This window comes from Girardinichthys multiradiatus, chromosome 9 (assembly GCF_021462225.1).
Source record: "Girardinichthys multiradiatus isolate DD_20200921_A chromosome 9, DD_fGirMul_XY1, whole genome shotgun sequence".
Classification (NCBI taxonomy): Eukaryota; Metazoa; Chordata; class Actinopteri; order Cyprinodontiformes; family Goodeidae; genus Girardinichthys; species Girardinichthys multiradiatus.
The window spans coordinates 1,955,418-2,072,827 of NC_061802.1; the positions used below are offsets into that span (position 1 = coordinate 1,955,418).

Sequence of the window (117,410 nt, forward strand, 5' to 3'; positions counted from 1 at the left end):
GCTGAACATTTCAGATGTGCTCTAGAAGATGGTTTCTCTCACATTGTCTTGATGTTTAGGCTGACAGAACAGCACCAAGTCCAAAACAGCACACCAAAATCCTCCCGCTCTTTGGACTGATGCAGAAATAATCTTTTACTGTGTGCTGCCATTCATTACTGCGAACAATGCAAACAAGCAGGCCACAAAAAGTCATTGTTAGTCCACTTTCCAACAAACTGTTTTCTCCTTTTTCTAAATGTGGGAGATGGTTTTCTGGTTATGATTCAGAACCCCTGATTAATAACAGCAGATCTTCAGGTATAGGCGTCATGATAATATTTTGGACCCAGTTTTTTCTCCTCTTTACAGGTTGTAGCTCATTGTGTTGGCAAAATCGTTACTTTACTTTTACTGGCAAGAAAATTGGAGAACCTGAAAAGTTATCCTGTCACACAGTGAACTCTCCTGTTACTTATTAAATTAAAAATGCCGGAGGGAACAGCAATAATGATTCAGTAACAACTGTTTTCAGACCTGGAAACTAAAATTTGGGAAAAACATTCCTCAGTTTAACTAAATAACTTTAGAATCAAATTCTTGTAGCATCGGTCTATTACAATAACTGATGCATAAACAGAATACAGACAGACCTTACAGATCTATTGAAAATAAATAATTCTTGCAAACACTCCTATCACTGGATACCGTCTCCACGACCGTCTCAGCCCTGCACATTGTCTCTGTGTTGCAGCAAATTCTCTGCTGTTTACAGGAGAAGACGGCATCAGCTGCAGGTGAAAATCATTCCATGAATGTCCATGATCATATTCAGGATGCAGCGAGGCACTACAAGACCACACTGTCCTGGCACACACTACAGCCGCCACTGTCACGTCAGCTGTAACTTGTTTCCAAGACTTTGTCAAAAAAATACATGAAATGTTCCTAGAAATTTGGGGGGTTTCTGCACCTCTACCATTGGTTTTAATCTTGCTGTGGAGGAGAAAATACCATCAGTACACAGAGGTAGCAGATATGATGTATGTAGCATCTGCACCAAGGCAACGCTGTAGCCTCGAAGTGAGTCCAGCGTGGACTGTCTTACTTTAAATTCCTGACGACCAAGCCACACTGGCGTGAAGTGTTGGTGCATAATGGATACGCTGCCACCGGCTCTGCAAGCTCCATGAATGGCCAAGATGATAAACCACATCAACTTTATACAGAGACTTCATGCATGCTGCAAAAGACTATCCATGTCCTTGCTGATTTCTTCTCCTGGTGTCTTCATCTAGCTTCCAGATGACAAACATCTCCAACACCTGGTGTTATCCAAGATTATTTTCAATAGATAAACAGAATTCCTCAAACTTTCTTCTTCTTGTCCTCTTTCGTGTTGCCACTGATTTCTTTTCATCTTCCTCTGTTTCCATTTTAGACACCAGTACTCTGTTTTTTCAGTTGCTTGGAACAGCACCACCTGCTGACCAAGGTAACCACAGGCCTTCAAATGTGTTTTCAGTGACAATTTAAAAATCTTATACATATATGATTAACTTCATAGAGCAAAGAAACAGTCAGTCAGCACACAATTTCAGTCCTAAGCTAAACATTTACTGCACCAAGCTGTCATTGGCAAACTGTGCAGTGATTCATTTTACTAATAGGGCTACATTTTTCTGTAATATTCCTGATTTTTCAGCAGCAGATCTGCAACCTGGTCAGAGAAAAGATGTTTTCTGATCGGTGCAAATAAAAAACTCTGCAGGCAAAATCTGCCGAAGGATTTTTTTCCTACAGCTTATTTTCTTAGCTGTATTATTGGCAGACTGATCCGTATATCACTGATAAAACTCTAAATGAAAGGCTCTCAGTGAGCGAGGTTTAAGGTTTCAGCCTCTCTGTGAGAGTCTTAAATTACATGTTGACTTTTCTCAAGTTCCACAGAACATATTTTTATTTTTATCCACTAAGGAAACTAAATTAAAACCGAAATGCTTCTGGTTCGGTTAAACTAGCTGCTGTAGATGTTTCAGCATTTTATGAAACAACCAAAACAATCATTAAGCTGAGTGACAGGATGCTGCTGTATAATCAGTGCTCAGAGCCGGATTCCATCAAGTCTTTTCTGACCTTCAGAGAAGCTTTTGTTTGCTTGTCTAACTCTCTCTGATAGTCTTTTCTGAGTGAAAGAAAGCAGAAAAAAGCTTGAAAAGACAGAGTTATCAGGCAGGGAGATAACAAGCAGAGCCTGCTGATTGGCCATGATCCCTCCTGTCAGCTGTTCTTTAAACGTCTGACATGAACTGTGGCTCTCAGCTGCAAATAAATTCTCTGCCTTAGGTCAAATTAAAGCTTTAAATTAGCCTGAAAAGATTTGTTTGAGAAAATAAAACCTGCTGTAGTTTTATAATCAGGAGGCTTTTTCCTCATTGCTCATTCTTGTTTCTTGTCTGTATGTACGAACTTGGCAATAAAGCTGATTCTGATTCTGATTCTGATTCTGATCACATCTACACAGGAACAGGGACTCCCCCTGCTGGACACTGTCAGAACTTACAGCTGCGCAACAGACTGAACAACTTATTATTACTATTACCAGCAATAATCTCTGACTGGGTGCATTACCAAAAGATAAATAAAAACTGCAGAGTAGTAAATTAATGTAGCTTTCACTGCAGATTTACTGCACATGGGTTTTCCATATTATTGATAGAGAAATGGACCCTCACAGGAGTTTGTGCATTTTTGTCTTGGTTCACAGTTTTTCAAATATTTCCACTAATATCTAAAAATTGTGACTTTTGAATACACAATTTGGTGTATATCTGTTCATCCATCATTTAAGACGTATTATTTTCATATTCTAAAGTAGTCAACAGTTCTGTTACTTTCTACAGCACTTTTATTCGGACATTGGCTGATTGTTCTCGGTTTTTCTCCGGTACCTGATCATTTTCAGTTTGCTGAGCTGCTTATCTCTGACCTACAGATCATTCAGGCAGAAAAACATCTGAAACTCAAGGAGTGAATCAGTGTTGTGTTGACATAGAAACGGTAACTAAAAGCAGGAAAATGCCCAGATCAATATGATGTAGTGCTCATGATTATCAAATAAATTTCCCATGGGTTACAGTTCTGTTCACTGATATAAATGTCGATTCACTGCTAATGTCATCTTTAGGTGCTTCACAAGACGAGCAGATCCAATAATATCAAATTGTTCCAAATGCTATTCAAATCAGTGCAATTCATTCCAGTAGAGTCTGAACCCCTCTCATCAGATTCAGATTTAATCACATGAAGTCCAAACCAATCCCAGTTATAATATGACAATTAAACTCACTAAATCATACATCACTGATTAATAAAACAGTTTCTGTCCAAGGAAGTCCAGCTGCTCACAACAAGTTGTTGATTTTACAGCAATCCATCCTCCTGAGGAAGCATGTGGTGACAGTGGAGAGGAATGATTCTTTTCTAAAGGGCAGAAACCTCCAGCAGAACCAGCACCATGCTCATCTACTGTGTCCGACCGCTGGTTGAGAGAACACTCTAACTATAAGTTTTATCAAAAAGGAAAGTTTTAAGCCTAGCCTTAAAAGTAGACAGGGTGTCTGCCTCACGGACTAAAACTGGGAGCTGGTTCCACAGGAGAGGAGCCTGATAACTAAAGGATCTGTCTCCCATTCTACTTCTAGAGACTCTAGGAACCACCAGTAAACCTGCAGTCTGAGAACAAAGTGCTCTGTTAGGAACATTTACATCTATAATTTAAGTAGTTAGAGAATTCAGAGATTTATATGCAGGAGAAAATAATATTACACCATGGCAACATCAATTTGCATATCATAAACGTAATAATGGGGTGATTTTTGTTTCTAGTGTAGGATGTCAGTGTCTGTTGGACAACTATCCACACAAACTGAAGTTCTAGTCTCTATTATAGCTGTAAGCTATAATCACCAAAATTCACTGAGGTAAAGGCTTCAAATATATCGCTCTGTGCTTTATGAAATAAAAAACATTCCATGATATTCTAATTCACTGAGTACAACACTTTTTGTTGATTTGGTCCTTTTTCTCCTTAAAGATGTGACCTTCAGATACTGTTCATCTGATGGAGGTAAAATTAGTGGACTGAACCTGAGTGGATAAAGCTGCCAAAGTTCAAAGAAAACTCTCAAAGACCTTCAGGAAGTCTGGAGACCTACTGATCAAAACCACCTCAGAAGACTCCAAGAATGTCTGGTTACTTGGAGCTGTTTTGGAATACTTTGTGAATGAAGGTCTTGTCTCAAGTTGACAAAATCTGTTGAATGCAGCAGTGTTTAGATTTGATGCAAAGCTACAGTTGTGTTTACTGAGTACAGATCAGTCAGTAGAGGTGTTTTTCAAAGAAATGTGCAGAAAACATTTCTCCTTTTCTGCTCTGATGTGCAGAAAAATCGTGAGATGATCAATGTTGCAGAACAGAGAGAAGCTGCTCTGTCAGCCGGGATGGAGGTTAGTCTGATGGGGCCCACTGTTGGAGATGATTATTCAGAGAAACAGGACCCTGTATGGGTTTGGATCGCATCATATAAATGTGGGCACGTTGCCGCCCTGTGCATGCATGTGCACATGTGAATGCAGGATGAAAGTGTGTGTGTGTGTGTGTGTGGGGGGGGGGGCTTTTTGATCAGAGTCAAAACTTGAGGCTACGAAGAACATTTCTTTTCCTCTTTTGAAGGGAGTTTGAGTTTTCTCTAATAGCTCTGGTTGAGTTGGAGATTCTGTGTGTGTGTGTGTGTGTGTGTGTGTGTGTGTGTGTGTGTGTGTGTGTGTGTGTGTGTGTGTGTGTGTGTGTGTGTGTGTGTGTGTGTGTGTGTGTGTGTGTGTGTGTCTTTGTGAACTGAAATGAATCTCATTGTCACATCTTCTGCCAGAGCAAATCCTCCGTCCAGAACGAGCAATTTGGAGCTGTGGAAAATCTGCCTTCAATTTTCCCCCCGCTGGTGGCTGAGAGCACTCTGTCCCATTTACAAACATACACACACTTACACACAAAGACTTACACACACACACACACACACACAGACTGGAGATCCAGTTGGCCTGCACCGTGTGGACCCCACAGTTTATTTTTTTCCCCAATTATCCATTTAGTGTAAGTGGCGGTCGGCTGATGGACTCCACGCTGAGAGGAACTGTTGGTATTGTTTTTATTTAACAATGCTGTTTAAACTGATACCTGATTAGTGAATCACTGTTGGGAAACAGCTGGCTTTGACACAGCATGTGTTGTTTCTTTGTTTTTCTAGTTCCAGTAAGAGCCTCCATCAACCCTCTAACTTCTTCAGGGTCTTTTTGCTCCCAGCAACACAACTTCTGGATTAGAACTCAGAAATCCCAGCAGTCACACATGGATACGATTGTGTTATATCCTGTGAGGCGGGGTGGAGTTTAGACATGTTCAGATTCTTTTACTGACTCATGTTTAGTTAATACATTAGGTTATACTTGATAGTACGTGAAATCTGCTTTGAAGGGTGCACAAACACACCGGATCTGACCTTTCACAAAAACTGGTTTTCTCCACGACCTTTCAAAATGTCCTTGACAGACCTTTCGGGTTAGTTTTTTATCCCACACATATTTTGTCCTGAATCTTCAGATAATTAATGTTTTGATGGCCCTCAAGTGTTTTAAGTAGAGTCTTGTTTGAATGTCTGTCAATACTGCAGGTCAAAGTTCTCTTATGTTGATTATCTAAGTTGAGCTAATTTAGAAATTTAAAAAAGATTTTTTTAAATCCAAAATTACTGACATTTAAGTAATCCTTAATGTGTGAAACTCAGAATCTACACCTGTCCTTTTATCCAGTGGGAATTATTATATGGTTGAACCATTGAATGTGAAAGCAGACCCAGACATGAGAGAGTTTTATTGGTATGGGTAATTTGTTCATGCCTCTCTCTCTCGTTCAACGTGGCTCACACATTTTTTTAGTCCTCCTCTGATTGGCTGATCAGGCCCCTGGGACGACTCCTAGTTCCATAAGTTTTGCTACTCTTTGGAACCTGAACTCAGTGGCCCTCACCCCTCATTTTGAGAGTACATAACTTTCAGAGTTTGGATCCAAATTTGATAGACAAGAGCTTGTTTTAATAACTGTATTTTTGAGCTATTAAGGTTTTTCTACTGAGAAGTTATCAAAAGACAATAACTTGGATTTTAAGAACCTTTAGGAACCTGAACTCCACGGCACCCGCCACTCATTCCCGAAGTACGTAGATCCTTATGTTTAGGTCCAGCAAGAAGTTGGCAGCAGTCTCTGAGTCAGACGGCTCACATATCTTCCGTGAGGGTCAGCATGGTTCTCCATGGGTTCTCCATTCACCGCCATCGGCCTCCAAGGTTCCTGGATCTAGGTTATCCAACCAAATTTTGGGTTATGTTCAGTTGGATTATGCCTGCCCAGCTTGGGTTGTTTTTTGTTTTCTTTTTTTTCATGACCTCATACAAGTGTCTGGTATCTACCTTTGAGGGAGGGGTAATGTCATGAGTCGCACTTGTTTGTGTTTTGTTAATTGTACCCACATATTTTCCATGTAGTTCTAGTTCATCAGTTTTATTTAAATTCCTGTTTTCTGTCCCTTCGCTGTCGGGTTCTCCCTCGGGTGCTGTCTCCCTGGTTCCTGTGTTTCCTTCCTGTATGTAAGTTTTCATTGTGAGCGCATCATCCCTGCAATAAATCAATTGTTGAAACATCTTACCTGCCGTTCTGTGTGTGGTCCTGCATGTGCGTCAGGAAATGTTCCCAGAACATGACAGATCCACCCAGAACTTTCAGTGAGAGAACCAGTACAACAACCTTCCAGTTTCAGAGACCTGGAAGACCTTGTGCTGAGACGTCCCCAGTAACTGGGACCAAAGGAACCACATAAAGCAAAACCCAAGTGAAAAAAGGAATTTGTGGTCCGCCTAGACCACAAAGTAAGACTTCTATATACTGTGCTATTTGAAGCAGTTCTGGTTTGAGAAGCAGGTGAACACAAACATAGTTCCAAAACTTTTAATTCCTCTTTTTTCTCTCTCCAAGGGGTCCTTCATCAAGTTACCAAAATATGTAAGAACTCAGTGTTCAAGGCTCTGAAACTATTTTTTTTAAGTTTTCAGAGTCCTCTAAACGTTTGACCAAAGTTTACCCTTTAACCAACTCAGATAAAATTGTGATTATTCAATTTCTTAGTCATAAAAGGAATTTAATTGTTAAGTCCACATGTGTTTCATGGATTTGGAGGGTGCTACAGTATCGGGGTACGAGGCACTATGCAAACCTATACCTTTATCAGTGCTGATTAGACTCCATCAGTGGTGTTCTTCTTCACTAATCATGTTTGTTGTGTTCATAGACAAGATTTTAACATGTAGCCATAGAAAGAAAGGCGTTTGGCATGGGCACCTTAAAGTTTTATCTTTGCTTTGTTCAGATATTGTGGTTTTGTTGGCATGTGCGAGGAGGCGGGTCATGGTTCTCAATCAGAAAGCGGTGGACTTCCCCCTCTCTAGGTCTGAGTGAGTCTCAGCCTCTAGTGATGGAGTTCTAGTATCTTGTTGTCCTGTTCATTGATGATGGGATGGAGCAAAAGACAACTAGTTGGATCGAGGTAACATCAAATGGGTTACTGGTGGTTCTACATTCCAACCCTCATCTATGGCTATGAGACATGGATCATGGTGGACAAGGAGAAACTCTTTGCTATAAATGACAGAAATTGAACACTGATTGAAGTCAGCTTAGATGCTGGGGTTTCTGATCAGGACCCTTTCTTTTGGGAGGTTTTCTGAGTCAGAGTTACATCTGGTTCTTCGGTGACAGGATCTTTACAAGCGAAGGACAACAGATGGCAGCATGTTATTTCATTTATTATCTGATATGTCACCAAAAAGGACAGTTTCCACATAATGTTGTTTTATGAGAACTGTTCTGTCATCAGAGGTCAATTTGTGTATTTCTGTGTAAAACCAGCTCAAACAGAAATATTTCAGTTTCACTTTAGTGTCTTTTACCACATGAAGTTCTCTCTTAAGCAGTGTGATGTTGTCACCAAACACTGATGCTGATCAATAAACAACAGTACAGTCATTTTTGTTTTTTACAGTACAAAGATGACAAAAGTAGGCTACTCTATACATCTGTCTGTCTTACAAATATGACTCCATGTTATATCCACAGGGCTGAGTGAGTGTGTGTGTGTGTGTGTGTGTGTGTGTGTGTGTGTGTGTGTGTGTGTGTGTGTGTGTGTGTGTGTGTGTGTGTGTGTGTGTGTGTGTGTGTGTGTGTGTGTGTACCTCCTCTGATTGCATGGTGTGAGGTGCAGGTGCGTCTTCACAGCTGGAGTTCATCAAGCCCAACCAGGAGGAGCTCATAAAGGAGCAGATTCTCTGAGGCAAGTGCCAGATTGTTTTGCTCCTTTAGTGGTAATGAGGCCTCTACTTCTTCACTCTCGTGTTCTTTGAAGTCCCATACTTACCTCTTGTTCTCCTTCTTTCCAGGAAACCAGTTCCAGTTTATACTCCGTTCCTGGATTCCAGTTGCCTGCCTCCTCACTTTCAGAGTTCACTGAAGAACCCAGCTCTTGATCCTCTCCATGAATCTTCTCACTGCTCCACTGGTTCCTTCTCGCTGGCTGCTCACCTGATCAGTGCTGTCTGGACACCTTCACATCCTGCCATCGTACTTACCTGCCTGTCCACGCTCCAAAGCTCCACCATTCCCCTGTTGGGGAAAAACAGGGACTTTTATTCATCGGCAGTTTTGTGCTTCACGGAGACGTGGCTGTGTGGATTAATACCGGACTCTGCGCTGCAGCTGGCAGGATTCCAGCTCTACAGAGCGGACAGAGACACGGAACTCTCCGTCAAAGCGAAAGGTGGAGGAATCTGTTTTTACCTCAACAGTGGTTGGTGCAACGACGTGACAGTGATTCAGCAGCACTGTTCTCCAGACCTGGAAGCCTTCATCATAAACTGTAAGCCTTTCTATTCCCCCCGTGAGTTCGCTTCGTTCATCCTGGTCGGTGTTTACATCCCGCCGCAAGCTAACGTGCAGGTCGCACAGCGCATGCTCGCCGACCAGATACTGAGTGTGGAGCGGACCAACCCGGACTCCTTAGTTATCGTCGTTGGCGACTTTAACAAAGGTAATCTGACCCACGAACTCCCCAAATACAGACAGTTTATAAATGTCCGACCAGAGAGGACAACATTCTGGATCACTGTTAAACCACCATCAGAGACGCTTATCACGCCGTCCCACGTGCTGCACTGGGCCAATCCGACCACATCATGGTCCACCTGATTCCTGCATACAGGCAGAAACTAAAGCTCTGCAAACCTGTTGTGAGGACGACAAGGAAGTGGAGCAGTGAGGCTGTGGAGAATCTCCAGGCGTGTTTAGGCTGTACAGACTGGGATGTGTTCAGGACTACTACCAACAGTCTGGACGAGTACACAGAGGCTGTGACTTCCTACATCAGCTTCTGTGAGGACAGCTGTGTACCATCATGCACCAGGGTGAGTTACAACAACGACAATCCCTGGTTCATAGCCAAACTCAGAAGGTTAAGACTGGATAAGGAAGAGGCCTTCAGGAGTGGGGACAAAGACATATACAGAGAGGCAAAGTACAAGTTTGGCAAAGCAGTGAAAGAGGCCAAACGACTGTACTCTGAGAAGCTCCAAAACCAGTTCTCAGCCAACGACTCTGCGTCTGTCTGGAAAGGGCTCAAGCAAATCACCAACTACAAGCCGAAAGCCCCCCACTCCATCAACGACCGATGCCTCGCCAACGACCTGAACGAGTTCTACTGCCGCTTTGAAAGACAAAGGGACAGTCCTGCAACCATCCCCCACGACACCCCCCAACAGCTGCAGCCACAATCCACCACCCCCATCTCTCCAACCTCAAGAGGGGTCTTGGCACCTCCAACCCCCACCCTGAAGTTCCCCCCCACCAGCCCCCTACCCACGCCGAGGACGGCTCTTTCCATCCAGGAGAGGGACGTCAACAAACTCTTCAGGAGACAGAACCCCCGGAAAGCTGCTGGTCCGGATTCTGTCTCACCAGCCAGCCTGAAGCACTGCGCTGATCAGCTGTCTCCAGTCTTCACAAACATTTTTAACACCTCACTGGAGACATGTCATGTGCCAGCCTGCTTCAAGTCCTCCACCATCGTCCCTGTTCCCAAGAAGCCAAGGACCACAGGGCTTAATGACTTCAGACCCGTCGCCCTGACCTCTGTGGTGATGAAGTCCTTTGAGCGCCTTGTGCTCTCACACCTAAAAGACATCACCGACCCCCTCCTGGACCCCCTGCAGTTTGCCTACAGAGCCAACAGGTCTGTAGATGATGCAGTCAACCTAGCCCTTCACTTCATCCTCCGGCACCTGGACTCCACAGGAACCTACGCCAGGATCCTGTTTGTGGATTTCAGCTCTGCCTTCAACACCATTGTCCCAGTTCTGCTCCAGGAGAAGCTCTCCCAGCTGAGTGTGCCCGACTCCACCTGCAGGTGGATCACTGACTTCCTGTCTGACAGGAAGCAGCGCGTAAGGCTGGGGAAGCACGTCTCTGACTCCCTGACCATCACCACCGGTTCCCCCCAAGGCTGTGTTCTCTCTCCTCTGCTCTTCTCCCTGTACACCAACAGCTGCACCTCCAGTCACCAGTCTGTCAAGCTTCTGAAGTTTGCGGACGACACCACCCTGATCGGACTCATCTCTGATGGTGACGAGTCCGCGTACAGGTGGGAGGTGGACCATCTGTTGGACTGGTGCAGCCAGAACAACCTTGAGCTCAACGCTCTAAAGACAGTGGAGATGGTTGTGGACTTCAGGCAGAACCCAGCCCCACCTGCCCCCATCACCCTCTGTGACTCCACAATTGACACTGTGGAATATTTCCGCTTCCTGGGAACCATCATCTCCCAGGATCTCAAGTGGGAGCCAAACATCAGCTCCCTCATCAAGAAAGCCCAGCAGAGGATGTTCTTCCTGCGGCAACTGAAGAAATTCAACCTGCCAAAGACTATGATGGTGCACTTCTACACAGCCATCATTGAGTCCATCCTCACCTCCTCCATCACCATCTGGTACGCCACTGCTACAGCCAAGGATAAGGGCAGGCTGCAGCGTGTCATTCGGTCTGCTGAGAAGGTGATTGGCTGCAGTCTACTGTCGCTCCAGGAACTGTACACCTCCAGGACCCTGAAGCAGGCAGGGAAGATTCTGGCTGATCCCTCCCACCCTGGTCACAGACTCTTTGAGACTCTCCCCTCTGGCAGGAGGCTGCGGTCCATCTGGACCAAAACCTCACGCCACAAGAACAGTTTTTTCCCATCTGCCACCAGCCTTGTTAACAAAGCCCAGAAACCACCCTGACACTCCCCCTTTCCCCCACACCCCCCCTGTTTTTACTGACAGGACACCTGTAACCTGTAACTCTATGTGTTACATTAACGCTCAGCTTGGACTCCTGCTTTACTTGCACAATGATCACCTGCACTGTTGTATTGCTCTTGCATCTTATACTGCTCTATATTTACTCTCACTCACTTAAAACTGTGCACATATATTTATATTATATTGTAGATATATTTATACTGTTTAATTTGTATTGTATTGCACCAACTACGCCAAAACAAATTCCTTTTATGTCCAAAAACGTACTTGGCATTAAATCTTTTCTGATTCTGATTCTGATTCTGATTCTGATTCTCTCCGTCTCCTCCTGGAAGGAGGAAAAAAGAAAGCATTACCAACAAGCAGCAGTCACCACCACCTGCTGAGCCTCTGTGGGTTTACTCACCTCCTCCCTAGGGACACCATCTCATTAGCAGTAAGATAACTGCCTCTTCCATCATATACAGATCATATAATACTTTCTTCAATAACCACTTACCTTTCCTCCTCCATGTCGTCTTGGATCTCCCCGTCCGAACCCTAGAGAACTATTCATTCATTTACTGTTCAAACCTTTCATTGCTGTCCGTGTTTGTTGCCTTTATGTGGGTCTCCCACAGAACCAACATGACACTCCAGTTGTTTTAGTCTTCATTGTCGTATTCAACCTAAATGTGTAAAATATGCAAGTTTTAAATGTAAACTCTGTTACCACATTTAAACAAGGATGATAAAATGTGCCTTTAATCTCATAATTTGATTTCCAGAAGACTTCGTTGTGGATCTTGCTCCTGTTCACGCTCTGCTGCACAAACACAGGACTGTAGTTTTAGCGAATGAATAGCTGAATCATCTAAACCAAGCTCAAGTTCATCCTAAAAACAGCTCTGTCAAAGCCGGTTCTGTTCTGTTCTGTTGTTGCTCCAAGTTTCACTGACTGAAACCAACTTGGCAACGTGAATGTTATATCTGATTCCAAGCAGGACCACAATAATAGAGTTGACGGGGGACTTATCATCAAACATCAGCCAAGTCTTGCAGCAGGACAACTGGATCATCAGTGTTTGGATTTTATTCTGATGGAATTCTGTTTTTCTTCCAACTTCATAAAATGTTGCTGACGCCTGACTTCCTCCTGAGGAATGAATCCTGCTAGTCCTTATTTTCCCCTCTCCACTCATTATTTGTGTTGTATAGTGTAACATCTTTTTTCTTCAAAGTATAATTCATTTTTCTTCTGCGTGAGTCAGGCAGCCTGGCCTGCAAACATCTGAGACCTACAGTGACATCAGGAATAAGGGCCAGCAGGCAGTGCAGGGAAACTCTGAATTAACTCCTCCTGTACAAATTATCTTCAAATGTATTGGAGCAAAATCATCTAAGCACTACAGTGGCATGGTGCTGAACGCACATTTAAAACGTAACTCTACAAAAATGTTGTTCATTATTTAACAAAAGTAAAGAGAGTGCACTTATTTTTTATCATTGACACAATAATTAATAGGGATGCTATTGTATTTATTTCTGGTTTTAGGGAAATTATAGGTCCGTTATTTTCTTTTTCTTTAGTTAAGTAGCACCTTGTCTGCTAACTACAAAAAGTAAAATGCTAATGCTAACAGTCACCGCTGTAAATGAGAGTTTAAATCTCAAATCTAAAAGTCTGAAATTTTTAGTGAGGTATAAGAAATATTTTAAAAATGTATAAGCATTATTTTCTGCCCACATTTAGGGAGGGACTCACTAAAAACAGTTTATTAGCAACACTGGCGACTATTGAGGTGAATAAAGCCAATTACCTGATTCATTTTTACAAATATTTTAACATTTTATTAACTTGCTGCGAACAACAAACAGAAATAGAAATGCTTGCGCTAATCATCAACATAAATAGCAGACAAACTGAGGCTGGAAGAAGTAGAGAAATTTCTTTAGAATTGCTGCTCTATCATTTTCAAATGTAAAGAAAACACTATACCTGCCAACAAAAGTAAAAAGTCATAAATTCCAGTCTCCTGCCTTTATTACACCATGTAAGCTGAGGTTAATTGTTTTCAAACTGACTTCGTTTGCTGTTATAAACTGTTTTGACATGGTAATAACCTGTATTTGTTTCTTTTTATAAAAGTGTTCCTGTGTATGCACAGGCATTTAATACCATTACATTGTCATGGCTTTTGATGTTCGTACTGTCCTGCCCTCTTCTGCTGAGCTCTCGTTATCGCAGATTTTCCCATATGTTCAGTGTCATTTCTTGACAAAAATCTCCTCAGTTGTTTCTAACCACCAGCTTTCATCCTAGTGCTGCATGTTCCAACCACATCCTCCAGTAATCAGCCACCCTAGCTGAAAAATCCTTCAGTTGTGTCAGCTTTTTGTCAAATCCACTTGTTTTGTCCTGCCTGTCATGTTGCGGAGTCTTTGTTACCCACTGTTCCCTGTACTCCATGTGCTCTGCTATTTATTGACCTATTAAATCACTGTTTATTGTGATTCTGCCTACCTCCTGCTTGTATTTGGGTCCTCCCTAACCAGAACATATGATACATTCTGGTGGTTTAAATCTTTCATCTCCTGTCATTGGTTGATATTTATCTAACAAAATATACAAAGCGGCTTTTCCCATTTTATTTGCAGTCTGTTGACTGTATTTTGTATCCGTGGACAAACATCACCATGGTATCCTGAGGTGTTCTGGACAGGTAAATTCTCATATATTCATATATTAATATTCTCCAATTAATCTAGTCTGTCCTTTCTGTGTCTTGGTTTGTTACCCTGGTGTTACAATCCTGTCAGCCATTAAATATCCATAAATTGTAACTGTTATGTAAGAGCACTAAGAAGATCATGAAACTGCGAACCGCCAGACTCTTCTAGTCAGCTTTGACGGATGAGAATAATTTGTCAGGAATGATGAACCTGGAATCTTCTTTGGAGCTGAAGTTCTCAAACAGCTCCGTAACATGTGTTAGTGATGATGAAGCCACCTGTAGGTTGATACCCGTGCCAGTGTTCAAGTCAGCGATGAAACTTTTGATCTCTCCATCACCAGGAATGAGTTCATGCTAACAGTCAGCTGAAAGGTTCTGGCCGCAGCCAACACGTTCCACACAGTTATGACAAGTCCAAACAAACAGAGCAGTGGTCTGAAGGGACAGTTCAGGATAACTTCATCGAAGTCACTCAGCAGCACACTAACCATGTTTAAGAATATGCAAGAGCGCTCGTATATTTTTCCCTTAAATAAACCCTTTAAGCAGCATAAAAGCCTGAAACATCTGATCCAACCCTCCTGAGGTCAAAATAAACGACCTTGACCTGCTTTAGTTAGAAAACCTCACAATCCCAGTTTACCTGCTTTCCTTTCAGTCCCGCCTTACATGCTTTAAAAGCAGCTGGAGGATGTCACTGAAATACAAACTATTGTTTCTAAAATGTGTTCAAGACAACCAATAGACCTCCCAACAGAATGAAGAAGGGTCCACTGTAGGTTGGTTCTTTTGTCAGTTTCTTTTCTCAATTCAGAACTTTATGAAACAATGATCTAGGCTGGACTTAAATGCACATCAGACACATTTCAGAGTAAAATGTTTTACACAAACCTAATTCACAAACCAAGGGCAGTGTCAAAAACCAAGAGGGGGTAAAAGATACTAGAGGCAAAAGACTGGGGAAATGGCTGCACTGCTTGCTGCTAGAGGCAAAGACAAACTGGCATGGAGGGACGGGAACACAGTCAATAATGTACAGGGGGTGGATATTATGCTGAGCAGGTGTGTTGGTCAGGCTGGCTGGGGAAGTGCAGACGAGAAGCAAATTAAGAACCTCGTTTAGGATCTTAAATGTCTGAATTCATTTCTTGGCTGTTTTTAGAACTCATTTTATTCTGTGAGCTCAGAAGAGAAGAAAAAAATAGCATCAGGTCCAGCCCAAACCTCACCAGCAAATAATGATGGTCGCTTGAAACTGGGCAGGAAATCTTTTCTATTAATAAATAGACCAGAAAGAAGAAGAGGAACTTCACAAATAGATCATAGATCATCTCCTATCAGCAGCAGCTATAGCAGCTGTTTTTTATGCTGTGATGGCAGTTTATGGAATATCAAGTTTAACAGACTGATCCAGACCTGAAAAACCTTTTAAATTTCAATTTTAGTGATTTTCTCTGGAGATTAAATATGAGACGTGAGAGGTGGAATAGAAATAAAAACACTGGATGTTTGGGATTGTTTGGAGATGCTCTCAAAACTCCTTCCAGATTGATAGGAGCAACTGTTGCTAATATGATTATTGCTGATGTCTTCCCACCCTGTCATAATGCATTCAGTGGTCTGCTATCCATCCTACAGGATCTGTTTTCTATGACAGGAGGGGTTTTCTTTCCTGCCACCTGTGCACTGATGGAAACATGATTCTGTGTGTAACCTAGGTTAAAAACTATTTTCCCACGCTCCCGGTTACTTGCACACACCTTAGTCACATGACTGCGAAGAGGTTGTGTTAACAAGCTGCTGTGACTTCTCGCTAATCAGGATTGCGAAGGGGAGAAGCTGCTGGAGTAGCTGTATTCGGTCCATCTCAAACGACCGCTTATTTGGCTAAAGTTGCATAGTAAATGTACTTTTAATCAGGGGACGACGAGCCACTCACTGAAATAGTGAGGTTAATCACTGCTTCAGACCTAAATCTACCTGAGATGCAGAGGAATACGGTGGAACACATCTGAGGACACTGCTGTGCATCTGTGATCTTCTTACTTGTTTTCTGGAAAGGTGCCACGGCCACAACATGAAGTGGATTATGACACATGTCGTTCTAGTGTTGATCTGATTTTAAATTGTCCTGCCATATCTGAAATCCAACGGTCACGAAAAATCCTTGACAGCATCCTACCACCAGCTGCTGACATAGTGAGACATTTAAGTCCTGAAATGTCCGCTAATACCTACCTTGAACAGCTTGACTCTGCCTATGGGACAGTGCAGGATGGGGAGGAGTTGTATGCAAAGTTTATGGACACTTCAAAATGCTGGTGAAACACTTTCTGCTTACCTGCAGCGATTACAAGCTCAAACAAAAGAAAGAAAACCCGTCTTCCTTTGCTGAGTTATTGCTGCTGTTAAGAACTGAAGATTGTCAAGAGGCTGCTAAGGCTCAGAGTAGGAGACAGCACCTGGGAGGAGGTGGGGCCAAATAGAAAGTAGCATCACAAGTCCAAATTGCATATGGAGAAGAGGAGAAAGGAATGTGTGAAACATTGACCAGTCACAAAAAAACTGAGCCACAAATCAACCACAAATCAGTCCCCTGACCATCATCCTAACACTCAAAGAACAATTTCAGCTTAAAGGTCATGTGGGAAGCAGAAGATTGCTGCTCTGAGCCGTCCCTCTGTAGGCCCTAAGCCCGGGTTTTGTTTCCACTGTGGGGAAGACGATCACATCAAGCCGTAACGTGTCAGATACCCAAATTCTGAACTTGTTAGTGCAAAGAAGAAACAGTTTAATGAAAAGAAACAAAAGTGGCAAATGAAAAATCCATCTGTACGTGAACAGTTAAACTAGAGTCAGTTCCTGTTGGGGACAAACAGGAACTGAGCTGGACCCATACTGCCCCGCAAAGTTAAAGAAATCTATTCTGTGCAAAAATCTTCAGCAGTCCAACCAGGAAGCCCCAGTTTATCTTCGAAAGGTCTGGTGGGGTCTAGATGCACTCCTGATGTTACTGTTTCTGGTCACACATGTGTGTGTTTGCTTGGCACTGGTTCACAGGTGACCAGTGTATCTGCTACTTTTTACAATGAGCATTTACAAGATCAACAAATCAATCCCTTACATAACCTGTTACATATTGAAAGTTCTGCTGGACAGTTGGTCCCTTATTTGGTATATGTGGAGATGGTGGTGAAATTTTCAAAAGACTTTATTGGCCATGAGTTCGATGTTTCAACCTTGGCTTTGGTGGGTCCTGATGTGCATTCTGAAACTTCCTCCAATGTTCTTATTAGGATGAATACACTAGAACCTCTGTAGGAGCAATACCTCCAGAGCAATATGCCAACATTACCACCCAGCTCGTATGGTTACAGAGCCGTTTTGAAGACCCTTCAGTTGTTATATCAGCAGAGAGACACTGGCAATATTGGAGTAGTGAGACTTCTCAGCAAAATCCCATTGCATGTTCCGGCCGGTTGCACACTGGTCATCAAGGGTTCTGCTAAAGTTACCTCTCCTGTCTTTAGCCAGTTTGTTCTCGTCCAACATCCTGTGTCCATCCTGCCTGGGGGTTATGTGTCAGTAATTGTCTTCTTTCTCTCTCCACACATGCTACTGACAAAGTTCCAGTGGTGATGACTAATGAATCTGAGCAGGACATTTACATTCCACTATGGAGTGTCATTGCAGAGCTGGGAACACACCAATGTATTCTGTCACAGCAACAAGTGGAAAGTTATCAAGAGGAACGTGCACGTACTGTCAAATTTGATTTTGCTAACTCTCCCATACCACCAGATTGGAAGAAATTAAGCAACATGTCTGAAGTCTTCTCACATCATGACTTTGTTTGCATTAGCATGGCTCAGCATCACATCAAGCTTCATGATGAAACTCCATTTAAACATCACGCTAGGCCAATCCATCCCAATGATATTGATGCTGTTCGCAGGTATCTGAGCGAACTTCTAGGGGGCAGGGTGATCTGTGAGTCCACATCACCTTTTTGTTCACCTATTGTTGTGGTACGGAAAAAGAATGGGGATGTGCGATTGTGCATTGATTATCGTAAGCTCAATCTACAGACTATCAAGGATGCCTACGCTCTCCCAAATTTAGAAGAATCCTTTTCTGCACTCACTGGTTCAAAATTGTTTTTGGTCCTTGACTTAAAATCAGGCTATTACCAAATCAAAATGCACGAATCGGATAAGCCTAAAACTGCTTTTGTGACACCTTTAGGATTTTGGGAATTCAACAGAATGCCCCGGGGGATCACAAATGCCCCCAGCACGTTCCAGTGGTTGATGGACCAACGCATGGGTGATCTCCATCTTTGTGAAGTCCTAGTGTTCCTGGATGATTTGATAATATTCTCTGATTCTCTTGAAGAGCATGAGAGGAGGCTGTTACGAGTGCTGAACAGGCTGAGAGAATATGGATCAAAGTTGTCACCCGAAAGTGAAAGTTTTTCCAAACATCTGTTTGCTACTTGGGTCATATTGTGTTCAAGAAAGGGGTAGAAACAGATCCAGAAAAGATAAATGCTATCAAATCCTGGCCAGTTCCTGCCAACTTGAAAGCATTACGCTCTTTTCTTGGATTTGCAGGTTATTACCACCGTTTTATTAAAGACTTTTCTACTATTGCAAAACCTTTGAATGACCTTACACGCGGTTATGTGCCTGCACAGAAGTCTCGAATCAAGCAGTCCAACAAGCAGTATTGTAGCCCGAATCAGCCTTTTGGTGAACGTTGGGGTCCTAGCTGCCAACATGCTTTCGCCACTTTGGTTGAGAAGCTTACTACAGCTCCTGTCCTGGAGTTTGCAGACCCATCCCATCCTTACATACTTCACACAGATGCTGGTACAACAGGGTTAGGAGCTATACTCTATCAGGAACAAGAGGGAGAGTTAAGAGTGATCGCTTATGCAAGCTGAGGTCTGTCTCAGAGTGAAAGTCGATACCCTGCTCACAAATTGAAGTGTCACAGAAAAGTTTCAGGATTATCTGTATGGAGCAACTTTTACTGTTGTGACAATCAGCAATTCTTTGACTTATACTCACTTCAGCCAAGTAGGATGCCACTGGTCACCGCTGGTCGGCTGCTCTCTCTACATATTCCTTCAAGCTTTTGTATCGAGCAGGAAAACTAAACGGAGACGCTGAACCACCTAAGGATCAGGAGCTCATACACAACTTCCTGGAAAACCGGCTTGCTGACTCAGACCTGATATCCTCTGAAATTGTAGATGTCATCTGTCAAGGTTGTCTTGTTTGAGCTGCACAGCCCATCAATCCTGGTTCTGAGGGTTTTACGCTAGTTGAGTCTCTGTCCGTTACAGCAGAGGCAGTCCCTGACAGCGAGACCTGATCCATCAGATTGAGACTGGTAAAAAGATTCCTCCACTGGCAAGAACAGAGCTACATGAAATTCCTCTCTTGTTGAGAGAATGGGGAAATTTGGAGCTAATTAATGGTGTCCTGTATAGGAAACGACAAGCCACTAACAACATTACTTACCGACTTGTTCTTCCAACAAAACTTCGTCCAGCTGTTCTGAAGAGTCTCCGTGATGACATGGGTCATAAGGGGATTGAGCGCACTTTAGATCTGGTTCGCACCAGATTTTATTGGCCCAAGATGGTTGAGGACAAGATGAAGACATGCGGTCGCTGTTTGCGACGGAAAGCTGCTCCACTGCTTAACTTCAGAACATCGCGGCCTCATGTATTGAGATGCATGGATCTCCTGAGCTTGGAACCTGACGCAAGCAATACCCGTGACATCCTTGTATCAACTGATCACTTTAACAAGTTTGTTGCATCCATTCCAATGCCAAATCAAGAAGCAAGGACTTTGGTGAAATGTTTATGGGCTAATTTCATTATTTATTATGGAATTCCTGAACATTTGCATACAAATCAAAGTCAAGAATTTGAGTTAAAACTGATCAAGGAGTTGTGTGAGGTTGCTGGTATTCAAAAGTGTCTGACAACATCCAAGAGGAAATCTGGTGGAACGATTCAACCGGACTTTGTTGGGCATGCTGGGTATTTTGGAAGATAAGCAGAAATCCAAATGGAAAGACTTTGTGAAACCATTAGTTCAGGCGTATAACTACACAAGAAAGTATCAGGTTTCACCCCGTACGAGCTGATATTTGGTAGAACACTACATCTTCCAGTGGATTAAGCTTTTAACCTAAAACAAAGTCGGGATTTTGATTATTTGGATGACTCACCTGCTGATGATGAGTATTGTGAGGATGTGGAGCAATTCTTCTTCAATCCATCTGCAACACGATTCACGGTGGAAAGACAACACAGATCCCCAAGTTCAGTTGTTCCCAATGATGCTGTTGCCCATAATCCTTCCATACCATCTTCTGTCAGCCCTACGACCTCAATAGGAAAATCTGTGTTGGATTCCAGCAGTGAACAATCTGCGTCAAAGAGGATTATCAATAAGGACAGTGAAGTTGTGGAAAAAGAAGCAGTGGCAGAGCATACAGCAGAGAGTTCATCAGAAACTGCTCCTGAAATCCTTCTTGAACCTGGGAACCTGTTGAATGAAGGTTTTCCTGATTAATCAGACAGTTGCCTACTGAGTCTTCAGTTGTTAACATAGTTTACAATGATTTGACTGTCAGACGTTCAAACGACAAAGAGCACCACCTGAGCGACTACAATATTTAATATAGGATAATCAAGTAATCTCCGTAGTTCGAGCTGTCCTCCGTAGTTTATCCAATGCTTTGAGAGTTCCTCCTGTAGTTGACACAGTTTCACCAGTTCATGTTATTTAGTGATTTGAAATGCAGCGAGGATGTGCATGGTTTTAGCAGGAGGAGGGTGTAACCCAGGTTAAAAACTGTATTTTCCCACTCTCCTGGTTACTTGAACACACCTTAGTCACATGACAGCGAAGAGGCTATGTTTACAGGCTGCTGTGACTTCTTGCTAATCAGGAGTGCGAAGGGGAGAAGCTGGTTTGTTCTTTGGGAGGGGGGGTTTATTTATTTTGGATTTGTATGCTAATCTGCTAAATCAGCTGAGATTTCTAAGTGCACTTTTTCATAAATCGTGTCTGCAGATTGTGAATACTATGGTCATTTGGTTTCTGTTTTTTTATTTATCCAAATCTCTTAATATATTGGACCAACATCAAATCTAAATTCTGTCTGTGTGTCATCATTTACCTTTCCAACACTTCATTAAGCCAACCCTTATCTTCTGATAGCCCAAACTTTATTATAGCTATAACCATCTGCTATCAATACATATATTAACATATATGTTACATGTGGCGACCTTCTCAGAAGGACGTGATCCTGGAGCTTTCTGGACGCTCTTGGACATCCTGAAGCCTTTTCCACTAGAGCTGAACCCATGCAGAAATTGATGATGGCTGCACCTCTTCACTGGAGGCAACCAGAAATGAATCTATAGGTCCTTCTCAAAATATTAGCATATTGTGATAAAGTTCATTATTTTCCATAATGTCATGATGAAAATTTAACATTCATATATTTTAGATTCATTGCACACTAACTGAAATATTTCAGGTCTTTTATTGTCTTAATACGGATGATTTTGGCATACAGCTCATGAAAACCCAAAATTCCTATCTCACAAAATTAGCATATTTCATCCGACCAATAAAAGAAAAGTGTTTTTAATACAAAAAAACGTCAACCTTCAAATAATCATGTACAGTTATGCACTCAATACTTGGTCGGGAATCCTTTGGCAGAAATGACTGCTTCAATGCGGCGTGGCATGGAGGCAATCAGCCTGTGGCACTGCTGAGGTCTTATGGAGGCCCAGGATGCTTCGATAGCGGCCTTTAGCTCATCCAGAGTGTTGGGTCTTGAGTCTCTCAACGTTCTCTTCACAATATCCCACAGATTCTCTATGGGGTTCAGGTCAGGAGAGTTGGCAGGCCAATTGAGCACAGTGATATCATGGTCAGTAAACCATTTACCAGTGGTTTTGGCACTGTGAGCAGGTGCCAGGTCGTGCTGAAAAATGAAATCTTCATCTCCATAAAGCTTTTCAGCAGATGGAAGCATGAAGTGCTCCAAAATCTCCTGATAGCTAGCTGCATTGACCCTGCCCTTGATAAAACACAGTGGACCAACACCAGCAGCTGACACGGCACCCCAGACCATCACTGACTGTGGGTACTTGACACTGGACTTCTGGCATTTTGGCATTTCCTTCTCCCCAGTCTTCCTCCAGACTCTGGCACCTTGATTTCCAAATGACATCCAGAATTTGCTTTCATCTGAAAAAAGTACTTTGGACCACTGAGCAACAGTCCAGTGCTGCTTCTCTGTAGCCCAGGTCAGGCGCTTCTGCCGCTGTTTCTGGTTCAAAAGTGGCTTGACCTGGGGAATGCGGCACCTGTAGCCCATTTCCTGCACACGCCTGTACACGGTGGCTCTGGATGTTTCTACTCCAGACTCAGTCCACTGCTTCCGCAGGTCCCCCAAGGTCTGGAATCGGCCCTTCTCCACAATCTTCCTCAGGGTCCGGTCACCTCTTCTCGTTGTGCAGCGTTTTCTGCCACACTTTTTCCTTCCCACAGACTTCCCACTGAGGTGCCTTGATACAGCACTCTGGGAACAGCCTATTCGTTCAGAAATGTCTTTCTGTGTCTTACCCTCTTGCTTGAGGGTGTCAATAGTGGCCTTCTGGACAGCAGTCAGGTCGGCAGTCTTACCCATGATTGGGGTTTTGAGTGATGAACCAGGCTGGGAGTTTTAAAGACCTCAGGAATCTTTTGCAGGTGTTTAGAGTTAACTCGTTGATTCAGATGATTAGGTTCATAGCTCGTTTAGAGACCCTTTTAATGATATGCTAATTTTGTGAGATAGGAATTTTGGGTTTTCATGAGCTGTATGCCACAATCATCCATATTAAGACAATAAAAGACCTGAAATATTTCAGTTAGTGTGCAATTAATCTAAAATATATGAATGTTAAATTTTCATCATGACATTATGGAAAATAATGAACTTTATCACAATATGCTAATATTTTGAGAAGGACCTGTACATCTGCACTGTAATCAGACAGTAATCTGAAGTCTCAGTGCAGAAGTTGAAGCTGTTGCTGATGAAATGAGTGTTGCTGTGTTGATAAAAAAGAAAACAATTTGCGTGGTTCAGGATGAGATCTAACATTTGTCTTGGTAACGCTGAAAAGGAAGAAGTCTGCAGCTTCCTGAAAAGAAAAACCACAGGGCAGCCCTGTTTCTGGAGGTGTGACCTCAGGGCACTCTTTAAAGGGAAACTTTCAGTTTATTTCTGCAGGGGGCCAGTTGCCTTTCAACATGCTCTGTAACTTGAATGGAACCATTCTGATCAGCGTGCTACCTCCACTAATCCTGACAGAGTTTATTTTTGGATTTCTTGGAAATGGTCTAGCTCTGTGGATCTTCTGCTTCCATCTAAGGCCCTGGAAAAGCAGCACGGTGTTCCTCTTCAACCTAGCCGTGGCCGATTTCCTGCTGAACATGGCTCTGCCGCTGCGTGCCAGCTACTATTTCTCTGGTCTAAACTGGAAATTTGGACCGGTGCTCTGCAACGCCTGCCTCTTCACGCTGGCGATGAACCGCAGTGGGAGCGCCTTCTTCTTGATGGCCATCGCTGTGGACAGGTACATGCATGTGGTGCATCCTCATCATCCCATCAACTTTCTGAGTGTGAGGAAAGCTGCTGTGGGAACACTGGGAATGTGGCTCTTCACAATTTCTGTGGATGCTCCAATTTTTGCTATGCAGCACATCAACACCACCTACTGTGAGAGCTTCGACACAGATGTGGACCCTCAGCACCACCTTACCTGGCATGAGTTTATTTTCATGTCCTCTTTCTTCATCCCGCTGCTTGTGATCTTTTACTGCACTGTCCACATCATGGTCCAGCTGAGGAAGAGACACCTTACTCATAACGCAAAAATCAAGAAGGCTCTGTACTTCATTACAGTGGTTGTGGTTATCTTCTTCATTTGCTTCCTTCCCAGCAATGTCACTCTGCTGATGATCTGGATCAGGTCCAGAAAGGCCTCTGGCTCCTCTCAGACCCAGGTGTGTCCTGCATCAGAGGAACTGGCCATTGCCTTCTACGTCTCCATCATTCTGACCTATCTGAACAGCACCCTGGATCCTGTGGTCTACTACTTCTCCAGTCCAGTCTTCAAGAGCATCTTTAGGAAAGCTCTTAATTTGTTCCAGAAAGGCACCACAGAGGAAGCCGAGAAGAAGACGAGGGAGACCGGTTCCCAGACGCTCAGTCAGCTCTAAGCAGAAAACACCAGGAACCTTCATCTAGAGTCAGTTCAGTGCTTCAGAGGCAGGATTTCATCTTACATTATGTTGTTTGTATTTAATGTCACCATAAATCATGCATCAGTTCTGTTCGTAGGGGTCCGGTCCAAAAATCACGATGCCACCTTAAATTTCCTGCCTTTTTTTAAACTTTTTTTTTTTTAAATGATGGTTTCCTTTAAAGGTTCATCTCTGAAATGCCTTCTGCACAGCTCCATCTGATCTTCAGGCTGTTGCGGTCCAGAGGTAGGGGCTTCTCCGTCTTTCTGTTTGTGTTTAGATGCTGCAGGTCTGACAGCGTCTCTATGGGCGAATTGTTGAGAAAATATCAGCATTGAAGATTTTGTTCCTGTTAAAAGACAAAAAAAATTGCCTCAAAACAAATCCAAAACATAATTTGAACTTGATCAAAAAAATCTCCTTTCTGTGGCAATAGTAACAAAACTGGCTTTAAAATGTTAAAAATTACACAAATAAATTAAAACCAAAAGAGGAAAAAAATGGGCAGGAAAACAACAAAGAACACAAAAATATATTTTTTAAACTTAAAATAAATACATATTTTTTAAATAAATAAACTTTCTGTTTCTTGTGTTTTTTGTTGTTTTCTTACCTTTTTTATTTTTATCTTTCATCTCTACAATTTTCACCATTTCATTTTAATATTTTTCGACATTCCTTAATTATTATTCTTGTGTGTAAAAAGTATTAAAATCATTTTAAAAAGGAAACAAAATAAATAAAAAAGGACATAAAAATTAATAAAGTGAAAAGTTTGAAAAACAAAAATTAAAAGGAAATGTTAAACTTTTATAACAAATTTCTAGTTTTATTTCCAAAATTCATTTTAAAAACCTTTCATAGATTTATAACTTCTCCATGTTAATATGTTTCTAATTTTTACTTTAAATATTACTACTATTATTGTTATTATTATTGTATATTATTATTTTTCTATTCCTGTGAGATGTAAAAATATAATTACAAACAACGGGTTTAATTTCTTTGTCTTCTTTAATAATATATTAAACTAAAAGAAGAAATTCCCAGAATATTCAGAGGGACTCTGACGAAGCTCTTCCTCTTTGTGGATAAAATAAATAAAATTTACTTTTCTAAATAATTTAATTTCTCAATTGTGTAAATTCAAATGTTTTAAGTGAAGTTTTTGACTTAATTTTTCTTGTGTGTGCTACCGTTAAATTTGATGTTGTAATTGTTTGGACAGTTGAAAGATGTTTTTGAAATGCACACAAATATTGTAATGCAGTGCTGTAAATTATTTTTACATAATAAAAAAAATATTGCTGTGTGTTCAATGATAGTGCAGTTATTGGAGCTTCGGTTGACTAACATTATCGGGGGAGCTGTCGCAGCAAGCTATACAAACTTATTCAAATTAACAGCTTTTGTTTGAAAACAAAACATTGTAAATTAAACTTTGTGTACTTTAAATTCTCTTTGTTTAATGCAACTGAATAAATTATGTTTAATTACAAGAAGAAAATCTCTGAAAATGTCCCCTTTGTATTTTCATCCTGTTTAATTCATGTTGGAAAAAAAAAACCAACAATACATTTTTTGTCCATACCAGTGGATTTTATTTCAGGTTTTCTTGGATCATTTATTTAATATTGGATTAATGCATACAATAAACATCACAAACTGCAAGAGTTCAAATAAATGTTCAGTAATGAGGTTAAGTTTAGATTAAACAGGTGGAACAAGAGTGTTTCTTGTTTTATATGCAGCTTTATTTTCAGCCCAGTTTATCAGTGAAGTCCATCTGACTCAGGTTTTAATAAGAATGTGTTTTCACAGGAAATACTTGACTGGGACTTTTTCAAACTTCACTTTTATTTCCTTTACATGACGTTACTTTTTGGAACATTTTCACAACCAGACCCCCAAAGAAAACTCACCTTAAGGTCGAGATCTGATCATTTCTGCCTTTTTCAGCCTCCTTATGCTGTAAAAAGCTGCTGTTAAAAAACATGCAGTCCTAATAAAGAAGGAATATGTGGTCATGTTCAATTCAGTTTTATTTATTTAGTGTCAATTCACAACACATGTCGTCTCAAGACACTTTACAAAGTCAATTCAATCCAATCATACAGATTTTAAGTCAGTTTCATACATTCCCATTAATCCTAACTATGAAACAGTGCAGTCAGATTCAGTTATTTATTCAAATGTGTTAAAATGTTTCTCTATTTAAGGAAACCCAACAGATTGCATCAAGTCAGTGACTTGCAGCATTCACTCCTCCCAGATGAGCATGTAGAGACAACTGACAGTCGCTGGCGTTGATTTTGCAGCATAGTGAGCATGCATGTAGCGACAATGTAGCAACAATAGAGAGGAAAACTCCCTTTTAACCTCTTGCTGCAGCATTTTGAATCAGCTGAAGGCTTTTAACTGCATTTTGTGGACATCCTGATAGTAAAGAATTACAATAGTCCAGCCTTGAAGTAACAAATGCATGGACTAGTTTTTCAGCATCACTCCTGGACAGGATATTTCTAATTTTGGCAATGTTCCGGAGATGAAAGAAGGAAATCCTAGAAACGTTAAAATAGGATTTAAATGACATGTCCTGGTCAAAAATAATTGTTGGGTCAAGCCTGATAGGGAAGTTCTAATAGTAATTTTGAGGTTTTTTATGCATACTGGTGAGTTATATCAAAAGACGTTTTCTTGAGAAGAAGGAAGTCTTTGAACCCTGATGCAGAAAAACCATGTTGCAATAATTAAACAGAAGCAAAGTTGCTGTGAACTGAGTTTTATTTTCCTGCATTAAGAGTTTGAGATGGGACGCAGCTTTCAGAGTCCTGCCTTGGTGTCAAAAACAAAGTGGACTTTCTTGTTTTGGTTCTTAAGGGTCACTTCAACTGGAAAGCAAAACTTTGAAGACGTAATTAATGAAATGCAACTGAAGCTAAAAGGGAAGTGACTGAATTAGTCAGCAGATCAGAGTACTTATCTTCAGCTTCATCAGGGAAGTTACATGTCCAACCATATATCAGCATTGACATCGGAATTGGTTGATATAGTATTGTTTTAACATATCGGTGTCGGTTTGATAAGGAAACTGGGCCAAACTAATAGCCGATGTTCATATCCATATTGTTTGTGTTTTTTTTTTTTTTTTGGTGGGGGGGGGGTAAATATCGGTTATCAACAATGTTAATATCAGATAGTGGCCCAAATTTTCATATCAGTGCATTCATAATTCCCAACCTTTACTGTGCAGAAAAGAACATTAGGATGTTAGGAGATAGTTTCATAGTGGGAACTAGACTGGGGTCAGAAGGATCAGTGTAGCAGATCAGAACCGAGCCTGTTGGGTCTGCAGCCGGGCTTTTTATTTATTTAATTACTTATTCATTTTTGAGCCACAACTGAAGCATCCTGAAGTCTTTCCTCTGTGAGTGCAGGGTACCACTGGGAGGCAGGCTGCACATCTCATGCGTGTAAATCTGCTCTGGCCTGTATTACATTGTAGAGGGAGATGATGAAGAAGAGGAGGAGGGGGTCCCCCTCATCTGAACCAGCCAATGAGCCGAAACGGGAGCACAGGCGGTGGATTCTGAGCAGCAGCAGCAGCAGCAGCATCCCTCTGCCTCCACACGGAGGTGATGCTCATGGACGGATCCAGCCTCCTGGAGCAGGATCATGATGATGTGTGGATAATTTCAGGAGACGGCGATGGAGACGGGACTGATGCTGCAACACGGGGGTCGTGGGAGGACCTGAGAGGTAATTGTGTGTCATGGATGTCAGAACTCTAGCGGAGGGAGGAATGTGAGACTTATGGTCTATAAATAGTCTGTTTCCTGCAGACACGTTTGTGTTGCTGACGCTCTGCTGATAGTGAAGCAGCAGCAGAGGGTCACAGCACTTTGTCTGCTTTCAGCTGCTTCCTGTTCACCATCGACTTATTGATGTGGGAGCTATGGTTCCCAGTTGGCCCTGAATGGACTTCAAACTGGGTTTCAGCTTAAAGAGCCACACTGTGATGGGTTCTTTCAGGGTCTAGGTGGTTAGATACAGTTTTCCATTTAGTTATATGTTGCTTATCGGTCCTTATTGCGGTAAAGTTACTGTTTGTCTGCTTTATTTCTTGTTTCTTCATGTTTCCTGAGGTGCTTCGAGTTATCTGTCCTGTCACCTTCTTCCAGTCCTCAGTTACTCTCAGCTTGGTTCACCTCCTGCTTTCTGGCAGATTTAGTAGGTTTCTTCAGAGTTTTCATGCTTCCAGGCCAGTTTCATTACTCCAGTTTCTGGGTTGATTATCAGGGTTTGGACTTACGGTGAAGTTTTGTTTTTCCTGCCAAGCATCGTTGCTATTTGGTTTCATTTATTAAATGTTTTAAACCGGAGTTGAGTTTTTTCTCCTCAAATTTTTTGAACTCGTTTAATGTTTATTAAAATCTCAAAAGCTCACATTTAGCAGAAAGTCTGAAAAACACGTGTGTAAATCTGTTCCTCTAACATGGATTTTTACATCAGAGTTGGACATTTAGAAAAATAATAGATCATTTTTATCTGGTATCTGATTTATCTGATCGGACCTCTGTGCGGCACAAACACAATGCTTTACTTCTGCTTGATTGCAGTAAAGTCTCACCTGTTCTAGAAGGAACCAGCGTGTGAATGTTTTTAGCAGAACCTCAGGTTGCTTCATATAAACAGAACTGCACATTTGGACCATGGAGCATGCTCAGTAGCATCCTTTCAGTCACACCTCTGAAGAGCAGAAACAGCCATGAGGCATCCGGGTCTGTTTGGATCGGTTCTAATAAGGAAAATTGGCTTTTAGTTCTAGGTTTTGATTTTTATTGCGCAAGCATCTGTTTTAAACATCAAAATGCAACAACGGTATTATTCAGTGATGTTTGATTGGTTTTCTATTAGTGTTCAATGTTTTGCTCATTGGGTTATTGTAGGTTGTAGGCCTCGTGCAGCACTTTGGTCAAACATTGTTGCTTTAAATATGAAACCTTTGATTAAACTTTAATCTGAAGCACTAACATTTATTTAATCAGTAAAGTCTTACTGTCTTCAGATATGTTCTACTTCAGGATCAGTTGAAATGTTTTTAAAATCAAACCTTCGTGTTTAAATAAATGACGACTTGCCGAGTCTTTGCCGAGTGGGAGCCAGAGAGGGCAAAGGTCACTGTAGGTGGAACATAATATTATTTCCAAGTATGAATTAAGATTTTATCTATTTTAATTTACTCCATTCATTTTATGATGTGGCAGACTGTAGCTGTAAAAATAAATGCTATTAGAAATAATTTACCTTCAGTTTAAATGCAGCGGTTTTCCTTTAAATAAACTCCATTTATGTTGCTGTATTTAATCTTTTCATGTCTGAAAAGGACGCTAGGGTTTAGATTTATGTAATCCGAACCAAAACTTCCCTCTACATTATTGATTATTTGCAAAATGTACTCTTTAGTAACCCGAGCCTTGGACGGGGGTCGTCATAATGCTTATTAATAATACATGCATCAGATTACTGAGTTGCTGTGAGTGAAAACACATGCAGCTCAGTAATAAAGACCACATGGTCCTACAGAACCAAACAAATTTGTGCAGAAACATCCTGAATTTGACTTCATATGCAGTTTTAAGATGGAGACTTTTACAGTGAAGTCACCAGGTTTAAGGTTACAGATGTTTGATGTTTCCTGGATGATAATTAAACGGTTGTGCAAACCCTTTGCTGCACAGGCTGAATGTCCCGACTCAAAAGTACAGAGCAATCAGATGCAGAGTGATTAACTGCAAAGAGTTTTATTACATTATGACTAAAAGACAAAAATGTACTGTATGGCTGCACTAACTAATCAACTAATTTTGTGTCAGTACATAAGAGCAGGTGAAGCTGGGGATCCAGCTGAAATAACTCTACTGCTATGAGAGGAGCAGATGGAGTGAATCATTGTCTTCTAGCCTCCAAAGAAAAGCTGCAGCCATCATCAGTTCCAAACAGCCTCACAAGCAGGAAACTGCTGCTGAGAACATAGAGCTGAAAGAACCGTTTTCTGGATCAAGAACTTCCAGCTGAAAGGTTCAGCTGTAGAGAAGAAGGCTTCAGGACATCCTAGAGGGTCCACAACCGGAAGAACAAGCTCTTCCTGAGGGAGCTGCAGAATCATCTTGCCGCCAGTGCAGAGCTTGCTAGGAATAAACAGCAGGTGAGGGGTTTTGGACATGAAGGGCAGGAAAGACTCTGTTCCTGCCGAAGAAAACAATAAATGGCAGAAACTCTACAGGAAGTACAAGTTGGTTTACAGACGACTGCAGCAGAGATGCTTCCTCTGAAGGAGTATCCTTCTGATTATTGGGGACCTCTGGAGAAGAAAAGCTGGGAGCTACTATTAATGCCTACATGGAGCCAATAGTAAAGCATCCTGATACAATAAATGTGGAGAAGAACGTCTCGTCCAGTTCAAGTCATTTATTGATGACATCATTCATACATTCAAGGGGCTTTACAGGAGAATGAAGGAAGATTACATAAAAAACAGTAAAAGTGAATTAAAAACTAATGGACAATTTAGGCATCACATAAATAAAAGCATAAAAATGCAAACTTAAAACAAGTAAACAGTGAGGACATGATATAAATTAACTAATAAAGCGGTATTTGATCTTCATGGAAAAGCTGCTGTAAACAGTTCAGTTTTAAGTCCTGATTTAAAGGAGCCAACAGTTTTTGCATATCTCAAGTTTTCAGGGAGTTTGTTCCAGAGCTGAGGAGCATCAAAGTTAAATGCTTTCCCACTGTGGAGGAATTCTGACCCGCTCTGCTTGGCAGAATTATTTTAATTTTGTCACATTGGAGGGGTTTTGAGCAGAAATGGCCTGCTTAAGGCCATGCCACAGAATCTCAATAAAGTTCAAGTCCAGACTTTGACTAGACCACTCCAAAACCTTGTATTTTTTGAGCCAGTCAGAGATGGGCTCGCCAGTGTGCTTTGGATCATTGTTGTGCTTTAGAACCCAAGTTTGTTTGAGCTTAAGTTCTGGAAGTGATGGTCTGACTTCCTCTTCCCTTTTCTGATACAGATCAGAATTTATGGTTCCTTCAACTACAGCAAGTCTTCCAGGTCCTGAGGCCACAAGCAGCCCCAGACCATCACACTACCACCACCATGTTTGACTGTTGTTTTTCTGAAATGCTGTTAGTTTTACTCCAGATGTACTGGGACGCACCTTCCAAAAAGGTAATCAGTTCACAGAATATTTTTCTAAACGTTTTGGAGATCATCAAGATGATTTCTGGTAAACGTGAGACAGGCCTTTATGTTCTTTTGGGTCAGCAGTGGTTCTCGCCTTGATACTCTTCCATGGAGGCCATTTTCCCAGTCTCTCTTTTTAGGTGTTGAATGATGACCTCTGACCTTAACTGAGGCAGTGAGGCTTGTAGAGCTTTAGATGTTGTTCTGGGGTCTTCTGTGACCTCCTGCATGAGTCGCTGATGCTCTCCTGGAGTAATTTTTGTAGGCTGGTCCCTCCTGGGAAGGTTCTTCACTGCTCCATGCTTTCTCCCTTTGATGATCATGGTTCTCACTGAGGTTCTCTGGAGTCCCAAAGCCTTAGGCGTGGATTTGAACCCTTTCCAGGCTTATACATGTCAGGGACTTTGTTCCTCATCTGTTCTTGAATTTCTTTAGATCAGAGCTTGATATTTTGCTTTTGAGATCTATTGGCCTACTTTGTGTTGTCAGACAGGTCCTATTCAAGTGATTTCCTGATTCTAAAGGTCTGGCAGTAATCAGGCTGGGTGTGGTTAATGAAACTAGCCTAAAAACATAGTTAATATCAGTTGATTCATGATTTAAGAAGGGGAGAATATAGTTTCACACAGGACCAGGCTGGTTAGGATAACTTTATTACCTAAATCATCATTTGAACTTTTTACTTTTTATTTTTAGAATTTCTGTATTTTTGTTGGCACACAGATATTTATTTAAAAAGTTGGAAAATTCTGCATATTTGGGTTTAAGTTCTCTTTTAAAGTCGCTTTTGTGGCAGCTTGGTTCAGAAAGTGTCGAGGATAAAGCTGAAACTTTATAAAGGGTGGAAGAAAACAAAGATGGAGGAGTAGATGGAGAAGGTGTCATCAGGATAATTACTGGGTGGAACTCTGAGCTCATTTCTACTCCTCCTTCTCATTCCATGTCTCCTCATTGTTTCTTCAGCTTCATTGAGTCAGGAGAGTTGCCCCAACATGAAATAACAAATTCATCTCACCATGAGTTGGAAAATCAGCAGGACATAAAGTTTTCATGGCTGATTTTAAATCCTGAACAAACTGAACCGTCCCTCTTTGAGTATCAGTTTGTCTGCTGGCTGCTTGGCTAAAGAGGAGGAAAAACTCAACTGAATAAATCTGATGGAGACTTTAGGTCTTTAGCCACAGGAGGGAAAATGGTCTTTCCTTGTAGACAAGTGGTTTATTACTGAGTCATAAAGTCCACAGAACCGACACTGTCACTCAGGAATTTATTCTTAGAGGAGAAATCCTGTGAGATGTCTAATTCATAAGTGTGTTTATGTTTGTGTTGAGTGAGTGTATGTGAGTGAGTTGGCCACCTGGATGAACACAGTTGTGAGAGTGGCGAGAACATTAGAAGGTCTGCAATACACAGAAACCAAGAGCAGCAAAAGACAGGTGGACCCGGCTCCGAACGGCAGACACACAGAAGTAGGTCATCAGTGAAGCACAGGAGCAGTAGCCCCCAGGTCATCCCTACACCTGGCGAACTGGCATAGGCGCCGGGGCGGCGGGAGGACCATGCTGCCCCACCAAGCGTCTCCCCACAGCCTCAAAGCTGTCAGATGTTTATTTAAACCGTCCTGATGTATCAGAGAGTTCATGATGCCATGCTCTCTAGTTAGCCTCCCAGGGCTTTTAGAGGATAAATAGGCCCACAGCATTACAGATCCTCCACTGTACTTAGGAGTGGGTATGAGGAGCTTTTCCACATCGTCATTGTTTATTTCACAGCAGATCCACCTGGAGTGTTTGCTGCAGACGACCTCAACTTTAGTCTCATCTGACCAAAGTTCCCAGGTCTAGTTAAAGTTCAAGCAGAGTAGGGAAAACTACACGTTTATATTTGTGATGGTGGGACAGCTTACCAAAAAGAACATACATGAACATGTTTTTAGGTTTAAAGTAATCAGCACTGCTTAACTTAAGGTAATAAAAGAACAATTTGTTTGGTGTGCATTAAAAACATAAATATCTCCAACGTTTTAGAGATGCAGTTGCATCCAAAATGTGAGGTTCTGTTGAAGTTTTGAGGAGCGCCTTAGTGGTCCTTCATTTATGACCCGGATCTCATGTGAGGGAGTATTTTCAATGATGATGTATCTAAAGTCACCATGCCAACCTAGACTCAGTACTGATGGTTCTCTGATGCTCAGTAACTTCTCCCCTCTGTTGATCTGAAACGCTCTCAGCAGCGGTTTTTTAGTGAATGACAGTTTATTGTTTTGGTGGATTACATAATGGGAAGCCTGATGTTTCTGCATGTCTATTCAGACCGGCAGGCCGGCTGCAGACTGAGCTCCTTCTGTCCCGCTGCTCCTCATCATTCCTCAGTGAGCCGGCTGCATGTGTGGAATGTGGAGCAGGTATGTGAGCAGCTCCACAGGCAGACCGAGGAGTGAAAGGGAGAGAGGGGAAGAGGTTCCTCATGTTCCTGTACAATGAAGACTGAACACATCGTTCTGAATCTGGAATGTGTTTACAGATGTTCCTGTTCAGAGACGTCCAACTCCAGCTGATTAAAGGTTTGTTTTCATGTTTTATGTTTTTACGTTGTGTCTTTACTTCTCTTAGAAATAAAGCGAAAGGTGAATCACAACTCAATCAGAAAGCTGGGAGTTGTGTAGGGTTTAGCTAATTATTGATTTCTGCACAGTTCAGATCATCTCATCAACCCTCACTTGACATCACTTTTCACCAGTTTGCACAAACAGGTTTTATTTCATATTTAGAATAGAAATAGAAACATCCTTTATTGTCCCTCAGCGAAATGAAAGGCAACTGGAAGCATGCAGATACACATAAAGGTAAAAAATATATAAGAAACACAGAATAAGGAGCTGTACAGTAAGGGAAAAATGTACAACATAAGTAAAAATACTGTAAAGTTATTAGAAATATACTCAGATTAAATGAAAGGATAAAATGAAAATGCACATGTATAATTGTGTATAAAGAATAACAAACTATTAACAATAAATGGAAAAAGTGTGCAAATAACAGCAGTCTGTCACTGAAGGAGCTCTCCAGTTCTCCAGCAGCTTCATGCATGACGTAGGAGACATTGTCCAATAGTGGTTATTTTTGCTAGAGTCCTTCAGGCTCCCACCACCTGCACTGGGTCCCGGAGGCATCCCAGGACACAGCTGGCAGTCCTGATGACCTATAGGTTGTAAGGATTGTCAGGTTGCATGATTAATGATTGATAAATCAAAAGAATAACCCGTGTCTAAGGGTTTTTGATGTGGTTTAAAGCAGTACTCCATGATGATGCCATGCATGATGGTTCTAATGTTTGTAACATTATGCCTTAAGTAAGATCAAACTGAAATGAAGTTTACCAGAACTTTGATCTTAGGTTTGTTTTTGAAGTGATGATCCCAGAATGAGTGCAGCTCACTCTGGTTTGAAAGGGAATTGTTGGTCTAAAATTAAATCACTCTTGGTCAAAGATCAGCCATTTCTTGCAAACCTAAAGAAAAGGGAAGTTCAGGATCTAGCTCTTTGTGTTTCATGTCTGGGCTGCTCCACACGCTCTTATCTTTGTGTGGAGCCATTATCAAAAACCTTGACAGATTTCAGCTCACTTTAAGAAAGAAGGCAGATGGCCTCACTACAAAAATGGCTCACATAGTTGTTGAGGAATTTTGGTCCCCTCTTCTTTCAAATCGTTCTTTAGTTCATTGATCTGTCTTAAGAGCCCAGCAAAGCATTTGAGTCAGACTGAGGTCTGGACTTTAACTGGACCACTGCAACACCTGGATTCTTCTCCTTTTTTAGACATTCTGCTGTAGATCAGCTGTTGGGTTTTTGATCAATGTCCTGTTGATGACCCAGTTTGGACAAAAACTCAGCTGTCGGCCAATGGCCTCACATCTAACTCCAGAATACTTGGCTTTGCATTGTGTTAAAGCAGAGCTGTATGCTCCAGAGAAGCCAACTGTAAGCTCCTGCTTTAATATAGATGCTCTCTCTGATGAGTATCACTTAATCAATGTTATTGGACAACTGTCATTGGACTGATCCAGGACGGTGATGAGTCTGCATACAGACAGCAGGTGGATCGGCTGGTACACTGGTGTTGTCAGAACTACCTTGAACTGAACCCACTCAAGACTGTGGAAATGGTGGTGGACTTTCAGAGAACACCACCCCCATACACCCCCCTCACCATCCTCAACAACACTGGATTAATAAACATTTATTTATAATATACTGAATGTTGGGGTCATCCATTTTGGTCGCACATTTTGACATGCGCAGCTCAACAGACATCGCAGCTCTGACGTCACCGAGAGTTAAAACCGGCCGAGGGGGAAAGTGTTGTTGCCATTTCCAGCGTGTCTCACGGGACGACGCAACGGAGGCGTATATCTGGAGAGACTAAAGCTCGCAGGCAAACTTTTCCTCCACATGGCCATTCCTGGAAGAACTGGAAAGCTGGAAATCTGTCTGATACAAGAAGGTCAGAAGATTTATTCACCGATCGGAGACCACGCCGACACCCGGCCCAGGTGAAAAACCCACAGAGGTTTTATTTCCAGAATCAGAATCAGCTTTATTGCTAAGTTCGTACATACAAACAAGCAATTTGACTCCGGTACACTTGCTCTTTTGTTCTGTTTTTGCATTACAGAATATACAAATTTACAATGTTGAACTTCTTGAGTTGCCTCAGGAAGTATAGTCTCTGCTGGGCCTTCTTTTGAACAGTGTCTATGTGTGAAGACCATCTCAGGTCATCAGAGATGGTGGTTCTTAAGAACCTGAAGTGGGCCACGGCCGATACTATATTAGGATTTCAGATCTTCGGGTGTTATTAGTTGAGCAGAAAGCTGAATAAAAATGTGAAGAACTTAACAGATTAAATTATTGGACCATGTTTTTAATGAAAGCGAGGAACAGAGCTCCCCATAGTTTAGTAGGAACATCTCCCTTTGGGCCATGCTTGAATTGGGTGGTTCTGCTCTTGTTTGGATCCGGGAGGATCTGGGTTTCTGACTCCAAAGGTTACCCTGCGGCTCACCCTGTGAGCTGATGGGTTTCACTGTAATCAACGTTGATGGCATTAAGCTAAAACAAGAAAACTCCTGATAGATTAAAAGGGGGCAGTAGATCCCAGCTGTTTAATTCTTCTCTGGATGCTTGAAAGCTGGGCCCAGTCTGATTGGCTGTTGATTCTGGGCTGTATGTCTACCAGGTAAAGTGTTTCCTGCAAACAAAGAGCAAAGCTGCAGCCCTTTGCATTATGTGATGATTTTTTTTTACTTAAATCTTCTCGATGTTTTTAGGTTTTTGGTGGATTTGTCACTCTGCAGAGAAGCATGCTGAGTCATATCTGCATGAAATGAAGCAACATCCAGTCTTTGCTTTGAGGATTTTGTTGTTGGAGCTGCTTTTCAGCCCAGTTTCTCAGGTGAATTCCTTGCTCAGATGTGGGAAGCCACACCTTCCTGTTTGTGGAGGCACTGAGGAGGAATTTCCATGAGTGTTGATCCAGACCCGCCTGTATCCGTCTTTGATCCTGAGCTGCCGGTTGGTTTGAATCCAGACAGAACAGCTGCTCTGGAATCCCGCCGGACTGTTTTCCCAGAATCTGGACAATTGATTTTGTTTGTGTTTTTATTCTTTTCATATCTGTCGCCGGCACGACTGGCAGCGAAATAAAACATGAAACAGCTCAGAGGTTGTTTTGTGTTGGAGATTAGAGACATACCTGGTTTTACCTGCTCAGACAGGTAGCTTACGCACCTGCAGGGGGTGGGGGTGGGGGGGTGCATTAACTCATATAGGTGGTGGGGGTGCTCCAACTTGCATACAAAATGAACCACAGGCAAATAGTCTGACTGTCTCATTAGTGTCTGTTTTAGTGGAAAGACAGTGTGGTTTGTGCACACACACACACTGTGAGGCGGCAGTTTTGGAGCGTGCTGAAACAGATCGCTCTTTCATGCTGAACCAGGCACTTTCTGTACCTTTACTCCCTGGTGCTGCTCACCTCCTCTCCCTGCTACTCTGTCTGCCACGTCAGAGGGAACGTCTGCCTGGGTGCTCCACTCGCTCCTCCGGGAGACTGACTGTGGTCACCCTGGACTGGGTCAGGAGTCGTCGTCCCAGTTTAAACCTTTCTGCAGATGGGATTTTGGTGGAGATCAGCAAGTGTGTTGAGGTCTGCAGAGGCTGGTAGACTGAAGACTTCTGGTCACCTGAGGAGATCGTTGAGGAGGGTCAGCTGCTTTCTGAAGGCTGAGGAGATCAGTGGGGAGGGTCTACAGTTCTCTACAGCTGAAACATGAGTGGATACCTTTACAGGGGACGGTAAGGCTGTTTCTGCAAGAACTTCTTTTGAGAAATCATAAAGTGTGAAATGGAAAGTAATAAATCTGCAGTGAATGCGGAGTAAGTAAAAGATCTTTGTGGCGGAGTTACATAATGAGGCATTCTGTGGTCGTCCTGCATTTAGAGAAACTATTGGTTCATTCCAAAGCAAATATCTGCATTATCTCTGCTCACTGTTGACATTTTAGCCTCTTCAGGCCAGTTAAACAGGACAGAGGCTCAGGGAGTCAAATCTGATCCTGTCAAAAGAAAAACTCTGTTGATCAGTAGCTGGATAATCCCATGTTTAATCTCGCTATTTTTCCACAGCTGAAACCAGATATTTACATACACTGAAGAAACACTTTCTCACTGTCTGATGTTAAATGTGACTCAATATTTCCTGTTTTAGCTAAATTATTTATTTTTCTCTAAATTGTTTAAAAAAATTTTAATGTTTACAAACATTAATATTAATACGTCTTTAAACAATGTTGGAAGGCCCATATGATGATGTCATAGCATGTAGATTTCGGGATGAAAGTAAAACTGTGTTTGACTATAACTTTCATCGTTATATTTGGAGGAATAAGGGGGAAGCTTGCAAGCCTGAAAATTCATCCCAACTGCAAAGTACGGCAGTGGCAGCATCATGTTGTGGGGATGTTGTGCTGCAGGAGGGACAGGTGCCCTTCAGACAATAGATGACACCATGAGGGAAGTACTTTATGTGGAAATCATCAGGATATCAGCCAGGAAGATAAAGCTTGGACCCAAATGGGTCTTCCAGATGGACATTGTCCTACAGCCGACCACCAGATTAGTCCACGTTTTGGAGCGGCCATCACAAAGTTCTGATCTCAGTCAACATCTCAAAGAACATTAGCGAGTAGAACTTCTAAGGTGTGGGTGAGCAAACCTGACCCAGTTCTACCAGTTCTGTCAGGAGGAACGGACCAAAATTCCAGCAAATTATTGTGAGAAGCTTTTAGAAGGAAACCCAAAACATCTGACCCGAGTCATACGGTTTAAAGTTCAGTTCTAGCAAATACTAAAGAAATACATGGACATTTCTGAATCTGAAGAAGGGGATAAAGAAAAGAAAATGTTATTTTTCTGACATTCAGCAAACAGAAATTATTTTGGCCTAAAACCTAAAACAGGTTGAGTTTAATTGAATGTGAGGAAATCTGGATTAAACTGTGTTTAAATTGTTGTTGTAAATAAAGTTAGTCTCATCAGGCCTCCAGGACAGATCAGCCAGGATCAGGAGGAATAAAAGGTTGCAGCAGGAATTTTGTGCATTTCCTTTTAAACCATTCAGTGGTGTTAGAGTCGGGTTTGTTGCACTGTTGACCAGCTTTGTTTTGCTCTGGGGTTTATGTCTGTTTTCAGTTTTAGTTTCTGGTGTTGGTCTATTTTTCCACCTGCGGTATTATTTCACTTGCTGAGGAGGCAAAGAATAGGGTGAGATGGAGGAAGAAGATCTGCTGTGGTGACCACAGAGTGGAGTAGCTGAAGAAGAAGTAATAAAACCGAACATTTTACATGAACTGGAAGAAATTGCCTTGGCCAGATTAGAAGAAGTTCTCTCCACATTTATAAATGGTTCCTTGTACCATTAGTAACATCCTGTAGCTCCACCAAGGCAGATACTGCATGAAAACAGGCAGAAGTTCCAAAACTAGCTTTTTTTTATTCTGTTTATATAAATAAGAAATTCGCTCATCTCTGTATTGTATTTAGTAAAGTTATCCAGAACCACACTGGACCCTGGAGTCTCCTCTGGATCATTGTGATCCGATCAGTAATAAACAGTTTGAGAAAGCTCCTCCAAGTGGACGAGCTTCCTCCCTCTCCTGTCTTTGTTTACTGTGTCTTCACTGGTGAGTGATGGCGGTGTGACCTGAAGCATGCGCTGACTCAGGGTCCACCACCAGCATGTGAGTTAGTCTGAGCTGTCTGACGGGTCAGCGTCAGTCCTCCTTCCCTCAGCTTCTCTGGAATATTTCTGGCTCTGGTGGCTGCAGGGATTTACCTCCGTTTTAGAGAAAACGGGCAGGAAACGGCTGGAACAGCTGGAGGAAGTGGTTTGATTTAAGATCAGTTTAGGCTGATCCATGTTTCTGATTTCAGACACGGTGCTGCAGATAAACGGACCAGGCCGAGGAGTGTTGGACCCGTGATGGGTAAGAACTTCCTTAAACTTCATCTGTTCTGGTGTCATATTTCTGTTGTCCCTCTTGTTGCATAAACACCTGATTACGCCCCCCCTCTGTGGAGACCTGAGTGTGTTGGAATCAGAAATCCTTCTTTGGTGCTGGGAACAGCCACCGCCCCTTTGTAGGTGTGTGGTCATTATTCAGGTTTTATGTGATTTACCAGACTGCAATAACACACTGCACAAGTTGGATCTTATTTGGATATGGTCTGATCTGCACAGGGTCACAATTATACATACAGGCTCACATATGTCCATACATTCAGCTAAACGTTTTATTAAGTGAAGCTAAAGGTTCTTGGATGTCTAATAACTTGACTGTCAACTTCTGGTCAGTGATCATGACTGGATGCAGCATGGTAGTTTCTCTTTCCAGCATCAAAAGTGTTTGTTTGGCAGTAGGAAGGTCCAAGGAACTCAGGTAAGAGCTAAGAAGGGGAAATGGAGCTTAACACAACATCTGCGAATTGAAAGACCGGAGGTCCAAACTATCCCCCAGTTTAAAGGAAATTGTTTAGGATCTTCATGAACCACCAAGGCCCAAGCCTCTTAAGAACTGGAAGCATCACCTTTCACGCTAAAGCTAGTTTAAGGCTTTCTGACAAAGAGGGAAATTAGCACAGCTGGATTAAAGCTGCAGTCACTCATATGGACAAGAGCAAACTAAATGTCTTCTGTAGACAAAGACTGAGATGTTTGCCACAACGACAAGAAGTTTGTTTGGAGGAATCAACGATACCTTTCAAACACTGTAGTTAAGCATGGTGGTGGCAGCATCATGATGTGGTACTGGTGCATTACACAAGATGGGTAAAATAATTAAGAACAAGGACAACCTCCAAATTCTTCAAAGTCACCTCAAATCAAAAGCTGGAAGGCTGAACCTCTCAGTTGGAAGGTTCTGGAGAACAATGACCCAAAACACACATGCAGTCTTGTTTTGGGCTGGATTAGCTCCATCATGGATTATGGTTGAACAGTGGATCTGTAAAATGAAACTAAGCAGACGACGTGAACTTCTGCATTTCTGCCAAGAACTGGAGTCCGATAACAGTCAGAACGGTGCCGGAAGCTTGTTCACGGCTTAACTGGTCGAAGTGCAGCTGGCTCAGGGAAATGTCACAAAGAATCAGTGGGGGTGTATGTACAGTAATGTGCAAAAGTTTTAGGCAGGTGTGAAAAATGCTGTAAACAAAGAATGCTTTCAGAAATATAAATCATTGTTTATTTTGATCAATTCAGAAAATACTAAGTGAACGAACCCAAAAATACAGCCAGGGTCAGAGAACTATCAGCATAAAGAAGAACAAGACTTACTGGAAGTGATGGTCTGGCCCCACAGAGCCCTGATCTCAACATCATGGAGTGTTTCTGGGATGACATGAAGAGACAGAAGGATGTGAGGAAGCCTCCATCCACAGAAGATCTGTGGTTAGTTCTCCAAGATGTTTAGAACAACCTACCAGCCGAGTTCCTTCAAAAACTGTGTGCAAGTGAACCTAGAAGAATTGATGGTGTTCTGAAGGCAAAGGGTGGTCACACCTAATATTGATTTGATTTGGATTTCTCTTCTGTTCATTCACTGCATTTTGCTGATTGATGAAAATAAATGATTCACACTTCCATTTTTGGAAACATTCTTTGTTTACAGCATTTTTAAAGAACTGTCACAACCATAAACTCTGCCAAACTGGTCCTGATCAGTCCCCAGTGGGATCTGGTCCTCCATCAGGTCCAGAACCCTCTCACACCTTTAAACCAAGTGGCCGATTAAATTTAAATCCCTCCTGGTTGGTGCTCTTTGGAGGCTGGAAGTGCTAAAGAAGGCAGGTATGTTCCTCAGGAAACCCAAATGTGTTCTTAATGGTTCTCCACATGGGCTGTGGTCTACAGAGGCCCAAATGTGCCACAATCCTACAAAACATTTTGTTCTAAATATATTTACAATTTTTACAGTTTAGATTAAAACTGTAACACATGAAAGAATTTAATACTGATAGAATATTTTTATTTATGAAATAAATATTTAAATGTGTAAATCATTAATATAAACTCAAATTTATTCAAATCTCACATAGATATTTAAGTATTTATTAAAATATTTCAGATTAGCAGTCCATTATGAAACAGTTTGGGGACATCATCCCATTTCTGTTGGGGACGGGTCAGAACTGCAGGCTGACCAGTCCAGCAGTTGTACCCTCCTCTTCCTCGGGCCGTTGGTTTATGTTTGGAATGAGGTTTTCCATCATGTTGGTGAAAGTTCATGGTGTGGTCTTGAAGGCAGCAGCTGCCATCACAGAAGTGGAGATAAGCTTTATGAAGGTGTCTGATCGGAGAGCCTGGCTGCAGGCTGGATGCCGCTTTTTCTCGTTTCCATTTCCTGTTGCTTTATTCTGAAGTCATTCCTGTTTTATTCTGCTTTAACACTGGTTTTATCCCTACCTTGAACTGGTTTTATCTGCTGGCTTCAACAACACCATTTCCCACGCAGTCTGAACCTTTTCTAAAGTTTTCCCATAAATTAAAAATATGCAGTGATTTAATTGAGGACTAAAAAATCTTAATTTGGAAGAGGACTCACTCAAAGATCCGTTAGGATCATCAAGACAACAGAAACGAACTTTGAAACATGTTGTAAATTACAGCTTGTTAAAATGCTTTTTCCTGTCGGCCTCAGATTTCTCATGTGATGAAACAGGAAAAGGTCCTCCGGTCCAGATGCACAGCCTCAGAGAATTCGAACAGGTAAGGAACATTTTCATGGAGCTTTTGAAGAAAGATTTGGAATGAAATTGTGGCTCCTCAGTTGAGATGAGGAGGACTGGGTTGAGTTTGTGTGTAGAAAGAGGTTTCAGTAATGTTGGCCTTTAGCTGTGTGTCAGAGGTTTCCAGACTTGTCTCTGCTCGCTCTTAATCACCAGTTAGGTGTGTTTGGGAGATGAGGTGGCAACTGAAACAAGGCATGAGTCCAAACGGTTCCCTCTGCAGAGTTTCCACTGTAATTTCCCTGCTGACTGGAGTCACAGTTTTCTTTTTCCGTCATATTTTCACATCCAGTCAGGAAACAAGTACTTCTCCATTTAATGCTAGATTTATTAATACAGCAGCACCATTCAGTCCAGTCCGGATGCTTGTCTCAGTCTAAGCTGGTCCTAATACCAACGCAGCAAAGAGCATGCTCACACAAGCAATATATCAACAACTTATTTTAAAATGAGTAAAATAGGCCTTTATTAGCCCCGAATAACTCCACTATCAACTTCATCATTATTAGCCGTTAGCTGGTGACCATATTGCCAAACAGAACTTATATTGAGACAATACAGCACCGTCGCCCCATTCACTGGACATATAATCAGTAGAAAACCTGTTGGGTTTTTTTGAGCCCCCATGCCGCCCCCTGATAAAGTGGAGCCCTGGGCAGTGAGCCATGCTGTCCATTTTAAAAACAGCTGCTGAGCACATAGAAGATGTAGCGTACTGAATGAATTAAAGATTTCTGTTGGAGGTTGTGGTGTCATCCCTATTGGTTCAAGCTTTTGACCAAGAGTTCCTTGATGTTTGCTTCAGCTACTTATTTAGCTAATAATTGCAGCTGAGCTAATAGGAATTACATTGCCATACATATTTGCGGTCATGAAATTCTCCATAATTCTGCACATTGCAAACCACATGCTTATAAAGTGCAGGCAAGTGAATTTTACATGACCTTTAAACTTTGTCAGCTTTAATAAGGACATGACAGAAGGCCTTACCAAATCCATGACTCACCTTCTGGCAGCGTGTCTGCTGGATCTGAGAAGCCTTCAAGCCTTTTTGTAAAAACGTGCTCATGAGACTGGCACGTTTTAGAAACATTAAGATATTTTCCAGACTTTTTAACCCAAGTTCAAATCCATTCTAACATTTAATGACGTTGAACGGCTTAGCTTTGCTTTTTAATGCATCCAAACCGGCGTTTGTAATTCATACAGCATGTCCATGTATGACCTGTAAACTGGGAACTGGAACGTGCTTTTATTTGGGTGAGTATAAGAGGGCTTTGAGTGGTCCATTCAGTTCCCTGCAGGCACTCAGAAGGCATTCGCTCCTAAACATGACACTGTTATGTTCTGGTGACTCCAGCAATGACTGGTTTTAAATCTCGCCTTACTATTTCTTAGTTTTTATTCAAGTTTAGAATGAAAAAGCTTTGAAACTTCTTTATTTTTATTTGGTCGTTTGTTCTTCCTATTTTTCTGGTTCCATTTATATCATCAGTTCAGGTTGGGAAATGACATAAAAAGCTACATCAAAACTTGCGGTTTAATCAGTAATAGGATGCCATGCCTTTTGCTATGAACACATTTTATGGCGTCTTCTACATCAACAACTATCACTGGCTGTTGTCCTGTTTGGACCTGTTTGTTTCTGTCTCCTTCCAGCCACCATGGTCCTACTGCTGTAGGACCTACAGTTTTCTGACCAATCAGAGCCCAGAGTGCAGAGAGACACGCCCACACTCCCATTCACGTCCAGTAGATTTAAGCTCTGGATGGTTCTGTAGAAACTGGACCTGAAGGTTCTGTTCAACCTGTCACATCTCCTACATAAAACTGTGTAGAAACATAAAAATAAACATGTTTTTATTAGAAGGTTCTGACGAACTGTAAGAATGATTTTAATTCAGCCTGATTGAGGGTAAAATGTTTCCGCCTGCTGTTGGCTCCTCCTCCCTCCTTGGACCTCATCACCGTAGCAACCAGTTACTCTTCTTCTCTTTTATATTAAAAATTTCCCACAATTAGTTTAAAATTTGTTCTCATGCTGTGGTTTTTAAACATAATTGCTGAGGACTTTGCTCTCTGTAAGTCCATTAAAAAAACATAAAACAGGAAAAGAAATAAAATTAATGTCTAAGCTTTCTTTCTTATGACCACATATTGAATCTTTGTTTTCTATTTGTTTTTAGTTCTGACCTTATGTCTAAAAATCTCCACTGTCACGGCGCTTTGAAATGCAGGAAAATAGGAAATACTTTCACAGCTTTCCATAGTTTTCCATCAGTGGAAGGCAAACTCTTCCACATATGAAGAGTCAAATGCAAAATGAGATGACGCAGTTGACGGAGGTTGAGATCAAGTGTTCCTGAATGTTTGAGGACACGAGGCTTCGTTTTCTCTGGTTCTCCTTTCTTTGCTGGGGTAATGGGTTCTGGGAGCTCTGCCAGGGGCATTATGGCTCTGATATAACCCAGGAGGTGCATGCTGCAGTCATGCTCCACATTCAGAGAATAACAGAACAAAAGATGACAGGGTGCTGGTTCTGATAATCTGAAATTAATCTGGAAAAGCTTGGATAGTATCGAGCTGAAAGATTAAATGATGTGAAATGTGAAACTATAGCAGGACTGATGTTAAACCCAAAAAGCCACTTTCCTCTTGTTCCACATCATTCTCTGGGGAATGCCAGCAGTCTAAAGTCTAAAAGTCTCCGCTGAGTATTCAGAGAGCCTTCCAAAGTATTCATGCTCCTTGAACTTTCCACATTTTGTCTACAAACCTCCGTGTCTCTCGCTGGGATTTTCTGTGACAGACCAACATAATGTAGAGGGGTTGGACAATGAAACTGAAACACCTGGTTTTAGACCACAATAATTTATTAGTATGGTGTAGGGCCTCCTTTTGCGGCCAATAAAGCATCAATTCGTCTTGGGAATGACATACAAGTCCTGCACAGTGGTCAGAGGGATTTTAAGCCATTCTTCTTACAGGATAGTGGCCAGGTCACTACGTGATACTGGTGGAGGAAAACGTTTCCTGACTCGCTCCTCCAAAACACCCCAAAGTGGCTCAATAATATTTAGATCTGGTGACTGTGCAGGCCATGGGAGATGTTCAACTTCACTTTCATGTTCATCAAACCAATCTTTCACCAGTCTTGCTGTGTGTATTGGTGCATTGTCATCCTGATACACGGCACCGCCTTCAGGATACAATGTTTGAACCATTGGATGCACATGGTCCTCAAGAATGGTTCGGTAGTCCTTGGCAGTGACGCGCCCATCTAGCACAAGTACTGGGCCAAGGGAATGCCATGATATGGCAGCCCAAACCATCACTGATCCATCCCCATGCTTCACTCTGGACATGCAACAGTCTGGGTGGTACGCTTCTTTGGGGCTTCTCCACACCGTAACTCTCCCGGATGTGGGGAAAACAGTAAAGGTGGACTCATCAGAGAACAATACATGTTTCACATTGTCCACAGCCCAAGATTTGCGCTCCTTGCACCATTGAAACCGACGTTTGGCATTGGCATGAGTGACCAAAGGTTTGGTTATAGCAGCAAGGCCGTGTATATTGACCCTGTGAGGCTCCTGACGGACAGTTCTGGTGGAAACAGGAGAGTTGAGGTGCACGTTTAATTCTGCCGTGATTTGGGCAGCCGTGGTTTTATGTTTTTTGGATACAATCCGGGTTAGCATCCGAACATCCCTTTCAGACAGCTTCCTCTTGCGTCCACAGTTAATCCTGTTGGATGTGGTTCGTCCTTCTTGGTGGTATGCTGACATTACCCTGGATACCGTGGCTCTTGATACATCACAAAGACTTGCTGTCTTGGTCACAGATGCGCCAGCAAGACGTGCACCAACAATTTGTCCTCTTTTGAACTCTGGTATGTCACCCATAATGTTGTGTGCATTTCAATATTTTGAGCAAAACTGTGCTCTTACCCTGCTAATTGAACCTTCACACTCTGCTATTACTGGTGCAATGTGCAATCAATGAAGACTGGCTACCAGGCTCGTCCAATTTAGACATGAAACCTCCCACACTAAAATGACAGGTGTTTCAGTTTCATTGTCCAACCCCTGTAGCTCATCACTGTAAAGGGGAAGGAAAATTATTTATGCTCTTTACGTTTGTACTAATAAAAATCTGAAACGTTTGGTGTGCTTTTGTTTTCAACCCCCTGAGTCATTGATCTAAATGATCCTATTGTATCTCTGGCTGTATGTTTAGGTTTATTGTCCTGCGATAATGCGAACTTCTACCCCGAACTCACATCTTCTGCAGCCTCTAACAGGTTTTCTTCCAGGATTGTCCTGGATTTAGCTCCATCCATCTTCCTATCAACTCTGACCAGCCTCCCTAACCCTAAACGTTTGGTCTCATCTGACCAGAGCACCTTCTTCCAAGTGTTTGCCGGGACTTCTTCTAGCTTTCTTCTTGCCACTAATAGTTCACAACTGATCACTGTCCTGCCAACAGATTCTGCTGTTTGTTCTCTAAGAAACCTCATCACTGAGCTGGACTCTGGTTACTCATGAGGTGACGTCTGAAGGCAGCTGTATGCACTGGGTTTTATTTAGGGGTCTAAGAATAAATGGGGGTTAAATACAAATTCATGGCCCCATTGTCTGGTGTTTGTTAAACAATGTTGAAACCTAAATATTTCTATGTATGCAGTACGGTGTGTTGGTCTGTTGCACATATTCCCAATAAAATTAATAAAAGTTTAAGGTGACAAAAATAGGTCAAGGAGGTGTGAATACTTTAAATAAAACTGTACAGTTTTTGTAGCCAGCTGACTGAGCTGTCTAAATTCTTCTGCAACCATGTGGACATTTGCCATTGCTCTAACTGAGGCAGTATCAGATGTTTGACATTTTAATCATGAGAGACATCTCTTTAGGTTAGTGTTCACCACACAGATGAACTCTTTAAGAGGATCGTCTGCATCTGAAGCTGAAACCACGCAGGCCCGGCTCTGCACTTTCACCATGAAGACATGTTTGCTCTGAAGCTCGGCGCAGAACACTGACGTTTTGGTTGGATGCAATGATTTTCTTTGAAGTTCTGCTCTGAAGGTCCCACTGGGGATGAAGGGATGAGTCATACTTTAATGCAAACACGCAGCGCAGACGACAGACTGGGAGGCAACCTAAACACAGGCCTCGTATTGAAGGATGAAGAAAACTGGGCTGGGAATCCTGGTGCTGTGTGTTTGAACTACAGTGAATGTGTTGCAGAACTCAAAAAGCCATTTGAAGGAGCACACAAAGGCTTTTATGGGTTTTGGAGGATTTTCTATGTGCAGCACAGGCCAAACAGCCATGGCAGTGACAAAGATGTTGTTTGCTTTAGATTTTCTTTACGTGTTTCTGTTAAACACAAAATCAAGCAAGTTTTAAAGTTCTCAGTGGGCTTCAGATGTGAAGAGTTTGCTGATCATAGGTTCAACATTTCAAAGCTATAATCTTTGAGCCCTTTGTATCACTTCAGCCTTGTAACATGGAGCTCCATCATGTAGATCATCTCCAAACGGTTCCTGGACTGCTGGAAGACATTGCTCTTGGACAATATTTTGATCCCCTCTTGACAATTGGGCAGATACCCACTCAATGAACGAGAAGCATGCATGAAATGATGAGAAGGAGGATTCCTCCGAGAAAATAACTTTGCACCAATCTTCTGCTGTCCGTCCTTGTACCTGCTGCAGAATTTCAGTCTGCTCTCAATTTATTTTCAAGGACAATGTGGCTTCCTGCAAACCTTCTTGACCAAAAGTCTTCACCTCACTGTCTGCAGATGCCTTTGAACTTACCTTCTGCCAATCCTGAGCTAGCTCTGCATTGGTGGCACCACTCTCTTGGATCCTGCTGGACCCTTTGGATATCTCAGCTTGTAGTTCTTGATGATCCATAAACTTGTTTTAGCTCAGTAATATTTTTCAGGATGTGAGGCCATTTTGATACAAAGATGCAACAGATTTATTAGGTTGAAAAGCTTAAGAACTTTTTTTGCATCTTTTGAGACTTTGAGAATATTTCAAATGCATTGACCTGTTTAGTTGAGGTGGTTCGGGCATCTGATCAGGATGCCTCCTGGGCGTCGATTTTTGGATGGATGGATGGATGGATGGATGGATGGATGGATGGATCGATGGATGGATGGATCGATGGATGGATGGATGGATAGATGGATGGATGGATGGATGGATGGATGGATCGATGGATGGATGGATAGATGGATGGATGGATGGATCGATGGATGGATGGATGGATGGATGGATGGATGGATGGATGGATGGATCGATGGATGGATGGATAGATGGATGGATGGATGGATGGATAGATGGATGGATGGATGGATGGATGGATCGATGGATGGATGGATAGATGGATGGATGGATGGATCGATGGATGGATGGATAGATGGATGGATGGATGGATAGATGGATGGATGGATGGATGGATGGATGGATCGATGGATGGATGGATAGATGGATGGATGGATGGATAGATGGATGGATACAGCTTTTAAACAAAAATAACATCTGGAGTTGTCTGGGATTTAAAATTCTGACAGTTCTTTAAAGAGTTGATAATGTTTAACATTTCATTTAATTATTTATTGTGGACCCCTGAGTTATTTTGCTCCATCTTGGTGATCAGCAAGGCAAAGGACTATGTCCATCAGAACATGGGTCGGCCCGGTCCTGCCTGTGTGAACGTTGCAGGTCGCTGGAACTCTATGAAACACTGATGTTGGTCTTTGCTGCTGTGGAAAATGCAGAAAACTCTGAAAGTCAAAGACTCTGCTCTAACTGGTCGCATCTATTAATGCTGCTGCTGCATGCTCTGACAAGCCTCGTACTGAGTTATTAGTAACTTAAGAAATTGCTGAAGATCTTCAAAATGTCTTTAGGAATAACTAAAGAACATCTGATGCACAGAAACATCAGGGTTAGTTTGATTAGTCTGGTTGGCTGTTTGGGTGTTAAATCCATCTAAAAGCTTCATCTTCTACACATCCTGCTTTCTGAAACAAATCAGCTAAACCTTTAGCTTGACCTCAGCCTGACCTCTGTCAGCATGCTGGGATTTCTGACAGGAAGCAGAGATGTGGACATCAAGTTCCAACGCTCTGATGGAGCTCATTAAAATCTGTCAGCCTCTTTCTGCTGCCACAGCTTCACGTTAACTTTTCCTGACAGTGGCAGCGTGTGTTGCTCCTCTCATCTTAATAGGACTTATTGAATCCAGGCTACAGCCGACTCTGTGTGTTTTTCTGTTTGTCCTCTGTCCACATTTTAGTCGATTTAAGGAATCTGCTCCTCGGGTGAAACGTGAACCTGCCGGAGCTGCTTTCATAGCTGTCAAACATCCACAGGCCTGCCGTCCGGAGGTTTTCAAAACCGGAAAAAGAAAAATCACCCAGTCAAAACGCCTCCTGTCTCAAATGGTCTTTATTAGTCCTCAGGAGAAATTGGAAGCACATGGCTGCCTATAAATGTGAAATCAAACCCACCACAGAAACACTTAGATTGATGGAAGATGGTGGAGGATTGCATATAACTTCAGCCATTAAAACCTCAGGACAAATTAGGGTTGCTAATCTGTTATTCTGCCCTCAGTGTCTGAGCTGACTTCTGAAAAGCCTCATATGGTATCAGAGATGGATTACCGCTTCCAGAGTGGCAGTAATGGAGCATTTTCTGGGTTTCAGGGAGACCAAAGCAAAGAGCGAGCGCTCCATCCTGCAGCGTTTCTTCAATCTGCAGAGACTTTTATCTCCGAGCTTCTTCTGTGCTCCTAGTTTTCGTTGTGGCCTTTGAAAATAGGTCAAAATATTGCAGCACTGTGTGTTCCTGTCTTGGCATCACAGTGAGACCATTTTCCCGATTTCACCATCAAATTGAGGACCGTTTGTACCAAAGTGAGGACATTTTGCTGGTCCTCACGACCTATTTTGCTAACGGTTAGGTTTAGGACTAAGGTGTGAATTGAGTTTAGGTTAAGGTTAGGGTTAGATAAGCACTGGTAATGGTTAGGTTTAGGGTTATTGTCAGGGTTAGGGCATAGAAAGGGTTGAAAATGACTGAAAATCAATGGAAGTCAATGGGAGTCAACACATGGTCCTCACTACATATAGCAAAACAAGAGTGTGTGTGTGTGTGTGAGTGTGTGTGTGTGTGCGCTTGAATTCAGCCCTGAAGGTGTTGGCTCTAATTTTCTGCTGCTGAATTAAAAAGCAATAATAAAACACAGAGTGTGTGATGCTGGATTTAGAGCAAAGACAACAAGCAAACTTCCAGTTAGTTCACAGAGTGCAGAACCTCAGTCTGAAGTTCTGCCAGACAACACCATGTTGGAATGTGAGTATCAAGTCAAAACAGATTCAGATTAAACACAAATGAGAATAATTATTTTACTAAAACTAGCCTTAAAACCTAGAAAGATGCAGGAGATATTAATTGCCTCTCGTGACGCTTAACGTCCTTGGTTAATAATTTACTCAAAGTTGTGGTTCCTGCTATGGCACAATGATGACCTAACGAACAGGCATTTGAGTTTCTAAAGGCTGTCTGCACAATGGATGAAGACATGACCAACAGCCAGAATTTGGCTGGTCATTGTAATGGATGGCCTATTCCTGGGTGAAGCATGGTGACAGTGTATCCATGATGTGGGCGCAGGTACACTGGTGTGTCCTGGTGATGGAGAACTTGGTCATGTCATTTTATCACTGATCTTCTGTTGATCAGCTGCACAGTCTGAGAGGGCCGAGTCAGGTGGTGGTGAGATCGCTGCCTTCACCCTGGATCAAGCTTGGTTTTGATGCAAGCGCCTGACAGCACAGCAGGGATGTCATGCGGATTGAAGGAGGTGTAACAATGAGAAAATGATTTAATGACAATAGAAAAAATGCTGCCAGTCCTACAGCAGAGGATAAATAAATGCATCATAATGCTTGGGTTTAAAAAGCAGACATAGAACAGATTACCTTTAGATACACAAAGATCATTTCATCCCATAAAACTCAAAATGAATCCTAAAAATCACAATAAAAATAATAAAGTAGGAACAAACAAAATTTAAAAAAATAAAAACTTTCAGCAAAGACAAAATAAAATTCTCTCAAAGATTAGGTGCCAGACTTTCATAAGATAAATGTACTGTAACCTCTGTAGGTGACACAATAAATGCTTTATTGGGTTCATATTTCAGGAAACATCCATATAAATGATGTTGGTCGGTAATGCAGACCCAAACAATAGAATTTTCCCAAATCCCAACTGACCAAATAATGACGTCAACCTTTCAGCACTGTCTCCGAGCCACACTGTAAAAAATCATTCCAATTTATCCTCCATTTGAGTCAATACCAGACAGACAAGTTCAAGTAAACGTTTGATTTGATTAATAAATTAATCAGTCGGTTGTAAGATGTCAGAACCTCTGTGTGTAAATATATAAAACTCAAATTTCATCATTGTGGAACAGTTATTATTCTCATATTATGAATGATTAGAGCAGCATGTAATTAATAATGTTGCAGTAGTTGTAACAGATCTGTTTATTTAAAAAGAATCAATCAATGTATTTTTATTTCCAGTTTTTCAACACTATGTTTGCCATTTGTGGTATTTCCGATCCCAACAAGACTAGGCGCTTGCTTTTTTGCGTGTTTCCGGCGGATGATCTGATGAGCATTAATGGACGCTCTGACAGCAGACAGATCGGCTTTCAGTGCTGCAGCACTCAGACGGGTTGCAGATCAATACGCAGCAGCTCAGCTTTCAGATCAGCCAACCAGCAGATCTGAAACACCAGCACACACAGAAATGTTCTGCTGACTTTGACCTGCAAAGAGTTCACCGTTACTGTTTTACATCCTGTTTGCTCTAAAACTTTTGACGTCTTCATTATAAAGAACTCTGCAGTTCTAAATACTTTTCTTATGAATCACATGAAAGGTCCAGGAGATGCTTTCCCATCTGGTAACCTGAATCGGCCGGTAGCCAGCATCGACCCAAACCAAAACTACTCAGCCCAGGGATTTCTACTTTGTCCTTTAAAGTTAACATATTTTATTTATGCAACACTGATAGCCCTCATCTATTTTGGTACTTTTCCTTCCAATAATCCAGATTTTCTTGAAATCTTTTAAAATGTTCCTGTCAGCAGTGCTCTGCTATTTCTGGAGGTCTTTCACATTTTTTCTTCGGACATTGCCTGCTTATTTACTCATTTTAGTACCTGGAGATTTGCAGACTCAGCTCTGAATAATTCAGGCAGAATAAAGGCTCCTTAACCCAAGAGATTAATATCAAACACAATCTCATTTTAAACTGAATTTTCCCGGCATTCTATAATCAGTTTGTTCCCATTTCTTTAGTGTATAAAAATGCAAAAAATAAAATGCAAGACATTTTTGTATATAAAGAAATAGCAGTATTACTCCAACAAGATAATTCCTAATTATCTTTGAGATGAAAACTTGATTAACAAAATTTCAAAAACTTGAATTAGTATTTGTTGTGCTTAATTTACTAATTTATACAATAAATCCAGTAACTGTTTCTAGTGTTTGACCAAGAAGCAAATAAGGGACAAACTAATGCTTACAAAACACCACGCTAGTTTAGCTTAGCTTAGCTTAGCTTAGTTTAGCTTAGTTTAGCTTGGCTTAGCTTAGCTTAGCTTAGCTTAGTTTAGTTTAGTTTAGTTTAGATTAGATTAGATTAGATTAGATTAGATTAGATTAGATTAGATTGGTTTAGTTTAGATTAGTTTACCTTAGTTTAGCTTATTTTAGCTTAGCTTATTTTAGTTTAGTTTAGTTTAGTTTAGTTTAGCTTAGCTTAGCTTAGCTTAGCTTAGCTTAGCTTAGCTTAGCTTAGCTTAGCTTAGTTTAGCTTAGTTTAGCTTAGTTTAGCTTGGTTTCAGAAAAAATATATAAATAAATATTCTGACTGTTTGGAGGAAAAATAATAAGAGAGCTGGATCAGAACAAAGACAGAAACAAAGCACTAAAACATAGTAACCCATAGTGAGGTTTTTGGGAACTTTCTCTGCAAACAGAAACACTCATTAACTGCTTTATCTAGTTTAACTGTATATTGTGAGGGCTAAACTTTTCTAATTCAATTTGCTTAAGTAGAAAGGTTTAGCCCTAACAATATAAAATCAAACTACTATTTTTCAGCTATTAAGGCCATTTCTAAATTAGCAGCTGTGTTGCACATTCTGGTTTCAGGTCTGCTCAGATTGTAATATGGTTGTGTTCTGGTTCTGTGGATTCTGCAAAGTAAAACAGTATCTGAAGGTGATGAAGCAGAAAACTTGGATCTATGTGGTTTTCCTGGGCAGCAATGCAGGTGGATTTCTGGAATATTCTGCAGCACAGGATGAATGCATAATGCAACAGCAGCAGAGATCTAATGTCCCCACGCAGCAGAAGTTTCCCTTAGATCCAGATTTCCAAAAAGAATCAATAATGAAAAAATGACTGTTATTCTTACATCTGTCAGCTTAGAACCACATAACGTCATCTCTGACTTCTAACATCTGTGGAGGATTCATAAAGCGTCTGTGTCTGTAGAAAGGATTCACTGAGCTACACTAGCGCCACCACCTGGACACAAAGTGTACTGTACTGTTAATTGCTTCCAGGAGTTTGCAGTAAATTTGCAGCCCTCTTCAGCGGGTCAGAGACAACATATTGACTTGATCACAGCGTCGGTCATGGATGATAATTGTTAAGTTAAAGTGTCCAATAATCTGCTCCCAGTTGTATGAATATTACTTTGACTGCCTGACAGGCAGGATGTGTGTTTCATTTCTCACTGGCTTTAATTATTTTTATTTCCTCTAAATTATAAAAGCAAATTATCTTCAGCACCTCAGTGTGTTTCTGCTGCTCCGTTCAGGTTTTAGGCTAATTTCTGTATGCATGTTATTCATATTTGCAGTAAAAGTGTTTTTTTGCTGCGAGGAGAGCATTAATGTGATCTATTGAACATTTGTCCTCCCCTGAGCCCATAAATCTTATGAAACCAGTTATACACTAAAACAAAGTCTTTAACTTTGTGGCTGCTTGGATCCTGCAATTACCCTGACAGTAATGTCGGCCTTGAAAAGCTGTGTACAAGACGGCATTAATTAAAGTCACATGACTGAAACCACAAGTCATGGCAGCTTGTCCGGGAAAAGGACAACAAACTACCAAACAGCATGAGGTAAATCTCCAAATTCAGGTTTCTTCTTTTCCTCTTCTCAGCAGAACATGAAGATCAACCCATTTATTCATGTCTGCAGACATCAGTCCAGGACCGTTTTGTTTTTCCAAATGTTAGTTAGGTGGTGGAGCCCTGATGATCTGGGCTTGTTTGGCAGCTTCAGAACCTGCTTCAGACCATGACCTCCACTGTATACCAACGTATTCTAGAGTCAAATGTGAGTCCATCTGTCCAGTATCTGAGATGTGGTCCACACTGGGTCATCAAGAGGACAATAATACTGAACACAGCTGCAGATTTACAACAGGTATATTTATGGTCTAGTCAAAGTCAAGCCTTAGTTCCACAAAATCTGCAGAACTCCCTGTTTGTTTCCACAAACAAGGATTTTGAGTAACAATTCTGAGTAATCCTTAAAGATGCTCCCAGCAGGCTGCTTGTTTCTGCTGAACTGACTGATGATCTCCATTTGTTCTTGTTTCACGGAGTCAATTTCTAAGCTGGTATCTCCACTTCTTTCCCCCTCAGATACGTTCTTCAAAATTTGTCTCTTCATCCCGTTATTCCTCCTTTCTGTGTGTTTTTCCCTGTTGGGAAAACGTATCAAAGTTGTGAATGAGGAACATGTGCAGAGCAGACCTCCTTTCCTCAAATACCAAAGAAAAATGGGCGGAAAAAAATGATTTTAAAAGTAGAGCTTCTTCAACTTCTCTACATGCCCACATGGCATCATTTATTTCAAGCATGGGCTTCCAGGAACTGGCACATTCTGGAGCTGAGAGATGTTTTGCTGAGCTTTAGGACCAGGTGCTTTTTGGTGAAATCCTCTGATTTTTCTATAATTGAGGGAACCATAAAGTTGACTAACTGTTAGCAGAGGAGAGAGAAGCAGCAGCTTCTCCATTTGAAACCATCTGACTTGTCTCCTCCAGGTTCAGCTGTTTATCCTTAATGCTCCTCTGTTCAGACTTGTTCCACATCATTTTTTCAGTCCTAATTTTAAAGGTGTTAAACAGACATATTTTCCTATTAAGATATGGAACAACACTATGTCTACACTATGAACAGCATTGTCTGATAGAAACGACACGGTGTTGAATTTAGTGAAGATTTGAAATGTTTTGCGTCTTTTTTAGGAAGCAGAAACATAAACAGTCTCCTACAGGCTCGTCTTTTTCTTTCTGTGGATCTGGAATGGCAGTATTCCCACTTTACTTTCTTGTCTCGGGCCACCCTGGAAAAATATTTTCTTTTGCCAGAGAAACGTTGGTATTGAACCATCGAGTTTCCTGGTACAGAACTGCAGCCCAATGAAGCTGTCTTGTTATTACTGCATCAGTTTCCAGTAAAAACTTTCACAAAAACTCCTTTAAACACATCCCTGCCTGTTTAATCCAAACTCTGAACACTCATAAAGACATAAAAACCTTGTTTAATGTATCTTTATTATTTTAGTTTCTGAATCCTGTGTGCAGAAGATTAAAAATGTGAGCAGAACGACCGAGAGGCTCTTTATGTGTTGATAGTTAATACGTTCCCTCCTGATCAGTCAGGACCTGTAAGTCAGGACTTGCAGGTTACTGTGTGAAACAGGTAAGGTTTATAAAAGTAGCCTGCTAGTTCTGTAAAATCAAGCTGTGTTTTCATAGACAGTAGCCTAGAGAGTAACCTTTTAGTTGCAGAAAATAACCTGCTACAGCCATAAAATTACCACTTAGATCTGTAAAAATAACCGGTAAGTTCCAGAAGTTAATGAGCAAATTCTGTAAAAGTAACCTGTTAATTTTATTATTTTTATTATTATTTATTAAGTTCAATAAAGTACCATATAAGTTACAAACAGTAACCTGTAAACCCCCCAAAACTCTGGAAATGTTTTATAAATTCCAGGAGATTAAAAGTTTCAGATTGCAACCAGTTCTCTCTGCAACTTCAGTTTAAATACTTTTACACATCTCATCTAGAAAACCATATTTCTCAGTAGCTGCCATGAACTGAGTGTACAGAGGACAGAAACTATGCTTCAGACCTAAATTTGTTGCCATGTGGAAAAAACTCTGTTTGGTTTTAAATTGAGGAAAATTTACCTTTTAGGAGATTTGAAAGCTTTCTTCAGGGTGCAGGCACTTGGCAGGTAACTAACAAGCCTAAAAGACTGAGCGTACCCTTACTGAGTAATGCTGTGAGTAAATACCAAGCCAATTATTGCTAACGAGGGCCTAATTGGAACCAGATGAGCATTTATTGAATTTGTCATAGAAAGGTAGAGGGAAGATGGCTAATGAAGTGGAGCCGAAGCCCAGGGCCAGACCGCCAAGCGCTGCATAATACACCTGGCACTGGCACAATGTTTTCCAAATTTCTTGAGCTTTTTTACTCATTTCATTCAACTGGGGAAATTTCAGACTAATAAGTACAATTGCAATAGGTTGTTCCTTTCCAGTTTGATGTCAGAATGTGTTTCATTTAGGCTTCAGTGCCTGAAAACTTGACATATGATGTTTGGCGACGAGCGGTTGACGGGTCTCTTGATGTACATTGAACCCAAACAGTTTTAGAAGCTTGAAATTTGAATGATGGAAAATGTTCACACGGTATGTAGCCACAAAATGTAGAGCTGATGTCCCAAAGTGACCTCAGCATAATTAAAGGCTTGGCTGCTTCACAAAGATAGGCTAACACTGTGGTAACTGTCAGTAACAGTAGAGTATGTTCAGCTGCTTTTCATTTTACAACCTTATCTCAATCATAATATGGGATATAAAAATAGTGATGGAACATGATCAAGCATTTTTAAATAATGCATTTCCTATATTCAGAAAGAGAGTCATTGTTTACAGCATACTTACAGCCAACAGTAAACACATTATTACACATAAAACACACCAGAATGATGCCAGAATCTTGATGGCTACAGAAAACCTGCAGTTGAGCTGCAGCTTAACATGTTTTATCCACTCCTGCCTGAATCTACTCACTATTATAAATATAAACAAATAAATGATGCATTTTTGTGCTCAATCAGATTCTTAATTAGAGATTCTTGGTTTGAATTTTGTGCAAACCAAACGTATAAATGTTTGTGTTTAAAATGCTAATTAGCATCATATCTGTGCATAACTCTGACTGTAAGATGCCAACACTGTTTTTAATTCCATCTTTTGTATGTGTAGAAAATGCATCAGCAGGTCTTAGTGGTACACATGCATCACCTTGGCTGATGGGTGGTTTGAGGCAGGTGTTTTTTAAAAATCATTGCAGTTGTATGAAATCTAATTTTTCCAACCTCATTGCACTTGGTGCCTGTTAGCTTGATTCCTCCACGCTGATCTCTCCCTCATTCTGCACAAACACCAGGAGATATAGAGTAGATGACTTGTTGGAATCAAGTCGCTTTCTTCTGCTAAAAAGCTGATAGTTACATTCTGTCTTTGTCAGACAGACCGTTGTTCAGACTGAACATTAAAGTGTAACGGCACACATCAACAGTCTGTCTCTCAGTCATCACACCAGAGCTCCACATGAAGTCAACCCAGAGAAAACTGGTTCACAGTCAGAAATCAGGGTACCACGACCATTGTCCTGATTTCTTTCTCTGCTGAGCTTCTATCCACATCCATCTCCTCCCTCCATCATGATTTATTCCTGCTTCTGACCCCATTTCCCACCCCGTCCTCCACCCTGCCTCTTTGTCTCATTATGCAGTCGCCTTTCATCCTGCCAGCTGATGGTTCAGTGCAGCGAGGCCCTCGGGCTCCACTGCCCGACTCTTTGATTTCGGTCCACAGACAGCAGAAATGAGGGCACGTATCCAGAGCATACAGGACACGTAGGTCTCCCAAATGACTGTGTGAATGTGCATACAAACATAGCTATATTTTACATGGACTACATGGTCTACTGCACAGTGCAGGCATCAGTTCGGCCATGCAACTGGACGGTTAACGCTGAGCCATCTGGACATTTCATTGGTCACACTGTCACATGACATTTCCTTCATACAGTCCCCTGTGTGTTTTTTTTTTTACTGGAATAAACCACTGAATGCAGCAGCTAATGTGTTAGAGGAAACAAATCAGTCTCTCGCATCTGATTTGTTTCTGTACAGCTCTCTAAAGGTCCCTCCGCATCATTTTAGTCAGGTTGAGGTCAGGACTTTGACTGGACCATTGCTTTTCCTAGATTCTTTTCTTTTTCAGCTTCTCTGTCACAGGTTTGTTTCTGTGTGCATCAAGCTCAACCCCCTTTACCTGTGTTTAAGAATCTTATTTTGAAGTAAAACCAGAAGTAGTTCTTGATTTGTTTAGTTGGTTGTATGATGCAGTTTGCTATTAAAAGCACTGTAGAAGCCTTGGGTGGGGTCAGTCTGTGTGGCAGTTATTTTGGGGGGGCCTCAGTAGAAAAGGAAACAAGATGCAAATGATTAGCATCACCAGAATACAGTGACAATCAAACCCAGTTTAATGTATCGTCTTGTTTCATGAGCTAGATGTAGCCTTGCACCGCTATGTTTAATCAAAATGTATCAATTTTATTCATATCTTTGACTTCAGAGACATATTCATCTCCAACAAAATTTTTTGAATTCAAGCATGTAGTTTTCAAAATAAAACAACTTTAAGAGGCCAAACTCAGCTTTCATGAAACTAATGTTTGTATGAACCGTTCTATGTTCAGGTATGAGCTGGAAATAAAAAAATGCTCCTCTTGTTTTGACCAACTACTCAGATGTCCTTCACAGTGTGTCCATATATGTCAGGATTTTAGCTCAAATTGATTTAAAACATGTGAATATGCAGCACATACAGTACAGATCAAAGGTTTGGACACACCTTCTCATTCAAAGAGTTTTCTTTATTTTCATGACTATGAATATTGTAGCTTCACACTGAAGGCATCAAAACTATGAATTAACACATGTGGAATTATATACTGAACAAAAAAGTGTGAAACAACTGAAAATATGTCTTATATTCTAGGTTCTTCAAAGTAGCCACCTTTTGCTTTGATTACTGCTCCGCACACTCTTGACATATTTTCAGTTGTTTCACACTTTTTTGTTCAGTATATAATTACACATGTGTTAATTCATAGTTTTGATGCCTTCAGTGTGAAGCTACAATATTCATAGTCATGAAAATAAAGAAAACTCTTTGAATGAGAAGGTGTGTCCAAACCTTTGGTCTGTACTGTATTCAAAGAAAACTACTGAATACTTCAGAATGACTGATGAGGGCAGCTTTCGAAGATCACAAGAACGTCTGGCTCCTTGCAAGGAAAATATACGTAGATGATGACTATTTCTGGCCATCTTGACTGTAATGTATATTACAGAATAATAATACTTGCATGAATTTGCATCCTGACCAGGAAGCTTTCATTAAGAGTTTTTAATCATTAGTTTCGCTCTGCTGTTTCGCTCGCCATCTCATGGACAATTTGCAAATTGCAACCTTAGTAGAAACTGAAAAGCTAGAAGAACTTTGGAGATGTGTCTTTAGGGTTGGTCAGAGGAGTTCTCATATGAAGGTGTAGATCTGGATCCAGAACCTGAATTAGTTCCGGTTTACATGCAGACACTTCTTAAGGTCCTGAAGTTCTTCTCAGTTGTTTCATGTTTTTTGGAATTCCTCTGCTTCCTATTTAAGTAAAGGAAAAGAGTCTAAGTTTGTTTTCTCAGATCTGCCTGGTGTTTCTCTCTCTTCCCGTACAGCAGAAATGAATCCAAGCGCAGAACCTGAAATTCAGGGAGGTATAGAGTTACCCTCCTTCCTGGCCTGTTAGGGAGAGTCAGCCATGACAGTTGGTTCATTTTGGGGGGAATTTGATACCATAATTTAGATCTGCCATAAACACATGGAATGAAACGCAGATCCGCTTTCTGTGAAGTGAAGCGATGGGAAAAGTGCAGCGTTCTGGCTACAAACGCCCTGCCGCAGCCCTAGAATGAAATGCATGCTCTTATGATTACATGTAATGTGTTTATCATTGCTTACACAAACTGATGGAAAGTATTTGCTTGGCCTTGCCATGCCGCCTGAATGTGTGTGCAGCAGAGGTTTCAGATTCTGCTCCAGGTCGGCTCTGTAATGACCCGCTGTTTACACGTGTAGATTGTGCTGACTCTCTCTGGTTTCCTTGTTGTCTCTGAGGTCCAACATGTGCGTTTGTCTGAAGATAAATGGTTTGTCATAAATATTGTGCTCTGACTGTTTGGGCGCGCAGCACAGAGTGTTCGTTGTCTTTGCATGTGTTCATTACTGAATGTGTACGCGTGTTGACGTCCGCTGATTAGGCCTGGCACTGCTGCAGAGAGGAAGGTTTGAAGAAGATTAACTTAGCAGGATGGTTTCCTGCCAGATCTGCAGAAATCAAGTGTTTCCACGCTGAGGGCCAACAGGCAGCAAACACATGTCGAGCCTGAAGGATGTTTGACACCGTGGACACAAGTATTCTTCCAGAAATGATGCTGTCAAGCAGCCAACACCAAGGCCAGGAGCTGAGATGCACTGCCCCAAACAGCCACTAGATGAGAGATAAAAATCACATTTTGGCACAGAAATGTTGCGGAAGGCATGCGTCCTGGTTGCTTCTTGCTCACATTTTTAAGGCTTGCAGTGGAGTCAGGAAGTCTTTGGGGCCTCTGCAGGAACTAACGATTAGATAATAAAAAGGATTTTATGTAACTGCATTGAAAAGGGCCTGAGGATCAGAGGGTCTCTTTTCTGGTTCAGGTTCTGATTTCATGTTTTTCTCACTGATGTGTAGAAAAATGTAGAGAACGAAGCTAGATGAAGATCAACCTGCAGACCAGTGATGGAGACATAAATTAGCCGGTAGGAACCAAACCCAACAGGAGGGCATTAATGGTGCTGTCAACGAGCTTACAGGTTAATTTCACTGAATGGTAGCACTGCGTATGACAGCCTTCACCCTCCCAGAACTTACAGGTTACTTTCCTGAACTTTCCTGCAATTTACCAGGTACTTTCAAGTACGTAAGTAAAACTTTATTCATATAGCACCTTTCAAGACATACAGGTCCTTCTCAAAATATTAGCATATTGTGATAAAGTTCATTATTTTCCATAATGTCATGATGAAAATGTAACCTTCATATATTTTAGATTCATTGCACACTAACTGAAATATTTCAGGTCTTTTATTGTCTTAATACGGATGATTGTGGCATACAGCTCATGAAAACCCAAAATTCCTATCTCACAAAATTAGCATATTTCATCCGACCAATAAAAGAAAAGTGTTTTTAATACAAAAAACGTCAACCTTCAAATAATCATGTACAGTTATGCACTCAATACTTGGTCGGGAATCCTTTGGCAGAAATGACTGCTTCAATGCGGCGTGGCATGGAGGCAATCAGCCTGTGGCACTGCTGAGGTCTTATGGAGGCCCAGGATGCTTCGATAGCGGCCTTTAGCTCATCCAGAGTGTTGGGTCTTGAGTCTTGAGACTTCTGGCATTTTGGTATTTCCTTCTCCCCAGTCTTCCTCCAGACTCTGGCACCTTGATTTCCGAATGACATGCAGAATTTGCTTTCATCCGAAAAAAGTACTTTGGACCACTGAGCAACAGTCCAGTGCTGCTTCTCTGTAGCCCAGGTCAGGCGCTTCTGCCGCTGTTTCTGGTTCAAAAGTGGCTTGACCTGGGGAATGCGGCACCTGTAGCCCATTTCCTGCACACGCCTGTGCACGGTGGCTCTGGATGTTTCTACTCCAGACTCAGTCCACTGCTTCCGCAGGTCCCCCAAGGTCTGGAATCGGCCCTTCTCCACAATCTTCCTCAGGGTCCGGTCACCTCTTCTCGTTGTGCAGCGTTTTCTGCCACACTTTTTCCTTCCCACAGACTTCCCACTGAGGTGCCTTGATACAGCACTCTGGGAACAGCCTATTTGTTCAGAAATGTCTTTCTGTGTCTTACCCTCTTGCTTGAGGGTGTCAATAGTGGCCTTCTGGACAGCAGTCAGGTCAGCAGTCTTACCCATGATTGGGGTTTTGAGTGATGAACCAGGCTGGGAGTTTTAAAGGCCTCAGGAATCTTTTGCAGGTGTTTAGAGTTAACTCGTTGATTCAGATGATTAGGTTCATAGCTCGTTTAGAGACCCTTTTAATGATATGCTAATTTTATGAGATAGGAATTTTGGGTTTTCATGAGCTGTATGCCAAAATCATCCGTATTAAGACAATAAAAGACCTGAAATATTTCAGTTAGTGTGCAATGAATCTAAAATATATGAATGTTAAATTTTCATCATTACATTATGGAAAATAATGAACTTTATCACAATATGCTAATATTTTGAGAAGGACCTGTAGATCACAGAGTGCTGTACAGAAAAACATCAAACTCGAGTCCACCGAAATAGTTAGAAAAAGATGAAAACAGACCAAGTGTTCTTGAAACTTGGTAAGTTCTAGAAAGTTCCATAGAGAAGAATCAGAAAGTAACCTCCAAGTTAACAGAAAGTAACCCTTTGTTCTGAGAAACAAGGGGTTGTTTTATGTAAATATACTTAGTGAATTTCCAGGTTACCTTCTGAACTCTGGTGATTTCCAAAAACTAAGTGTAACTAAAGTAACCAGCAAGTTATGAAATAATAATAATAAAATATAATTCATTCTAGCGGGAGGAGCTCGGAGTAGAGCCGCTGCTCCTCCACATCGAGAGGAGCCAGTTGAGGTGGCTCGGGCATCTATACCGGATGCCTCCTGGACGCCTTCCTCGGGAGGTGTTCCAGGCACGTCCCACCGGGAGGAGGCCCAGGGGACGGCCCAGGACACGCTGGAGGGACTATGTCTCTCGGCTGGCCTAGGAACGCCTTGGGCTCTCCCCGGAGGAGCTGGAGGAGGTGTCTGGAGAGAGGGACGTCTGGGCGTCTCTGCTGAGTCTGCTGTCCCCGCGACCCGGTCCCGGATAAAGAGGAAGACGACGAGTACGAGTACGACGATATAATTCAGTCTGGTGCCTGAAAGCACCCTGTAAGCTGCATAAAAGTATTTTGATAATAACAGAGATGTCTGCAAACCTTCAACGTTCAAGACATTAATTGTTCCCAGCTCCCATTTTATTAAAGATACTATTTTCTTACTAAGACAAAACTTTTCTATATTCCTAAAATTCATCATTTTTTTCTAACAACTATTTCAGATGTTTCGACTCTCTGCGTTCTGCTTTTACCTCTCTTGCTTTTATCTTCCATCCCTCTGGGCTTTGGATGAGCTCATTTCCTGTCTGGCCTGCTCTTAACACTCACACCTGTGGGTGAAGGAGGACGGAGGGATGAAGGGAATTCTGCATCCAGAAAAAGCTGTTTGTTGGCTCAGATTTCAGATTTTTCTGACGTGTGTCGTTTTGCCAAAGCAGAGCCCCATTAATGCTCTGATAAACACATGTGGGTGAAATGCCAGCATGTCTGCAGGGAAACCAAGGTGCATGCACTCCGCTCCCACCCAACACACTGCAGCACTCTGTATGTATATTAAGACATCTAATAGCCTTGTAAGATGGCCTGAAGGCCCTGAATCCTTTTACTTGGGCGCTGGTTCCAGTGACCCCGTGGTACTGTGTTGACAGGGTTTCCTCCTCTCCAGGTCAGCCATGGTGCTGGTTTTCTTAGCCCCAGGAGCTGCTTGAGTCCAGGTCCCGCTCCCTGCACTCCGTCCTTGTTCTCTGGGAGTATCACCCTGCATCATCAGCCGCAGCTTTGAGCTTCAAACTCGGGACTATTTGTCGCAGCTCATGCACTCTTCCGAGTTTCAGGTGTCTCAGACAGTCGGGTCAGAAGGTAAACATCTGATTCTGATCCAGTGAGCGCGCTCCTGCTGTCCTGGAGTCAGATCCAGCTTTTTAAATTCACTGGTCCTGTGGATCTGTGCAGCTTAGGTTCAGCTTGGCTGAGAGGAATCTTTTAAGGTTCACTGTGTGATATAAATACTGCTTTAGTAACAATGAAAAGGTCCTTCTTGTTATTGGCCCCCAGATAGCCTTTCAGTCAGTGAGCAGGGATAAATTACCCTCTTAGCCAGCATTAGGAGCTGCATTTATGATTCCATCCGTTCCAAAAACCAAAACGGCATCAATCATGGTTTGAAAAAGGTTGGAAGCTTCCCACAAACTCTGGTGAGCTCCTAATATTTCATTTATCATGAAAAACCACAAGAGTCTTATTTCTGTAGCAGAAATGCAAGGCTTTCTCCTGTTTATGGACTACAGTATTTGTCTGATTTCCTGTTTGTGAAACAACTACTTGGTCTGACAGACAAATGATGTGAACCATTTTCATTCATGGCAGCACAGTTTCATAAATGAAATAGAAAATCAGTGAGCCAATAACACATTCACTGTTTGTAGGATTTCAAAAAATATGTTTTTAAATTTAAAAAGGTTTCATTAATGTTGCTTGTCTTTTGTTTAATCCCCAATAAGTTTGAAAATAATCCATAATTAGGCGATTGTTCATTTTGCATCATGTACACCCTGTGGAAGCCTAACCCAGTAAACGTATCCATGGGAGCTTTCAGTTCTGCCATGACCCAATGTGTGGAACCCCTCACCCATCCAAAAGCCCAGTACCAGAAGAAACCAATACCACCACCAGTTTCAAGACTGGGGGAACCACTCGCTCCAAGCTTGTTCTGTAAGAAAGGTGGACCAGGCCAGTATGTGTCGAGTCAAAGTCAGGCTATCTTTCAGTTCTGTTGTGGTGGTTCTGGTGCTAAACGCCGACCGATCCTTACTGGTTCTGAATGTTGGCTTCATCTCCTCCCTTCCTAGGTGTAAGTTAGATATTAGAACCAGAAACTGGTGAACTCTTGATGAAGTTTAGGTTTCCATCCAGATTTAACCTTTGCAGCTTCGCTGGTCCTTCCTCAGGATTAAGTGATTATTCTGATCTGTAAATTACAGCCAGTTTTATTTGATTAGTGATAGTTATTCAGTACAGAACAATTATTAGTTGACTATAATTTTGTAGCTGAAGTTTTGATCTCCTGAATCTTCATGAGACTGTTGAATGTTTCATGAATATTATTATAGTTTAAAGTTGCCCAACGTTGTTAGAATAGAAACGAACAAGTCTGAAGACCTGAACGGTGAAGCTCATATGCATGTAAAGAGAAAACAGTTTGAAGGATCAGATCTGATGATGCTGATGTTCATGAAGGATCTAAACATTAAACTTCTGTTTTGTGTTTCTCCTCTTCCTTGATTTTCTTCCTGTTTCTCATCACTTCTCTGTTTATGTTGAAGCTGCCCCCTGCTGGCCAGTTTGTTTATTGTGCTATGATTAAAGTGTTACAGCAGCTGAGTGTGAATGCAGCTACAGCTAAAAATAAACAGCTTTGGGACTGAAATGATGTAAATGTTGCACTGATCGCTGGTCAGGGGAGGAAAACTGGATCATTTGGAAGTGAAGAAAACAGAAAACTTACAGTTTAGCAGTTTAATAAATGCAGAGGATGGTTTAAAACCAAATTAATAAAAGCCGGGGAGTCTGCTGCTCGCCGCACTGCTCAGTAAGTAGGGGTGGACATTTATCTTATCGTTTATCTTTATAATGAATACGTTTTTATCATTATAACAATTTTATTTTATATTAACGACACTTTCAAATGAATGATGTTTGAAAACCCAAAAAACTGACTGTCTATTTCTCTTTTATCCACTGTTGGTTCCAAGAGAGCATCAGTAAATATCAAGAATGGAAAATGTGATTAAATAATATTATTAATCACAACTACTGTGTCACCGGTGTCCTGAAGAAGCCTGTTTCCTGCTCTAACAGTTGTATTTGTGTTTGTACCTTCAGTCACAGACAAAAAGCTAAAACGAAGTTGGAAACAGCTTTTTATTGTTATCAATAAATACAACAAAATACGGCAATAAACTATTAAGTTCATATCGTCCACCTCTAGCAGTAAATGTTCAGCTCCTGTTTATTCAGGTTAGTAACTTAAACCCAAACGTCTAATTCTATGTGAGCCATTATTCAGGACCTGGATGGAAGAAAGGGTTTAATAGTTTAATACTTGTGATTGTTGTTTCCCATATGAGTAGGCCAGCAGAACCCGCTGTGTTCTGGAGCTTTTAGTTTGTCACAGACACTGCAGGTTTTTCAGGATTTTTAGTTGAAGAAGACCTGGTTAACTGATGCATGGAGACAGCTCCATGGTTTTTACTGCTAGTATTTTATTTTTATTTTAATTGTCCAAATTTGGTGGATCTAAACCTTGCAGTCATAAACTGGAATTGGAAAAACTACAACTGGTGCATTTTCCAAATCAAAGCTTTGTTTTCCTGCAACATGGACCAGCACGAAGCGTTTTCCTGCTAATTTATGTCCGCTGCTTCCTCCCAAACAGCCTTTAATGTGATTATATTCAGAGTTCACATCGGCTGTCAGGATTTGGTTTCATTCAGAGAAAGGGCGGATTGGATCCTGCGTTGTAAACAGGAACGTTGCCCTGTGGAGAACTCTGTCCTGGTTCTGCAGCCGTAGCGTCTGGAGGCCGTTAAACAGCTTCAGATCTTTGTGCTTCTGGCATCATTAAAGCAAAGCTTTAACAGTTCATACAGAATATTCCTGGAAATCAAATCCATCAGTGATGGATAGAAAGTAAATCTTATTGTGTAAAAATGCGTTTTAACCAAATGTGAGCCAACTACTGTGAGTCCAACAGATCGAACGGGGAATCAATGAGAGATCTGGTAAAAACCCCTTTACGTGTTCTGACCCATTCTGACGGAGGAGCCTTTGTGGGAACCCTATAAACATTTCACAGATTTCCATGTCATTGTGAGACACTGATGGTGCTCGGTTGCATCTCCAGATGGGATCTGATTTATTCCAGAAGCTGCAGGAGATTAGACACCAATAGATGTTCCTCTCCAACATTTAAAAAGGTTTTCCACCCCCCTGGATATGAGTCTCAGTAGTTTCATATTCTGTTTTTCCTTTGAATTTAAATCCTCCATGGTGTTTCTTCACTGCAGGATGACCCCTGACCTTTTAGATGCAGATCTGAAGTTACAATGCTGCAGCTTAGCATAAATTTATCAAAAACATGGATTTTAAAGGAACATTTAGTTGTATTCAAATCTAATTAAAATGTTGCACCGATGGACTTTAAACGTTAATATTTTTTGGAATGTATTCGGACCAAATTCTTCAGAAACTGCTTTTATTTCTATAGTTTGAAAACAAATGTTGGAGTTTCAGTTTTCTCAGAGTGACTGCAGCTGCTTCTCCAGCAGAACTACATCCAACCCATCACACTAAAAGTTTCTTTTTCCAGAAAGCGTCTGAGGGTCCGTTAAGCTGAAGCTGTGAGGAGGCGTGCAGCAGGTGGCTTCATGCTCCCCCGTCTTTTATTGCGTAATTCTAATGAGCTCCTGGAGATATTTTCAGTGGCTCCCTTCATGATTTAATTAGGTTTACAAATGATAATTTCTCTATTCACCGTGACTAACCGTGAACCGTGGCACTAAGATAATAAACACAATCAGACATCTCACCCTGAAGAGCTACAGCAGCATGGCTCGGCGCCGCCGCCGCAGAGCGCAGCTGGAAAATGTCAGGATCGCTGGCATCAAGGAGCTCCTGTTACTGGTAAAGGCAGAAAACTCCAAGCGCTGTGCCAGTCCGAGGAGCGCCTCGTGTGCACACACTCACCACACACACACACACACATGCACACAACATACACACACAGCATACACACACACCACACACACACACACACACACACACACACACACACACACACACACACGGTTTAAATGAAAGCTGCTTTGCTTCCAAGCTATAAAGATGAAGCTGAAGGTGATGGTCACTGTCTCCATGGTGACAGCACCATCTCTCTGTTCCAGGTGAATCCTAACACACGTATAAAAGGAGCATGAAGAATATCTTCTGAATTACCCTGGACCATGAAGCCCTGTGGGAGGGGGGGTATAAGGAGCATCAGGAGCCTGGAAGATGTTCCTATGCTCCTGTTTTCTGCTCTCCTAATGGATTCTATAGAAGTCCAGGAGAATTAAGAGGATTTCATTTCTTGGTCACATCATGTTTTAATAAATTCACGTATTTCTCTCTGTTTGACCTCTGGACGAGCCGCTGAGTTTTCTCTTCCAGCTCCTGGCAGCTGTGGCTGGATTTTCAGTTTTCCAGTGTAGATGCTGCCTTCGGGCCCGGTACCATAAACTTACGTACTATATGCGTGGGTGGATGTTTCCACTTTAGTTAGTCAGTACTTCTTACAATCTGAGCCCCGAAACTGACGAGAAACGCTGGAAATCCCATCTGGCAGGAATATTAGTAATGTTTGTGGTTTGGATTTTCTGTGGAAATGGAAGTTTTTCAGTGTTGTCGTCAGAAATATATTCCTGGTTTAGTTTATCCCTTTGGATTGTTGTTATTGACAAACTGGGGTTGAGACTTTCACTGCTGCCTCTTCATTAAGCTTTTCGCTGGTTGTTTCTAACTCTAAACCACCAACACGGGAAGATCTGCTCCTAAATACCTCCCTGGTGTAGTCTGTCCATCTTTACGTCAGGTATTATGCAGCATTTAGGGGAAGATCTGCCCAGAACCATGTAGATTTATGTCGAGTACAGCCAGGGCAAATAACACTGCATTCTAAAAGACAAGCGCTGTTGAGTTTAATATTTTTTACCTTCAGTCATTGATTAAAGGGTGGAATGATTTCACAGTCTTCTCCAGTCTGCAGCGGTGCACCGTGTACAAACAGCGATACCATAGGAAGCGGTTTTACAGATTGGAGGAGCGCCTTATTAGTTCAGGGCCAGCAGCTGTTGGTGAGGTAATTAAATCCATTTTGAAGACAACTGCAACCCAGAGCAAAAATAGGTGCAGGCAGCTTCTCCAGACAGTGGGCCTGCATGTATTTAGTGCTATCTGCTTTGTGAATCTAGTGCAGAAATTAGCAGACAGAAAAGTGCAAAAAATCCAGCAAACTGCATGAAACCCTGATGAAAGCAGATGAACTTGTTGGGTGGGGGCCATGCTTTTTGTTATAGATACTCAGTTGTTGAACTATGAACCAGAAGATCTGCTCCTAAATTAAATCCATTTTCATTTTGAGCTAAACTTGTTCATTTTAGATTCTTTTTGCAGCCCTGTGCAGACATTACTGCAAATCCTTCAGGTTTTAAATGCAGTTTCATTGCTGGGGTTTAGATGTTAGGATTTCTGCTGTGGAAAATAATGTCCCTTCCTGTGCAGCAATGTGGCACTATTAACTATTTTCAGCTGCAGAAACTGGCAGCTGGAAGGGAAAAGATGGCAGAGGAGGCATCTCTGTCGGCTGTTAACTTTAAGCTCTGCATGGATTTTCTCATGTATGTGCAGAATAACACATGTTGCTGCGGTTTGCGTGTGTTCATGTGCAGTCAGTGAGTCTCAGACATCGGACAGCTCTGCATGTGTGATCAGCATCTCCTGCTTTAACATTCCTCAGTGACAGCTGAACACCAGTGGCTTCTTTAAATAGCTCACAGACCGCTGCCCTGAGGTCTGGTGGAGCTGCAGCGCCTCCCTGTGGTAGGACAGAGACGTGGTTTATGACAGATGATAAAACAAAGACTTCATTCAGAGGTTTGTAGTGATAGAAAATCCAAACAAGCTTTGCTGCTTTTTTCCTGTTAGGTTTAAGCAGCAATAAAATATTCAGCTTAGCAGCGGACATTTGCTCACTGTGGCTTAAAGTTAACTAAAAACTTGCTTTATTTAGCATTTAATTGTTGTAAAAGACTCACCTGAAAGTCAGTGAAACCGTGTCTGAGCCCCTTCAGGTGGAGCCACACGTTGATCATGTTTTTATTTTAATAAAACAGGGATAAAAGCTTAAGGGTCACATTCTTTGCGTCTCATGTGGAACTTTTATAGTATTTAAATTGCTCCAATCAGCTGTCGGTCTCCTTCATGTTTCTGCTCAAACTTAAAAACTCAAACAGAAAAATCCAAATTTGTCGTCTGTTTGCTTTATTGAACCAAACACAGAAGTTCTTTATGTCCTGATGGGTCGATGTGTGTTTTATGTTGGCTGTAAAATCCCTTCATTTAATTTTAAAAAATGCATTTATTTTTGTGAATATGAAGTTTGACACTTTACATTTATTTTAAATTTTATCTCATATTTGACATTTTTTCAGGAATTCCTAATATTTATTTTATTTTTTAGGTTTTTTTTTATTTTTTTATTTGCATCTTTTGGTATTTCTATCATAGTTTTTATTTTTAACCCTTCTTTTATTTTTACGTTTTTTATTGATAAATATTTTTGTTAATTTTTCTTTCTACATTATAATTTGGAAAGGTTTTTTAAGTTTATTCACAGTTTGATCTTTTTGTTATCGGAGCAGAATTGTTTTTATTCTACTGGACGTGTTTTTTAGATTTAGAGTTTATTTGAATTCTCAGTTTGATGAAAACGAACATAGTTTTAGTTGGTCTGTGTCGTTGCAGCAGCTCAGCTCTGGTGTTTGTCTGCAGTGCTCTTTGCTGTCTCAGATTCTTGGCATGTCTTTCTCCTGGTAAAAAAAGAAACATGTTGTTGCCCCCTCCCAGCTCCCACCTGCCTGTGTGCCACCCTGAGCCCCACTTCATCAGCCCACCCTCTGGAAACTCTGAAACGCTCGCTTCATTTTAGTTCAGTTGAGGCTGATTTGTGTCGAGTTTCTTTAGGATAGTTTGATTCTTTTACTTATTATGCTGCTTCAGATGGGGACTGCAGAACCCCCTGCAGTCCCCGCCATCATGTCTAACTCTGGTTTTCGGGGTTACCGCACCATCTCGCAGCACCTGAATGACCTGAAGAAGGAGAACTTCAGCCTGAAGCTCCGGATCTACTTCCTGGAGGAGAAGATCCAGCAGAAGTTTGAGGAGAGCAGTGATGATGTGCACAGGAGGGTGAGTGAGAGAAACTTCACTTGCACAAAGGAAGATGTGTGTGTTTGCACCATAACAGTGTATCTCAGTAGGTATTTGGTTTGTGGAGGAGCATGTCTGTTTGCAAACTGCATTAAGGAATAAAAATCACGATAGAAAGATAATCAGAGTAGAAACTTTCTGTTTCACTGCAAATTGTTAAGGAATCAAAGTTTTATTTCAGTTTGCTGCTGATTAAAGTGTTTTCTAAACAGATCCACAGTTTCCAGTCCAGTGACCCACATTGTCTTTGCCTCTCAGGCCTGAGCAGCAGCCTGCTTTATTTTCAGGCCTGGGTTCTGGATCTGCGTACTGTAAGCCATCTTATAGTGCAGCACCGGTGCCGTGCACCTGTTTTTGTGTGTCAATAATCAGCTGCATATGGACACTGAGTCCATAACCCGCACGTGAGCCAACTGTCAACCAGTCCAGTAGGGTTTGTTGCTGCAGACGGAGCCAAAATCTAAAAGTGGAGGCGTTGCTGGATGCTGTAGGTCACAGACAGAGCAGGTGCAAGGATCCTCTCAGCGTATTTTTAGATCTTCAACAAACCCAAAGTGGCACATGAGAAGTAGAAGCTGGTGTTGGTTCTGCTCGTGTTTTGTCAACCAAACTATGAGACTTATGGATCTACTGTGCAGATTTCTCTCTGTTTGCAGCACACTGAGAAATGTGTAAATTTAGCATCTGAAAATGTGAAAGAAGATAAATGAATAAACGTTTATTCCCAGTCTGGGTCTGGGTTCTGCTCCTCCACCTGGAGACTGCAGGTTCTCACAGAGGTTCAGTTCTGGGGATGTTCCTGAACACAGGTCCATCATTTCTGTGTATTGATCTTTGAGCTACTTTGTTCTCCCTTCAGCTTTGTCAAACGGTGCTTCATCATTCTGGAAAATCCACAGATCACCATGAAACTGTTCCTGATTTGTTAAAAGAAGTTGCTCTTGGAGGATATTTTGGTCCCACTCTTGATATTGATCAACTATTAGCTGTTCTCCAGCAGAGCTGAGAGGAAGTCCACTTCTTAGGAGAAAATAACTTTGCACCAGTCTTCTTCTATCCATCCTGGTACTTCCTGCAGAACTCTGTTCTCCAATCCTTTCTTGGACAGAAGTGACTATTTTTGCTCTTCTTGTCCAGAGGTCTTCTCCAGGCTGTGCATGCTCTCCCACCCACCTGCTGCCAATATTAAGCAAGCACTGCACTGGTGGAAACACACCGCTGTTAGGGTAAATCATCCAGAAAATGCTACTTTCAGCAGCACCTTTCTGCATGTGAGCCGTTCAGATGCAAACTGATGATGCTGCAGCTCTTCTTTGGAGACAACAGGAGCCACTGAAGCCAGGGGTGATTTCACCTGGACTCACAGCTTCACCTGCACTGATCAGATTAAAGAAACTAATAAGGAAACTACCAGCAATGATTTAATGGAAAAACACCTGACATCCAATAATAACAGGAACTGGTCTTCTTTCTGCAGCCTCTGATGCTTCTTCTTCATGTTTCTCCTGCAGAACATTGGGCTAAAGGTTGAAGTTGAGAGTTTGAAGAAGGACCTGCAGGAGAAGCAGGAGTTTCTGGACCGAGCACTGTGAGTACCTGACATGCTGGTGAGATAGCTGGAATACCTTGTGCAGCTCCACTACCAGAACCAGCAAATGAAAGGTCAGATCCTCTGGTTCCTGCAGCTGCAGCAAAGATTCAGCATGAAATCCAGCAGGGGTCACTGCACATGTAGAACGTTTGCATGCATCGAGTCAAACTGGCTGCATCTGAAGCTGAAGCTGACACAGAGATCCTGACTGATGTCCACCTCCATCAGCAGTCACAAAATTCATTTATTTAAAATAATTCAAGCTAAAACCTGTTTAACATCACATATTTTACCAATAAATCTTGCAACGTGGGTCAGAGATTTTTGCACACTTGATGATGCAAATAAGATTTGTATTTTGGGGTCAATTTAAATTTAAAGCCTTTTGTTTGCCTTTTAAGCTAAATAGAGCGATCCCTGTCTCTGCAGCATCTCTTTGACCCTCATTCACACATCACAGTTTGATTTCCAGATGTCTGTTTTCTGTTTTACATTTGTTGTAGGCGTTTTCGTTTAGTAAATCATCCTTTTTACATATATGGGACGGGGTAACACACACAACTCTCCCGTCTACATACATGGAACGGCCTAAAAGAGACATTTAAGTTGAGGGGTTAAAATTTTAGCTAAGTCATGAATATTGGATGAGGACTAAAGTTAGTGATGGGATTCATATAAAGAAATAGGAAGAAATACGCACATTTTCTGTGGGAAAATGTGAAGGAGCACAAACTACAAACTGATCAAAATTCATCTTCTATATGATACAGTACAGGGGAACATGTGTTTTCCTCTAAATGAAGACAAACGTTAGAAAGTTAGAGGTCTAGTGATTATCAGGTTAATAATGGCTTTCAATAAACAGCATGCAGGTGGAACACAAGATGAAGGAAAGGGTTAAAGGTGAGCAAGGATGAAGATAGAAACAAAAACCGAAGCTGCTTCCCCTCCCTAGCAGAGAGCTGTGTATGTTGTCATCAAGCATCGATGCCACTCATCAGGGTTAAAATGAAATGTTGGAGAGTCGTGTGGAGTCCTGCTGGCTCGTAAATAAACTCTGCAGCCACAGTTTAGAGCCGAGCTGATGGATGTCAGGAGGAAACGATGACTCTGACCTGCTGCCTGTTGGAGCTGCTGAGAGGTGATTAAAAGAATTTACCGACACAGACAGAAATTCAAACGGAGGAATCTGAATAATTACAGTTCTGTCTATAAATGTTGTTTCTTTTCTCTGGAATGATCTTTTATGGGAGGTTTCTGCATGTCTTCCATCAATTTCAGCCTCGCTCTGAATCAGAAGCACCATAAGTTTGTTCACAGTTGTAGAACATGCAGGTTCTGTCCAGAACGTTATACATAAACATCTGTGTTTGTGCTCTGATCACTGTGAGCGGATCTCACTGCAACTCCAGGATATAAAGTGCTGTTTATTAGCATTATGACGGTCCCAAACGCACCAACAGGCTGTCAGGTTGCTCTCTCCTCAGTCTCCTGCAGCTTCATCCTTCATCCTCCTCCTCACTGGTGCTTTGACCACCTGCCAGACACAACTTGAAAAACTCTCCCAGCAATCTGTGGCCTGAGGTTGATTTAGATGCAAGATTGAGCGGTACGGTACTAATTGGTCCATGCAGAGCGCAGCTTGATAGGTGCCGCTACGCTCTGTTGATGCTGGTTTTATACTAAATCTTGATGTCTTGAAAATGTATTGCAGTTGCCCAATTTTTGGGATTGTTTTAATCTTAAATTGGTCAAATCTCTTGATTTATTCAAACAACAGAGGATTCAGTTTCTTGCTCCAAGTTGCTTCAAGATTTGCAGAGACAATGTATCAGTCAGTCATCTTCTATACTGCTTCTTCCATAGTGGGTCACAGCGGACTGGACAGGTCGCCAATCCATCGCAGGGCAACACACAAACAACCATGTACACCTAAGGGCAATTTAGAGAGACCAATTAACCTAACAGGCATGTCTTTGGACTGTGGGAGGAAGCCGGAGAACCTGGTGAGAACCCACGTATACTCGGGGAGAACATGCAAACTCCATGCAGAAAGACCCCCGGCCAGGAATCAAACCCAGGACCTTCTTGCTGCAAGGCAACAGTGCTACCAACTGCGCCGCCGTGCAGCCCTGGATAAATTCTGACTCTTAAAAAATGTGTATTTACCATAAACTGTGTTGATTGTGATTGTATTTTAATGTCTGTGTTACATATAATTTAAATTGTTTCCTAACTCCAGCCCATGTAAATGGGTTGAAGCAGTTTGTAGTGTGGCAGAAGTTCAGTGAAAATCTTCTCTACTGGCTTTTCTGCCAGCATCTCTACTGGTTTCCACTAATCCATTCAAAAGCAATTCTTGGTGCCGTTAAAGTACTTTTACTACATCACTAATACAATCATTCCTGTCCTGTTGTTTGTAACCCACACAGATCCACAGCAGAGATTCTGTCCAATGAGAATGAAGCAGAGCTGCAGCGCCGCCTGGCGGAGCGACAGGAGGAAATCAGCCATATGCAGGAGATTCTGGAAACCAAAGTTCAGCTGCTGCAAAAGGTGCAGAGTCCTGCAGAACCTCCTCCTGACTGGCTGATATTCTAACAGGATCAGAACAAGAACAAATCAGTAAACTCATCATGAACACAATAACTCACGTTGCATCGATTCATTAATTCTTCATGTCATTACTGTGTTCAGGAGGCCGAGGTTGCTCGAGACAAGGCCCAGCAGATGGCCTCGCTGGCGGACTCCGAGGCACAGCGCTGCCTGGCTCTGGAAAGGGAGATGGTGGAGATGATGGAGGAAAATGGAGACTTGGGTCAACTCCACTCCCAGAAGACTCTGACTGACAAAGACAGGTGATTTATGCTAAAAGGTTGATTAAAGCTCACTGTCTTTTTACGACATAGTTTAAGTTTGGTCCAACATTTGATCCAGTTAAGATCCAAGATCTTCCCTCTCTGGAAGTTTTGGTCAAAACCCCGATCTAAATCTGACAGAAGATCAGTGGGGCCACCTGAAGAGGGCTGTGAACAAAAAACACAGTCACAGTCTCACAGTCTGAGAGACCTTAGCAAAGCAGGATGGGTAAATAATACCCGGTCATACATGATGGACTCCTACCCAATAAGACCGCATGGTCTCAGTCTCATGTCAAACATTCAGTCCGGCTTTCCATTTCAAGACAAGATCTGAACCAAACCGAGGCCTTCATTCAGATATGACCCTCCTCTCATGGTGTCTCTTTCAGGCTGATTGAGGACCTGAAACAGCAGAAACATTCTTTGGGTCTTCACGTCGAACAGCTCCAGGTGAAAGTTCACCATCTTTCATCCTTGCTGAAGAACAGAGAACGGGAAGCAGAGGTATTTTTCTGTCTCTATGAGCCTGTCCCTGACTATTATAGCGCAAACAGCAGCTGTTAGTGTCATTTTCACTTCAGACTGAAGGGTTTAAAATAAATATCCGGCTAAAATAATTCAGCTCTGCTGACTAAACGTAACTTTAGAAACTAAAAACATTTTTTTTAAAAAGCTTTAACCTGTGTATATTAAATACATGTGTTTTTAAGAAAACGGTCTAGTCAAAGTTGAGACAGATTTAATACTTCTGATTTGTTGTAATTCATTGAGCTTTTCTGGTGTTAAAGATTGATCATCTTGTAATATATCTGATTAATATTAATGACCCGAAATTAAAACCTAAATATTGTTTTTAGAAACTATGTTGAATTAGAATCATTCATCAGATGTTTACAGATCTCGACCAACAAGGCGTCCAAACGGCTTATAATTAATTAATGATGGGATCACTCAGGGCCGGGTCCTCGGACCTCTTCTCTTTTGGATCAACATGATGGGATAAATGATCTCCTGCCATGGTCTCAGATTTTATTCATACATTACTGATAAATCTACATCAGCACCACAGTTGATTCCTCCGTCCAGCTTCCTGTGGGGAATTAAACCCAGAACGTCTACAAATCAGCTAAAACTCTGCAGAGGCAGAACTCAAACAGTGATTCTGGCTCTGTCTGGAGGTAGGTGCTCCTACTGTCTCTGCTAGGAGGTCAGAGACCTTGGCAGATGGCTCTCTATCCAAATCCACCCTCTTCATCTGAAAACTAATTCAAGACTTTCTTCATCCCTCCTGGTTCCGGTGGTTTTGGCTCGCCTAGTAAAGCTCTGATGGTTCCCACCACGCTGAACCATTTAGGTGATCCAGTCCAGGACTGAATTCCTCACCACTGACCCATTTAGTCTCCCATCTCTGGTGTTCCTGACATTCCAGCCAGATTAGATAAGAGGCTATTTTATATTCCCTGGGAGCAGAGAGGCAGGAATTTAGGAAGATAAAAACATACAAAAACATAAATGTATCATTTACCACATTGAATAAAAACAAAGCTCGTACGACCTGTTTATTCGGATTCTGCAACATTCTATTTTTCCTCATGTTCTGTTCTTAAAATGAAGCAGATTCCTGCAGTTCAGAGTATTGTAGCGCCACCTTCTGGTACACCAGTATGGAAACAGTGTTTAACCAGAGTAATCTGGTCTTTTAACACGTTTCCATCTAAATAATCTGACTTTATTTGTTTTTTACTTTTTCTATGCCCTTTGTTTCAAACATCATTTATTATTATGTGTCCTATCATATTTCATATTTATGAATATTTGATTACAACCTTTGTTTGTAATAAGAAGTAAACTTTAAGTTTAAGAGCAGCCAGACTGATGTATTTTCTGTGTAGGTCACAGTTTATTAGTTCCTAATTACAATGACCTCTTTTCTGAGGAGAAGCAGAAATCTGTTGTCTGCTTGTCAAACCAACCAGTGAAACATTTTACAGGGAACTGCGGACACGCCTCCTCTGTCTCCATCAGCTGTCCCTTGGTTGTGCTCCTGCTCTTCTCAGGAAAATAAACTCCGGGTGCAGTCAGTCAGCTGTGTTTGGCACTTTCCGCTGATTAGGATTAATTGATTTTTGATTGCAAGCCTCATTCCAGATGATCGATGTTTGTTGTGGTGTCCACAGAGGCTGGAAAAGGTGACAAATGTGGATCCAGTGGAGTCCTGCGGTGGTCCATGTGTTCACAGAATGGAAAACAAATCACACGTGAGAGCAGTTTTATCAACAATAGATCCTACATGCTGTAATAAAACAAGACAGGTGGACATTTCATTTATCTGTGAGACATTGAGATCAGCCATTAATCACTCTGAGTGACGAGGAAAAGCATGAACTCATTCTGGAGGTAACGGACGGGATAGAAACAATACCGACCTGTTTCCTCAGTTCACACTGCAAATAATAAGGCTTTATGGAAGTAGGATGAGGCGTTCCCAATTAAAGGAGGACTGTTTAAGGAGGAATGATTGACAAATAATTTGTAATTTGAGTCACTGCTCTCAGTTAGAAAACTTTGGACACAAACTGTGAAAAACATCTTAAAATCATTAAAAAGGTTGAAATATAAACCAGGGAATGTGAAATACTTGGTACTTATGTGGTAATACGTGGTATTTAAAAGATATTTTAAGATTTATTTACGTTTCAGCTTCCCTCAAGGACTTGTTCCCGAGATTTTTCCAGCTCAGGAGTAATGTCCCTTCAGAGGGTTCTGAACCAGACCAGGAGGCAGTCTGACCACATGAACCATCTCAGCTGTGTTCTTTAGGTAGATCATATCCACACATCCATCGCCAGCCCAAGACTAAGGAAGGTCTGGAAAACCAGACCTCCATCTCCCCAGTGACACATTCTAGCTTATTCTGAAGGGTCCTGGAGTTCCCACAGCATGAGTGATATAGTCCCTTCAGTTAGTTCTGGGTCTGGGTCTAGTCTCGGAGGAACATGGTTGTTCAAACCCATACAGATAAACATCCAAGAGTTATGATGTCTCCTTTTGAAATGGAGGAACATCAGCTCTACTCCTAGAAGATGGCGCTCCCACCTCCTCACCTTATCCCTGAGGCAGAGCCTGGCCACCCCACAGGCTTGAAACATAGATGGAGCAATAAATGTAGCTTCACCTTTCAGCTTCACCTACTTCTAACCCACAACAGACTGAAGCAACACATCATCACTGTAGAAAAAACCCAGATCCTCCTCCTGCTCCATCCTGCTCTATCTCTCAGGAACAAAACACCAGGATATCTGATCTCCTCCATGTAAACAAGAGGCTCACCTCCAACCATGGGGGAGCATTCCACTATTTTCTGGTAGGAAACCATAACCTCTAGACAGAAAGGAGCTGAATCTCATCTGATGATGATGGTCATGGCTTAAAGACATCAGGTAATCTGCAAAAAGCTCTTCTCCACGACTACACCATGAGATCCTGTCCGTAAACTCCAAAAACAGGATCAGACCGGGTGGAGTCCAATCTGCACCATCAGCAAGTTTGACTTTGTGACATTTAAACTAATATAAAATCAAAAAATATGTTTTAAATGTTTTTTTATATTTACTGAATTTTAACCATTTTTATCTCCATATTTTATCCTCTGAAGGTTAACAGCTGCAACCGGTTCGCCTTAAAATTGTCTTTTTGTTTTGGGAAGCAATTAATTTCTGCCTACAAAAAGGAGGAACTAAGAAGCAACTTGCTTGTCCTTAAAGAGCCAACATGTTTATTTTTATTGGAAGGGCAGACTGTGAGGTGAAGGGCAGGAAGCTGCAGAAGCTCCTCTCTTCCTGCTTCAGTCCACTTCACTTTAGGAGGTCTCCCTCCTCCACAAATTACAGGACTGAAATTAAAGACTAAAAACAACCGTCTATATTTAGCAGTAGAAAATTCTGCCTCATCTGCACTTCTGGTTTATTAGAAGATCGTGAACGTTTAATAATAACTTGGATAGGGAAACATTAACATAGGACACAGTGAGGCATTGAAAAAACACACTGCAAGTGGCATTTGTTTCATTTTTATGAGTTTCTTGGAGCATTACTGGCCTCAAGAAAACTGAAATAAAATCATTTCAAATGTAAAATCGTTGCTAATTCTAGATGTGTAGAATTAGTGCGTTATTTAAAGTTCTTCCTGATTTCAAGTTTCTATATTGCAAAACAAATCCGACCTTAGTATCAACTGAGATCACTATGAGCACTATGAAGGACAAAAGTCTATTAAAACAAATAAATAATATTGCAACTTATCGACGTTTCTCATTTTCTCTGTTAAATTCGTGCACAAGAAGTATTTTGCGTATAAATGTGTCTAAACGGATCATTGCTCCCGCCCCATGGTGGCGCCACAGTCGCTGGTAAATCTGGGGTTATTTGTAGTTATGGAGTGGCGCATCTTACGTTATATATATGATCTTTGGTGCCAGAGACATCACTAGATGATTATTTGCTGCGGCGGCGTCATACATCTGCTCTGAAATAGAGGATCTTTGTGTTCTTCAGCATTGCCTCGCTGTGAAAACAGGCTCGGTCCGCAGCGGGTTCGGCCGTTAACGGGGGACGGGACCGGAACCGGGTCACGGGTTCTGGAACATCCGAACCCTGGGATTTCTCCTGCAGGTCAAACATCGGGCTGCGGCAGCGGGGAGATGCCGTTAAGTGAAGACTTAAAGCGGCAGGAACCCGAGCGATGCGTCGCTTCTTTAAACCGAACCCAGAATATAATCTGAAACATTCTGAGTGTTTCTGCTTCTGCACCGAGGAAGCGTGGCAAAAATCACAACCCGTGACAACAGCTTCAATCCCGCCCCGAGGGGAAATCTGCGTGATGAATTCGCGCTGATCACGTTGTCTCGGTCCTGTCTGCGTGATTCGGCGAGATCTGGTTTGTTGAGACAGCTTTTTACATCTGCATCATCAGTCAGTCTGGCCCCATCTGACAGCATAGTTAAAGCAAACTGAAGATTCCTCCCCTGATTTGATGCTGCAAACAGGAACAGTCTGTTTGGAAGCAGGTAGGGAACACCTGGATGGAGGATTCATAACTTGGATCTAATTTTAAAAAAAATCTCTGTGCAGATATTCAGATTTTAAACTTTATTGGTGTCATCCAAAGGATCTCCATCACCTTCTGATCCTGCTGTGATGCTGGACGTGGTGAAAATGAAAGAGGCCTGCAGGATCTGCGCCCGGGAGCTTTGTGGGAACCAGCGCCGCTGGATTTTCCATCCCGGAGCTAAACTCAGCCTGCAGGTGCTGCTGTCCCACGCCCTGGGCTGCGAGCTGTGCAGGGATGGCCGCAGAGAGTTTGCCTGCTCCAAGTGCACCTTCATGCTGGAGCGGATGTACCGCTTCGATACCGTGATCGCTCGGGTGGAGGCACTGTCCCTGGAGCGCCTGCAGAAGCTGCTGCTGGAGAAGGAGCGGCTGCGGCAGTGCATCGGCGGTCTGTACCAGAGGAACAACCCGGAGGAGCCTAGTATGGACCGGCCTGAAGACGCCTCTGTGGTTGATCTGCCTGCCCTGCACGATGTGAGCTACTCAGACCTGATCCAGGAGGATCTTGTGTTCTCTGTGTATGAGTCCTGGGCAGATAAAGAGGACCCTGCACTGGATCAGCACCTCCACCAGTGCACAGGAGCAGATTCTGGCCCGAAGCCCAGGAGGTGCCGGGGCTGTGCTGCGCTCCGTGTTGCAGACTCGGACTACGAAGCGGTTTGTAGGGTGCCGAGAAGAATTGGACGCAGAAGCACCTCATGCGGCCCGTCTACCCGCTGCTCAGCTGCCGCTCTAGGGGTGGAGGACCTGACCAGAACTTCAGCAACCTCTGAGGCAACAACTGTCCTGTTAGATACTCCTTCAGCTGTGGTGGAGGCGGATAAAATAAGCCATAGTCCTGCATCTTCTGTGGAGTCTCTGGAGATCCCTACAAACCATAAAGTCAAGGAGGAACCTGATTCAGAAGAGGTGGCTGTGAGAAGGGACCCCCTCTGGAGAAAAACCCAGAGTGAGTGCTCCCTCTCTGGGCTGGAGATGCTTCTGAGCGTCCTGCGAGGCTGGGAGTACCGGCCTGTGAAACCCCCCAGGGGCAGCAAGCTCCCAGTTCTAGTAAAAGCCAAACTGGAGCAGAGCATGTCCATCCCAGTGAGGTCACCCTACGGAGGGGCTGGTCCCTGTGAGATGTTCTCCCACCCAGCCATCCCGGAGGTCGTGATCCTCTGTCCAGAGCAGGAGCTGCAGGCGGAGCTGGCGGAGATCGAGGAGCAGTGGCAGGATGATTACATTCAGTGTGGCCCGTTCCGGTTCCAGCAGGTAGATCAGAAACCAGAAGACCCCCAGAGCTCTGGATTTATAGATCTAGATTTATAGAAGTTTGTGGAGGAATGGGAGTTTTTCTGAAAGGACCAGGCATTATAAACAATAAAGAAGTGACCTTTCTGAGTTAAAGCTTTTTACTGGGTGGACTGGGAATCATTAACCAGCTAATTCCCATTAAAATCTGGTAAATACTTCAGATTCTGAGCAGGAAGCCCGACATTCCAGACTGATCCAGCTTAAATCTCTCCAAATATTTCCCTCCTGCTGCTTTAACTCTCCTTCAGGAGGCGGTTGTTACCACGCCCATATCTGTGTGCTAGCAACCGCTGGGTTGCCTTGGGAACAGTCTTAATGCAGTTGGCCTTCATAGCTCCCATTGTCATGTAGATAATCAGTTTGGATGTGGTTCAACAGGACAGGCAGATATCTCCCAGTTTACCAGGCTGGGCAAGAACTGTCAGACTGGGAGGAAACAGCAGATCCATGGGGAGATGAGGGACTCCAGGCTGGTTACACGAGAACATCCCTGTTAAATTTAATTTTCCCACTCTAAATTAGGACTCAGACAATGAAACCTTTCTGCATGGTTCTCCTCACGCTGCCAGTTGAACACAGAACGAAATCTGAAGGAAACTTAAAACACATCAATAAAGATCTGTTCCCAAAAAATAACCATTTAATCTTTAGTTTGTTAAACCAGTCAGGCTAAAGGTTCACTGAGAAGGAAAATAACAACACAGATGGCCTCCAGCCTGTTTTATTAGTGTAAAACACACTGTTAAGATCTCATGTTGACCAGAAGTAGTGATGTTCACCATGAACAAGAAAAAACCTGCAGCATGATTTAAAAACAAGCGTCTGAAAACTGAAGGACAGATTCTGCTACAAGCATATTATCAGCATAATATGTTGTCCTTGATGGAAACATCTGCTAATCGAGAGGAACTTTCACCTTCGTGTTTGCATTTAAAACTCTCTTAGCTGTTAATTTCTTATCATCATTTAAATTGGCTCAGGACACAAAAAAGGGAACTAAGGAAGCTGGAAGCTCCAACCAAAGCAGTTAAAACAGAAAGAAGCCTAGTCATTCAGGTGGAGGTCGGATTCATCTCCATCCATAAACCCAAAACGTAGCCCATAGCTAAACCTGGGTACGTTCTCCAACAGAAACCCAGCAGATCACCTGGGAGGGAGGCAACTTGACATAAACAGTTGCTGTGTGAAAAGTGGTATCAAAAACATTCTGGAACAGTGAGTGTCGGGAGCTTCTGGTGGCCACACGTCTCACTGTTTATGTTTCTACAGGGTTTTAAGTAGAGCTACGACGGGTTGATTCCAGGTAGGAAAGAAACGGAGCAGAAAGCTAAAGTGCTCTCTGCACTTTGGGCTGATTGGACTGAAAGCTCTGGGTCCTACAGCAGAGTGAGACACGCTTGGTGAAACTACAGAGAAATATCTGCGTTTAGATGTATAAACTGTACGTGTGGAGCTAAAACACTGGGCCCTAAAGTAGTTCCAAACGTTTCTGAATATTTTTCAGAGTCGAAATCTGAGCTGAACGTTCTGTAAAAAATCATCAGAAGTTATAAAACTCAAACTATGAATGAAACTTTCTGCAAGTCGTTTTAACTTTGAAGAATATTCTTACTGTAATGTGTGGCTGCGCTGTGGATCCAAACATGACCGGGTTTTCACTCCTTTCACCAAACAGTCCTTTATTGACTAATGGCAAGATTTCTGCAAGATTTCCGCAGTTTTTAGCACGTTTCTGCAGCACTACTCCTGACCAAGTCCCACGTTTGATGTACTCTTTGTTTTTCCAACCATGTGGAAAGATCATTTTGGAGGGAAACAAGAGGTCAGGAAAATTGCAGGGAAGACCAGCTGAAGAACAGGGGAAACTGAAGGTGTTTACTGTCATTGATGTGATTCCTTTGGCTTTCAGCGGCTGATCAATGAGCAGCAGGGTCAGCTCAGTCAGTACGAGAGCGCTGCAGGTCAGTGTGTAGGAGAGCTGCAGCAGGCCCAGAACCAGGTCCGATCTCTGCAGGTCAAGATCAAAGAGAGTGAGACTCGGAACCAGGTACCAGAACCTGCTTCTAAACCTAACCCTCGTGGACAGCAAATGAGTGTTTCAGGGAGACTCAGATGTTTAGGATTTTTATCTTCTGTTGTCTGTAGAAGCTGCAGGACCGTCTTGCTGAGATGGAGTTACAGTTGCGTTCTGCCCAGGAGGAGGCCCAGCAGCAGGAGAGAAACATCCAGAACTTGAGTGATAGCATGAACTCCAAGGAGACGGAGGTAAGAACATGCATGGAAGTGAAGATCTCTAGAAGAAGTTAAAGAGGGGCGGGAAGGTGTAAATGTGGGTTATTATGTGTGTTTGCAGGTTTCTGAGCTGTGCAGAGTGATCGAGGAGCAGAATAAGATGCTGTGTTCTCTCAGAGAGCTCGCCAACCACAGCCAGCTGCAGCAGCTGCAGGTTTGGGCTGCCATCCCATCATCTGAAACAATAATACACAGTCCACATTCCCCCCGGGCTTACCTTCTGCCCGGTCTCACCCTCAGCTCTCTGGTACCGAGGCAGCTCCGGGGCAGGGCGAGATCCTGGCTCTGCAGGCGTCTCTGTTCCAGGCTCAGCTGGAGCTGCAGGCTGGTCAGCGGGCTCAGCGACAGGCAGCCCGTATTCAGGAGGATCAGAACCGAGCCCTGGAGAGGCTGGAAAGAGACCTGCAGGTGGTGCTGCAGCACAGGAGGGAGACAGAGAGACACAACCAGGTGAATAAAGGGCAGATTATATTTAATCATCATTCATGATGCAAGAGAATTATTTAATCTGGAATGGACCTTCACTCTTCATTCAGAAGCTTGGGTAGCTGCAGTCTTTGTTATAAGCAGCAGGTGTCGCTGTTAGAAACTAATACAGCTCTGTGGCTGGAATTACACCAGAAAGTGAAAATATTTAAGCACCAACATAACTCAATATTTTCAACTTTTTTATTTTTAAGAGTTGCAAAACAAAACCTGTTGGATTTTTGCTCAGTCGTGATTGTTGTAACTAACCTTCTTGCACCCTCAGCAGTTTACATTCATGCACAACAAGCCCAAAATGACACCAAAGCCCCCAGCATTGAGTTGTCTCCTCTGCCTCAGTGTTTATGTCATTCATTTGTTTGTGTGATCTTCAGGAGCTGCAGCTGGCTCTACAGAAGGCTCGCTCAGCTCTGCAGGACAAGGAAGAGCAGCTGGGACAGAGCGAGCATGACAGACAGAGGGAGAAGGAGGAGAGAGAGAGGATCGTCGGAGAGCTGAGGACGTTCTTGCAGATTAAAGAGCAGCTTGTTGAGGTCAGATGTTTTCAAGGAAACTGGATCCAGGCAAAGAAGAAACAAATATAAGCAGATTATTAATGAGTTGCTGAAAGCTGCATAGAAACATCTCCAGTAAACAGGAGCTTGATTTATCGAGCTTTGTGCTTAAAAGTTAAAGATGGAATCCCTCAGGGAATTGTTACAGGTCCTGATTCTTTCCTCAGCTGCTTTCCTCAACTGTGAGATAAAAGTTGTCGGTCTCAACATGTATGCAGATGATTTAGTTACGTGTCTGAGAAACATTGTGATGCTGCTGCAGAAAAACGTTTAATGTAAAAAAAGTTTAAATGATTTTTAGAACAAAGCTAACATGATGAATAGGTCACTTTGTTAAAGCCTGCAACAAGCATAATAAACATGGTGTGCAAATAATCTGAATTTAAAAAGGACATAATAAATAAACATTATGCACAACATTATCAAGAAATATTTCAGCAATATAAATGTACTTAAAAAAACAAATATTAGAACAATTAAAAAAGGTTCTACCAGTAGTATTTAAGTTCAATTTATCTGCTAGAGTGTATATACAGTAGTATATTTTTATTTGTTTCATTTTTTTGATTTGGCATTAGACTTAAATTAGCTGTTTTTGTTGTTTTTTTTTTTTTTTTTTTGCATGTTTAACATTTATAGTTCAGCCAATCAAACCTCAGTTGTTCTTTATGCATGAAGAACTCAGTAAAAAACAAAAATCTTCTCAGATTTTTTATTTTTGATTTTAGTCTTCTAGAGATGTGTTGCAGTAGACCTAAAATTGTCTTAAAACACAAGCAAAGCTTTATGGGAGAGCTGTTTTCACCTTGTTTCATGCCTCTGTTGGGTCATTTTCATTCTTAGAGTTCTGTCCCATGTTGACACTCTTCTGTCTGATGTCCTTCAGGAATACAGAGAGATGTTGAAGGAACCGAAGGAGAACAGAGACTCTCTCCTTCAGAAGCTTCGGCAGCGAATAACCAAGAGAGATCGGGCGTTGGAGGTGAGAGATGACAGACACAAACCAGATTCTCCTCTGAGGAAGTGGTCATCATCCCAGATTCAATTAATTTTATTTTAAAGAATTATTTATTGCTGATTCCAGATTTGCTGGGGTTTCTAATATACAGAGCAGTAAAAAATGAATAAAAACATAAAATACTGAGCATAAAATTGGAAAGTAATCTTCCTTGAGGTGTTCTTCAGCCTGTCGAACCGTCTGTAAGTGGGTTTATAATGCAGCAAACTGTGGGGATGTTGCCTGTTTTCATAGAAACATTGTTGATCTGGTGAAATCCAAATCTAGCTACCATCCTTGGCTTTTGACTGACTCATCACTGGGCCTGTGGGAGTTTCTGTGTGGTTTCTAAACAGAATCCTTTCCTTCTGTAGCAAAAGTCATGGAGAACTTTACTTGTTTGGACTGGGATCGTGTAAGACCTCTCCCAGCTGCAGGGACCTACAGGAACCTGTTTCTGTTCTTAGTGCATTCAAACATCTGGAACATGGTCCCAGGACCACTTGGAGTCATTCTGACTGTTTAAGGGAAAATTCTAAATTAGTTTTCAGAAGACACCAGAATCAGAACCCTACCGTAGATGGTTCAGAAACAGATCTTAGGTTAGTTTTAGGACTAAAACCTTTTCCTGATCTCAGTGTGTTTTAGTTTTACACATTAGCAGGAATTGTTCCCAAGTTTTCATTTATCTTATAGTTTTCATAAAACTGACCCGGCTTTTCCCCAAGCCTGATGAAATGCAGGAAGAACAGATGATTTTCTGTCCCACCTCCAGGCAGCTGTTGACAAGAAGTTTCGCTCCATGGAGGAAAAAGAAGAGGATACCCGTCGACTTCAGGTGCTGCTCCGAGAGAATGAGCGTGATTTGGAGAGGCAGCGCTGCGTCCTGGCCAACAACGAGGAGACCATCGCTGTAAGTGAAAACTCCTCCTGTGCTCCGATGTGTTGGCTGTTTCCTGCTTCCCCATCGACTGTGCATGTGTTTGTCTTAGAGCCTGGAGGCGCTGCTAAGAGGGAAGGCTCTGGAGCTGGATCAGGTGTCTGTCGCCTGGAGGAACGTCCAGAAGCAGCAGCAGGACGTCGAGGACCAGCAGAAACGAATCCTGGGAGAAAGAGACTGCATCATTGATCAGCTGCAGGCGGCGCTGCTCGCTCGCACGCAGGAGGCCCAGGTTCGACGACAAGATTTCAGAACAATCCCTGAAGTTACAGGAATCTGTTTCACAACCTCGTCCTTGATCAGTGAACCCAATCCCACTACAACCTCTCTTTCGCTAAAATAGTTCTGGTTCCTGGCCAAGTTCTGTACCTGATTCTCAACACTGCTCTGCAGTGTTTCCGTTCCAGAGAAATATTTATCATGAGCTGAAGATAGAAGAAGGTCCGTAATCTTTCTACCCAGCCACAGGGGCGAATGAATCTCTGCAGCCTCAGAACAGACTCCTAATAAAGGTGGCAGATAAGGAGCATCCTGAAACAAAAATTGCAAACTGGTAAACAAATGTCTGGCCTTAAAACCTGAAAAACAGGACTAGAATAATATTTAAAAGTCATATCTTCAGGAAACAGGAAAAATATCCAGCAAACACCTGACAGAGGACCTGATAGATGCATCCTCCTTCAGATGAATCAGCTTGCTCCCATATTTCTGTCCCTCAAAGTGTTTTGTTTGAGATTTTCCACAGACTCCACTAATAAATAAAATGGGAACATATTTTATCTGTCAAACAGGTTGTTGGTAATAACCAGCAGAAAGATCCAGTTTAAAATTGGTTCCTAATAAACAAAAGCTACACTACCTAAACTATGCTAAATTCAGTAGAGCTAAACTAAACTATGGAGAAAAGGCAAGCTAAGGCAAATCAAGCAAAACTAAGCTACAGCAGGTTAACTAAGGAATAATTAAATCAAGCTAAATTGTTTTTTTGTTGATTCTTCTAACAAAATTGGACCAAAATGTGGTTTTGTGACAGACTGCTGGTAAAAAAGGACTAGAGGTCTGATTTAAAACTGATTCTTTGTCAACTAACGCTTTAAGAGAAACTGAACCTTTCTAATCTAAGGAGAGCTTGTTTAGCTCTTCTAACTTTAGCATGCTTAAACTAAGGATAGTTTTGTTTATTCAAGCTAAACTAATATGAGACAAGCTAATCTATGCTAAACTAAATTTTAAAAGAATTTATTAATTAATTTAATTTAATAAAAAAACAAAAATTATTTAAAGAACCCTAGGCTGGCCTAAGAAATGCTAAAATGAGATAACCCAAATTATGCTAAGCTAATGAAAGCTAAAGCTAAGTGAAGGAAAGCAAATATAAGCTATGAAAAGCTAAGCTAAGCAAAAGTAAACAAAACAAAGGTTTTTACTAGTTAAAACTAATTAAATGGTAGCAAATAGTGTCTTTGTGACAAGATTCTGCTAACAAAGAGCCTCACTAACTACATCAACAACAGCTAAATTTAGCTTAGCTTATTTTAGCTTAGCTTAGCATGGTTTAGCTTGTCTTATCTAAGTGAAGGAAAGTTAACTAAGCCCAACAAACTGAGTCTAACACAATACATGTTTAATCAAGTGTTTTTTTATTCACTTCTTAATAAAGAACAAACAGGCACCGCATTTGTTCTGTAAAATTATCTAAAATTAAATGCTACAAAATTAAAATTATTGCTTCTCCTGAGGTTTTTCAGGATCATTTACTGCATCCAAAGTTCTTGTTGGAGCTAAAATCCTCTTTTCTGTCTGTCAAACTTCAGGGTTCTAATAAAATTCTTAAAATCTGTGTTGATTTTATCAGATTTTTCTGTGTATGGAAATTCTTTTACAATCAATGTTCCCCTTTCTGCTGCAGGATCTGCGCTGCTCCCTACTTCCCCAGATCCATTCTGCTCCAGGCCATGTTCTGGAAGAGCTTAAGGTCCGCCTCCAGCTTAAAGACCACCTCTTCCAGAATGTGATGTCTGACCGGACTCGTCAGGCCCAGGAGCACCAAGAGCAGCTCCAGGATCTGCTCAGAACCATCAGCACCAGGGACCAGTACATTCAGGTAGAGCAGAGAAGCAGAAACATAGACCGTTCAACAGGTTTCTACACTGACAGGGTGTCGACTTTCTCAATGCAGGACTCAGCGGGCCGGCTAACCGAGGTTCTGAATGAGCAGTCATCGAGAGTCCAAGAGCTACGCAGTCAGCTGAGCTCAGGTTCTGGATCCAAGCCTGTTGCGGCTCCAGAGCTGGCCTTGGAGGTCCAGGCATTACAAGAGGAGCTGCGTTTGGCCCTGATCAGGGAAAAGGAGAACCATGAGGAGAGGAGGAATCAGGCTGGCCAGCTGGACTCCTTGAGCAGGAGTCTGAATGTAAAGGATGAGATGATCAGGGTCAGTGAGAGAGAAAGAGGGGATACTACATCCACTCCATCTGCTCTGCTGAGCTCTTATTTAGACTTGTAGCTGTGCTGCGACGCCTGTGGGTTTATGTTTCACTGGTTTGTTTCTGTGATCTGCAGGGCTTTCAGAGGCAGTTGGTGGACCCCTCAGACCTCCCTCTGGTAGAGAGACTCACCCAGGAGGTCCAGGAGCTGAAGGAGATACTGGTCCAGCAGGACGCTCCTCGGCCCGATGGTGGGCAGCCTATGTTTGGAGGTGGGCATCAGAAAGGCATGGGGCTGTGTCTGTAGTTCCCTCTGAAGCACCGGGGGGTGCTGTCATCGTGGTGATTGGGTCGGAGCGGAGCGAGTGGCATCTGTGGTGCTGGTCTTGATGATTAATTTAACATGTGCTTGTTCTGGGTGAAAATACTAACCCCAACATCTGGCTTCTGACTCCAGGTTCTGCCACTAACACCAGAAAGGTCCAGTTTTAGATGAGAAATGTCTGTAAAATCAATTTAAAGTTATTTAACTGTTTGTCAGCACAATGTTTACATCCAAGACTGGAGGATGAACTGGGATGGAGAAGGGTGGAGGACATCAACATACCTTCAGAGATAAAAATACAAATAATTTGATCACACAAACTGGGAACACCATGACGGTTTGTCCTTTATAGTATATGCATATATAATTTATTATTATTGTTATTATTATTATTATTTTAAATCAGTTCACCGTTTGAAAACTTCCTAAATAAAAGTATTGTTTTTTATATTTTATTACACTTATTATATTTCTGCTGACCAGTTTCTGCTTAAATTATAATAATATAATAATTACACTTAATTATGTTTTCATGTGGTTGTATAAGATTAAAACGGTCAGAATAAAATGTTTAAAGTGAATTTTTGCTAGACTAACAGCCTGTTGAGAGCCTCTGAGCAGATATGAGCTCTTCCACCTTGACTGTTGTGACTGTGGATCTGAGATGTTTTAGTAACCTTTGGTTTATTTATTTTGGGCTTTTAATAAAATGAGTCACCCTGGAACGCAGTAAGTATGAATGTGTTTGATTTGGACCCCACTGTGCCAACATTCCTGCCTAACCTTCCTAACATGTTTTTGAAGCCTCATAATAAATAATAAAGCTGCAGATTTTGCACCGTGTATTTGTGATTTCAGAAATCATCTGCTTGGCGTGTTTACCTGAGATTCCCCCTCACAAAGACAGTGACATAAACACAGACACAAAGAGACCCTTCCCTCTTTAGCAGTTACACAAATATTTAAATAAATGTAATTTTACATAAAGTAAAATATCAAAACTTTGGGGTTTTTTTTGTAAAATAAATGATAAATATGGTAATTACTGAGCAATGCTTATTTTGTGGGCTCAACAGTAAATATTAACCAGGTTTGCTATGGTAGAAAATGTCATAGATATATTATTTATAAATGATGTAAAACTTCCTGGCAGCATTCAGGTGGGTCAGTTTGCACTTATTATGCTAATTTTCTCCACTAATGAAAATGAATAAATGACTCATGAATTTATACGTGACGTTTTTTGTGAATCATGAAATCATAAAATCTTTCCCTGGAATCCTTTTAACTTCATAACAGACAGTGTTTCCTAATCCTGGTCCTCAGAACCTTCTGACCTGCAGGGCTTGGATGGATGTCTTCTCCAACACACTTGATTTAACGTGTTCAGTGATTTCTGAAGTATGTGTCAAAAGTTCAGCAAACCTCATGTCTTGTTAGCTTAAATCATGCAAGACTGAGGATTTATTCACCAACCTCAACATTTCGCCCTCACCTTGCACAGATTTAGAGTTCAGTGAACCTCAAACTGCAGCAAGTTTGAAAAGTAAATGACACATGAAGAACCTTCAATGCCCCTACAATCTCTTTAAAGTTCCAACAAATTCAGCAGCAGGCTCCTGGAGGCTCTGAGGGATCAGCTGCAGCAAACAAACAGCTTCTGTCAGACATGAACGAGTGTTTCTGTGTTTTTCCAGCGTGGCACTCAGACAGGAAGCTACAGCAGCTGACCTGAGTGGGAGCTCCAGTGAAACTGACCTGCTTTCTCTGTTCTGATTCCTGCAGAGCTGAGCTGTGAGGATGAAGGGGAGGCAGATGATCTGAAGAGTGACATCGATGAGAGTGTTGATGATGAGTCTGGTACCCAGGTAGGGGATTTTCCTTCCTAAAACTTCAAAGGAAAGGTTGCAACAGCAGAAAACTAGATGAGCGAGAAGTTTCATTTTTCATTGTTAAGACTGGTCATGTGGTTCTAGAGAGAAACCTGGAACAGGCCTGATCTCAGCTGTGCTGTAATTTGTTACAGCCTGAATGCAGCAATGAAAGAAAGAAATGATTAAAGTTTCAGAAACAGATGCAGTGAGATGTGCTTCAGTGTGGCTTGTTTGTTCTCTGACAGGATCTGCTGCTGGATGGTGAGGGTCTGATAGAGGTCAAACAGCTGGTGGAGCACAAACAGGTGCTGGAGAGAGAGCTGGGAGAGCTGAAAGGTCAGCTGGAGAAAGCTGGGTACTCCTCACTGTCTCAGATGAGGTAAGATGAAGGGATGCAGACCCTGAGCTGCCATCCAGCTGCACCAGATACCAATTCTCCGTAATGGAGCTGTATCTCCATTAAGGTCAACTTTGTGATTCTTCTCCTTTCATTGTGCCTTAAAGGAGAGCTTTGTTCATCCTGCGAGCAGAGAACGAAGATCTAAAGCTGCAGCTGCAAGAAGGACCACAACCTGACAGGAGACAGGCCGAGGAGCCGGACACTGTGCTGGAAGATGAGGAGGAAGAAGAGGAGCTGGATGTGACTGTGGAGGAGGAAGAGGAAAGCTCTGGCATGTGGGATGCTTGGGATGGAGAGCTGTCTTCCTCTGATGTTAGGACTCAGAGCCATGATGATCAAAAGATGGAGGAAGCCAACCATCTTCTCACCAGCTCCTTACTGGTAGGAAGACCAAACTAAGTCATCATTCATTACAATCACTGATCCTTCAGCAGCAATGGGCAACCTGCAGGTACTGGAAGTAGCTCTCTATGACTTTAGGTACTTACAGAACACGGTCCATAATATTCATTAAAGCTCCTCAGCTCAGCCAGAACTTCAAACAGAACCATCATTCAAAGTTCATCCACTGACTTGATCCCTTCTATTATTTTTATACACTCACAGTTAGAGGATTTTTTAGAGTCAATGCAATATTCAGAAACTTTTTGATTTAAACTCTCGTCCTCCACACAATCTGACCTCCACATCTACATTTATATGTCTACCTCCACCCAGCGTGTGCCTCCACCACTGCTGTAGGTCAGATCAGCCCAGAGTGCTGAGGGACACAATGACCTCAGCCCTGAATTTGTCTTTCCAAACTGGAGCTGAAGGTTCTGTTCAGCCTCTCAGATCTTCCACTGAGAACACTGCACAAAAGTTACAGGTTTTGACCCTCAAGGTTCAAGAATCTCTTTCACCCAGTGAGCGTTTGCTGGGTGCCTAAATTCTCGCGCGTGTTTCTGTCTGCCTGAGCGCTGCTTTGTGCTCGGGCAGCAGCTCCATCTTCACCCTTCAGTGTTGGAAATATTCTCTTTTTGCTAATAAAATAAAACATTTACATGAAATGTGCAGGAATGCAAACAGACATGACGTTTCTACTCCTGCATGAATCCAGGACGATGACCAGTCCAGTGAGCTGGTAGCCGATCAGCAGCAGGACGCCTCATCGTCCACACGTGAGACGACAGTTTGTCTGCAGCTGAAGAGCAGAGAGCTGCAGGAGAGGCTGATGGTGTCCGAGGCTACGGTGCAGGCTCAGGCCGAGCAGCTCAAGGACTACAGAGAGCTACTGAGTGAGTGGAGATGCCTGTCCATGAAATCTATGTCCGGACCCAGTGAGGTGAATCCTTTCTCTCCCTGCAGCAGATGCAGCTGTGCAGCAGGACAGTAAGCAGATCCAGGTGGACCTGCAGGACTTGGGCTACGAGACTTGTGGCCGCAGCGAGAACGAGGCCGAGAGGGAAGAAGCCAGCAGCCCAGGTACGCATGAAGGTCACTGGGGGTCGACGGGGTTTCAGCCCAAATGTTCAGTTTCAGAAGAATTGTTTTTAGACTTCCCTGACACCAGCTTCCAGAACCACAGCAGCAGCTCCGGTAGTACACTCAAACACACAGTAGAGGGCAGCAGAGTGTTGAAGGCAACATTTTTATTAGATATGCACAACATAATCAACCCATGACGACCTAAAAAGCCAACTAGTGGTTTAAAACTAAACCTAAACTTTGAATAAGACTCTTTTGTTCTGGTCCAGTTTAGTTTCCTGACTGAGAGTCATTCAGGGTCTTTGAAGAAGGAGGAAATCCACAGTTTGGCTTTAAAATATAAACATGAGTCCATGTTAGAAATGTGAGGAAAAATTGCTTTTAGGTTAACTTTGTTTCAGATGATGGACTAAGGTAAATCTTTATCATTTCAAAAGACCAAATGGGGCAGGATGTTAATGTTCTCCTGACACTGATGACCTTCTGCTGCATGTTGCAGAGTTCGATGACCTGGAGATGTGCTTGTCTCTGGACTGTGGCTCACAGTGGTGGCCTACCAGCAGCAGCAGCAGCTCCACCAAAACCACCACTCAGACCTCTGGTTATGGAGACAACATCCCGTCCCTCCAGCGCCTAGTTGAAGACCTCCGCTCGCAGCTGTCCCGCTCTCAGGGAGTGATCCGGGGACTGCAGAGCCGCCTCTGCTCCCTCTCCACCTCCAGTGACTGCGAACCGTCGGCCCTCCGCAAGGTCAACTGGTCTCTCCAGGCCTCGCAGAGCGGAGCGGAGGACGATGAGGGCTGGCAGTCGTCTGATGGAGGAGCGCTGACTTCACAGCGTCACCAAGACAAGGACCTTCAGGAGCTCACTTCCAGAGTGGATGCTCTGGAGGACCAGCTGAGGAAAGGTGGCAAGATGAAGGAAGATGGAAGCTCTGCAAACTGGCCGGGGTAAGTCCAAAACACGCAAATGAGATAAATCAAAAACCACATGACATCATAAACCCAGGACACGATTAGGAGACAATGACATCAGCTGACACCATACTGAAACCAGAGTAGATACAGGCTGTGGTAAACTCAAAATAAATACAGGGTGAAATCAGGATAAAAGAAGAATAATATCAGAATATATTCAGGATAAATAGATCTGAATTAAAACAGGACATCAACAGAACCTGGATAGAACCAGAATAAACTAAATAAACTCAGGATACAAATGTGACAGAACTGCGATAAAATCCTGCTAAAACCTGGAATCAATGATGATAAAACAGCTTTAAAAACAGGAGAAAAGCTGGATTCAGTTAAACTCCAAAATAACAGGATAAGACCAGAACAAACCAAACACAAAACTAGAATGAAACCAGAGAAAAATCACAAGATAGAGATCCTCAGACTGATGATGATCAGTTAATCAGTTCATTTAATCATTTTAAGAACCAGTTCAGTCGCTCCATCAGCCTCCATCAGGGCCACGTTAACCAGGCGAAGTAGCAGATGTTTTCATGTCAGTGAGGAGACCAACAGACCTCAGGCAGGAATATGGAGACTAAACACTGTCCAGCTGGGTCAGAATGTTGCTGAACTTGTGAACTTGCAGACTGAAACCAGTTCTTATGATGTTGCAGAAGAAAAAGCCAACAAACTTCCTGGTTTTCTTTTAGGAAATTTGACTCGCTGATCAAAGCTCAGTCCAGAGAGCTGTCCCACCTCCGCCAGCGACTCCGTGAAGGACGGGGCGTCTGCAGCCTCCTCATCCAGCACCTAGGGGACACCACCAAGGCCTTTGAGGAGCTGCTGAGGGCCAATGACATCGACTACTACATGGGTCAGAGCTTGAGGGAGCAGCTGGCTCAGAGCAGCGGTCTGGCTCAGCGGGTCAGCGCCAGGATCAGTGGACGTGAGTCAGAATCAGGATTCCTGATGAGCACAGAGTTTAATGGACACTTAATGAGGCTAATTTCTCTGCTGTGTTGACCAACAGGAGATCAGTCTGAAGACGCAGATGAGAAGACGGAGCTGCTCGCCATCCGGTCAGAGCTCTTTACCTCCAGAGTGTGTTTGTGTGTCGCTGTGTTTGAGGTTCTGCTGTGGAATCGATGTTTTTCAGTGGAAAGTATTGGTCTGATGTTTGCTCCTGAGGGCAGAAGTGATCCGGATGCGGCTCTGTGATGATTGAGGATCCTACAGGCTGATTAATCACAGACCTGTGGGATTAATGATGGATGTACCAGATAGAAATCACATGCAGATTAATTTAGTTTCAGCTGTGTCCCGTCTACATCCTGCAGCGGGCCGCAGCTGGCTCGGCGTCTGGGCCTGTAGGAGTTCAGGTTCTGGAGGCTGCTGTGATTTTAAATTCCCAACATCTTTTCAGAGCAGGGCTTCAGCCACATTGGGCCTCTCTTCTTCTACTTTACAGCTAACATGTATATTTTAATTGGATTTTCAAAGATGACGGCTAAACAGGAACCAGAACTGTCCAACTGATCCGTCAGATAATTAGGCAGAGAGCTTTGATGAAGGACACAAAGGACATGACATCACAGATGAAACAACATCCAGCAGATCAGAGCTTCTGGAGGTTATCAAGCTTTTCTTTGCGGCTTTTAAACAGGAAGACATGTTTTATATCAGCTGTATGGACGAAAACAGTTGATTTCTTCTCTGAATCATCAGCCTTTCCTAAAGTAGTGCCAGATGTTTAGGCCAAGAGGAAATCTGCCTGCCATTGTTTGAATTGCTGGAAGCAGACAGGCCCCAGAAAGGGGGCTCCTCAGGACAGATCTCTGCAGATGATGTGGACCTGTTGGTGTCCTGCAGCCATGTCTTCAGTTTGTGTTTGACTCTGAAGCAGCTATGAAGAGAGGAATCCTCTGAAAAAGGTGGCGGAAAGAAGGAGTCTCAAGGTTACAAAAGAGTGACAGGCAGTTTGGGAGTTGGTCAGCGGTAATAAATACTCTGGTTCTCTCCAGATGGTCCAGAACCCAGGTTCCTCTCTGATGCTCTCTTCTTTTCAGCTCACTTCACAGGTTTCCTGCAGGATTGAGGTCTGAGGACTGAGAAACATGGAAAATGTCCATTTTGCATCCGCTGAACCCTTCCTGTGTTCATTAAAAGCCCGACAGTGAACATGTTTCAGTTCTGTTTTAACCACCCTGGTACCTCATGCACTCTAACAGGGTTTGCAGGGGCCTTTGGAAGAGAAACATGCCCACAGCATCATGGATCCTCCACCATACTAAATAGTGGGATGTTTTTATACACATTCATTCTTTGATTCACAGCAGACCCACCTGGAGTGTTCCTGATCTGACCACATGTTTACATTTGTGATGGTAGGACAGAAAAGGCATTCCTCCCAATCAACCAGTTAGCATATGCCTAGCATCTAATGGTTGTCATGGAGAGATGCCTCTCTCTGCTGCAGTTCTGTATCAGAGAGCTGTGGAGATGTTTCCACCTCCTCTCTGTGTGTGGTGGAGGGTAAACATGGCTCCTCGTCCAGCCTTTGTAAAGTTTGAGCTTTTTAATTATTGCTCAGACTGCAGATATGAGCAGGTTTAGGCCAGGAGCTGTTTCATTGTAGATGTTTTATCACTTAAGGCAATCAGTGCACATGTTTTTTTACTGAAATAGTATGTTTTCTTGTGTTTCCTACTTTGAAGAGTGGCTCAGAGAGACATGTCTCTGTGTTACGTATATAGTATACAGTATAAATTTTAAAAAATGCTTCAGTGGCGTTTATTTTAATAGGAATTAATTAGAGATGAGTTTACTAAAAATTATCTTTTGCTTGGATGTTTTTACATTCTTCAGTGTGAAATTATGCTGCTGTGATAAAACCTGAATTTATTTGAACAGTTCGACAGCTGTGCAGGCGTCGTGTTTGACAGGAAACTTAGTGGCAAAGACTCAGATGTTATGTTGTTGTAAACGAAGCCTGATCCCTGTTGCCGGGCAGAAAGAGGACGAGTGTGTAGATAAAAAACAGAGGGAATAATTCGAGCAGCCCCCCAGAGAAATCATGACACAGACAGAGAGAGGAAGGCATGCAGTAATCTAACCCTGTGGCGTCGCTGCACAGATGGCCGACCTGATGTGAAGCAGATATTAGTGTTTTTCTGTGACAGTCAGTTGTTGTGGAGTTTGTTATTCTGTTTATTGGACTGGAGGATAATGTGACCTCCTGTGAACATGTAAACAGAGACTAAAGAGCTGATTATGCAGGAGGAGGTGTACCATCACAAACAGCACTCATCCTCCAACCTGTGAGTCATTAAGGTTGCTGTATCTCACCAACATGAAGGACTATGGTCTTCTAAATCAACCAAGAACCAAAGTGAAGTGAGAAGAATCTGTTCTGTTGCTTTTCATTGGTTTTCCTCCTTATATTCATTCGGATGGATGGATGGATGGATGGATGGATGGATATGGATGATGGATGGATGGATGGATGGATATGGATGGATGGATGGATGGATGGATGGATATGGATGGATGGATATGGATGGATGGATGGATGGATGGATGGATGGATGGATGGATGGATATGGATGGATGGATGGATGGATATGGATGGATGGATGGATGGATGGATGGATGGATGGATGGATGGATATGGATGGATATGGATGGATGGATGGATGGATGGATGGATATGGATGGATGGATATGGATGGATGGATATGGATGGATGGATGGATGGATGGATATGGATGGATGGATGGATGGATGGATGGATATGGATGGATGGATGGATGGATATGGATGGATGGATATGGATGGATGGATGGATGGATGGATGGATGGATGGATGGATGGATGGATGGATGGATGGATGGATGGATGGATGGATGGATGGATGGATGGATATGGGTGGATGGATGGATGGATATGGGTGGATGGATGGATGGATGGATGGATGGATGGATGGATGGATGGATGGATGGATGGATATGGATGGATGGATGGATGGATGGATGGATGGATGGATGGATGGATGGATGGATGGATGGATATGGATGGAACATCCTCCGTTCATCTGATAGAGGAACTATGTAGATCAGTGTTCATCATAAAAGACATCAGAGTTAATCTCTCATCTCATTTTAGAATCACTTAATGGGGCCGAAACCTTTTCTTTGAGCTTCATCAGAAACACATTTCAGCACAAAACCAGGATTTGTTTTAGGTGCAAAGCAATGGTGCCTGAAATGAGGCTGATCTGGTGCTGCGGCTCTGCTATGAAAACTATAAGCACCATGAATCAGCTTAATGCACAGGAACCACAGAGCATATCATCAGGCAGTAGATGCTACCAACCTCAAATCTCCTGATGGAGACGTCACAGTTTAAATGCATAGCAACATGAAGTCCTGGTGCGTGGTCTGTGAGCAGCTGCATTAATGCTGCACTGGGCTCAGGGCACGTCGTTAACGTGGTCTCTAATCAGGTTAAGTTATTAAGCCTCCACTGGGGAGGGAAATAGGTCAGGAGGAGCTGAAGGCAGCGACAGAGAGGGAGATAAAATGTGAGGGATTGAGCTCGCTGTGCTTCAGTCTATCAGGAGCTGCACATGGTGCTGAACTTCCAGCATCATGTAAGATTTACTCACCATGAACCAGGATTATTTTCAGTTTGACTGCTTTTACGTCTGCAATTTTATTCCAGAAGCTGGAGGTGGGAATTAAATCTTTTTATTCTGGAGAACTGAGCTGAAACTTCTTGTCCCAACATGGAATGATTTTCCTCATCTAGTTCCTGATGAAAGCGCTGTTTTGGGTCAGGGGATCCACACGTGTGTTCTGGAGAACGTTTCTGTCAACGGACAGACCCAACAACGGTGAAACAAGCAGATGAAAGAGGAAGAGCTGCTTTGTTGGTGGCCGTTCATTCAGTTCTGCTTCCCTCTTTCTCTGATGGCTGGTGGAGCGTGAAGGAGTCTGGGCGTCCGTTTTCCTCTTCGTGTTCATCACTACATCCTAGCCTGGGGGTCTGTTATGTGCACAGTGGTGGTAAGAAGCTGCTCTTTGCTTGCTGGATTCGGAAAGGACCCAATGAATAAAGGAAATGGGACTTTAGGAAAAGCTGCCACACACAGAGCTACAACTGCAGGACTCCTCTGGCGGTTCACGTTTTCCAAACCAAACCATCTGACTGAGCAGCTGTGGTTTGCAGCTGAAACGTCCATCTGTGTGTTGGAGAGCAGCCACCAAAGTCTCCTTGGACAGTTCAAACCTCATCAGGATTTGTTGTGCTTCTCACCTGTTTGCCTTGACGTTCTCTCCATCCCTTCATCCCTTGATCCCCTGCTCACGCTCCATCTGCCTGCGACACAAACGTTGGGGTCAGGACCTGGAGGGCTGAGCGAATGAGGCAGGTACAGCTGGAGACGGAGGAATCATCTGACGGTGAAAGATCAGTCCGATTAGCAGAATGGACGGGCATGGTGGGTGGGTAACTAGGCTGGTACGCCACTGAGGAAGGGGTTTGAAGGTTCCTGATGGCTCCTCTGTGGAAGACGATGTTGTCAAGAAGCAGTCCGCTGTACAGAGACGCTCTGTTTTCCTTCTCCCTGTGGGAGTGGAAAGCTCAGGAGAGGGAGCTGCTGCTGCTGAAGAAACACACTGACCAGGAGAGGAGAGCCATGCTGACACAGCTTGACAAGTAAGGCCGACCCAAACCTGAGAGAATGTTTTATCCCGTCTATGAAGCATGTGGTGTTTTCTGTCAGGGTCCGAATCCAAACCGACGAGGTTTCTAAAAACCGACTTCAGGGAATGTTTCAGTTTCTGCAGAAACCATCAGGATTTAGAAGATGTAACCAACTGCAAAAGCTGATGAAGCAACAGACTCAAAAATGTTTCTAGCAGCATACGCTGATCAGCCATAACATTATGACCACTGACAGGTGAGGTGAATAAAGCTTATAATCTCTTCATCGTGGCATATGTTAGTGGGTTAAGTTATGCAGCAAGTGGGTCATTTGACCTCAGGGTTGATATGTGCAACCGGAAAGATTGGACCAGGTTTGATGAGGACTAAATTGTGATGATTAGAGAACTGGGTCAGAACCTCTCCAAAAGTGAATCTGTTGTCAGGCCTTCAATCCCATTCAGTTTCTACACGGCAACAATTCACAGCTGATGTAATCTCAGAACATTTCACAACACAAACAGATCAAATCACTGATTCACATTAAAATTTTTATGCTCCAATTTGATCGTTGTTACAGAACAATGCCATAAAGGTCAATTTAGAAACCCAATTAGTAAAAACTTGCATCAAGTGATTGGGTTTGGGCTTCTCCAGAGCAAGCATGTGGTGAGTGGACAGTGGGGGGTTCTACGCATCACGGTGCTCTGGATTTGCTTCAAGGTCTCCTTCCAGGAGGTTCTGCCCAGAAAACATCCAAAGAGAGGATACATCCTGATCAAGTACCAGAACCATCTCAACTGAATCCTTTCCATGAGGAGGAGCGGCAGCTGTACTCTCAATCTTGAAATCTCCAATCACTGAACCCGGCCCCCTTGCAGAGGAGGATCACTCCAACTGTTTTATTCCATGTGGTTCTTTCCCTCATGATTTCTTGATCATCTCATGGTAGGGTTGAAACGTAGGTGGACCCATTTAACCAGTGGACAGACCAACAAACAGGAGCAAAACCATACTTTCTGCTGCTGAAGTTCCGACTTGTATGTTGGCATCACTTGGGAGCAAGACACAGAGGAACCTGAACTGGGTTTCAACCCAGACCTGAAAGGAGCAATCAACCTTTTTCCAGTTTTCAGGCTGACTCTTCTGACTGTGAACTGGTTCAGCTCATGCTGAAGGTCACAGCTTGAAGGTCCCAAAAGAAACACATCTGAAAAAAGCCAACATGAGACCCTGAGGTGCCCAAACCAGACCTCCTCCTCTCCACAACTACACATGAAGATCCAGTTTGGAGAAGCCCTTAAACAGGACTGGTGACCAGGGACCTCTTATCTGAGTCAAATCTGCACTGGGAACAAGTTGACCCTTATGCTAAGAATGTGGACTTAGCTCTGGCGTTGGTTATACAAGGACCGGATAGCCCTTACAAAGCATCCCCCTTAGAATCCATCAGGGCACACAGTCTTAAGGCTTTTCCAGATCCACAAACACCCATGGCCCACTCTGAGTGGTATCTGAGAGGTCTTTACATTATGTTTATTGGTCATACTGGTTGTATTTAAGTTCGAGGGCCAAACAAATCAGCTGGACAGACTAACCTAATGATGGATTTCTTTTATACCCAATCCTGACACCCTCACCTGCGATCAGGTCCTCACAGCTGTAGAATCCTAGGTTCCAGAGATGGTGTTTTACCTCTCAAGCAATTGTGTTTGGAAATGTGCCGAATGTTTCTGTTGTGAATTTGAAGACAGCGTTATTTTTTCAGAAAATGTTCTGTTGATTATCATGACTGTCTTTGTGTGCCAGTGAAGCATTGATTCCTGCGGATTTATCCTCTGCACCAACACGTCACTGTTAATTAAATCAGCTGCAGGCGACATGTTTCAGACACAACTAGTCTCACTGTTTAGTCGGATTCATTTGCCCACATTATTTATTTTTTTATCCTGTTTTTCCATGTCAGACATGAGTGTGTTGTTCCTGTGAACATGAGACTTGATGCACAATCACGTCCGTCACTAAGAGGCTTCCCTATAGCGATACGATGCCTCAGCAGGTGACTCACCTTCCTGCTAATACTCATTATCCTGTAGGTCACAAGGCAGCAGCTCTCAGATGCTTTTAGCATATTAAAGCTTACACATTTATTTATTTTTACTTGTGAATTTTAATATATTTCAGTTTAATAACAAATATAGATATGTTGATCCACTCTTTAGTTTTAGAATCAGCTTCGTGCACACAAACAATAAATCTGACTTTGGTTCTGCTTGCTCTCGATGGATGGAGGGAAGGTCAGCCCTGATGATTCTCTGCAGACCTGATTATTGGTTGCAGTCTGGACCTGTTCTGTTTGGTGGATGATCCAAACCACACTGAGATGAATGAAGACAGGACAGATTGAATGATGGCAGTGGAGAAGATGACCAGCAGCTCCTGTAGAAGGCTGGACTTCTTGAGTTACCTCAGGAAGTAGTCTCTGCTGGACCTTCTTCTGAACATTGTTTGTGTTTCAGGACTATCTCAGGTCCAGAGAAAGAGTGGTTCCTGGGAAACAGAAGTGGTCCACAGAAGACAGTGTTGTTAAGGATGGTGAGGGTAGGCAGTGTAGGGGGTGTTCTCTGGAAGTCCACCATCATCTCCACAGTCTAAAGCAGGTAAAGTTCCCAGTGGTTCTGACTGTTCCAGTGGACCAGCCAATCCTCCACCAGACTCATCACTGTCCTGGATCAGATCAATAACAGTGGTGTCATCTGCAAACTTCAGGAGTTTCACAGATGGGTCCGCTGAGGTGCAGTCATTTGTGTGGAGGGAGAATAGAAGTGGGGAGAGAACCCACACCCCTGGGAGGCGCCGCTGCTCTTCTCTCCAATGTTGGTTCAGTCCATTGAGGTTTGCAGACATTCGATTCTGCACACCTCTCTGAAGGTCCCACCACAGCATTTCAATCAGGTTGTGATCTGGACTTTGACTTTGAAACATTCCGTTTTAAAACCGTTCTGCTGTAGATGAGCTGCTGAGCTCTGGATCATCGTACTGATGATAACCCAGTTTGGACCAAGCTTCAGCCGTTGGACCGGTGTCCTCACTTGTTTTTAGAAAGAAGAGGCTTTCTTCTTCATCCCTTCCAAACAGCCAGACTGGTTCAGTGTTTTTCTATTTGTCATGTCATAACCTTTAACCTTCAACCCTCTAACTGAGATCTGTAGAGTATGAGAGATCTTGGGTTTTTGGTCATTTCTGTGAGCTTCACCCTCTCACCTTGGCCTGAATCTGCTGGGACGTCCGCTCCTGTCTGAGATGTTTTCTGCTTGAGAATAATCTTTCTCTCTGTAGGATGGTGGACTTCAGATTGTTGCCACGGATCCTCAGTTTTGATTCGGACAGATCTCAGCCTGATACAGAAGGTATAATTTCTGACTGGAAAAGCAGCATGTTTATGTATCTGTGTGTGTTTGCTCCAACAGACTCAGTAAAGAACTGCAACAGAAGGACAAAGTCATCGAGTCTCTCCAAGCCGAACTCAAGCAGCATCAGGGTCATCATCGCTCTGACACGCCCAGCAGCAGCCACGCCCTCTCTGATATCACTGACCAATCAGATCGCATCTCCTACGTGTCTGACGAGCACGGCTCCACCAACGAGGACTTGGTGTTGTGCTCTGACCCAGATGCTGCCAGTGAGATTGGACTGCAGGGAATCAGGACTTCTACCAAAGCCAGCACAGGTGAGTTCAACCAGCAGGGGGCAGAGGGAGACAAATACATTGACCTCTAAAACTACAGACCATGAAGAAACCTCTGCACACCTCGTACCTGCTCTGCACTTAACAGGAGGCTGAAAGTTAGCATCATGTTAGCTACAGATCAACTAAATCTATTGCTGCAGTATGTAGAGTAGAGCACACTGCGAGGTCATATGTGGAGCGAGAGGTCACAGTTTACTGATCTGGAGGTAAAGACCATCAGTTCAGATTATAACATAAATATGTTTTTAACAAATACAAATAAAATCATACAGTCAGACAACATTTTAATGGAATGGATAAAATAGATTTTTCTGCATATTTGCAAAAGATATATAATATAATATAATATAATATAAATTGTAATAAACAAAGAAATTAAAGGAAATCCACTTTACTAATAAATAAAACACTAAATTAATTGCACACTTTCCCAGCAATCATTACCCTGATGGTAAAAGTTGATGTAGTCCTTGTGATCAGCCTTATTAATGATGCACGCTGGATGTAAATGTGTAAACCGTCTCTCCTGATTGAGCTTGTTAAGGTTTGTGTGACCGTCTCCACAGATGTGCAGCTGTAATTAAAATAAGCGATGTTAATGTTGAATTATTTGGGATGGGCCTGCTGAAGAATGTGTTAACCTGCGTGTTGAATGGGTAAGATTGCATCATTTAGCTGGGATTTTTTTTGTTTTTTTTTGTTTTGCAGCACTAGAAGACTTTATTTTTCATTTTTCGATAGTAGGTAGACAGGAAATAGGGCAAAGAGAGGGGGGAAACATTCAGCAAAGGTCGCTGGGTCTGGGACTTGAACCCGGGACAGCCGCATCAAGGACTATAGCCTCTGCACATGGTCGTGCGCTTAACCCCAACACCACCAGCGCCGCGCCCTTAGCTGGGATTTTTAGGGTTTCACTAAAGTTTAACCTTGGGTACATCCCATAATTATCCTGCACTACAGTTGAATAATTGATGTATTTGCTCTTGGAAGTGAATGCATTGAATACATTCCTACAGAATATGTGCAGCCTTTCCCCATGTGATGTCTTCATACATAATGAATCAGTGATTGACAGCAGTCTGTTTTTTGTTTTAGACTCTCAGCGCGGTTCCACTTCACGCCATCCATCTGCTCCTTCATCCATCACCTCATCCCATCGCACCCAGTCCTGCCTCAGCTGTCCCAGCATGCACCTTACCAGCTCACCACACAACACTGCAGACCTGCAGAGTCACTCAGGTGAGAAGGAGCTAACAAACAACCTGTCATCCTATCTCGTCTACCTGTCCTTCGTCCCGCTGTTTTCATGAGTCTTCCTCACCCTCTTTCCTCCCAGCTCTTTGTCACCCTCCCCTCTCCTCCTCCTCCCTGAAACAGAGCACCCTCTTCCCCCTCCATCTTTCCCCCATGAAGCTGCAGCCACAAAGAAGCGAAGGGGCGGGTTTCTCTCTGGCTGAGGTTCACCAGGAGCTTCAGATGTTACAGAAGCAGCTGACAGTCAATGACAGTGGGTCACTCTGACTCTATGTGCACGACTTTCTGTAACTGAGTGAAAAATGTAACAAACTAAACGTGTTTATTTTGGGAAACTATAGCCAAGGACCAGAAAAATCATAGGTCAGATCCCATCCATAGAAGGCCATCATGCAACTCTTTAACCTGCTTGCTGTGTTAAATTTCTAAAAGCTCATGACTGGTTTCTAAAGGAAAAGCAGTGGTGTTTTTTGCTGAGCTGTTGTCAGTCAATGAATTCCTTTCAAACAGCCTCCGTTTTCCTTGTAGTCCGAAAAAATGTTTCTTGATGTTTTTGCATTTTTCATTTTTGTTTGACTTCAATGACAGTTGTGACATTCACAAATTAAACAATCATATGTGGAGTTGGCAAGCATGCGTGGGCTTAGCACACAGCCCTGGGGTACACCGGTTCTAAGGGTGAATGTGAAGGATGTGTTCAGCCTGGCCGTTTGCTTTTCAGTTGGTAAACAAAATCCACCGTCCAACTGCAGATGGATGGAGTCAGTACCGGTAAATGCCTGGCTGTAGTCCACAGACAGCATCCACATGATGCTGTAAGTGTGGAAATCCCTTTGCCAGTTGATCAGAACATCGTGATGCAGCATCTCTCCATAGAACTAGATTTTATTAGCTTTTCACCTCTCTTGATTGTGCTAACACATTAACCCTTTTGAAAAAATAACAGTAAGTAGTTTACTATTAAATTTTAAGTCAGTTTACAGGTTTATTCTGTAAATATTCATCTGTACCTCACCTCTCCTCCTCTGCAGGGTTTTCCAGTCCCCAGTCCAGATCTCTTCACGGGTTCCCGTTTGCCCACCAGCATCCTGCAGACCCCTCCGGTGCCCTGCCTCTCTCTTACCAAGGATTCCAGCCGTCTCCATTCAGCAGCAGCAGCCTGGGAGGCAACATGGCAATGAAAGCTGGGGCAAGTCTGCTGGAGAGAAGTGCATTGTGGGAAATGCCCTTTGGAAATAGACCGGCAAGAGCTGGAGCTGACCTGTCGTCGGGATCATCAGGGTACCAGTCAGGCACCAGCCGCACAGGTCCAACATTGGCTTACCTCTTTCAGTTCCTCTTTGCTCTGTTGAATGGACAAAGAGCCTGGCCAGATGTTGAGACCTTGTTTGTGTTTTTATTGAAGGTTCAGACCTGATGACGGAGCATCTGAGAGAAATCCGCAGTCTGAGACAGAGACTGGAGGACTCCATCCAGACCAACGATCGCCTCCGGCAGCAGCTGGAGGTGAAACTGGCCCACGCCCCCATGGAAAAAGGTGTTCTGTTTACGTCCTAAAATCAGGTTCTGCTTCGTCTTGCATTTTCACTATGAATACCAAAAGGAATCACGAAGGTTGTGGATTGGAGAAGACTTACGGCCTCCAGATGGATCCTGTAAAGGGAGCTGAAGGGTTGCGGCTACAGTTTAGCCATGAAATTGTTCTTGTTTCTGGTGCAGGTTAAATTCCAGCATGGCCGCCTCTTGTGTACAGATGTTTTTGTGGAGTTTGTGGACAGAATCCGATGGTGAGGCAGAAAGAGAAGGGTGTCTGGTATAGGAACTTTGACAGATGTGGTTGTTCTGTGGAGATAAGACAAGACATGCTGCTGTTCCCTGGAGCAGTTTTCAGCTGAGTGTGAGATCCGCTCGGATGCGGGGCAGCTCCTCTCAGGCTGAGGTCATGGTTCTCAACTGAAACAGGTCAGCAGGAGATGGATAGATTGAATGCAGTCATGAAGGAGTTTCTCTGATCTGTCCTAGTGAAGAAAGAGCTGAGCGGGGAAGGTCAACTTTATGATTAACAGGTCAATCTACCACCCAGCAGAGGTTCTCCAGAAATGTCTCACTGGGATAAAACCCTAGAAAAGATCAAGAACTCATTGGAGGAACTCTATATCCTCTCTGACCTGGGAACTCCTCGGGATCCCCCAGAACAACCGGAGAGGGTCACTAGGGAGAGCTATGTCTCGGTCTACAGGCTGTCTCTGATCCTCTATTGCGAGGATGTCAAACTCAAGTCCTCGAGGGCCGGTGTCCTCAAACTTTTAGATGTTTCCCTGGTCCAACACACCTGAATCTATGGCCGAATTACCTCCTCAGTGTGCAGTCAAGTTCTCCAGAATCCTGCTAATGACCTAATTATTAGATTCAGGGGTGTTGAAGCAGAGGCACATCTAAAGGTTGCAAGACACTGGCCCTCGAGTTTGACAGCTGTGATCTATTGGTACAACCATTAAGCTGTTGATTTGAGCAGAAGATGAAGAATTTGTATGTAGTCCTCCTTCTTCATTGTTGCATCCACTTTGTGCAATGCACCAGTAAAACAAACCCATAGCATGATGCTGCCACCACTGTGCACAGCAGTTAGTACAGTGTTCTTAGGTTTCAAAGCTTCACCTGAACTGTCCTAAACATTTTGTGGTCAAGTAGCTCCATCTTTGTCTCGTCTGACCTTCAAACCTTTCTCTGGAAGACCACCTAAGACCAAATTAAAATTCAAGAGTTTGGAGAAAACAGGGCTGGATTTTGAAGTGGATTATTATTGAATTCACAGGTGCTCCTACCAACATCTACATCCAGGGTCTGGACTCAGTCACCCAACTTTCCAGTGAGATTAGACTCCTAAAGGAGGAGAACATCAGTCTGCAGACCCAGCTCAAGCTCAGCAGAGGTAATAATGTTCTCTGTCGCAATTTTACTTCATTAACATCAGAAAACATTTAGAAACGTCATCAAATCTTTTCTGCACTCCCGTGTTTTCTCTTTAGATGGCAGCAGAGAGGCACAGCATCTAAGGGAGGTGGTCCTTCTGGAGCGTTCCAGGCTAAAGGAGGCGGAGCTAGAAACACAGAGATGGGCGGAGCTAAGCAAAAAGCTGCAGGCTGAAGATGGAGTTCGCTGCCAGGAGGTGGCACAGCTGAAACAGGACAGACAGAGAAGCCAAGAAGCCATCAACAGGTGAAGATTTAATTCTTTCTTTGTTAATTAAGGCAGAAAACCTGGAATCTAACACATGTTTGTTTCCTTCAGGCTGCAGCATGAGGCGAGTGTCCTCCGGCAGCAGCTGGACCAGAACCGCAGTTTGATCCAGACGCTTCAGAATGAGCTGCAGGAGGCAAACCGCAGAGTCTGTGAAGCCACAGCAAACACACACTCAGGTAGGAATTATCCAACATAAGCATCTGGAAGGTCTTCATGTGGAGATCAAAGTTTAGATTTACTCCTGTCATCAAAATATAAAGAAATTCTTCAAATTTACACAGATTGAGACTAAAGCTAAATTTGATTAAATTATGGTGGAAAATCCCTGTAATCTTCCAGAAGCTAGTCAAGTTTCCAAATATTTCTTGAAACAATCGCTGAATATTTAATTTATTTTATTTGTAGAAAGTATTTCTACTTGTAAAACAAAAAAGTTAAAAGTTATATTGAGCTGATATATAACAGACGTACCTAACAAAAACAAACAAATCCAGTTTTGGTGGAGAAATAAATGGTAAGTTCAGTCCAGTCATACAGACAGATTCCAAGCCGCAGGTAGGAGGCGCTGTATTTAATACCATCTTAAACCAGCTGATCACACATGAAATCAGCTGTTCAGACGCACAAATATTTCCCTAAAAACACACAAAACAAAACCACCATAAAACAGTGTGTCTGGATCTGAAATCTTTTAACGGTTCTTCAGAGAACCAACGTCTGCAGGAGGAGGGAGCAGGCAAAGAGCAGCTGCCTGTAATCAGACTGCCTTCATCGGGTCAAACAGGAGAAGGACCCCGGTGAATCCATGGAGCATGAATAGCCCATCTATAATTAACTTTACCGCGGTCAAAAGTCCACGGTTCTGGGCTTTAAAGTTCTTGTCCTCATTATTGCCATGGATGAGACAAGAACTTCCTGATAAAGTCCAAAATGTTAAGTTCTTCAGACAAACTCTGGAGCTTCACCATCCAGACAGCAGCGTCTCTCCTCTCTGGTTCTCCTGCTACATCCCCTTCACATCAGAACCCCTGAATCTTATTTACAAGTTCTGGCTGGGCTGTGGTCCAGATAATTATCTCAGTGGATCATTTAATATATGAAAAAACCTATTATTGACATTAATTCAATTCAGTTCAGTTTTATTTATGTAGCTAAAGTTCACAACACGTCGTCTCATGTCTCTTTCCCAGTCAGGTTCGTACATTCCAATTAATCCTAACTATCAAACAGTCAGATTCAGTTTATTATTCAAACTGGTTAAAATATTTCTATCTAAGGAAACCCAGCAGATTGCGTACAATAGTACAAACATTGATATTTAGTTTATTTATGTTTTAATTTTCTATTCATTGATTTTTTTTATGGTTTCATGCAGATTCCTTTAATGTGACAATGTCACAGAGTAACATTAATAGCAGCACAACTGATGGCTGGAGGCGGAGCTTCAGGCGTCAGCGGGTCTGTGAAAACACAACTGGGCCAAACAGAGTAGAGTGAAACTGGAGCGCCTAAAACGGGCCAATGGAAAAGGAGAATAGGTCACAGCAATCGTAAAGATGTCCTGGAGACAGAGAGAGTTATTCACAGAAAGAGAAGGTGCCACAACTAAACAAAAGCGCCAGACCAGAGTAATTTCTATAAAGAGACAATAAAGTGAGAGAGAACAATAAGCTATTAGCCATTAGCAGCAATATGTGCAGACACGGCATAATTAGAGAGTAGTAGGAGAAAGAAGGTCAGAGAAATAATTTTTCTAACATTTTTCCAGAAAGATGCATGTTAAACTCAGCTCCTAAGATTTTTGTCATTTCTTTAACCAAAAACTGATTGGACCGGAAATAGGTTGATCACAGATCAGTCGCACATTCTGGATCAGTAGAACAAGCACCTTAACTAGCTTCCAAATTATTCTGGTTTTATTCCAGAGAAGGAAAGCTACCTAGTTTTCTGTTGCTTTATTTAACGTGGTTTTGCTTTTCTGCTGGTTATTATCGCTTATTTTAGTTAATAGGTTTTCTTCTGACTGCCTGTCTTACAGTAATGATCTCAAACAACAAATTTCAACGAGGTCTGAGATAAATAAAAAATTAACTTCACTGCTGACATTTTACTGCATGTTTTCAAAACTGTATTTGGAAAAGATTAAAGTTGAAATAGGTTTAAGTTTAATTTTTTGTATTTCTTTAACAAGCAGAGCTTGGATTTAGAACTCCAGATTCTGGAAGAATGTGTGAATATTTATTTCTGTTACTACGCTGTGCCGCCGCTGGCCTGCAGCGCGGTGTTAGCGCTGCACGTGTCTTACTCAGTTAAAGCATTAAAACAAATGTGAACGGATGGCAGCTAAAGTGTAAAATATGACAATTCATCTGAAATAATCTATTTTCCTGCATACATTCGCTCCCATGTTTGTTCTTATTCCCTCTTCTCCGTGTTGCCTAGCAGATCAGGTGGTTAACAGCACTCTGCCAGGACGTCACACTGTGACCTTTGACCCCAAAGATCTTCACACCCAGCTGGAGCAGCAGCTGAACGGTCAGGCCAACACTCCGCCTGCAGCCGGGAGGCGACTCTTCATCGGTCAGTTTGTCTTTCTTTCTAATTTAATCAGGAAAACATGATGTTGTCCAGGTCTAGGGTCAGGAAAGAGGCAGCTAACATATCTGCATGCCCCACAGATCCTGGACACAAACTGTTTAGACTTTTACCTTCTGGTGGCGCTACAGAGCGCTGTCTGCAGAAACCAGCTGCCAAAGTGACAGGTTTTCCCCTCAGGCTGTCTCTCTGATGGACATTTAACAGTCCGGGTACCCAGATCCATACCAGGCATATCTGCTCTGATTAAAACTTGTCTTCCTCTTCAGTGAAAACACTGCAAATATACACTGTAAAACATTTTTATCATTTCCCTTCTTAAATATTTATATTTTAAATGTCTCCAATGAAAGCAAAGCAGAACCTAAGTCAACTTTCGTGTTTGTGTCACAAACCTGAAGAATAAAGCCGGTTCTGATGTTAAACTTCTCAGCATTCTTCTAACAGGAATCTTTGTTCTGCAGATAAAGTTCTGTCTCCGCCTGTTAGAGACACCGGACTCATTAGTCCTTCGTCTCCTCTACGATCCGGGCCGAGAGCAGGTGAAACAGCTGATACAAGTGAGACGGAACTTAGTTTAAACTGGACCAAAATAAAAACTCAGCGATGTACCCAGAGTTTTCTCCTGCATTTCTTCATATCTCCCTCATTTTCCCTCAGCTGCCTCCACCCTTCAGAGTGGAGCTCCTGATGGTTCTTTCACCAGACGACACGGCCACCCCGCCGTCGGCCACGTAAAGGACTTCAAGGCCCTGCAGCAGCAGCTCCTCGAAGGGACTTTCCTTGTTATTCAGATGGAGGACGCCCTATGTTCTCTGAACGCCTTGCAGAGGCTTCATCAGGTGAGAGGTCAGGTGATCTTCAGATGGACCAGAGCAAGATCAAGACTTTTGTACAGGACTATAATTTATTTTTGGGAATTAGTTTTACTATTTCCTGTCTTTTTTCAACTTGTGGAACATAGTTGTTGATGTTGGAACTGCAAATTCAGACAGCTCCCACTGAAATCCATAGAGATTATTTATTTTAATACGGACTCTGACTGTAAAATAATAACAACTATGGGAGCCTAACTAGATCCAAAGCTGCCCCTGTGGGGTAAGTTGCAACATGGTTAGCTTTCAAAGTGTTAAAAACGGTAACCCTAACAGTGTGTACAACTGTTGATGTCTATGAAGAGAGAAAAATCAGAAAGCAGTAATGTTAGTCAGGGGTAAGTTACTTAAAGAAGGAAAATTATTATGTTTATTAATAATAAAAGAATAAAACGATGGATAAATAAATTCACATCAGAAGCATCCACTGAAAATAAATGAAGATGACTGAAAATGATCAAAATCGAATGAATTTCAGCGTTCTGAATCACAGAAATGTGAACACACTCGCATGATAAACAGATGGAGCCATAATGTGTGCAGCTTCTGCCCATCTGTGTTAGGTGGTCCCCTACTGGACCTCTCATACTCTGTAAAAACAGATTATGTGTGCTGTTGACTTTACTGGCCTAATGCCTGTGCTACATTTCAGCCTTTCGACCCAGGATGTGTCAGAAATCTGCTGTCAGACACTAAAACTCTGAAACAGATCCTGCAGGAGGCCGAGTCCCTGCTGCAGGTGACCTGCAGAGCAGGTCTGTCTGACCCTCAGGAAACCAAACAGGTAGGGACCCTGATCTTTAAAACATGAAGTTTGTTTTAACTGGCACATGTAATAAAACAAAGCCTGTGTATCGTTTCCTTCTTTAGGATGAATCCCTGATTGACGAGGTTGTCTCTCTCCGTCTGAAGCTTTCAGAGCAGGAGCAGGCTCTAAAGGGTGCAATGGAGAGACTGAGGACCTCCAACCTCACCAAAGATAGCATGGAGCAATTTATCGTCAGTCAGCGTGAGTCAACAGCTTCTGTCCAAGTGACACAAACCAACCATCACTACGTTTGTTTCTTGTCGAAAAAACTGCAGTTTTAGCATGATTCTTTCGTCTGGCTTTATTCCTGATTAAAGTTAGTCTTTAAACCAGATTTATGAAAAAATGAAGTCCAAAGTAGAACATGTTTCATCTTAAAGGGCATTGGTTGTAAGATGCTATTTTCAATTCAATTCAGCGCCAATTCACAACACATGTCGTCTCAAGGTTCTTCACAAGTCAGGTTCATACTTTCCTATTAATCGTAACCATTGAACAGTTCAGTCAGATTCAATTATTTATTCAAATTGGATAAAAAGTTTTTCTGTCTAAGGAAACCAGCAGAGGCTAAATGGTTTTTCTAGAACCCACATACTTGATGTTGTAAAGGATTTCCAAACATCCCCAGGAAATTAAAACAAGGAAAAAGAATTCCCTATATCCCGGCACATCTGAGAAATGTATTTTTCCCTAAAACGTTAAACTTAAATCATTGGTAAATACAGCAGCAGCAGCTTTTTAATGAAAAACACTGTGTATCTATTTATATCCAGTAGAAGTAAAGACAATACTGCAGTAATGCTGTAGGTGGCAGTATTGTACACCACATTAGCAGTCAATAGTTACATTTTAGCAGCTGTTAATCAAAGCAGTGGATCATTTAGAACAATGATTTTTAAACTCTTAAATGACACGAACCAAGTAGAACAACCCAAACTCTCACAGGCTAAAGTATAAAACTGCTGCTATGAGGCCAATGCTTCATTTAACTATATTTTCTTTGTTTTTATCTTCTGGAAAAATCCTGTGGATCATCTCACTTAATGAGGTTATCCAACCCAAACAAGCCAGGAGTCAGTTTATATGCGCTAATCATTAGCATCACAAAGCTAACAGCAACCTATCTGTTCTAATAACCAGCTGAGGAACTGTTTAAGCTAACAGGTCATTAGCTTAGATATCCTAATCCTGTCATACCAGTCACTGAGGACATTGCATCTATGCTAATATGGAACCAAGGAACCCTGTAATTCAGAAATGAATAGCCATGAAGTGGTATTTATTAGCATTAAATGCTATTAGCTCTACTATCCATGCTAGGCTCCTGCCTAAGAAGGGTTCTATCCAGTTAACATTCCTACATATGCTAATCACTACCATATCGACGCTATAGCTGGCAGGTTTGCTTTGTTAGGGCCCAGTATGGCAGTCTTTCAACTGATGGACCCCATTTTGTTTCCAGTATCAAGAACACGGGATGTCCTAAAGAAAGCAAAGACCAATTTACAGGTGAGTTGGTCGGCTCTATAGTTCCTAACCCTGGTTTTCCATCCTGTCATTCCTGGAGAACATTTTTCAAGCATTTCTGTACAAAATAAAAGCTTTTAACATTTCTCTGACTTTTTCCTTTTCCGTCCTCTTGCTGAGTTTCTTCAGGAGAATAAACTCAGGATCTCCTCCCTTCACCAAGCTTCTGTCACTGTTCCTCCTTCCTCCCCTTCACCTCTTTCCTCCCCCCTGTCTGTTAAAGGTACAGTCCACCCTGATTATCTGTGAGCTGCTGTCTACCTGAAACTGTTTGCTTTTATACTGCATGGTTTTTCCATAAAGTTAAACTTTTGAAGAAAATGCACTAAGTTGACTGAAACCCAACATGTTCCCACAACAATCTCACCTGACACTAAACTCAGCCTAACCAGGACAGTCTGAGTCCATTTTTAAAGCTCCGGGTTCATTAATAATCTCTCTGCATTTTACAGCCTCTGGTGAACGAATGTTCTGTCTTCCAGGTGAAAACCCAGGAAGCTTCGGTGAGCTCACCTCCTCTGCTGATTGGAGTGTCCTGACATCCTCATCCTCTGCTGCCTGGAGACTGGCTACTCACCAGCGCCCCTTGCAGGTGGTCTATCTGTAGCCCAGCAGCCTGACTCTGTGGCTGCAGCTGAAAAACCTGGAAATGCGGCTTTTTTTATGGACTTTACCTGAGTGCTACTAGATTTTACCTCAGTGATGAGGGTTTATGGATTTGTATGACTTTAACAGCTGTAGATTAAAGGTGAAGGGCAGCAACTGAAGTGTTTCTCCTCATTTATAGGTGACCAGATGTGCGATTTAAAGCCGCAGTCTAAGCCAATTTAAAACCGGAATCAAAGCTGGACACTCGAAGACGTTTAAATCTCTGATCTGTGATAGTTTCCCAGCTGCATCTGGATTATGAAACACTTTGATAAACAAACCCGAAGCTGCAGGTCCAAAGTCCTAATCTGCAGGTTTCCAGGAGGAAAAACTGCATTAAATCCCAGCAAGTGCTTCCTTGCTGCCTCAGCCTGTTTTCTTTTAGGCTCCTGTTTTTAGTTTGTGTAAAGAATGTGTTTGTAACAGCAGCAGTTTGTGGAAACAAAGCCATAATCCCTGATGATGTGGTCTTGTTTGTAGCTAAATCATTGTTAAAAAGCCCAGTAAGGTAAAAAAAAAACTACTAATGGTACCAACAGTAAGGTCACTCAGATGCTCTCTCTCCTTTTTTAGTTTTTAGACATTTTACCTCCTAAAACTGAACAAAATATAAGTATTAGTATTTAATTTTTTAGATATTTATATATGTAAATCTTATAATTTTCTCTACTGAAACACTAGCATCCATTGTTCGATAAAACAAATGTCTGCAGCAGCTAATCTATAGCATCTTATACCTCTTTCTCTGTGGATGAAGGCCGATAATCAGCCAGAACCGGAATGGTCTTCTTACAGTCTTGGTGAGATTTTTAGGGCTGTATTAAGACTTATTCCTCACAGGGTGTCATAGGTTGCAGATGTTTTTGAGCTTACGGGTTTATTATTGTGGTTGCAGTGTATTGAGGTTCTGGTGGCCCGTTGGAGACCCTGGGGACCAAGCAAAGCCAGCCACGCTGGCCTCTTCCCTGGGCTTTTACTCCATCACACCCCACCATGTAGCAGTACTTCAACACTGGATCAATCTTTAAGGTTTGACTGCAACTGCTGCTTTGTCCTGCTGCTGCTCTTGCTACAACTTCTAAGAATGCTCAATGTAGCTCCAACTACCAAAGCAAGACCACCACTCATCGTGGTCTG

At 42.4% G+C, this 117,410-nt stretch overlaps 2 protein-coding genes across 15 annotated transcripts; both read left to right on the plus strand.

Moving 5' to 3' along the window:
- The first annotated feature begins 23,488 nt into the window (after positions 1–23,488).
- LOC124873785 (hydroxycarboxylic acid receptor 2-like) lies at positions 23,489–24,992 on the plus strand. Its single transcript, XM_047374749.1, has one exon. It carries the CDS (start codon positions 23,489–23,491, stop codon positions 24,458–24,460), a length of 972 nt encoding a protein of 323 aa, XP_047230705.1. The 3' UTR covers positions 24,461–24,992.
- A 3,079-nt stretch (positions 24,993–28,071) lies between these two features.
- On the plus strand, positions 28,072–116,392 carry LOC124873725 (phosphodiesterase 4D interacting protein). Of its 14 annotated transcripts, XM_047374611.1 has the most exons (45): positions 28,072–28,243; positions 34,052–34,143; positions 34,263–34,302; positions 40,232–40,284; positions 42,997–43,064; positions 72,165–72,275; positions 73,808–73,884; positions 76,320–76,443; positions 76,585–76,745; positions 77,138–77,252; positions 85,062–85,199; positions 85,298–85,417; positions 85,506–85,598; positions 85,685–85,894; positions 86,305–86,463; positions 87,371–87,466; positions 88,257–88,394; positions 88,474–88,653; positions 90,331–90,525; positions 90,601–90,855; positions 90,984–91,119; positions 92,958–93,040; positions 93,292–93,425; positions 93,551–93,827; positions 94,546–94,723; positions 94,794–94,910; positions 95,413–95,863; positions 96,580–96,815; positions 96,900–96,948; positions 105,043–105,302; positions 106,419–106,562; positions 106,660–106,830; positions 107,609–107,884; positions 107,983–108,114; positions 109,393–109,509; positions 109,607–109,796; positions 109,869–109,996; positions 112,266–112,400; positions 112,880–112,975; positions 113,076–113,257; positions 113,943–114,074; positions 114,161–114,299; positions 115,561–115,607; positions 115,755–115,848; positions 116,108–116,392. In XM_047374611.1, the coding sequence occupies exons 4-45, from the start codon at positions 40,281–40,283 to the stop codon at positions 116,230–116,232; spliced, it is 6,273 nt and encodes a 2,090-aa protein (XP_047230567.1). In that variant the 5' UTR covers positions 28,072–28,243; positions 34,052–34,143; positions 34,263–34,302; positions 40,232–40,280; the 3' UTR covers positions 116,233–116,392. The 14 variants fall into 14 exon arrangements, with proteins under 14 accessions (XP_047230567.1, XP_047230568.1, XP_047230569.1 ...); XM_047374612.1 differs by lacking the exon at positions 34,052–34,143; XM_047374613.1 differs by lacking the exons at positions 34,052–34,143; positions 34,263–34,302.
- Positions 116,393–117,410: the final 1,018 nt, after the last annotated feature.

Coding starts and splice junctions, on each gene's coding strand:
- LOC124873785 (XM_047374749.1), top strand. CDS start 23,489: ATGCTCTGTAACTTGAATGGAACCATTCTGATCAGCGTGCTACCTCCA.
- LOC124873725 (XM_047374601.1), top strand. CDS start 81,780: ATGCTGCAAACAGGAACAGTCTGTTTGGAAGCAG. Junction 87,467..88,256: donor AGAGAGATCGGGCGTTGGAG/GTGAGAGATGAC, acceptor TCCCACCTCCAG/GCAGCTGTTGACAAGAAGTT. Junction 106,831..107,608: donor GCAGCTGACAGTCAATGACA/GTGGGTCACTCT, acceptor CCTCCTCTGCAG/GGTTTTCCAGTCCCCAGTCC.